The sequence below is a fragment of the Ruditapes philippinarum genome, unplaced genomic scaffold, assembly GCF_026571515.1.
Source record: "Ruditapes philippinarum isolate M1 unplaced genomic scaffold, ASM2657151v2 ctg3175_1_1_1_1, whole genome shotgun sequence".
Lineage (NCBI taxonomy): Eukaryota > Metazoa > Mollusca > Bivalvia > Venerida > Veneridae > Ruditapes > Ruditapes philippinarum.
In genome coordinates this window covers 297,346-439,731 of record NW_026856929.1, presented here as the reverse complement: position 1 = coordinate 439,731, position 142,386 = coordinate 297,346, and the positions used below count along the sequence as shown (strand labels likewise).

General features: G+C 32.4%; 2 protein-coding genes across 5 annotated transcripts; one reads left to right on the top strand and one right to left on the bottom strand.

Moving 5' to 3' along the window:
- Positions 1-7,557: 7,557 nt before the first annotated feature.
- On the bottom strand, positions 7,558-51,947 carry LOC132748180 (uncharacterized). 4 transcript variants are annotated; one of them, XM_060737739.1, is made up of 10 exons: positions 51,846-51,947; positions 27,358-27,960; positions 26,078-26,156; positions 24,674-24,815; positions 22,717-22,829; positions 21,664-21,766; positions 20,860-20,964; positions 18,126-18,271; positions 16,686-16,826; positions 7,558-11,287 (listed from the first exon to the last, which is right to left on the bottom strand). In XM_060737739.1, exons 2-10 carry the CDS (start codon positions 27,948-27,950, stop codon positions 11,156-11,158), a joined length of 1,554 nt encoding a protein of 517 aa, XP_060593722.1. In that variant the 5' UTR covers positions 27,951-27,960; positions 51,846-51,947; the 3' UTR covers positions 7,558-11,155. The 4 variants fall into 4 exon arrangements, with proteins under 4 accessions (XP_060593722.1, XP_060593721.1, XP_060593723.1 ...); XM_060737738.1 differs by lacking the exon at positions 51,846-51,947 and adding an exon at positions 42,083-42,965; XM_060737740.1 differs by lacking the exon at positions 51,846-51,947 and adding an exon at positions 36,544-36,602.
- Positions 51,948-78,302: 26,355 nt separating this feature from the next.
- LOC132748179 (uncharacterized) lies at positions 78,303-138,128 on the top strand. Its single transcript, XM_060737737.1, has 33 exons — positions 78,303-78,656; positions 88,880-88,937; positions 94,439-94,512; positions 98,627-98,840; positions 100,279-100,483; positions 103,369-103,579; positions 105,239-105,297; positions 108,754-108,975; positions 110,445-110,564; positions 110,950-111,130; positions 112,975-113,177; positions 113,574-113,889; positions 115,342-115,547; positions 117,449-117,720; positions 118,163-118,274; positions 119,143-119,280; positions 120,168-120,459; positions 121,152-121,357; positions 122,074-122,339; positions 122,768-122,855; positions 124,658-124,825; positions 125,350-125,545; positions 127,083-127,223; positions 128,833-129,067; positions 129,535-129,721; positions 130,178-130,406; positions 130,664-130,777; positions 131,698-131,879; positions 132,526-132,742; positions 133,696-133,777; positions 135,143-135,195; positions 135,984-136,235; positions 136,469-138,128. Exons 1-33 carry the CDS (start codon positions 78,584-78,586, stop codon positions 136,528-136,530), a joined length of 5,634 nt encoding a protein of 1,877 aa, XP_060593720.1. The 5' UTR covers positions 78,303-78,583; the 3' UTR covers positions 136,531-138,128.
- The last annotated feature ends 4,258 nt before the right edge of the window (positions 138,129-142,386 follow it).

Here is a 142,386-nt window from a genome sequence, read left to right as displayed (position 1 = left end):
GACTACCTGTTATAAATACTGAATATTAAAACCACAGTTGAAAAGGGGTTTTTATGCAAATGAATGTTACGGGGGGGGGGGGGATGAATGTGAAAGATTTTAAAAATTTCCACTTTTTTTAAATTTGTTTTAAATTTAAAAAAAAAAATACTGTTTTTTTAGGGCAAGTTTTTTTAAAAGAGAAATGCTGTTTTGGGGAAATGCATAACAAATATTTTTATCTTTATTTAAGTTTGAACATAATTTTTTGCAAAGCAAAACTTTTTGTATTTTTGCATTTCACAAAAACTTTCTTTACTATGCTTTTGGGGTATGTCCAAATAAAAAAAAGATACGCAAACCTAATCTCAACAAATTTTTTCCAGCCCTATCATTGTAAAAAAAAACAAACTCGTGGAGTCCTTTAAAAGGAAAGGGTAGGTCTACACTATTTGAATATTTTTTAAAATGAAACACCTAATATAGAAGTAATATTTTTTGATTTTTAAAGGGTATTTTTTTTTTTATAACTTTAGTTTCCCCTCTTTTGGGATAATGCCCAAAATTGGATTTGTGCCAGTTTCCTGGGCTAACAACAAAATAGAGAATGCTGTAGGTAAACCCGGTGAAATTAGTCATATATTTTTCAAACATTTTTTTAAGCACACTTATGCCCAGAAATTATTCAAAATTTCTTTTAAGAAAGGAAAACATGGCTTTCATAATATAATTTATGGGTTTTAAGATATGTAAGATGCTCATTAATAAACATGAAAAAAAGTACACTAAATTTGTGAAATTATTTGCAATAAACAGTAGCAAAGTAATTAATTTTTTGACTCTTCCTTTACAAAGTCACCGTATACTTGCACAGTTGCCTAAAAAAATTAAAACAAGAGAAGCAAAAGATTGTCTAGGAAACCTGGGGAATGAAAAAGTTTTTTGAAATTATGACAGGGTTTACCAAGAAATAAAAAAAAATTTGGAGTAATAAAAAACAAAAGTATATCAGGGGCATAATGGCCTTTTTAAGGTCAAGAGTTTTGAGTGTTAATTGTCTTTTGTTTAGGGGGGGGGGGGGGGGGGGGGGGGGGGGGCGGCGGGGGGGGGGGGGGTTGTTAAGGAGAAAAATGATCTTTGAGTTACAGGAAGTTAAACTCACAAAATATTGTTTATTTGATTTGTTCTGATAAAAACTGGTATTTATTATATTCGGATGTTTCATTTTGAAAACATTGTATATTTTGAACCTGATTTTTTTTTTTTTTTTTTAAAACGACACAAGAAAACAACATATTCTACATGTATATAAGGTGTGTCATGTATTAATTGAAGAGTTATTATAGTTTTCATGTTTTTGTCAGTTTTTGACGATACATTCCATCCTTCTTTTGTGTTTACTTCAACTTTTAACAGCTTCCGTAACTTATTGACGTAGGCTATAGGTAACTTTATATAATGTTTGTCACAAGTTTTGCTAGGAGCTACCAAATTTTTTGGGGTTTTCTTCTTTTTTTTCTCGATGAATTGAAGTAGGTAATAATGAAAAGTTTGCAGAATCCAACCTAACTGTTGCTTACGTAAACCATCAAGTGATAATATGCCATTTACAATACTGTTGATAAACAAACATTTCTAGAAACAATGCATTTTCTTATGTAAACTGTTTTCCTTGACATTTAGATAATACCTGATGGTAAAGAAGATTTGAATGTTATTTACCTTGCTGAATTTTTGTGTACATCAGACTTGCTCAGATCCTGCAGAATAAAACCTGACCCCATGTCCACAAAGAAACAATAAGAATTAAATGTCAGATCCTTATTTCATTTTCATTGCTTTATGAAACTTATATTCATGGTCTTATCTAGGCTAAAATATCGTATTGTCTCCATTTAACACTCTTGGGCCATAGCCACGCTTGTATTTTTTTTTTTTTAAAACGGGGCGCTAATTATAACTATAAAAATGTGCTTTAAAATATGTTTAAGGATGCAATTCAATCATAAAAATCATTATTTATAATAATGATCTAATAAATAATACAGAATTTTTTTTAATGATTTTACATAACTGGAGTACAGTATCATCAATTGTTATTTTTTAAATTAAATATTTGTTTTTTTATTGCTCTCTTATGATGGATTATTTATCTTTAAGGTAAAATTTGTTTTCTACAAAATGTGGTGTGGGGCGTTAATTGGAAAAAAAATATTGTAATATGGTGCTTATACAAAATGTAATAAATTAGTGACTTGCAAAGAAATAAATTTATTTCAGCATAAAATCAAGGAATAACTATACAAATTAGGCTTATATCTGGATCAGAATAAGATCAAAATCAGAATTGAGATGACCTCTTAAATGCCCAAATCTTATCAAGTAAACAAGATTTTTTTCCCTTAACACCTTGCTATTCCAATTCAACTTTTAATTCAATATTGATTATTTATTTTCTAACATTAGAATAAACAATGATGAATTATTTTTGATATATTTTTTGATCTTGACTCCTTAAATTTTTAAGAACTCAGGGGCTAGGTCTCATTCAAAATATGTTTTGACAGAAAAGTGAGCAGTGCAGACCTTGAACAGACGGCACAGATGTGCCACCAGCAGTCTTAGTGTTAAAATGTCCAATTTTATTAAAATATAAAAGTTTTTCTGACAATTACCAAGAATCCTCCATTAGAAAATCTAATGCTATTGAATCCTTGACAATTAAGTTGATTGGAATAATTGTACTTTAAATCCCAGGGTGTAAAAAAATCGGCTATCGCAGGAATATACAACTGTTCATTATTTCTGTATAAATACACTCTCAGACCAAATCTTATGCATTCATTGTGCCAAATTCATCAATAAATTGCTAGACCCCACCTCTTCAATACACACCATTACATGTATTACTTTTTACTGGTCTGTTATATACAAAATGATTTTTGTTAAAACATTCTCCCTAACAACATAAAAGACTATTTTTGATAAACTTCCCCTGTTTTTGTTTTTTGAAAAATTTTTCATAAAGCTTAGTATTTTGTTTTTTTGAATCTTTTTCTTCTAATAAAATCATTTTCTAATATTTTTTTTTTATTACTTTTTTACCTCCTTGCAGGTGCGTTGGGGCCGAGGGGTTATGGTCTTTTGACTTCAAACCGTTTCTCCCCCGAACCCCCCGACGTGAGTTCGATTCCACCTGAGCCCCTAGATTATTTCATATGAGTAAGCACCACTAGGTAAAAATGTTGATGGTTCTACACAGATGGCTGCTCATGCCTGAAAATAATGCATGGAGGAGCACCTTAGTTCTTCCTCAAACAGTAAAGCTGAAAAGTCACCATATGAACAGTATAGTGTTGGTGCTATCTAAAAGTCAACTGCATGTGAAAAATTGCTATGCCACAACCACATTAATACAACACTATATAGTAGGAACAATAGAATATCATTTTTGTTTCTATACAACTGAACTTTGCCACAATACAGTAGTGTCTAGCGATTCTTGCTTGGAATTGCTTTTTTGGCTCCCTTTATTCTAGGTGCCGTGACTTAAACTAGAAAATCAGTTTCTGGTCAATAACTTATACAGTGTATTGATGAGATATTTCAGTGAAAGCATATACTATATGTATAGCAAGCTTATAGAAAAACCCCACTGATTGTTTTTTGGGCCTTGTTGAAGTCATGGTAGCTATAAAACTAAAAAATAGAAAATTTTGTTTCCAGTAAAAAAAAGTTTGGAACGAGATAATTCAATGAAACCTGGTGTATGAAGGCCTTGCTTGAGATTGCTTAAGGGCCATATAGGTCCATGGTCACTGTTAAAAAACTTTGGCTCTGAGCAATTATAACTAAAGGTTTGGAATGAGATATTTCAATGTTACAAGCTTATGTTAAGACCTGACTAGAAACTGTGTGTAGCAAGTTTATGTGAAGACCTTGATTGGAATTGAATTTGGGCATCCTAGGGTCAAGGTCAGTTACTGAAAATAGAAAATTGGCTTCCAGTCACTAACTAGAAAAAGGAATAAGATTTTTATTAGAATTAAACTTATTATACCCCCGCACAACAAAGTTTTAAGGGGGGTATACTGGAATCAGCTCATCCGTCCGGCTGTCCGGCCGTCCGTCGGTTTTTTCTTGTGCGACCAATAACTTAAGATTCCTTTGACCCACAGTCTTCATATTTAGCATGGAGATTAGTCATGATTAGTAGATGACCCCTATTGATTTTGAGGTCACCAGGTCAAAGGTCACAGGGACCTTGACTTTAAAAAGCTTGTCCGCCCAATAACTTAAGATGCCTTTGACCTACAGTCTTCATATTTGGCATGGAAATAAGTCATGATTAGTAGATGACCCCTTTTGATTTTGAGGTCAAAGGTCAAGGTCACAGGGGCCTTGACTTCAAAAAGCTTGTTCGCCCAATAACTTAAGATGCCTTTGACCTACAGTCTTCATATTTGGCATGGAGGTTAGTCATGATTAATAGATGACCCCTATTGATTTTGAGGTCACCAGGTCAAAGGTCAAGGTCACAGGGGCCTTGACTTCAAAAAGCTTGTCCGCCCAATAACTTAAGATTGCTTTGACCCATAGTCTTCATATTTGACATTGAGGTTAGTCATGATTAGTAGATGACCCCTATTGACTTTGAGGTCACCAGGTCAAAGGTCAAGGTCACAGGGGCTTTGACTTTAAAAAGCTTGTCCGCCCAATAACTTAAGATTCCTTTGACCCACAGTCTTCATATTTGGTATGGAGGTTAGTCATGATTAGTAGATGACCCCTATTGACTTTGAGGTCACCAGGTCAAAGGTCAAGGTCACAGGGGCCTTGACTTCAAAAAGCTTGTCCGCCCAATAACTTAAGATGCCTTTGACCTACAGTCTTCATATTTGGCATGGAGGTTAGTCATGATTAGTAGATGACCCCTATTGATTTTGAGGTCACCAGGTCAAAGTCACAGGGGCCTTGACTTCAAAAAGCTTGTCTGCCCAATAACTTTAGATTCCTATGACCCACAGTCTTCATATTTGGCATGGAGGTTAGTCATGATTAGTAGATGACCCCTATTGAATGTGAGGTCACCAGGTCAAAGGTCAAGGTCACAGGGGCCTTGACTATAAAAAGCTTGTCTGCCCATTAACTTAAGATTCCTTTGACCCACAGTCTTCATATTTGGCATGGAGGTTAGTCATGATTAGTAGATGACCCCTATTGACTTTTTGAGGTTACTTGATGAAAGGTCAAGGTCACAGGAACTTTGACTTCAAAAAGCTTGTCCCCAAAATAATTTAAAGTTCCTTGACCCAAGTTTATTTTGGCATGGGGTTATCATGATTAAAGGAAACCCCCTTTTTATTTTTGGGTATGGGCAAAAGTAAAGGGTTAAGGAGCCTTGACAAAAAAAGTTTGTCCCCCCATTAATAAAAAACCTTTGACCCAGTTTCTATTTGCATGATTTGATATGACCATATGTACCTCTTTGTTTTTAGGTCGGGGTAAAAGGAAAAGGTCACAGGCCCTTTGAAAAAAAAAACTTTTTCCCCTAAATTGCTAAAGTCCTTCTGCGTGTTTTGTTTTTGACTTTTTCACTTTTGAAGCATGTAGAAAATAACTTAGCAATGCACTGGCTTGTAACCTAAATTTAAAGGGGGTTGCCCTTGAGCTTTAAATCCACTGTTGTTCTGAAAAAGGGGTATGCGGGGGTATCACGCATGATAGGGCAGTTCTGTTATTGCTAATTCTTGATGCACATTAAAGGTTTCGGGAATATTGTATGTATCATTTTGAATTTTTTTGTCATCATTATTCTAACATAGACCGATAAAGGGGAGACTTATAAACCCTACTTGTCTTTTTCAATCGCAGGCCTAGATCATGCAGCATCACTTCGAGATCATTTACCTAAGTCGATCAACTTATATTTTTCAGGTAAAATTTGCCCTTCCCTGGGTGTCATCAATTTTACATTATGTTTACTTCAACTTTCAATAACTTATGTAACTTATTGACGTAGGCTGTAGGTAACTTTGTATAATGTTAGTCACAAGTTTTGCAAGGAGCTTCCAAATTTTTTGGGGTTTTCTTTTTTTTTTCTGATAAATTGAAGGTGATAATGAAAAGTTTGTGGAATCCAATCCTAACTCTTGCTTACATAACCATCAAGTGATATGCCATTTTTTAAATTATATAACTTAATAAACAAACATTTCTAGAAAAGGAATAAGATTTTATTGTAAAATTAAACTTGTTATTGCTAAATTCTTAATGCACATTAACCTTTTCCCTTATATAAGCGTGTTTCGACGGCTTTTTGCCCCCCCCTTTTTGAGGCCTCAAACAGTGAAAAAATGCCCTATTTAGGCCCCAAACACTGTCTTTTGTTTGAGAAATGTTGTTAAAAAAAGTGACCATTTTTTCGGCGCCGTCCCCCATCCAAATATTACATCAGGGGTTGCCAGAAGGGGATGTGCCCCCTTCTGTTTGGGGGGTTTGAAGGGGGGGCGGAGTCCCCCTCATCGCCAAGAAAATTTGGACTTGTGTGAGAGGCTTAAAATGACCCCAGGTCGATCATAAGGTAACGTGTAACCAACGCTGAAAAGCCTTTGACTCTATCTCAATCCCTTGAGAAGTTGCAGCACTTTGAAATAAATTTTGATGGAAAAAATCGAGGCAAAAATGTGATTTGGCAATTTTGAGATGTCCCCTCGTTGCCATGGTAACAGGAAATTTAAGACTGAGCATGTCGTTACAAAGGCAATGGTCCAGTCAACATTTGTGCCAAGTTTGATTAGTATTGAAGCATTTTTCATAGTTTCATAGCAGTTTGAACTTGTAACAGGAGGCTTTTCAGTGAAAATGGCCATTTTTCACAATATGCTCATGGGGGAAAGGGTTAAAGGTTTGGGGAATATTATCATTTTAACATTTTTTGTCATTATCATTGTAACATAGATTTATATACGGGAGACTTATAAACTCTTTCTGTTCAAATCGCAGGCCCAGACCTTCCAAATGTGGAATGTAGAATCACTTAGAAACCTTTTACTAAGTTATTCAAATTATATTTTACAGGTAAAATTTGCGCTTCCCTGGGGATCATCAATGTGACATGGACTAATATAGGAAAAACTTGTATTTCTGATACATTAACTGTTAGTGTGAATTTTTTTCACAGAACAGTAGGTCTTGTTATCTTTGAAAGTTAGGTGATTTGAAGTCAAAAGGAACTCATGTGGTCTTGCTGATGTTGATATCAGATTCAGTAAAACTTGTAGAGAAACATTTCTCACTTGTTCAATTTTAGTTTCAGAAACATTTAAACTTCAAGATTTTATAAAAGAAAACGAAAAAACCAAAATAAAACTATAACTATGTTATTTCATAGATTTTTATTTCATAATAAGCCATCAATAAATAAAACGCAAATAAATTCCTGCAACATATGTATTAACAATACTAAAAAACCATTTATTATTTTAAAATCCTGACTAAACAAATGCTGTTGGAATAATAACATATAAAACCAAAATGGTAGTCATGGCAACAATGCCATTATAACAAGGATAGTGATAAAAGAACATAGATTTATCATAAATACAAGTTTTATGAAACAAAATGAGACAAATGGGTATAAAGTTTGTAATCTTCACTTGCTGAAACTGAAATTGACGTGTTAGCTGGACACAAAGAGCCAGGGTTCCATGCAGTCTGACCCAACTCTATACTGTTGGAAGCTTAACTTTTGTACTTTGATAATTAAATTCTATAAACTCTGTACTATTACAAATTCTACGGGGGCATAAGTGCCATAGGAAATCTTTTTTTTTTACTATGTGTCCAATCGATGGCTTTTACATGGTCACATCACATTCACACTTGATAGCTAGATTGGGCGCTGCAATATGATTTATGACTGTGTACATAATACCTATCAGGTAAACATAAAATGGCAATCACATGTAACATAAAATGGCTATCACACGTGTAACATAAAATTACGTGTATGTAACACCAATCACGTAAACACAAAATGGCTATTGTGTGGCAACAATATAGCTATAGTGTGGGCATATAAAGCAGAAAATAAAAGATTTTGTAAGTCCTGTTTTAAGCCCGTGTAAAATTCAATGCAAGGAAAATATGTAATACAAACTTAAAAAGTTAGGAGTTAACAGTAACAATCATTTCAATAGTGACATTTCAAACAATTATATAAAAAACATGTATATATATATAATTATATTGAATTTGATACAACTGTAAAAATGTCAAAATAAACATGATGACATAACTAAAAAAAATCAAAAATAATTTTTTATTTATTAATTATAACAAACCCTGTTCATGGTGGTTGAAGCAAAAGCTGTTTTAACATGTAAATATCTGATCAATTGATAACATAATCTAGAGGTGTGCAATGATCAAAATATAAATTCTTAAAAAATATTTTAAAGACACCAAAAAAATACAAGAATTAATTAATAATCATAAGAAATGATAAATGGAATTTGTTAACTGCTTGTTTTAACTGCTCAGCCAATGCAACTCTTCACACTTAATTCCCCTCTCAAACAGATAGGGCAATCAAGTGCATTATTACACAATATATGAGCCGTGATATGACAAAACCAACACATTTTTATCAATTCTCTTTTTTATTAGCATGTCAAAATTGAAATTCAAAAAAAAATATTAGTTTTTCTTGAATTTTAGTACAATAATGCATGGCTTTTAAATAAAATGCTTTGTAGATCTACTTTATCACTTATGGGTTTCGGTCTTTATGATTATATTCCTAGTAGACACATTTAGTTTAAACATTTTATTTCGCAAATTTACCATCATTTACATCATAATATATATCCTAAACATTTCAACTCAAACTGTGCATTCATCTATAATAATAAACTTAAAATTTATATCTATTTCAAAATTTTCCAAAACCAAATACATAATACATGTAATAATCATTCCTGTCTAAACTGTAACCGAACTATTGAAATAATCAAGAATTTTTTATTCATAACAATTATTCACCTTGAGTATTTCTAAACATGAAAACAAGAACAGAAAACATTTTTTTTACAATAAACTTAAACAAGAGCAAAACATTTTTTTTTACCATAACCTGACTTGAAACATGTTTTTCAAAAGATAAAAGAGGGATGAGTCTGTGATTCAAAAGGAATACACACATAAAGCATAAATAACATGGCATGGGGCCACTTGAAAAATGTACTTATTAATTTAAGTACTATTGTGTATGGGAGGTAGTAAGATACATGCAAAAACACATTCCGAGAAACCTGTTTACAAAACACAATTTTTAATAACAAACAATGTAAAAAAACATTGTTGTTGTCAAAAGTTTGGTATCTGATTTTCAATGTGTTTTAAAATGTTTAAAAAAAATCTTTCTGTTAACAGTCAAGTTTGAGGGCACACTGAATCCAAATATGGGCTTTATAGCTCTACTGGTGCACCTTAATCTCATGAACCTGTCTGAACTAATTAAAGACAAAAAATATTGAGAAAAAAAACAAAACACCAATGTTGAACTCGTGACATATTTGGGCTAGTTGAGAAGCTGCAAAATTACAAGATAAATCATTGTTGTTTTGTGATAATTTACAATATACCAAACATAATTATACATATAAGTGACTTAGCCAAGTCTGAAAAAGATTTTGTGCCTTGAATAGTTTCTGAGATAGAAAAATCATGACAAAACAACACTTCAGAGACAATGATAAAGATACAAACACCATAGCTATATTAAAACATTGAAAGAGATAATAATGATAATAGTAAAAAGGAATGTAAAGATTCATCAAATATAAAACACTGGAATGTAAAATCCTGCAACTACATGTACATACATTTAGAAACTAAAAATAACAAGAGTGCCATGATGGCCCTTGATTGCTCACCTGAGATACATTGCTTGAAAGGTAACAATTTTTATTTTTCAATGTTAAAGACAAAAATGAGGTCACATCTAGGGATTGCCAAATTATTATCCAGTCTGTATGATTCTTAAAATATTTGTAAAATTTAATGTCTGCTATGAAATTCTTCATGACAAGTTTCTAGAAATATTGACTTTGAATTTGTAATTTCTCAGTAATGATGTTCCACAGGATATGTCATTTTTTTGACATAATCTGCATATTTTTTATATCAATATTTGTAGATGTAAGCTATAAAATGCTCTCAGTAATGTAATCTAACACAAGCTGAGATCAATGTGTTTTACTGTGACCCCTGAGACATGATTTATGAAACCTTTTTTAGAAGACCACCAGGTGATTCTTTAATCTAAGCATTTAAGCTCTGGGCATTGTAGTTTCTGAGAAGAAGATTTTTTAAAGATTTCAATTTTTAAAATTCTAGAAGTCTATTTTTAGCTCCTCTGACCTATTTATACATCAAACTGGAACCATTTATATAGTGTCTGAAGGCCACCTAAGGATCATTCCTATGAAGTTTGGTCAAAATCAACCATGTAGTTTACTTGTTTAGGTAAAGATGTTGTTTAAAGAAATTGTGGATAACAAACATATGCCCAATGATGGACTGCAGACACACTGTCATCACAAAAGTTCACCTCTGAGAACTTTGTGCTCAGGTGAGCTACTAGTAAAAATGAGACATTTTTAACATATTGTACCGGTATAACAAATTTATATTTGGATTTCTTATTTTAGGAAATCTTATGAAAATTTTCAATTTTAACATTTCAGTTTGCAGATCACATTTCAATGCATATTTATAGACGGGAGCTATTTTATTTATATCATTTGAGGCAAAAAATTGACTGAACCGCTTTATGATATCAACATTACTAAAGTTGTTTCTTTGAATACACAATCATGCTTTTGTGACAATTTACAATGAGACCATTTTGCAACAATCAGTCAATTTCCTAAGCACATATCAAACATCTGTCTGTTTGTTTATTTTTCGGTTTCTGTTTGTATACTTTTACACCAAATTTAACATATCATTGAACTTGTCAATCTGTCTACCTCTGTCCAAAAAAAAAAACATTTTATTTTTGTTTAAAATTTGTTTAATGCTTCAATGAATAAATGTCTTCAAACTTGGAACACTAAAGAACCTGCCATTATCATTTAATTCAAAGTACCAAATGTTTTTATATCTTCAGCTATCTAGGTTTTTTCCTCATTTTATCTATAACTTTCCCAGTTTCCTTGGCCCCCTCTGAATCACCAGATATCTGCTGAGCATACCTTAACTGCTGCCAGAATGGTAGAGTGTCTGGCTCTAATTCAGTACCCTGAAATATATTAAAATACTTTTTAACACACTATTACAAATCAGTTTAGTAATTGTTACATAGTCTCAATGTTTTTCTAAAAGCTGACACAATATGGACATAAAATGAATACAGGATCTCACTTGAATAAAATTTGAAAAATCATCATAAAGAGATAGGCATAATAATAAAATTGTTGAGATCAGTAGGCCTACCACAAATAATAGTGAGATAATAAATTGTTGAGATCAGTAGGCCTGTACTGCCACAAATATTAGTGAGATAATAAATTGTTGAGATCAGTAGGCCTGTACTGCCACAAAAATTAGTGAGATAATAAATTGTTGAGATCAGTTGGTCTATATTATCACAAATATTAGTAAGATAATAAATTGTTGGGATCAGTAGGCCTAAACCACCAGAAATATTAGTGATATAATAAATTGTTGAGATCAGTAGGCCTGTACTGCCACAAAAATAAGTAAGATAATAAATTGTTGAGATCAGTTGGTCTATATTATCACAAATATTAGTGAGATAATAAATTGTTGGGATCAGTAGGCCTGTACTGCCACAAATATTAGTGAGATAATAAATTGTTGGGATCAGTAGGCCTGTACTGCCACAAATATTAGTGATATAATAAATTGTTGAGATCAGTAGGCCTGTACTGCCACAAAAATAAGTAAGATAACAAATTGTTGGGATCAGTAGGCATGTACTACCACAAATATTAGTGATATAATAAATTGTTGAGATCAGTAGGCCTGTACTGCCACAAATATTAATGAGATAATAAATTGTTTAGATCAGTAGGCCTGTACTACCACAAATATTAGTGAGATAATAAATTGTTGAGATCAGTAGGCCTATACTACCACAAACATTAGTGAGATAATAAATTGTTGAGATTAGTAGGCCTGTACTGCCACAAATATTAGTGAAATAATAAATTGTTGAGATCAGTAGGCCTGTACTACCACAAATATTAGTGAGATAATAAATTGTTGAGATTGGTAGGCCTGTACTACCACAAATATTAGTGATATAATTAATTGTTGGAACTTGAGATCAGTATGCCTATATTTTCACAAATATTAGTGAGAAAATAAATTGTTGGGATCAGTAGACCGATATAACCACAAATATTAGTGATATAATAAATTGTTGAGATCAGTAGGCCTGCACTGCCACATATATTAGTGAGATAATAAATTGTTGAGATTGGTAGGCATGTACTACCACAAATATTAATGAGATAATAAATTGTTGAGAATAGCTGGCCTATATTATCACAAATATTAGTGAGATAATAAATTGTTGGGATCAGTAGGCCTGTACTACCACAAATATTAGTGAGATAATAAATTGTTGAGATTGGTAGGCCTGTACTACCACAAATATTAGTAAGTTAATAAATTGTTGAGATTAGTTGGCCTATATCACCACAAATATTAGTGTTATAATAAATTGTTTGGATCAGTAGGCCTGTACTACCACAAATATTACTGAGATAATAAATTGTTGAGATTGGTAGGCCTGAACTACCACAAATATTAGTGAGATAATAAATTGTTGAGATTAGTTGGCCTATATTATCACAAATATTAGTGAGATAATAAATTGTTGGGATCAGTAGGCCTATATCACCACAAATATTAGTGATATAATAAATTGTTGAGATCAGTAGGCCTGCACTGCCACAAATATTAGTGAGATAATGAATTGTTGAGATCAGTAGGCCTGTACTGCCACAAATATTAGTGAGATAATAAATTGTTGAGATCAGTAGGCCTGTTCTGCCACAAATATTAGTGATATAATAATTTGTTGAGATCAGTAGGCCTGCACTGCCACAAACATTAGTGATATAATAAATTGTTGAGATCAGTAGGCCTGTTCTGCCACAAATATTAGTGATATAATAATTTGTTGAGATCAGTAGGCCTGCACTGCCACAAACATTAGTGATATAATAATTTGTTGAGATCAGCAGACCTATACTACTACAAAATATCTGTGAGATAATAAATTGTTGAGATTGGTAGGCCTGTACTGCCACAAATATTAGTGAGATAATAAATTGTTGTGATCAGTAGGCCTGTCCTACCAAAAATAACAAGATATGTTTGTAAAACATGTATGCCCCCTATCGGCAGCCAATTTGTCATGTGATCAGGTTATTATGCATGACTTCTGACCCAGTGAACAAGCAATTAATAAGGGTTATCTAGTATCTACTGGTCATGACTAGTCACAAGATAATAATTATTGTGACCCCATAGGTTGTGTGCAGCAATTAAAGTTATTTAAAATCTAACCAAATAATATATACATAAATTTTATGAATCACATAGGCCTCATTAATGACAGCCAAGTTGTTATATTACATAAGACCTTCAATTGTGTATACCAAAAGCACATAAAAATATCAACCAAGGCAACTTGAGTTGTTGAATTATTGGTCAGAAACGGTCATTAAGTACAAGGTCACTATGACATTGACCTCTTGACCCCAAAATCAATAGGGGTCATCTGCTGGTCATGACCAATCACCATATCAAGTTTGAAGAACCTAGGCCTAAGCGTTCTTTAGTTATTGATCGGAAACCGTTTTAACATACAAGGTCAATGTGACCTTGACCTTTGACCCCTTGACCCCAAAATAAATAGGGGTCATCTACTGGTCATGACCAATCATCATACCAAGTTTGAAGTTCCTAGGCCTAAGGGTTCTTTAGTTATTGATCAGAAACTGTTTTTACCTACAAGGTCAATGTGACCTTGACCTTTGACCCCTTGACCCCAAAATCAATAGGGGTCATCTACTGGTCATGACCAATCACCATACCAAGTTTGAAGTTCCTAGGCCTAACGGTTCTTTAGTTATTGATTGGAAACCGTTTTTACCTACAAGGTCAATGTGACCTTGACCTTTGACCCCTTGACCCCAAAATCAATAAGGGTCATCTGCTGGTCATGACCAATCACCACATCAAGTTTGAAGATCCTAGGCCTAAGCGTTCTTAAGTTATTGATCGGAAACCGTTTTAACATACAAGGTCAATGTGACCTTGACCTTTGACCCCAAAATCAATAGGGGTCATCTGCTGGTCATGACCAATCACCATATCAAGTTTGAAGTTCCTAGGCCTGAGGGTACATTAGTTATTGTTCGGAAACCGTTTTTACCTACAAGGGCAATGTGACCTTGACCTTTGACCCCTTGACCCCAAAATCAATAGGGGTCATCTGCTGGTCATGACCAATCACCATATCAAGTTTAAGGAACCTAAGCCTAAGCGTTCTTTAGTTATTGACCGGAAACCGTTTTAACATACAAGGTCAATGTGACCTTGACCTTTGACCCCTTGACCCCAAAATCAATAGGGGTCATCTACTGGTCATGACCAATCACCATACCAAGTTTGAAGTTCCTAGGCCTAAGGGTTCTTTAGTTATCACTCGGAAACCATTTGGTCTACGGACCGACGGACGGGACGGACCGACAAGTGCAAAGCAATATAACCCCTCTTCTTCGAAGTGGGGGCATAATAATGAGATAATAAATTGTTGAGATCAGTAGGCCTATACTTCCACAAATAATAATGAGATAATAAATTGTTGAGATCAGTAGGCCTATACTACCACAAATATTATTGAGATAATAAATTGTTGAGATCAGTAAGCCTGTACTGCCACAAATATTAGTGAGATAATAAATTGTTGAGATCAGTAAGCCTGTTCTACCAAAAATAATAATGAGATAATAAATTGTTGAGATCAGTGGCCTTTACTACCACAAATATTAGTGAGATAATAAATTGTTGAGATTGGTAGGCCTGTTCTACCAAAAATAATAATGAGATAATAAATTGTTGAGATAATTAGGCCTATACTACCACAAATATTAGTGAGATAATAAATTGTTGAGATTGGTAGGCCTTTACTGCCACAAATATTAGTAAGATAATCAATTGTTGAGATCAGTAGGCCTGTTCTACCAAAAATAATAATGAGATAATAAATTGTTGAGATAATTAGGCCTAAACTACCACAAATATTAGTGAGATAATAAATTGTTGAGATTGGTAGGCCTGCACTGCCACAAATATTAGTCAGATAATAAATTGTTGAGATCAGTAGGCCTGTTCTACCAAAAATAATAATGAGATAATAAATTGTTGAGATTGGTAGGCTTGTACTTCAACAAATATTAGTGAGATAATAAATTGTTGAGATTGGTAGGCCTGTACTGCGACAAATATTAGTGAGAAAATAAATTGTTGAGATCAGTAGGCCTTTACTACCACAAACATTATTGAGATATAGAGGATATTTGTTTGTTTTGCATGAAAGATTGAAATATAATTTGAGTGAACAACAGATGCAATATTTTCAAGAGTGGCGTAGCCACGAGTGAAAATATAATAGCTGGTGTTCACGAATGAAATATATTTCAATCTTATATGTAAAACAAATAAATTTTCTTTTCGTTTCATGCTTTTAAGGGATTTTAAGTAATTTTTACAGATTTTTCCGTGTTACGTCACTCATTCTCCTTTGTGACGTCATTATATCATGACGTCACATCATCAGTTTTGAAATATAGTTCTGTTAAATTTCTCTAATTTTGTTACATTTTTAACATGATGTATGATGACATTGACTTTCATTTCCTAAAGAAACAAAATTTACGTATGACGGCATTTATTTCTGCCTGTTATTCCATTTAGTTATGATTTTCTTTTCATCCGCATTCAGATATAGTCCGGCTACAGTGAAAATTATATTTTATAAATTTCACTAGTGGTTTATCAGAATATAATCATCTGATATATTACAATTAAACACTGGAAAGCATGAAATGAAATAAAATTGTTGAAATCAATAGGCCTATATTACCACAAATAATAGTGAGATAATAAAAATTGTTGAGATCAGTAGCCCTTTACTACCACAACACATCATAAAGAGATGGGCTTAATAATAAATTGTTGAGATCAGTAGGCCTATACTACCACAAATATTAGTGAGATAATAAATTGTTGAGATCAGTAGGCCTGTACTGCCACAAATATTAGTGAGATAAGTAATATCATGAACAATATATTTTGAGATTAGAAATAATGTAACAAATAATATTGAAATTAGAATAACATAACAAGCATTATGAAAATTAGAATAACATATAGTTAGAAAAACATGCCATGCATAACTGAACCATAATAAAATTGAGATAAAAAATGTCAAAATTTAAATCTGTCTCATAATGGTTCACATTCCTGCCTAGTATTTTCAAGTTCTAGTATCAAGTTCCACTGGTTCAGACAGGAAAACTGATACAAGACGGACGACCAAGTGCACAACATTATACACAAAATGATGGCAAGAATAAATTACATTCATGCAAACAAACCTTTCTGTATATATGCACGGCATCTCGTGCACGTCCTGAATTGACCAGGAAGTCACCATATTGAGCGTAAACATCCCAGAGGTTTGGATTCATCTCTTTTGCATGTCTGTACAACTGATCGGCTTCTTCCAAATTACCTATCTAAATTCCAGTAACCATGCATAATAAATAAATATTTGTTAGTGGCATAGATACTGGACAAAATCCTAACTCTCTGCCTAATTAGCATAAAAATACTTACTGTTTTAAATCTTTTTTTTTTTTTTTGAAAATTCAATTCTAGAGATAGGCTCAAACAAAAATCATTTGGCTGCATAGGACTTCAATAAAGAATATACGTAAGACAAATTCTGTCCAAATTTATAAGTTAGGGAATTTTGTATGACTATGACAGGTTCACAAGCATAATATGAATTGTTATACAAATCTCTTCTTTTCTAATTATGAAAACATTTGATTTTTTTTGCAAAAACAATACAGTATAGGAAAAAAAGACGATTACTTTAAAAAAATTTCTATTGGAGATGGGAGCCTTAATATAATAGTAGATTTCCAGTTTTTCTAGAACAACAGGACAAAAACATTGTTACACAACTAACAAAACACACAGTATGCAATCAAAACAAGAATATTAGCTCCTGATTAACATTTTCCTTTGTGTGCAGTTATGTAAAAAAAATCTTTATTACTTAGAATTACATCAGCATCTAATTATGATTAATAACAGAAGATTTTTCTTAAAACATAGATTTTTTAACTCTTTTATTTTTGAAGAAAAATAAAATTTCTTAAATGGACAGAAGTACAAGAATAAACTTGCTTTTGTTCTTTACATTATTTTATTTTTACATATAATTTGGTGTTGGTTGAGTCAGTCCACTTAGCCAATTAGGAAAAGCATTCGTAAATGGTTTGATCCTCGGGCTAGGGCGAAAGTTTCTCCGTGACAATTAATTTTCAACATTGAGTCTAATGGTCATTTGTCTATAATCACTGATTCAGAAATCATTTGGAAATAGTAGCTGATCACTTTCAGAGCAATTGGTAATTACTGGTAGTTATCCGTCTAGATTTGAATGTCCAAGTTGCTCTTTAAATGATATTCAAATTTGTTACAAGCTTTTATAACCTAAGTGGAGTTCCTTCAATTCTGAGCACAGTTCAATATTATTTATTTCTATTACAAAATTCTAATACATTTTTTAAATTTAAATTAAAAAATTTTTGAATCAAAATCGTTTAGCAAGCATTCATTATACAGAACTTAAAAATATTAGTTCTAATTTACAATGTAGCATAAATGCACCTTTTTTTAGTTTAGTTGTCAGTAAATAAATGGTTTCTTCTTTATTAATAGTTCTGTTAAAGCATGTATTATCTATATGCAAGAATTATGCAATAAATGCCATGCAAACTTGTTAATTTGTTCTTAGTTTATACCTTAAATTCCATGCCTGCTAGGTTTAAAACTGCAATAACAAAATGTTTGTCTAGTTTGATAGCTTGTCTGGTGTGATGTCTGGCCTTCTCATACTCCCGAATGTCAGCATATTGACTACCTAGCTTCATCTGTACCTCCGCATTATCTGTAGACAAAAAAGCAACAAAAAACCAGCAATGTAATTACAAAATATTAAGATAATTTAGAGGAAAAATAAGGACAATTCCCCACTGTCTCCCACCACTAGAAGCCTTGTTTAAACATTCCGTCCGACTTTCACCTCAACTGAATCCAAATTGACCCAAATGCACCATAAAAGCACCACAGTACCTCTTTGGTATTGATTATTGTAAATCAGGTCCTTTGCATATAATTTCCCCTTACTTTTACCATCAGGCCTGGAAATTTTAAAACATTTTTTTCTGAGATTTTACTAAAATCTCACGATTTTCATTGGTCAGTGTACATTCTATATACAAGTTTCTGACCAATCAAATACCTGAGATCTGAGTTCGAGCTTTACAGAATTTCCTTATAATATCATTCCCAGACTCCGCTGATGAAGTCCAATAATAAAATGAATGCGTACATTTGATTTTAATCTGATTCGGGCAATATTTTCAACCTGAAAATAGGTCACAAAGTACCATTTATACAGAAGGTTATGGGTCAACCCAAATGTCTTATTTTCAACTTGTATTACAAGCAAAGATTGAATTGTTGGTTATAAAATCAGTTTTCTAGCAAGAACATAATACAAGAGGGCCATGATGGCCCTGAGGTCACTCACCTGTATATAGGCCCCTGGAGCAGGGCCAGTTTAAACCCCAGGGCTTTTATTTGAACAAACTTGGAAGACACCCATTAGAAGATGTTTCTTGATGTTAAGTTTTTACTACACACATATAATGAAAAACAATGACCTCTGCCCTACCCCACCAACCCCCCCCCCCGGCAGGGCCAATTTTTTTACCCAAGGGCTTTTATTTGAACAAACTTGGTAGACACCCATAAGAAGATGTTTCATGCTAAACATCTAAGCTCTAGCTCTTTGGGTTTTTTAAAAGAAGATTTTTTAAGTTTTTACTATACAGATACATGTATAGTTAAAAACAATGACACCCCTGGGGCATGGCCAGCTTTGACCCCAGGGATTTTATTTGAACAAACTTTGTAGACACTTACCAGAAGATGTTTCATGCTTAATATCTAATCTCTAGCTAATTGGTTTTTTTCAGAGAAGATTTTTAAGTTTTTGCTATACACATATAAGGAAAATCAATGACCCCCGGGGCGGGGCCAATTTTGACCCCAGGGCTTTTATTTGAACAAACTTGGTAGACACCCATTAGAACATGTTTCATGCTAAATATCTTAGCTCTAGCTCTTTGAGTTCTTTAAAAGAAGATTTTTTAAGTTTTTACTATATGCATAAAGGGAAATTCAATGACCCCCTGGGGCGGGGCCAATTTTGACCCCAGGGCTTTTATTTGAACAAACTTGGTAGACACTCATTAGAAGATGTTTCATGCTAAATATCTTAGCTCTAGCTCTTTGGGTTCTTTAAATGAAGATTTTTTAAGTTTTTACTATATGCATATAGGGAAAATCAATGACCCCCTGGGGCGGGGCCAATTTTGACCCCAGAGCTTTTATTTGAACAAACTTGGTAGACACTCACTAGAAGATGTTTCATGTCAAATATCTAAGCTCTAGCTCTTTCGTTTTTTTTTAAAGAAGATAGTTCAAGTTTTTTCTTTCGGTTGCCATGGCAACCAGAGTTCTGCATGGAATTAAATTCTTTGAACAAATTTTAAAGGTGACCACCAAAGGAACATTCCTGTGAAGTTTGGATGAAATTGGCTTAGTGGTTTATGAGGAGATGTCATTTAAAGTAAAAGTTTACGGAGGGACGGATGGACGCCGGAAGAAAAGCGATCACAAAAGCTCACCCTGTCACTTTGTGACAGGTGAGCTAAAAAGGGAAGTGATTTCTGAACTGTCTTCATACTTAAACACAACTTTTTTTAGTACATTGTCTTAAAGAAGATCAAACTAAATATGACCTTAACTCATGAATGACCATGAACTTAAAGGTCAAATTATTGTAATTCACAGTTTGTTTTGCTATAATTGGCTTTAACTATATAAGTAATAAATGGATTGTCTAATAAAATACTTGGGGCAAAACATCAAAGATTTCATTGAAATTGACCTTTATTCGACCTTGACTCTAAAGGTGAAATTATAGAATTTTGCTACAATTGGCCATAACTTTATATAATTATGTACTTGATTCATTCTGTAACAAAAGAACTCTCATGAGAAATCGGAAATTATGACTGTATAATAATGACCTTGACCTTTGAATGGCCTTGACCATTAAGGCCAAATTATTGAATCTAGCTTACACTGTCATAACTTAGTTATTATTATTTATTATAGATTGAATCAATATTGGGAACACTTCTGAAAACACTGACATGTTGAATGATTCAAGTACGACCTTGATCTGTAAATAACCTTGACTGTCAAAGTCCCCGCTCGGCAATGGCTATTATTTCTTTTTTTTCCTCCTTCCATTTCCTTTTTTCTGTTTCCTCATCGGAACAAAAACATTATTCCTGTAAAATTCAGTGTACTGTTACATTCTCAAAACTCTTGCCTGAGATTTGTAAACAAAACTATGACAGAGACATAAAAATGAAAGTTCAGGTAAATATTATATCTTACCTGGCAATAATTGCACTAGTTTTTCAACGATCTTCACCTGTTGCAGTTTTAATTTCTGTTTCTCAGTTTCGTCTTTACCCCTCATAGATTCTTCTATTTTCCTTTCTGAAACGATAAACATGAACAAGAACTGTTATCAAGACATCATTATTTGGATGTCATTGTTACCTGTTTTGACATACAACGTCAGAGTCTATGACCTTTGACCCCAAAATAAATAGGGGTCATCTACTGGCCAAGACCAATTTACCTCTATGACTTTTAAGGACTGAGGACCAATGGGTTGTTGAGTTATTGGTCGGAAACCATTCTGATATACAAGGTCAATCTGATCTTGACCTTTGACCCAAAATCAATAGGGGTCATCAAATAGTCATGACCAGTCTCTATACTTTAAGTTTATAGCTCCTAGGCCTTGGAGTTCTCAAGTTATTGATAGAAATAAATTTGGTCTACCGACTGATTGGCCTTTGCAAAGCAATATATCCCCTCTTTTTCAAGGGGTGGCGGGGGGGGGCATAATTATGTATATACTTTCTTTATTGTACACAGAAACCAAGCATTTTCACTGAATATGAGCCATTTACATCAAGTAATGATTTTTTTATGACGGGTGTTTGGGAGTCAAGACCCTTGAGCATAAAAATGAGATAATGAATGAGGCTCGGTATGACCGGTTGGCAATGTTTATACTTATTAATTTTAAATTCTTGTATATAAGATTTACATGTACATGAATGGGTCCATACTGGCCCTAATCACTATAATCTTGGGTTCTGCAGGATATTTCAAACAGTTACTAACCATCGTAGAAAAGTTTCTCGACTGTTGTGACCGCCTCTTTCTTCTGTATACCTATAGCTATTGTATCTCCTAGGTTAATAGTGCCGTGGTACGTACTCTCAGGCTGAAAAACACACAACAAACTTGTAACGTTCAGTTTCTACAAACATAATAATAATTTTATGAATAATGTATTGTTTTCTTTTTTTTATCTATAAATTTATTTAATTTAGTTAAACTTTACCAAGACATAATACAATATACTAAGTCAACATGTCCTGGCATTTTATAATACTATTTGTTTACATGTTAAGTTTATTAGTGTAGTTTAGACCAAAATACGTCATCTGTTCTGTGTATTTATACTATTGTGTTTGAAGTCCTACATAAAGAGCCAAAGAGTTGCACTTGTGATGAATGTTGTGATATTTATACATGTGATACATGAAATTGGCCTTCAGGTCAAAACTGGATTGTTTTATTGACATCAACTTTTTTTTGGCATATTTTGTAAAGAACCCTTATTTATTACATGCTATTCATAGGTTTATAGAAATATATCAGTAAAATATGAAACTGATATTTCACTGTTTCAAACAGTGCAATTATCAATTTAATATTTTTCACTGTTTTGAATTTAAGCCCGTTACGTTGTTTCAGTGTGCATAGTACTGGAAACCAACTTAATGACATGACAACATAAATGATGTCATGTTGTATTAGTATTTGGCGCGATTTTCATTTAGTATTTGGTTAAAATGTCTTTTTTAACATTTCTTTGCATATAATAAAAACAAAATTTGTTTAGTTTAATGTTAGATCGAAATATGTTTGATAACAATAATGTTTGTACAAAAAAAAGAGATTATTCACATATAAAGCCTTTTGATGTAACTTTATAAATATAACTGTCAGAATTATGCTGGATAGCTTCCTCACATGAAAGAATCCAAAGTCCCTGTCGGGATTCGAACCCACAGCGGTGAGGGGCAAGTGGTTTGAAGTCAACAACCCTCACCACTTGGCCACGGACGCCCCATCTTTTTTAAAGCAGACAAGATAAAAATGACTTACCAGGTACAATATTTCTCCTGCTTTTTGAATACATTCCAGAGGCTTTTCTTCTGGTGACAATTGTGGATAAATTTCCTTATACCATTCTATCTGTGTATAGCCAGGGTACACACCTTAAAAGAGAAATATTAACATTGAAAATTTGTTTAATAAATCATAATGTTTAATACGAATAACCCAACCTGTAATTCTGTAATGAACTTGTCCAGCTTTAAATAAGGAACAGTGCATTGTTTATTTCAGGGATTTCAAGATTAAAAATTTAAACAAATATTGAGCAGACGACAAGATTGGAAAAAGGTAAGACTGCCAAGATGCAACAATTAGTAAAGATGTACCGTTTTGGCAAGGTCCTATATAATGTTTAATCCAAAGCCTGGTGGCATCTGGCCCTGTGTTCACAAAGATTTAAGGATCAGGATCAAGATCAGGATCAAATTTAAAACTCAAAAATTCTCCATAATTTATCCTCATAGATTGAATATTTAGTATTTACTTGATAAAACTGGACTTGAAAAAGCATGTTTAAGAAATTTTAGAATAAATTTATTGTTATTTATGAGCATTTTACAATTGATCCAAAATTTTGATCTTGATCCTAAAATTGATCCTCATTTTGATCGGATTATTTTTGTATTTGTTTTGTTATTTGTTGATTTTATCCCAAAATAGGTTGGTTTCTTTGCAAATTAGCAATTATTCATATTTCAAATATGTACCATTTAATTCTAGCATAATAAGATTAGTTTAAGTTTTATAAAACAATGAAAATAAAATCAGGATAATCTGATCCTGAAGACTTTTCTTTGTGAACACTGGGCCAGGGACTTATGATTACAATTTTTAGTCCCAGCAGAATCTACCAATGCCACCAGCTAGCACATCTGTGCAGGATATTCCCTATCTTGATTTTTTTAAAAATCTAAATGAGGAATGTTTTTACCAGATTGAACTCTATGGGTATATTCTCTAAAAATCTGTGAATATAATCTCTAAAAATCTATGGTTATACTCCCTACAAATCTATGGATACAGTCTCTACAAATTTGTGGATATACTCTTTATAACTATATGGATACATTCTCTACAAATCTGTGGATATACAAATGTATTCTCTACAACTATATGGATACATTCTTTACAAATCTGTGGATATATTCTCTACAAATATATGGATACAGTCTCTTCAAAACAGTGGATAAACACTGTACAAATCTGTAGATATACTATAAATCTGTGGTTATAGTTTTATTTCATAAAATAAAGTTTGGGATTTGTGTAGAATTTAAGTAGTTTGGAGTGTGTTTCACTTGTGTTAACAGGCAGAATTACATAAACATCCAAAACAGTCCAGTGAAATTGCCTGTTTATTTCATTCCATCAAAAAGTACATAGACTTTTACAATTTAACAATTTTCAATGATAATAAATTCATACTTTTGACAACAAATGCTGTCAAAATCTGGCTACCAATCACATAACTGAGTAGCTATATTTGTTGATGGCTTATATGAAAAAATGTCAGATGTACTTGTACAAAAACTTATGTAAGAGTTATTAAATATTTTCCACAATGTTTCCAAATGCTATTTCTGTCCTATTCAACAGACATTCTAATAAGTAAACATTTACTATATGAAAATTTGGTATTTTGTGTTTTTGTTTCATTTGTGTGTGACAAAAAATCAAATTTCCTAATGTCTGCTTAATGCCTTGAAATTTAAATGTTATAACAAAAGTTGTTTGCAATGATTATTAAACCCTTATCGTATAATAATGCACGGTTTATTGTTCAAATGCTTTGTAATTAATCACTCAGGCCTAATTGCCTTTGTGATGATATTCCTCCTTATTTGCACTTGAACCGTACCATGCATTGTTTTACAACAATGCACTCCGAATTGATATCTATTTCCTAAACAAAGCACTGAAAATATTTGTTTTCTAAATTGAATACCTCCAGGCGGTGTTTTATCAATCATGTATAAAAACCATCTCTTCTGGCCGAATACCACACCATTCCAGGTATCTGCATGTTTGTGGAAACTGACCCCTGAACCTGAGCTACCAAGGAAAAATATACTGTCATCTATCCCATCCTAAAATAAGGAAACAAAAAATTTAGTTAGTTTAAACAAATTTATTTTAGTTTGATTGTGTAGGAAGCTATAAGCTTATTGAAACACTCTTGAATACGTACCTTGAACCAACCAGTACTAAGCAATGCATGTATTTTCTTGCTCAAGGAAACAATGGCCTATCCAACCTCAGACGTGGTTTGAACCCATGCGGCCAGCAGTCCTCAGATTACTAGTCAGCTGCATTAACCACTCGGCCATGCTGCCATTGTAGAGTATAGAAATTCTGACTGTCTCCAAATAAAGCTATCATCAGGAAATTTTAAAGGGAAACCATATAAATACACATTGTAAAAGTTAAAGATGGACACGAAAGATTTATCATTTATTTGGGCAGCAACACCTTATTTTTTCTCCATGATGCATATAATGGTTTTATTGGCCTTGAGTGCATCAAAATAGTAAATATCACAAAAAATTGACTTGCATATATATTTAGTATCATTCAGTGAATTACTGAATTCAAATTTTTTTAATTTCATTTAAAACGGTCACCTTCTGGCAGATAATAACATATAAGGACATAGGCCAGGGGCCCTACTCTATGTGCCTAAAAAGGCGGATGGACCCTCATAAGCCCTAGAATACACACACATGTAAGGAAGGAAAGGAGAAAGGAAATCCTAAGTCTGGCCTGAGGACAAGCTGAAACATAGGTCTCACGAGGTAATAAGTAAAGGATTCATTTGGGGAAAAGAGACTTATAACTAGCTTACCATTACTTCCTTACAATTTCATTAATTACTGAAAAATCTGAAACAATCTGATGTATTTTTGTGCAGCCAATTAATTCAATAAAATTAATATTTTGGTGGTTAGTTAAGACCTCCTGTTAAGCTCTCTAATAAATAAGTTTCAACCCATTCCCTTCAGTAGTTTTAGAGATATGGAACCAACTTACAGACAAAAACTTAACCAAATTTACTGTGATGCTGGAAAATGATGCCTGGGTGAGTAAAACAACTCTCCCTATTCTTCCAATAGTCAATCTAATACATTGAATAGCACATAACTTTTTTTTGTTCGCTAAATTTTTTTGTTCCTTAAGAACCACATGCTTTGATTCATTTACTTTCTTAGGTACATGTACATATGTATGCTATTTTGTAAATATCCCCTACAGTTTCTGAATAAAAAAACTCAAATGTCAGAAACCAATAATAGCAAACAAAAGATAAAAACTCTGTGTCTCAGCATATGATAAAAGAAAGGTAAGCTTATACCTTTATCTTGAAGTAACTTGGTGGTTTTATGGTGGACGGAAGGCTGGAATCATTGTAAAATTCTCTATCAAAAACATAACTGAAATTATATAAAATGTTCATGAGGTGAAACGTTTTAGTTTAAACAATATTTTATTTCTATTTTTCATTTATAGGATTTGCAAAATTGTATACATTCAATTATCTATGAAATCATTAGAAAACTTAACAGTGAATATGAAGTTACTAATGATATATTTTTAAAACCAAGTTGCCAGAGCTACAAAGTTTCTCATGTACCTGATATATGTAATGATTTTGCTATGTCATTTGGCCAGCACCTGAAATAATTTTTCTAGCCCCTTGTGGTTGAGAGGTTGCCTAAAATGGTTGAGGCATAAGAAAGCAGCCACCATTCATCCCTGTGAGATCGTAAGAGGCGACCAGTTAAAACCAGTCTGGGTAAGAAATTTGTGTCACAGACTGGCATGAAATATTAGTGACAAAGCAATTTTGAGCGTAGAACCAATCTCTTTATCTCCTATATCTCTTTGCACTAGGATAAAGTAAATTTGCTAGAACAAAAGCCATAACTTTCCTTAACAAGTCTGTTTAAAGTGACTCAACTAAGGCTTTTTTGACATGATGGAAATTTTATGCAATTTGATGGAAATTTATACCAGTAACTTGCATGCAAAATTTCAAATCATTCTCCCTCTCTGGTTTTAAAGTATAATAGTTCTCATTGTGCAATACAACCTTAAAAAGCTTTTAACTCTAATCAGGTAAAAGATCACAATACATTTCTCCTAGTAAGGTTATATTAGAATTTCAAATTTTATGTTTTTAGGCTTTTCAACTTTAGTGGAGCTCCTTTACCAAATTTAGAACTGTAAAGTAATTAAAATCTATTACATTTAAGGCCCATTATGCCCCAGAAAAGCTTTTATTTTTATTTCTCAAAAGCTTTTTGTGCCTGGTGCCCTGTTATTTTTTCCGAAATGTTACTTATAATCTGAACAAAATTTTTGTGGTTTTTTTTTGCTTTCTTGGAATAATTAAGCTAAAGTGATTTAGTATTTTTTATATGAAAGTCAAAATACTACTTTGTTAACATTTTGTTAATTTCATGACAAATATTTTCACATTCAGCACTATTCTCTTCAGGTAGTTAGATCATCTTAAACTCTCTATAAAATCTAAAACTAATATTTGCCCTTTCTAGAAGTGAAATTTTTTATACTTTCTGAGGCATAATGTGCCTTTAATTGCTCAAGAAAATCAAATATGTTCATACTTACGATGGTTCTTTTGTGTTATCATTGGCGGTCATTATCCTGTCAACGTATTCTGAAAACGAAGTGTCTATGTATCCCGAGCCGCCCCTCCGCACAATATCTCGTGCATTCCCTGATAATACTGTCCATTTTCCATACTCCTGTTTTAAACTTTCTACTGTCCATTTTTCTGGGTTAGTCCAATCTTTTGCTCCATTTTTAAAAGTAACCAATAACGGTTTTTTATATCGATAATTTGTTTCAAAATCACTTTCAGTAAGTTCATCAGCTGATTTTCTTTCAATATTACAAATATCACTGCTAAAACTAATTACTGTTTGGTCGTCTGCTAATCTCCAACCGCCATTGTTCGACAGTACATCACCTGATGAGTCATACGTCAAATTTTTATTGACGGCTAAATCTAATCCAATCAAACTTAACAGCTCAAGTCTAATTTCATAGATTACTAATGCTATTGTTAAAACACAGCTGCTTATAACTATAACTCTGACAGAAAACGGACCTTGACTAGAAGTTTGCTTCTTCGACTTCTTTTTTGTTGATTTTATCGACGAAGCCATAGCAGAACCCTCCGAGGCTCGTCTCCTTGACATGTTACCCACTCTGAAAAAAAGACAAGAACTAAAACAAACATATAATTTTGATCAATAAAAGCCAAATGATTTTAGATGGTTTTGCTATATATGTACATATTACTTCTTAGAAAGGAATTACATTAAGTTTTTATTAATGGTAATTCCACATGCACAGAGCCAATATAAGCTACTGTTGACAGCTTAGCTCAATTTTTGTATTCTGATATTGAAATCTCGGATTTTTAACTTTCAATAAATGTTCGAAATTCAAAGCAGGGTAAGTCCGTTTTACACAAATTCAGTGCCTAAAAGGTTAATATTCCACAGTTTATTTCTGCTATGCTTTGTAATCAAACAGGTCAGGGGTGTATCTTTGTCCTAACTTAAGTATAGATTGGCTTTTAGAGGTGTATGTGCACCAAGAAGAACACTTTTTTTGCTCTGGATTGTCTGTTGCAATTTGGCCTATATCATTAGTACAATAAATACGTTTATATTGCAGGTGACAAATAATTTTTATTTTTCCACTTTCTTGGGAAAAAGAATGTAGGCATGGACTACAAGGCCTATAGGAAGCCATGTCTCTGCAAATGAATAATTGACCTCCCAGATTATACCACAGCACATCATTCTGAACCTGATGCATGCAATATAATTTTATACAATAATGCATTCAAAATTTAAAACAAACTTGCTAAAACGACAGATAACAACATCTGAACCTTCCCTTTCCTATCAGAAGGTCTTATAACTATACAAACAAAACAACAAACATCAATAGAAAACTAATGTCAAGCGTTTGATCGCGAAAATACTTTATTGACAAGAAAGCTGCGATAATATGTATTAACTAAGAGATTATCAACTTTTTTTTATAAAAAGACCACCCTGAACATTGTTTATATTTTCAACACTATGTACTTCTTTACCTTTTCTGGGAAGATCAAAATTGTAAACAGGAAGACTTTTCCTTTGTTTCAGTGGCGATAATGAACTGCAGGACTCTGTACCTGTTGCATACTATTTCTGGCATAAACTGTGAGGTACCCAAGAAGCTTTTCTTACCACCTACATGTTACAATCCTACATGTAGATAATATGAATTAATTATCAATTTTATAAAAGACCATCCTGAACCTTGTTTATCTTATAAACCAGTACTTCTTTACCTTTCCTGGAAGATCAAAATTGTAAACAGGATGACCTTTCCTTTGTTTCAGTGGAGGTTATGAACTTTGAGACTCCTGCTGCGTATTATTTTATCCGAGCTTTTTTACCACCTTTCAGTTATAACCCGGTTGTTGACAAGAAAAAATCTATAAAGTCCCACAAAAGCTCTGAAGCATCATGGTTGAAATAAGCAACAGTCCAACTAAAAAAAAAATCTTGTTGATTTTCCATTCTGCTAGCAAAAACTCCCAATTTACTGTGGTGAAAATTGTTTTAGTATCTAGCCCAACTTGCTTGCTAAATAAATATTATCTTAAATGGACATGTACAGATCTTTCAATCTGGACAAAAATGTTTCTCAAATTTTCAGGGAAATTTTCAAAACATTGACTGAATAGCAAACAGTGCTAAATAGCAAACAGACTTTGATCCGAAGGCAATGATGTGCTGGCTGATCTTTGTCTGTAAAAGTCATCTGTTTATAATCAGTTGCTGCCAGCTGGATAAGAGTTAAAATAACCAAAAGCAATTTAAAGTCAAAGACCTTTTTAGCCATTTGGTCATAGATGTCCCGTAGCCTTAATTTAAAGTAATCAACAATATCATCACGAAGACCCTATATATTGAACAACTCAATTTTTATCTTATAATGCATTAGTTCACATATTCGTTTTAAAAACTGAACTCTTATCTTGTAAAGGCTGTATAAGCCAAGGTTTAAAAAATATATTGTTAGCATAGTTGACCTTGACCTTGTGATTCTAAATTCTACACCATCCAAGGTAAGTGCCTTTTGAATGCGAAATACAGGGGCATAAAAATACACACAATCAGTTGCATTTTACTTATCATATTCCTTCATAATACATTTAATGTACTCCGATATGCAAGAAACACTTCACAAAGACTTATATAAGCTTCAACTCACTGAGCAACAATGTTTTTACAAGTCAGTTGAGAATAATAATTTATTCACTAATATAACTAGCAGCACACCTCTCTTTACAATTTTAAGCTTCTATGATGACCTTACTTCTATCACTTCCTCAGATAATACATATACAAATGTTCCTATATAAAGGTCTGAGTTACATAACCTTTATCTGACCTTAAGCATATGTAATGAACTTATCTACTTTGAGTATGGAATTCTTTAAGTTCACCTATCAAACCTGATATTGGCAAATGAATCTAATCGTGCAATCAGTGCAGACTTTGAGATCAGCCCAAACATCCATGCTCATCTGTACTCTGCACATTGAATACTTATAACATGAGTCTATGTATACTAAGTGACTCCCATTGCCCTCTTTGACCATAGGGGCATGACTTATATAACTCTTGTTGAGGTCCATTAGGCAATGCTACAAGCCAAATATCTAAGCTCTAGACATTGTAAAATTTTCAGAAAAGAAGACTAAATGTATTTCCAATTTGATTCTACATAAACTAGAAGTGACCCAAAGGGCAGGGCACATTTTGACCTCAGGGGCATGATTTATATATCTTTTGAAAAGCATCACATGATTGTATAGGAAATTATCTAAGCTCTGGGCATTTTACTTTCAGAGAAAAAGATTTTTCTCACATTTTTACAAATTCATGTAAATTAAGTGACTCACTGGGTGTGGCCGTTTTTGACCCCAGGAGCATAATTATATAACTTTTGTAGAGACCAACTAACATCATGCATATAGAAATCAATGATCCAAAAGTGACTTCTTCAACACTAAGTATATTAAATCATCCCAAAGTACAAGTTAATATAACAGTATCAACAAGACATTATTTTTATTGATGCCAAACACCACTTAAACACTTGTTGAACAGTTCAGTATCATCTATTATGAAAGTTTCTTACCCTACCTTAAATGAATATAAATCCCTAAATTTTCTAACTCTACCTGTATTGATAAGCTAAATTTGCTTTATAGAAAATACATTAATAACTACAATATTGATCCTATTTTTGGATCTTCTATAGACTGGCCACATATTTCTTAAAAAAATGACTGCTCAGGATTATTATTTGATAACAAAATTCATACAATAGTTGTTTGTTTGTTTGATTGGGTTTTATGTCACACCAACACAGTATAGGTTATATGGCAATGTTCCAGCTTTACTGGTGGAGGAAGACCTCAGGTGCCCTTCCGTGCTTTATTTCAGGCACAAACTGGCACCTGAGTAGGGCCGCTGATGTTCTGTAAGCTAGCTGAATAGCTTCCTCACATGAAAGAATCCTAAGTCCTTGTCGGGATTCGAACCCAGAGCGGTGAGGGGCAAGTGGTTACAATAGTTGTTATTTGGAACTTAGCAAATGTGGGTTTTTCTAAAGCTTTTTATACCATGCCCCCCCCCCCCCCCAACCCCTCTGAAAAAAAACCCTGTTAAAAAGATGGTTCAGCATTTAATGGCCAATGAGTATCATTTTGGAATCATTAACAGAACAAAAAGCATTTATGAAAATAGAAAAATAGCATTTCTAAGGTTAAATATAACTTTAAAGTATGGAAAGTTCATTATACACCTGTAGCCAGATAACCGGCTTGTTTTAGTATTTATTTGACACTGAAATTCCTTAAATTAAAAGCAGTTTCAAAGTCAAAGCATTGCAGGTCCATGTCACAAATTGAGAAGGTTAAAGGTTAAAGTTATATATCATCTTCTGCTATGAACATCAGTAATTTCTTTAAACCATAAAATGTTGATAACAGGTAATCTTTATTATTTTAAAAAAAGAACAACAACAACAATTAACAATCCTACCAGCATAAGAAGAAATCAGGGACACAGCTCACTTTCATAATTTGAAACGGCCGTCTTCCATAAGTATACTGATTAATCTTTAGGACCTCTTTAATACTCTAGTTTGTCAAACCAATACAAATGTAAGTTTGAATGTAGAAATCAACTCCAGTTTTAATTTAAAAATGTAATTATTTTATTTGAAAAACCAATAGAAAGACCTATACTACCATAATTATTTATAAAGCACTATGGCAGGTCTACTTTGATAATGGACATGAATATAAAGTACTACAAATAAAGCTTGGTATAAGAGGCTTATAAGTTAGCTGAAATAGTAAATCCCCTTAACATGGATCAGTATATCATTATTTATTGCTTGATTAATTATCATACAACATTTTTATGTTGAATAATCCTTGTTTGGTGACAGGTGTTTTACAGGCTAATATTTAATCAATAAATATAAATAACACATAGGTTTGTGAGTAACAGTAAAACTATCATCCCAAGTAAAATACTGTTACCTATGTGTTACCTATGTATTACCTATGTGTTATTAATTTTATTATCAAGAGAAAATACTTCATTGGAACACTGTTTCTATAGGTATAATATTTCAGTTTTTTACTGTGAAAATATACTATTACCTGTGTATCAGCACAAAATTTTTAGTAACATGGAACACTGGTGACTTAACAGTTAGAATAACTCACATTGGTCTTTGGGAAATTAACATTACAAAAATTGTGAGTGGTTAATTATACTAGTACTGTTACATAGGTAAAAATACTTTTTCACAAAATAAAAACATATAGAGACAGTGCCCCATCAGGATAAAACCTGAGTGTTACTCACAAACATACCCGTAAAATTCCTAATAAATGCCCCTACCCTAATAAAGGCCCCCCTAGGCTTTTTGATATGGAAAAAATCTACTCATCTGTGCTGAACTCATGAGTAAATCCATTATTTTATTCAAATCATTCAGAATCCATGTTATTTTAAAGTAAACACAATATTGTATCATATGAACTTTAAAACCTTAATCATTTTTAATGCTATTACCAACACTTGCTAACACTAAATGTATTTACAATGATTTTTGGATTTAGGAAAAAAAGTGTTAATAATAGCCCCCCTTTTGTAAAATGTTTAGCCCCCGGGGGCGTTTAATAGGAATTTTTCGGTATGTGTTAATTATATACTGTCCCTTAACCAGCTGCAACCAAAATCATTCCATGCAGTCAAACCAGGCTCTATACTGCTGGTAGAGCTCATTTTTTGTAATTTGATATTGGAATCCCTTCAACTTTGAATGGACTGTTCCAAAATAAAAGCTGGGCAAGTTCAATACACAAAATTCAGCAGATTAAGTTAAAAGCCAACAATGCAGCAGGTTTAGTGTAAAAGTATTATATTCTTTGGGTTCATTGCTACCATGTTATGCAAACCCTTCGTACTTACAGAAGTCATTGATTGTTTTTCTTTTAAATGCCCATTATACAACAGAAATGATATTCATTTTTATTTCTCAATTTCTTATTTTATTTTTGCTGTACTGATAAAGTTTACAAAAAGTTACTCATTGGCTAATTTAAGAAACCACCTTTTGCTTTAAGCAAAAAGTACACTTGTAGTGATTTAGTATTTTGTATGGAAGTCAGAATTCCACTTTATTTACGATTTACTACTTTTATGACAAATAATTTCAAAATCAGTGCTACTTTCGTCAGTGGACAAGCATCCAACATTCTCAGAAACCATATTTTAAACATTATAAAACTTATATTGGCCTTTCTTTAAAAAAAAAAAACAGGAAAAAAATATTCGTGTCTGAGGCATAATGTAACACCAAGATAGATGGTTATCATCCATTATTAAAATATTCAATTCATTATAATTATATTAATTTCCATTTATTTTTCTCTGGTTATTTTGAGATGAAATGGCAAATACATGTTTATTGATTCTACTGACTCCTCCAGGTACTTCATAACTTACCAATACTAATCCATTTTTCCATGCGAAAATTTATCCATTTGAATGCTAGTAAGTAAGTAACAGTGAGTAAGTTATTAGCTATGATCATTTATCACATACCCATGCTGCTTTGGTGACTATAAAAATGGTATTGCATGGCCGTGCATATATTACAAAAGTAGCGTATAGACACGCTAAATGTTAGCATTACACTAAAAGCGCGTCAATGAAAAATAATTCTTTTTCCATTTAAACAGGCTCTATTTTGGGTACGTGATAAACAGAATATTATATTCGTGCAGCTTCATTACTATAGATTTATTGGACTCATTGAATAGAGTAAATTGTTGTGCTAACCAGAGGCTCGCATAATATAATTTTATTCAACTCGTTCAATAAATTCAGTATTGAATGTACATTCATTCAATATCCTCTATTGAATGAGCTTATTTTCATAATTTGAAACTTGTTTTCCATCAGTACTTTAAATTACTTTGATTAATCTTTTGGTCCTCTTTGTTAAACCAATACTAAGACTTTAATTATTGAATCTACATTCATTTAATATCCTCTATATCCTCAAAATGGAATAAAAAAATCTTGAAAACAAGATTGCATTTGTAAAAAATGCTATGCCACTGCATAAATACAACACTAAAATAGTAATGTAGGAACAAATTTTTTTTTGTTTTGACCCAAGGGCTTTAATTTGAATAATCTTGCTAAAGTTTCACTACACAATGTTTACTGCAAAATGTCTCACCTCTAGCCTTTGTCAATTCGAGAAGGTGATTTTTTAAAGTTTTTACTATATACATGTACATGTAAAGAAAACCTATGACCCCGGCAGGGCTAGTTTTGACACTAGAGGCAAAATTTGAACAACTTTGGTAGAGTACCTATAGATGATATCATATACCAAATATCAAAGCTCTAAGCCTTGTACCTTCAGACAATAAGATTTTTTAATCTTTTACTTTATGTACATAGTGAAAATCAATGACCCCCGGGGGTGGGGCCAATTTTGACCCCAGGGCTATAATTTGTTCAATCTTGCTAGAGGTTCAGTAACAATGTTTCATGCAAAATATCTAACCTCTAGCCTTTGTCAATTTAGAGAAGATGATTTTTTTAAGTTTTTACTATATACATATGAGGAAAACCTATGACCCCCTGGGGCAGGGCTAATTTTGACACTAGAGCAGGGTCTTTCAAATAGAATGGTCTGGAGACAGACCAATTTTACGAAAAATGTTGTCTCGGTTGAGTCATGTGATTGGGTTATCTACTGACCGTGATATGGCATAGCACATCACCATTCAAAAATCAAATTATAAGATAATGTTTTGTTAAATCAATCAAAAAATTACTAAAAACTAATGCTGACTACATTATATTATCAGTTTTTACTTTAAAAGTAACAATTTTATAGATTTGCAATGAAATTAGAAATTTTTCGTTCCCGGTGTCAAGGTAAAAATCTACTGCTCATATTTGAAAATAGGTCCGAGTTTCATGAGCGTTTTTTAAATTTATACATTGTTCAATGACAAAATAGAAATTGATTTTACAGAGAAAATTTGTTATTTAATCGTATCATGTAAAAATATTATAATATTTCACGATGTTATTTGCAAATATTTGATGTTTAATTTGGTGCAATTTCAAAATGGCGCCAATTTTCGGCAAATATTCTGAACAAACAATCTATGTTTTTTTAACAAAGATGGGTTTAAAAAAACATCATCTCCTGAAATATTTATTCTTTTTTCAAAAGTTTAAAGATTTTAAAATCATGTCGTAAAAATTTTTATTTTTGCTCTTGTATTTATTATTTGCCCTTTTCTTGAACACTTACATAATTTGCTTATAGCAAACTATACCGATTTATACGGAGACATGTTTAATTGTAGCGAGAAGGGTTTAAATAGCGTGTTTCCAGACCATTCTATTTGAAAGACCCTGACTAGAGGCAAAATTTGAACAACCTTGGTAGAGTACCTATAGATAATAACACATACCAAATATCAAACCTCTAAGCCTGGTACCTTCAGACAAGAAGGTATTTTAAGTTTTTACTATATGTACATATAGTGAAAATCAATGACCCCCGGGGCGGGGCCGATTTGGACCCCAGGGCTATAATTTGAACAATTCTTGATAGAGGAGTTCTACCAGACAATGCCTTATGCAAAATATCTAAGCTCTAGGCCTTTTGGGTCTTTACAAGAAAGATTTTTTTAAATTTATTCTTATAATTCCTTTTGGTTGCCATGGCAACCAGAATTCTGCATGGAATGAAATTCTTTTTGAACAGCTTTGGAAGGCCTTCACCCAAGGATCAATCCTGCCAAAGTTTGGTTGAAATTGGACTAGTGGTTTTTCACAAGAAGATTTTTTAGTTCACTATATAATCTATATAACACACACACACACACACACAAACAAACACACACACACACACAGGTGAATCGCTATATGCCACCGCATCGCAGATGCTGCGGTGGCATAAAAAACCCACAACAATATTTCGAGTCCCATTTATACCAGTCCCGTCATATAAAAATACCTCAGAGCAGTTTCTTTAAATGTCTTATTTTATCGTAAATCCTTGTACAATTACAGTTAAATATCACACAATCACTTGTAACTTATAAACATTTTTCCTTCCACATTTTAAGAACTTTATTACCGTTTTGCAATATACTACTCTCAGTGCCTTCAAGTCATGATTCTCTATAAGAGGCTGCATTCATAATTAACCACTGCATAATGTTATTATAAAAACTTGATCATAGCTCGATTAAAGTATGTAATATTCTGTGTTAAATAATAATCTTAAAGACCCACTTAGGCCTATTTTTGTGTGCAGAGGACACAGTTTAATGGCTGCTTAAAAAATAACTATGTAACAAATTATTAATTGTTAAAATACAGCAATGTGTGTTACTTAAACTAAATAAGCTGATCAATTCTAAACTTTACCATGCTAAATAGCTTAAATGGATATGTCCATTTTTTCAATCTGGACACAACCATTCATCACTTTTTTCAAACCATTTTAAGGGAGACACAGGCAAAATTTTCATTTCTTAGTTTTAATTTTTTCATTCATTATTCTGTAAATGCCCTCAAAATAAATATATTTGACAGTCAAATAAACCAAAATTTTCTCCAAATATAAAAGAATAAAAATGGTGGTTTCCTAACTATGACCCGCGTGGGTTCAGGTTAGAGCGCTAACATTTCACAATTAGTTGTCAAAGTGGAACTCTGGAAAACGTTAAAGAAAATGTCAAATGAATGACTTAGGCTTGTTTCAATCCATACAATATCCACAATATCTGTTATTGTAACTTCAAAGGGTTCTGTTCAAAGTCACCTGACTTGTTTTAAAAACTATTGGTGATTCTATTGGCGTCTAAAATTTTGTTTCAAAATTATATATATATATTTACGCTTTTCAAACCCAAAATATATAGAATTTAAACAAAAATTTCATGCTGAAAACTTTTTTCAAAGAAAAGTCATTTTAGCGTGATTTGAGTATATAAGATCATTTTAATATTTTTGTCATTATTTTGCCTGAATATCCCTTTAAGACAGGTGATCTTTTGCACAAGTGACATAAAAAGAATTAGTTGCTGTCAGCAAGCTAAGGGCTTTTAAGAAAATTATGCATTGGGTCTGGTCTTTAAAATAAATTATTGTTGCAGGTCTTTTAAACCATTATTGTGGTGGGTCTTTAAACCATTATTGTGGTGGGTCTTTAAACAGAAGTGATCAGTTCCTTGCAAAAGTGAAGGCAACTTAAGTACTTGCAAAAGAAAGTCTGAAGTCTGGTTAAGATCATATAAAATTATCTTCGAGGGTGTGCATTAATTATTATTGAATAATTACCAGTATGCAGGAAAATGTTTGTGGCAGAGAGTGTTTGATCAACAGGACATTAAGGCATCTTGAAACAGTAATATTCACATGACAAATCATGATCTCATATATCTTGAAACAAGAGGGCCATGATGGCCCTGAGGTCGCTCACCTGTATATAGGCCCCCCACCCCCGGGCCAATTTTTACCTAAGGGCTTTTATTTGTTTATTTGAACAGACTTGGTAGACACCCATAAGAAGATGTTTCATGCTAAACATCTAAGTTCTAGCTCATTGGCATTTTTAAAAGAAGATTTTTAAAGTTTTTACTATACACATATAGTTAAAAACACAATTCACCCCTGGGGCAGGGCCAGTTTTGACCCCCGGGCGTTTTATTTTCTAACAAAACTTTGTAGATATTTTACTTAAAAAGATGTTTCATGCTTAATATCTAAACTCTAGCTATTTGGGTTTTTCCAAAGAAGATTTTTAAAGTTTTTTGCTATACACATATAAGGAAAAAAATCAATGACCCACCCTCCCCCCCCTCCCCCCGGGCGGGGCAAGTTTTGACCCCAGGGCTTTTATTTGGAACATACTTGGTAGGACACCCATTTAGAAACATGTTTCATGCTAAATATCTTAGCTCTAGCTCTTTGAGTTCTTTAAAAAAGAAGATTTTTTTAAGTTTTTACTATATGCATATAGGGAAAATCAATGACCCCCTGGGGCGGGGGCCAATTTTTGACCCAATAGGAGCTTTTATTTGAACAAACTTGGTAGACCACTTTCATTAGAAAAGATGTTTCATGCTAAATATCTTAGCTCTAGCTCCTTTGGGTTCTTTAAAAGTATATTTTTTTAAGTTTTTTTACTATATGCATATAGGGGAAAATCTATGACCCCCTGGGGCAGGGTCAATTTTATCCCAGGGCTTTTATTTGAAACCAAACTTTGTAAGACATTCACTAGAAGATGTTTCATGCCAAATATCTAAAGCTCTAGCTCTTATGGTTCTTTAAAAAGAAGATTTTTTTAAGTTTTTACTATATGCATATAGGGAAAATCAATGACCCCCGGGGCGGGGCCAATTTTGACCCCAGGGCTTTAATTTGAACAAACTTGGTAGACACTCACTAGAAGGATGTTTCAGGCTTAATATCTCAGCTCTAGCTCTTGGGTTCTTTAAAAGAAGATTTTTTTAAGTTTTTACAATATGCATATAGGGAAAATCAATGACCCCCAGGGGCGGGGCCAATTTTGACCCCAGGGCTTTTATTTTTGAACAAAAACTTGGTAAGACACTCACTAGAAGATGTTTCATTGCCAAATATCTAAGCTCTAGCTCTTATGGTTTTTTTAAAAGAAGATATTTAAAGTTTTTTCTTTTGGTTGCCATGGCAACCAGAGTTCTGCATGGAGTTAAATTCTTTGAACAATTTTTCAAAGGTGACCACCAAAGGAACATTCCTGTGAAGTTTGGATGAAATTGGCTCAGTGGTTTATGAGGAGATGTCATTTAAAGCAAAAGTTTACGGACGGACGGACGGACGACGGACGGACGCCGGACGAAAAGCGATCACAAAAGCTCACCCTGTCACTTTGTGACAGGTGAGCTAAAAATGTAATGGTTTTAAAATTGATATAGTTTAAAGACCCACCAATGCCTGAAAAACAATGTCAAAATAAACATGAACTGTTTTGAAGACCCACCCTAATAACTGCTTAAAAGACCCGCCACAATAACTGTTTAAAGACAAGTCACAATAATTGCTTTAAAGACCAGCCACAATAACTGTTTTAAAGACCCACCACAATAATATACAAAAGATCCACCATAATAACTGTTTTAAAGACAGGCCACAATAACTGGTTTAAAAGACCAGCCACAATAACTGTTTAAAGACCAGCCACAATAATATATAAAAAGACCTGCCACAATAACTGTTTAAGACCAGCCACAATAATATATAAAAGACCTGCCACAATAACTGTTTAAAGACCAGCCACAATAATATATAAAAGACCTGCCACAATAACTGTTTAAAGACCAGCCACAATAAAATATAAAAGACCTGCCACAATAACTGTTTAAAGACCAGCCACAATAACTGTTTAAAGACCAGCCACAATAATTGCTTTAAAGACCTGCCACAATAATATATAAAAGACCTGCCACTATAACTGTTTAAAGACAAGTCACAATAATTGCTTTAAAGACCTGCCACAATAATATATAAAAGATCCACTACAACAAGAGCTGTCCGTAAGACAGCGCGCTCGACTTTTTTATTGCTTGCCAATAAAAAAAGTTTTTGCAGTAAAAGGCAATACAAGAATCTCTGTATTTTTAAAGTGAACTAGTTGTTTGATACCCTTGAATATTACAGCAATGTTTATATGACATAATTTATGGTAAAGTGAACAAGTGGATAGGAATGAATTTTTTTAGATTTTTTAAAGTTTTTTAGTGCTTGCCATAATACAAAACATTGACAGTTAAGGGCCATAATTCAAAATAAAATCTTTGACAGAATTACCTTCTCCTGGACATGTTTGGGAATCATGATTGTAAACAAGTATTCCAACTTTCAAATTAATATCTCAAACAGTTCAGTCAAAAAGTGGACTGGTACTAAAAACTTAACCAAGATTCTAAGTCGATAAAAAGGCCTTAATTTTTTAAAAACAAATCCTTGACAGAGTTACCTTCTCTTGCGTACAGATGGGGGTAATGATGTGAAATAGCATTAAAAGTTTCAAAGCAATATCTCAAAGGGTTAAGGCAATAAGTGGATTTTACCCATATTCAATGTATTTTCTAAGTCAAAAAGGGGCATAATTCTGTCAAAAACCTTGACAGAGTTATGTCCTCTTGTCTGTTGATGAAGGTCGTGATGGTAAACAAGTATGGTCAGTTTTCAAAGCAATACCTCCAATGGTTTTGAAAATAAAGTGAGGTGGTACAAAAAAACTTAACCAAGGCTCAATACACTTTCTAAGTCAAAAAAGGGCCATAATTCTGTCAAAAACTTGACAGAGTTATGTACTCTTGTCTGTAGATGGAGGTTATGATGGTGAACAAGTATGGTAAGTTTCAAAGCCATACTTGTAATACTTCTGAAATAAAGTGGGGTGGTACGAAAAACTTAACCAAGGTGTGACGCCGACGCCGACGCCGACGCCGACGCCGGGGCGAGTAGGATAGCTCCCCTTTTCATAGAAAAGTCGAGCTAATAACTGTTTAAAGACCAGCCACAATAACTGTTTTAAAGACCAGCCACAATAACTGGTTAAAGACCAGCCACAATAACTGTTTAAAGACCAGCCACAATAACTGGTTAAAGACCAGCCACAATAACTGTTTTAAAGACCTACCACAATAACTGTTTAAAGACCAGCCACAATAACTGTTTAAAGACCAGCCACAATAACTGTTTTAAAGACCCAGCCACAATAACTGTTTAAAAGACCCACCACAATAATTGTTTAAAGACCAGGCACAATAACTGTTTTAAAGACCTACCACAATAACTGTTTAAAGACCAGCCACAATAACTGTTTAAAGACCAGCCACAATAACTGGTTAAAGACCAGCCACAATAACTGTTTAAAGACCAGCCACAATAACTGGTTAAAGACCAGCCACAATAACTGTTTAAAGACCAGCCACAATAACTGGTTAAAGACCAGCCACAATAACTGTTTTAAAGACCTACCACAATAACTGTTTAAAGACCAGTCACAATAACTGTTTAAAAGACCTTATGCAATAACTATTTTAAAGGCCCATTATAGCTCAGAAATGATATCATTTTTATTTCTCAAAAACTTTTATTTTTGGTACTTTGTTTCAGTTTCATAAAACTATTCATTTGCATATAGATGAACTATATTTTGTTTCTTTTGCTCTGTAGACATTAGTATTTTTATACAGTCAAAATACTACATTTTGATACCCTGAGCTAGCTTAATTAAGCTTACGACACGTAATGTGCCACAAAAAAATGTTTGAAAGACCCACAACAATGATTAAGTCATCATGTACAAATACAACTTTATTTTACATAAGTCATATATACAGTTTTCTTATTATTGTGTCTCGCTGACCTCTCAAAACTAAAATCAGTTTAAGGTTAAGAAACAGTGAAACTTCAAATGAGACCAAAAAATAAAGTGATTTTTTTTGCACAAAACAGGTAGAAATGGGGTTTAAAATTATATCAATATTTTAAATTGTGAATCAATATTGAATTGACTGTTGAATATTGATGACATATCAATATTGAAATATTCAGTAACAGCTGGCTTTAATTATAACAAAGTTAACAAAAATATATCACAACACGACACAAAATTTTCATGCTGTACTTACAAAGACTTGTTTGAATATCCCATATAAAGCCCTCCATATATATCATTCATTGATGAACTTCGTTGCCCGTTTTTACTTCGTAACAAAGTATACCTTCTGGACATCATCACTCCTTTTCTAAATGAATCTCACATTGATTTCAGCTTATATATTAGACTGATCTCTCTCACTAGTTATATTAATTATCAAATTAGGTTAATTAAATAACTACATTTTATATTGCATGTCCTACCCTGAAGTGTCCATTATTTCAACTCAATTAGTAATTCACTTATTTTTCAATTTCACTGATTTTTCCTTCATTTATCTTCCAAATCCACTTTAAAGTTAGATTCAATATTTGTTATTTCACTTCAATATCCATGCCACTTGTGAATTTAATTTCCATGATAAATATCCAATGACTTTTCTATGATTAATCTAAAAATCTGTTTATTTAAAAAAAAGTATGTACATGTCCACATATAATTTATCACTTAGTGCACTTAACCTTAAACTTTCCAAACATACTAGTACACCAACATTGACATGACACAACTAGCTTAGCTTTTCAAGACTTATCTCAAATGTTTATAATCTATCTCAATTTTTCATGATTAACATTATTAAGTACTTAAATCACATACATTTGTACTTAAATCATATCCATATCTATTATTTCCATTCTTGTAATCAAAATAATTTTTTTTTCTTTAGGAAATTCAAACAAATCTACTGTTTTTTAACAAAAGAAAAAGGTTTGGCATGATTACTAACTTTCATTTTTGCTTGTCTTTACGTTATCGAAAGAAAATGTGCGCTGATTATAATGATTAGACAGAACAAATATTTCAACAAAGAAGTGCAATGTCACCTGCCTGGTTCCTGTCATGGAAGGAAAACATTAACACAAGATTTATCAGTCTCATAACACTGTTGGACTATTTTTTTCATTTTCTTTCTTCCCAGACAAAGAAAGCCATATTTGGTCAATGGCCGCTCCACTCAGTATAAATATGCATTCATATGTATATTTTGATAAACAGTCAAAAACAAATCCATTAAACTTTGAAGTAACCATTAACATTCTGCTGTTTATGTGACTAATATTCCCAGGCCACGATGAATTTTTCTAGAGGTCACTTTCCCTTCAAATTAATTACTCGCCCCTTTCATAAAATGTACATGTCCTGCATTTTGACTGACAAAAATTTGTAAAAATCAAACATTATAAGACTCAAATTTACTATTTACCGGTCTATATCAGTATAATTAGTTTTACTCATTTAGATATTGTTAAATAATGTTTATAAAACTTTTCGTTCTTTAAATAACATAACCTGATTACTATTTCATTTAAATTCTAACGAACGTGCGCACTCGGCTAAAATATCGACCTTGTAGCTGAGAGTATATAAAACATTACAGAACTCAAATCTTTTTTAAATACATAGTTAATTCAACTTAACAATGAAAAAGTGAGCATAATGCCACTTTAAATCAGTTTTTTACATATTAAAACCCTTTTAAAAAACAATGAATTGTTCCAAATTCTAAGCTTTGAGAGCAACTCCATCGTACAAACTTAGCGATGTATAGCATTTAAAATCTTCACCATGACCAAATACTTTAATTTTCCAAATCTGTGTCAGTAACTACAATTACAGCTAAAATAATTACTATAATGCTCTGTTTTCTGTATAAAAACTAGGTCTGAATGAGCTGTTTTACAAGTGAGCACTTGACTTGAAAATCATAATTGTTGTTACCAAGAAGTGTTACCACTATCAGGAAGTAGACACAATGATAAAATCAATTCAATAGTCAATTCTTTAGTCCAGGAAATACAGAAAATGGTATTTCTACTTTCTCTTTCCCTCAGCATCCTGTACTAATTATCAAGTGGAAAACTTAAGACTGATAACTTAATGAAAATTTGGAAAATTTAACAAATTCACATGATTTTACATTTACATGTAAATTTCATTTACAATGTAAGAGGCTTAAAATTAGCTTTAATTTTTTTTTCGAAAAATAATTCTATGATGTTTCAAACTAAGTTTTTCAGTTATTTTATTATGGAAAAGTGCATCATATCACTGTTAACCTTATTCAAAACAATGTCCTGAGAGCTATTTTTAGCGCGACAGTGACATTCATTTTTAAAAAATAGAAGATTAGGAAACGCATCGTCCACTTAAGTAATTTACATATAGTGGACCAGTAGATTAGCTTTGGTTTGAAAAAACCTTTACAATAATTGAGAATTGACATAATAAAGTCTGGAATTTACAACTGTTGAGTATTGTAAACTGGGAAAAGGCCTACATACAGCATCTATTTTTTATGAATAAAAAAATCACATCTGCTTTCAGTGTTTATGCTTGATACTTTCCTCAAGCATTAATGTGTCACAGTGTGACCAAGACTCGAACCTGAGACCCCCGGAATACAGTTTTGCTGCTCTTCTGACTGAGCTGTCCAGCCACTGACATATCTTTTCCCTTAAATAATGAACGGTTCTCAACCGTGACAAATAAATTAACCCTGAGTGATTAGCCAGTTAGCCACCAGTTCTAAGATTTCACGGCAAGCCTTCATCAGAGATTCTTTGCAACTCTCTACAGGCTCAATACTGTTGATAAGTCAATCTTTGTATTATTGAACTGAATAATCAAATCCAAAGGAGATGAAATCCATTGCACAAAATCTACATGTTAAAAATTAAAAACCCTAGCTTGACTTGAGCCCAAACCAGCCAGAAAAGAAAAGAAAAAAATCTGCCATTGAATGAACAGTTGAGCTGAAATTGCAATGTAATAGATTTGTTTTTGATTACTTATAGGTGATCAACATGTCTATATGTGATCTAAAAAACAAAACCCAGTTAACACTTAAAGCTAGCGCAATTTATTACTGATAACAAAAAAATCTTTCGTTTGCACACCATTAATAAATCAGAATATTTACTTTCGGTTTAAGACGACATTCAAATTGTTCATACAAATCACAGGGGTACTAGACATTTTTATCATCTGATAAAAAAATATGTTACATAGAATGATTAAAGAACTGTCAACCTATATATTTATAACAGTCTGTCAACTGAGTGCAGAAACAGGTTAAGTCCTTTGCAATTTAATAGGAGATAACCATTTATTGCACTAAGGTAACGTGTCATGTCTTCAAGGCCATTATTATGTTTTACTTTCAGATTGATTTACAGAAACATGGTGCCTATCACCATTTTATTTTCCTCAAGAACTTACGCCTTAAAATGCTTAATTAAAGGCCCATTAAGCCCCATGCAATGCTATCATTTTATATTTTTTCAAATCTTTTTTGTTATTGGTTTCTTATTACAGTTTCCAAAATACATTTTGGCCTACAGATGAGCTCTCAGATTTGACTTTTTTTTGCTCTTTGGCAATACCTGGGTGAAGATTTTCGAGGGTAAGCCTGGAAGAGAGGCTGGTAAACACTGGAAAACTATGGAAAAGCATGGAATTCCATGGAAATTCATGGGGGAAAAGCCCAAATTTTTTTATGGTATCTGGGGTTTAGCACGATTTAAAATTTTAAAATTTAAAATTTTTTTTATGGAAATTTAAAAACCAAGACTTTGTTTACATTTTCCTTCCTTTTACTACATATTTTCTATGCATTTAAAACTTTTCTTTCTAAGATTTCTCTAAAATTAAATTTTTCTTGGGGGCATAATGAGGGCCCCCTTTAAAATTAATATCCGGGTTTGAATTTTAAAGCCCCTTTAATTTCCCGTTTTCAAAAACTGCCAATGGTTTTAACTGAACCCCAAACCCCTGCACCAAGTTTACCAGCAAGATCATACCATGTGAGATTCACAGTCAGCATGTCTGTGCCTTCTGATCATAATATGCACTGACCTCTATTTAGTCAGTTCTTTTTTTTTAAATTTTCCATATAAAGATGAATGGTCTTGTCAAGATTGAAAGATGGAAGAGTCCATTTGAGCCACGTCATGACAAAACCAACATAATGGGTTTGTGACCAGCAATGATCCAGACCAGCCTGCGCATCTGCGCAGTCTGATCAGGATCCATGCTGTTCGCTTTCAGTTTCTCTACTTAACAAACAGCATGGATCCTGATCAGACTGCGCGGATGCACAGGCTGGTCTGGATCCATGCTGGTCGCAAACCCATTATGTTGGTTTTGTTGTGACACGGCTCATTTAATATATCAAGGGTGATAAGGTTTCAAATTGAACAACATACTGTATAGACACTACTGCATAAATGTGCATAAGCTCTTTACTCTGAGAAGCAATTAAAGTCCTGTCCTACATGTATATCACCCCCTGCATCAGACAGTTAATTTGTTTTCAAATATAACAACCGTCTTCTAATTGGTCGGTTTTTTTTTGAAATTTACGGGTATATTTTCGGTAAATAAATCGACCAATCAGATAAAGGTTGTTTAAATTCAACAAGATGGCGGTGTTTTTATAGAAATTTCAATGGGGAAATACTCTGAAGCCGCAGGCGACTATATATCACATTGTCATTATAGGTTATTGAAATATTTTGATTACTTTTAAGTACTGTAGTTTTAATTGCCCAGCATGATAAATGCTTGTGATATTATTTCTAATGATTGCAACAGTCGTGTAACTTTGTGTTTCCTGCGTAGCCACGATTGATGTCGACCTCTCGTAAAAGAAAAGTTTTTTGGTACTTTGGCGGCCAGTACTTGTTAAGTATAAGAGAGGTAAGAAAAGTTTTTCCTTGGTTCGATAGATAAATTATTTCACTACATATTGCATATTTCCTTTTTATTTATGCTGTAACGTTTAAAAAACTGTGAGGCGAAAACCCTGATTGGGAATAGACAACTTCTTATGGGAGTTACCCTTGTCTATATATTAGTATATAGTGACAGTCTTCGAAATTAGCATCAGTTCGCAGTCCGAGGCCACTAAATCTAGCGCCAGTCCTGTGATTTTTGCAATGTTGGTGGTCCGATGGGCCAGTAGTTTTTTTGTCTATAAAATTATTTTAAGAAAAAATTATCAGTATGATGAGCCAGGCTTCTCTATAAAATAAATCTTTCTGACATTTTTGCAAATAAAACCAATCATTTTAGTCCCAAATGACCAAAAACATTCAAATTTAAAGACTTTTCATCAATATATGATTTAATGTTGTTCATATATATTCCTACATTCAGTATAGATCTATGAATAATACTTATGGAAGTTAATCAAAATATCTTTGATACAATTATGTCTTAAAATTTGGACCTTCTTTAATTGTTTATACCTGCGAACATGTAGCCCATATGATAGGAAATAATATGCTTGAATTAAAAGTTTACAGGGAAGCGTTATAAATGTCTGCCTTTTCCCATCCAAATATACTTCTATTAATATAACTTTTCTTTTGTTACATAAAGAATTAAGGTCTACATTTTTGGTCCGGCTAAAGATCACCAGGTCCGGTAAGATTTAGAATTTTACTGGCCCGAATGGCCGGTGGCTTTTAAAGTTTTTCCCTGAAGACTGATAGTGTAATTGGAATGGACTTAGAATTCATTTCTGACTTAGGATAAATATTTTCTACCATCAAACACATATTGTGTTACATTCATTGACCGTACCCCTTTGAATGACAACATGAACATTTATCTGCTGACCATTTACAAGAAAGTATTGCAGCAGATAAAAACTTAATTCCAGTTATATTATAACAGAAGTCCGATTCTGAATGTCCCATTTACACCACACTATATGCATTTCTTTGTTTTTTTATTTATTTGATCTGTGTTACTTTTAAATACACACGTGTAATCAATCGTCTGTAGGCAAGACAAAGGTTGGGCTCGTTTTGACTTCCCTGTCAGGCCTCGACACTAACTTTTTTAGCAGGTGGTACGCCGGACCACTAGATTTGAAAGTTAGGTGGTCCTTCCAGAAGTCAGGTGGTCAGTTATCATTACTATATCATTTTACTGCAAATGTAGAAAAAAATGTTTAAACTTTATGACAAAGATGTATTATAAACCTTTAAAGAAAACAGATATTTTTAGATATATATGTTTCATCTAATCAGAAAAGGGAGAGCAATTCATCTAATCAGAAAAGGGAGAGCAAGTCAGTAGGTATTTTATCGTAGAGTTATTTGTTTATTTGTTTTTATCTCAGTCAAAAATACACAACAGAGCTCTTATTTATGTTAACTTTTATATTAAAGTGATTTCTCCCTCAACTCAAGTTAGGGAATAGTGAAACCATTTGTGTCTGTTGTTTTCTTACTGTTAATAAATATTCATTGCTGATACGTGGTACGTCTTATAATCATGATAATAACATAGCATCTTTTATAGATTAACATTTTTAATGGAACTAATAAATTATCTTATTCTTGTCTTTGAAAACAAGGAAATATCTAAATAATTAAACTAATGACAACGTTATTATTTACTGTAACTTATCTTATTTTTCTTGCAGATTTATAATACAGAATTTTAGCTCCCTGTTGCTTGTTGCTTGATATTCATTTTTGACATTGGGTATTTTAAACCTTTTAAAATATTTTTAACTCTAGAAAGAAACAGATCTCTTATCGTTAAACAGTTAAAATAAAGCTAAATATCATAGAATTACTAGATGTATTTTTTCCAGTTCCCTTCATTTGCTGCCGTTATTCAAGTATCTGAAATTAACATTTATCCAATATCATATAATTACCATCATCGGATACTCACGGTTGATTAACATGTAACATAACATAAATGTTAAAGGTTCCGCCGTGGTTATCAGACGATGCATAATTACTAGCACCATTTGAATGAATTTTGTACCTAAATTTATATCACAAATGAACCATACACAGAGCAACAGATAAGCTTTAAAAGTGAATTGGGTATTACTCCATCATTTCCTTTGGAATTGGGTATTGGCTCCATTTCATTGGGTATTCCAAAACTCGATACCCTATGGTTCCAAGATCAATTGGGTATTCAATTATGAAGATATGAATTTTATGTTTTCAATATCAATAATAATCAAATTAAGATATCTTAACTGTTTCAAAAAGAAAATAGGATTAACTTTTTACTAGAACTTTTCACAATTGTTTTATTTTGTATATAAAATGCTCATGTTAAATTTCATAATATTTTTAACAAGTTCATTTTCTGACTGATTTTTGATTATTTGTGACTGTTTTAAATTGTTTCAAATCATTTTCACTTTGTACAATGCCATATTGCTTTTCAAAGCGTCTATTGATACAGCTGGGACCTACTTATTGACGGTCTCCGCAAAATCAACGGTCTCTGTCGGTCTGTAAAGACCGTTAACCTGAGTAGACAAATCGACGGTCTCATGCTTAGTCTGTCTTTGGAGACCGGGGACCGTCGAAGACCGAAGACCGTTGATTAGTTAGCATTGATTCGGGAATATTCGGATATCATGCATATCGATATAATTTGTCCAAAACTACGAGTGTACGACAGATTAATTTTGCGGTGATAAAAATGACAATACGCACGGGTTTTTAAGACAATTGCGTATTTTTTTTTTTTTAATGGGTTTTGATACGCATTCTTAAAAAATTAATTGCGTATTTTATAAAATTAATTGCGTAAATACGCAAATACGCACCTTATCTGTTGCTCTGCATATACATGTACATCGGACATAGATTTTAAACAAAATTATATAACACGTTTTTGACCAAATCGCCATTCTCCCAAATGAGCCTTGCATCAACCAGAAAATTCAAGTGGTCCGACGGACCAGTGGGTTTTAAAATTAGGTGGTCCTTGCCAAAATTAAGTGGTCTCGGACCAACGGACCACCGCTAATGTCGAGGCCTGTCTGTATAAATAGGATTGTGTTGCATTGTTAAAATATTCCAACAGAAAAATGTTAAATACGCTACAGCGAGTTATATTCCTGCATACCAAATAAACAGATAAAGCTCTCTTTTTCTGTATATAGCTAGTTCTAAATTATTTTAGTTCGGGAGTTTGTTTACGCTAAATTACGGTAATTTTATCATTATACGCAGAAAGTCTGTGCAGGGCCAAAGGCCCCGCGAGGGCTGTAGCGCTCTTAGATAACATGTATGACGCGTATCAATTCAAAAATAAAAGTAAATGAAAATTTCAAAAAAATATATATCCTATACCTAATGAGCTGTGAAAAAATCCTTAGTTAACTGGGCGCCGCCATTTTGAAATCCTTTTGAGCTAAATATAGATATCACAGCGCTTTTTATGAGCGTCTACATAATTCAGACTATTGCTAGCAGACGCATGCTTAATAACACTTCCGGTGAAAGAATGATGTACAAAATCAGAAAATAAACATTCATAAGACTATAGTAACGATGATAAATGTAAAAAGTTACTTTTAAATCCTTTTTGATAAATTAGCACATAAAAAATAACGTAAAAACAACATATGTGATTAGAGATTAACAGAAAATGGCGGACGGGATTTTCCAAACGCCGACGCATGCGCAGTGGTCCCTCTTCCGATGATAGGTTGAACACCACAAATTTATTTGTACAAAATGAAAGGATTGGAGCACCACACTAAATACCGTATTCCGGTATATACCGGGCAAGGCGCTTGAATCATAAAATGCTAAAATCTTGCCTTTTTACCCAACGGAATGAACTTTAATGTGTCTAATTCATCTTTTCACACCGATTTATGTATGACAATTGTATGGGACCCATTCCTACAGAAAGATATAGACAAGCTTGAGTCGATCCAATGGAAGGCTGCTAGATTTATTTCTGGGGATTACAAATCAAGAGATCAAGGCTGCATTATCAGGATGTTGAAGCAACTTGAGCTATCTCCATTACAAGACAGAAGGAAAATGGCACGATTGACATTCTTCTTCAAGGTGGCTGAGGGGCTGGTGCCAGCCATGCCCACCGATACCTATCTGATCCCTATTCGTGGTAAACGCCTAATTAAACCTAAGAAACTAGACAATTACATAACTAAAAACATTGTAGAAAAACAAGCTATAAACCATCATAAGTGCTATAAACCTATTATCTCAAAAAGTGACCAATTTGAACATTCATTCTTTCCTAAGACTATTAGTGATTGGAATAACTTAGACAGTGCCGTAGTGTGCGCAGAGACAGTACAGAGCTTTAAAACAGCTCTCCAACAGTGCTACTAAATTACTTAGCTCCTCTCTCCCGCTGCGTACATACCGGAAGGTTCTGCAGTGTACACATTCAGATTCAGATAATGAATGAAAAAATCGGCGAAAAAACGATATCTGTCTATTTTGTGATCATGATTTCTGCAAGCGTCTAGATGTACTGCTCCAATCCTGTATTGAGTTAAATCCGTACAAAATACCTGCATTTACTTATTAACGATCTCGTTAACATGTACACTAAACATGTTATGCTTAAATCATAAATCATAAGAGCTTTCCGCGCCTTAGGTAGCACCTATTTTCATATTAGTAATTTGATAGTTATTTGACAAGATAATTGAGCTGAATGCTTGTCTATCTATCTATCTCTGGATACTGCCAACCCCTCTTACGAGTGTTACAGGCAGGTATACATTGTATACATTTAAGAAACAGCTTTAAGATACAAGGGAATCCGGGAACCAGTCCCTAGCTCTTATTGAATAGACCCCTTGGTTCTTTTACATGCCCAGTGTATAGCACTGATACATGCGAGGATTACCTGGATTTCTTACCAGTACACCTCTATGTAGGTATATAAGTCTTGTATATAGTCACTGCATACATTACCTGTTAGCATGCCTAGTAACATGTTCAAATAATACAGCATTCCTTTCATTGCAAATGAGAATATTTATTAAAGGGACGTAACCATTTTATTTTGAAATGTTATCATAAGCTATAACTAAATAACGGAGATAAAATTTGTTGTGCGGATATACATTTTAGATCGTTTCCTATGAATTAAATTTCACTGATAATAATTTATAGTTTGTGTAAAGCAAACACATTTAATGTTATCATTTGCATTTTGTGTTGAACAGGTTCAAAGACGTTTATAAATGTTAAAAATAATGCTGCATGACGTACATTACAAGTCGATAATTGATATATGCGTTTATAATAATAATAATAATAATAATAATAATAATAATAATAATAATAATTATAATGATGATGATGATCATGATGATAAAATAATGATTATATATGATTTACGTTTCTCTTACTTGCAGTAACACAAACCATTTTACAAGATTCAACCATAAAGCAGAAAATGTTTTTATTTTCCTTACATTTTACAAAAAGGTACTGATTGGTCAATTACCTTAACCATCTTTTTTGCTTCTGTTGATTTTAAGACATAAGTAAAGTTATATTGATAAAGTATTTTGTATGAAAGTCAAAATACTATTTCGTTTACATTTTGAATAATTTTATATTCAATGTTAGTCTTCTTTCTTCAAATGATAAGTATAATTCTAATATACTATAAAACCATATTATTTAAACAATACAAAACTCATTTCTGCCCTTTCTAAAGACAGAAAAAGTTATTTGTTTCTGAGGCATAATGTGCTCTAAAAGGTCAACCAGTATCATACAGCAACATACATAGTCATAGTTCGATTATGCCTGTTCATGGACTGCAGTGGCAAATGCGGGCTATTGTACACGCTTAAGCAAACTTCGGAATTTACAATACAACATAGGTTAATCAAGACTTATATAACTCTGTCAGAAATGATCAGATGGGACTGATCACGAAACTTTCATTCTCTTGTGCCATTCAATGAATAGTAGCGTTTGTCCGATACTAAAAGAATGTGTGTGCCCTAAACAAAGAAATAACGAGAGAAACTGATAGAAATGAATTTAAAGAAAACCATACCTATGTATTAAAGTTTGATGATACAATTAACAAGCAGGCAAGAAATCCATGGGTGAATGTACAATAGTCTAGAACGAATAGTGAAAAAATATATGTGGAAAGGCGAAATTTAAAGAAAGGAGGGTATTACACACAATGCGTATATCCTCAAAGGCGCCAACAGGTATATCTTGCTTGGTCAAAGCATGCTTGTATTCCTGTCATTTGCAATACTTGCTTCGAAGTAGCTCTTATTTTCTTAAGAATTTCTTCTTTCTCTTCCAACCAATCGTGTGCTTTGTTTGTAAAATGTGATAAAAAGAGGATGGCAAATATGAACGAATGTATCATTTCTAATTAGCAAGTGAGTGTTTATAAAGAAGGAACATGCATCTTCCTCTTCAATCCTTCTTTACTCTTAGAGGCAGATTCAAGTTAAGCGTTACAGAAAAGAAATCATGAATCGTGCGTTTTCTTGGAAAGACCAGTCGGCTAAAATCTTTAGAGAGTGCTTTGAAAGATCTCTCAACAAAGAAAATAACAAGTGTGGTAGTGATGGTTATGTATTGGATTCTGATGAATCTGATGAGGACGACGAATATGATATCAAAACTACTGACAACAGCGTTTTTGAAATGGCTGTAAAGGAAAGGAATCTTGTTCTGCAGAAGCTGTCGGGCAGTGACAAACAAATAAGTCGCTGGAGAGAACTAACTGATATCATCGTCAGCCCTGTACTTCCTCCAAGACGAATCAAATGCTTCAATGCGTTAGCTCAACACATTTCGGAAGCGAACGAAAAACTTGTCAAACCACATTCTGATGGCGTACTTAATGTGAAAGATCAATGTCAGGACGATAGCAGCGTAATGTTTAAATTCCAATACCTGATTGTGACTGAACGATTGAAAGTGACAATTGTAAAAGCATCAAACCTGTTTCATGGAAATGAGAATGAAAATGAAATGGAAACAAGTGTCGAAGTTTCCCTTATGCCCGGTAAATGTCAGCGACAAGTAACGGGGCTTTGTAAAGGAACAAGAAATCCGGAATTTAATGCAGTAAAACATTTTCATGGATTTTCCCTTGAAGACATTCATAAGATGTGTTTGAGAATACAAATAAAGGGTCGACATGGCAAAGTGGGAACACTTAAAAGTCTCGGAGAAGTGTCTGTTGCATTGAATGGTTTTGATATTGTTGGGGAGACGTGCCTACAAGAGAATCTGAATTCGAGAATCGTCAACATGTCTGACTCTAATATAATACACAGGAAACGAATTCATAAAATCTAAACACTGTTGAAGAAATACTAACACTTAGGTGCAAACGTATATATCTGTGTGTGCACGAGTGCGTGCGTATACATGTATTGACATTCATTATAATGTGTACATTTTTTCGTATATTTAGTTTTGTTATTTATAATCATTGATTGTTTTGAATTGTAAATAAAAAGAAAATAAATTATGAATTTGTAGTTTTTGTCTTTCATGTATATTAGAACAACACAAACTCACAGCTCGAGAGAATTTCTAACAAATGTTTAAACTGCCAATAAGGCGTGTAACCCATAATTGTGTATGTTATTAAGTGCACATAACTATGGTGGCGCAGAGGTGGCATTTGTGCGTTTTTATTTATCTCTTGCACACGAAATACTATGTCGTGGCCACGAGTTACTATATCTACTGACAAATTTTATAAAAATGTCCAAAAACGGCGAAATTATGTTGTTTTCATAACATATGGTGGTTCTTAAAAGATTTGTTCCATAGACTGCCTTAAAAATTTTAATATACATGAACACTTAAATGAAATATAATGTTCCGACAAAATATTCTGCTGCTATTTTAGTGGATTCGGTGATGATTTTACACATGCCTCCCTCACTCGCTTTGACAAACTTTTTTCAATTAAGGTATTCTGTTATCAATTTAATCATTATATGAACACTAATTACAATCAAGAGAAAACAAATATGTAATTTTAAACACTTTAAAATGATAACGAGCACAATCTAATGCCATTCTTATTAAAAAAATCTTAAATTAAAATATTTGGTTCAAGTAAGTACCTAACTATTGACCTTTAGAACTTGTTTTAAATCGAAACACCGCTGAGAAACAAATATGGGATCAGTTCATTTTCCATGAAAAAAGCTACATTGTTGGTCTTTCTTTGATTATATAACGGTTTTTACATACCTGTACATGTAAAACAAGTATTGTCGGTAAGACCTAGAAGACTCGTCATAGAAAGTAATGACCACAAAGACACAGATGTTGGCGTTAAAAAGTGCATAGTTAAATTAAATGCTGGTAACAATAATTTGATAAACTATTTTACAGATGTGTTGTGTGTGCTCTCACTATTTCGCTGCTAAATCTGAAAGATCAAGTCGTCGTGATGCAATAGAAAAAGAGATAACTTAACTGTAAAATTAAAAGAATGTGTGTTCCCTGAACGAAGAAATACATTGTATTGTGAGAAACTGAAGGAATTTGATTTAAAAGCGCGGATCAGAAAAAAAACAAGCCTATGTAATATGACACAATTAACAAGCAGGCAAGAAATCCATGGGTAAATATGCAATAGTCAAGAAGGAATAGTGAAAAAATCTATGTGGAAAAGGCGAAATTTAAAGAAAGGAGGGTATTACACACAATGCGTACATCCTCAAAGGCGCCAACAGGTAAATATTGCTTGGTCAAATCATGCTTGTATTCCTGTAATTTGCAATTCTTGCTTCGAGGTAGCTCTCATTTTCTTAAGAATTTCTTCTTTCTCTTCCAACCAATGGTGTGCTTTGTTTGTAAAATGTGATAAAAAGAGGATGGCAAATATGAACGAATATATAATTTCTAATTAGCAAGTGAGTGTTTATAAAGAAGGAACATGCATCTTCCTCTTCAATCCTTCTTTACTCTAAGAGGCAGATTCAAGTTAAGCTTTACAGAAAAGAAATCATGAATCGTGCGTTTTCTTGGAAAGACCAGTCTGCTAAAATCTTTAGAGAGTGCTTTGAAAGATCTCTCAACAAAGAAAATTACAATTGTGGCAGTGACTCTGAGGAATCTGATGAGGATGACGAATATGATATCAAAACTACTGACAACAGCGTTTTTGAAATGGCTGTAAAGGAAAGGAATCTTGTTCTGCAGAAGCTGTCGGGCAGTGACAAACAAATAAGTCGCTGGAGAGAACTAACTGATATCATTGTCAGCCCTGTACTTCCTCCAAGACGAATCAAATGCTTCAGCGCGACAGCTCAACACATTTCGGAAGCGAACGAAAAACTTGTCAAACCACATTCTGATGGCGTACTTAATGTGAAAGATCAACGTCAGGACGATAGCAGCGTAATGTTTAAATTCCAATACCTGATTGTGACTGAACGATTGAAAGTGACAATTGTAAAAGCATCAAACCTGTTTCATGGAAATGAGAATGAAAATGAAATGGAAACAAGTGTCGAAGTTTCCCTTATGCCCGGTAAATGTCAGCGACAAAAAACGGCACTTTGTAAAGGAACAAGAAATCCGGAATTTAATGCAGTAAAACATTTTCATGGATTTTCCCTTGAAGACACACATAAGATGTGTTTGAGAATACAAATAAAGGGTCGACATGGCAAAGTGGGAACACTTAAAAGTCTCGGAGAAGTGTCTGTTGCACTGAATGGTTTTGATATTGTTGGGGAGACGTGCCTACAAGAGAATCTGAATTCGAGAATCGTCAACATGTCTGACTCTAATATAATACACAGGAAACGAATTCATAAAATCTAAACACTGTTGAAGAAATACTAACACTTAGTTTCAAACGTGTGTATCGGTGTGTGCATGAGTGCGTGCGTATACATGTATTGACATTCATTATAATGTGTACATTTTTTCGTATATTTATTTTTGTTATTTATAAACATTGATTGTATTGAATTGTAAATAAAAAAATAAAAATTATGAATTTGTAGTTTTTGTCCTTCATGTATATTAGAACAACACGAGTTCACAGGCCAAGAGAATTTCTAACAATTGTTTTAAACTTCAAATAAGGCGTGTAACCCATAATTGTGTATTTAATTAAGTGCACATAACTATGATGGCGCTGAGGTGGCATTTGTGCGTTTTTATTTATCTTATGTACACGAAATACTATGTCGTGGCCACGAGTTACTTTATCTACTGACAAATTTTATAAAAAAAGTTCAAAAAACTGCGAAATTATGTTGTTTTCGTAACATATGGTGGTTTTAAAAAGATTTGTACAATAGAATGCCGCCTTAAAAATTCAATATACATGAACACTGTACAAAATATATAATGTTCCGACAAAACATTCCGCTGCTATTTTAGTGGATTCGGTGATGATTTTACACATGCCTTACTCGCTTTGACAAACTTTTTTCAGTTAAGGTATTCTGTAATCAATTTAATCATTACACTTTAAAATGATAACAAACACAATCTTATGTCCTTCTTATTAAAAAAAATCTAAAATTAAAATATTTGTTTAAAATTTTGGGTTCAAGTAAGTACCTAACTATCGACCTTTAGAACCAGTTTTAAATCGAAACACCGCTGAGAAACAAATATGGGATCAGTTCATTTTTCATGAAAAAAGCTACATAATATTGTTCTTTCATTATATCACGGTTTTTACATACCTGTACATGTAAAACAAGTATTGTCGGTCAGAACTGGAAGACTCGTCATAGAAAGTAATGACCCAAAAGACACAAATATTGGCGTTAAAAAAGTGGATAGTTAAATTAAATGCTGGTAACAATAATTTGATAAACTACTTTACAGATGTGCTGTGTGTGCTCTCACTATTTCGCTGCTAAATCTGAAAGATCAAGTCGTCGTGATGCAATAGAAAAAGAGATAACCTAACTGTAATACCAATTGTGAAGTCTCTTGATTGGCTCGGCAAGTAAACCTAGGGTTTACAAACATGACATTTGTTGACCAACATATGTATTCTGACACTTGTTTTCCAATGCTGCAACATGTAGGGATGATCATACAATAACAAAAACACATAATTTTTGCATATTTCGTAAACCTGTTACCCTCCGTTGAGGAATGCAGAGACTTAGACTGTTGGATCATAAAACCCACGATACAGGCCCTACTCTGAAGTTTTATTCATATGATAAAATCCACGATAGAATTATCATATCTCCAACTATTTCAGTTAAAAAAAATCAAAAAAAATCACTGCGTTGACACGCCTGAGCGGGAACAGACGGAAGTTACAAAATGACCTCATCGGGGACAAGTATACAATTGACAAAAATGACTAGGTATAAGAATGTCTCACAATCATCCGATTGTAAGATTTTGTTTAAATGTATCTTTATATATTAAATCATACTGAAACTGTAATAATTGTACAGTGTATGTATTGGAAAATGAATATCATTTTTTTTTTCATTAGTTTGCCCTAAATACAGACATCTAAGACAGAAATACTTTAAAAGATTCTATTGCAATTGGCCATTTTTTTAATATTTGAAAAGCTTATATCAGTATATCAGAGCACTGAAAATGTACAGTAAACGACGTTGCAAAATCTATATACTTTGCGAATAATCTAAGAAATTAAAGGATTGATGCGATCATGTCTCTGTATTTGTGTTTTATCTGTTGTTTAGCTTTATTTCAAGTTCACATCATATGTTTGTAAATATTGGCTGTATGTACCTCCAAGGTGTTTATGTTAAATGTTGTTGTTGTTGTTGTTGAAACTCATATACGAGGGTTGTCCAAAAAATTCGTGCACTGCAGTTATTGTCGTGTGAGTTATTAATAGAAAAACATTAATTATATATCACTTGAAGGGGAGATATATCTTAAATAAGAAAACAAAAGAAAAAAACATGTTATCGGCATGTCCTGAAAACGAATCGTCATACAGCTACCTTGGTAACGTAATACCGGCGCACGACAAAAAATTGGGTTAGTTCATTAATTTGATGCATCACGGTATTCTTTAAACACTACATATTAACGTTAAAATTCAGGGAAAAGCGTGTGTACGTATTCTTAAAGTTACTAGAAAATATGGAGTAACATGCCCTATTGTAACAGTCGTAAACAAACATTTGTGTGTGGTCGTCAATACTGTAATTACGTGAAAATGTCAGTCGCTAAACGTCTGGAAATAGAGACGATCATTAAATTTGGTGCAAATATTTGTTAAACACCAACAGATACCTACAAAGAACTTAAAAGGGCAAACGGGACAAGTTCAGTGTCACGAAGGCTTGTTTTTAAATGGCACAAACGCTCTGTGGAAGAGAAAGAGAGTCGGTAGACGATGACAACCGGTCAGGCAGACGTCCGTCCGTAATGCCGGCGCATGGGACGAGAGTTGTCCAATATATTCCTGCACTGGTGGAATATGCTACATGAACGTTGCATAAAAACAATAAAAACTACACAATACTTTGCATCAATCATTCCTCTATTGACAGTAAAACAACATAACAAGAGGGCCATGATGGCCCTAGATCGCTCACCTGAATTATCAAACTCATCCAAACAATTACCTAGACAAGCATTCTGACCAAGTCTCATGACAGGTGAGTCAAAAATGTGACCACTACAGTGTTAACAAGGATTATCCATATTTGAGCAGTGCGACCTAGTTTTTTACCCAGGTGACACATATTCAAACTTGACCTAGAAATCATCAAAACAAACTTTCAGACCAATTTCCAGGATACTTGGATCAAAACAGTAGCAACTAGAGTGTTAACAAGATTTTTCTATTTTTAGCTCCGGTGACCTAGTTTCACATGCGATTTCGAACTCATCCAAGCAATTACCTAGACAAGCATTCTGACCAAGTTTGATGATAATGGAGTCGAAAATGTGACCACTAGAATGTTAACAAGGTTTTTCCATATTTGGGCGGTGTGACCTAGTTTTTCATCCAAGATGACCCATGTTCGATCTTGACTTAGAAATCATCAAAACAAACTTTCAGACCAATTAACAGAATATTTGGATCACAACAGTAGCCACTAGAGTGTTAACAAGATTTTTCTATTTTTAGCTCCTGTGACCTAGTTTTTCATCCAAGATGTCCCATGTTCGATTTATTCCAGCAATGACCTAGACAAGTTTCCTGACCAAGTTTGATGACAATTGAGTCAAAATTGTGACCACTAGAGTGTTAACAAGGATTTTCTATTTTTAGCTCCTGTGACCTAGTTTTTCATCCGAGATGACCCATGTTCGAACTCATCCGAGTTATTACCTAGACAAGCATCTTGATCAAGTTTGATGATGATTGATGCAAAAATGTGACCGCTAAAGTGTTAACAAGGTTTTTCTATTTTTAGCTCCGGTGACCTACTTTTTCATCCGAGATGACCCATGTTCGAACTCATCCAAGCTATCAACTAGATAAGCATCCTGACCAAGTTTGATGATGATTGATGCAAAAATGTGACCGCTAGAGTGTTAACAAGGTTTTTCTATTTATAGCTCCGGTGACCTAGTTTTTCATCCGAGATGACCCATATTCGAACTCATCCGAGCTATTATCTAAACAAGCATCCTGACTAAGTTTGATGATGATTGGGTCAAAAATGTGACCACTAGAGTGGTCACAAGGTTTTTCTATTTTTAGCTCCTGTGACCTAGTTTTTCATCAGAGATGACCCATGTTCGAACTCATCCAAGCAATTGACTAGACAAGCATTCTGACCAAGTTTGATGATGATTGGTTCAAAAATGTGACCACTAGAGTGTTCACAAGGTTTTTCTATTTATAGCTCCTGTGACCTACTTTTTCATCCGAGATGACCCATGTTCGAACTCATCCGAGCTATCACCTAGACAAACATCCTGACCAAGTTTGATGAAGATTGGGTCAAAAATGTGACCTCTAGAGTGTTCACAAGGTTTTTCTATTTTTAGCTCTTGTGACCTAGTTTTTCATCTGAGATGACCCATATTCGAACTCATCCGAGCTTTCAACTAGATAAGCATCCTGACCAAGTTTGATGATGATTGAGGCAAAAATGCGACCGCTAGAGTGTTCACAAGCAATTGTGGACGGCCAGACGGACGACGGACGACGGACGACGGACGACGGACATTCATCGATCCTAAAAGCTCACCCTGAGCAAGCTCAGGTGAGCTAAAAAGCAAATACCACTTTACAAGCAACAATCAATTAATACACTTGCAGTAATGAACTAATCCAATTTTTGTCGTGCGGCGGTATTACGTTACTAAGGTAACTCGATTGCCATTCGTTTACACGACACGCCGGTTACTCGACTTTTTCTTTTGTTTTCTTATTTGAGACAGATTTCTCTTTCAAGTGATACTGTATATAATATATTTGTTTTTATTATTAACTCTCTCGACAATAACTGCAGTGCACGAATTTTTTGGACAACCCTCGTATTTTTAATAAATCAATAAAATAAAACATAATTATATTCTTTCTTTCTCTTTCATTTACATGTATTATGCATTTCTTTTTTGTTATACTAGTATCTCATTTTGAGTCATTCAACGTCATATGTTTTATTTTATCATTATAGGAATTATTTTTGTTTTATTACAGCACATTTTTTCACATTTAATATTAAAGCTGCATGTCTTCAGATAAGCCAAACTATTCCAGGAAAAATTTAATTTAGAAAAATGTACCGAGTTTTTTTTCTAAAGTAAAATGATTCAAGAGTCAAGTAATAATTTATATGTTATGTCTAAGTTTACTTCGAAATACATTTTCAAAATTTTTCATGAAAATTAGCATAAATCTAGATTCATACTGCTTTAAGAAGCACGCCATTTTTACAAATTATAAACGTGTATCCTATCTTTTTTCTTCTTCTTTTCATTTGTGATTGACCTTCTTGTTGGCAAGCCTTCTTCAAAGGCACTGAGTATTTTCGTTATGATACCTTCTATGTCGACTTACATAATAAAATTGTTGCTTTATTTTCTGCTTGTTTCATAAGGTAAAGATGAATTTGCAAAAAAGCATCATAGGAAGGTCAATCATTTTCTTGATAACTGTATCAAAATTGCGGCACATAAATAGTGTTGTTCATGTTCACTTATTCCTAGACAGTAACATAAACGGTTTATGTCTAGACTTGAATATATATATATATTAACTATGTACAAACAAACACTTATCCGTAATATGCAGGCTTCATAATTTCTGACCTGCTTTCATAAGTCCATTTTATTTAGATTTTTATATAACTCAGTACAATCACTTTTTTGTAATATGCCTTCATATATGACCTGCATTAAAAATTCATTTTATTTATTTTCGCCAATTTCGACCGTTTAGAGCACTTTTTCTTTGAAACCATATCTGCTTTTCATGGAATGTCACTAAAATGTCACAAAGAGGTTCCATTTAATCACCGAAAGACCACATCTTGGGATGTCTTTTATATCAACAATTTATCATTTCTTGTTCAATACTGAATTCTGTTTAAGTCGGTGCTACTTTGGCGTGGACAGTTATTTGCACTTAACGTTATTATCAACCCGAGCCTTCAACGTTTTCAATTTTGTCTTTTGGGACTGTGTTTAAAGATTCCATTTTTTTCTTCTTTATTCTATCACTCAACGGTTTCACGAATATCCAAATACATTTTCTTAGTACATCGGACTTGTTAATAAGGTGCATAAAGCACCAGTGTCCAACAGAAAAACAAAATCCAGAATTGTCTTTAAATATATGCTTCTAAACGTTAGTCGCCAGCATAAGGTCAGCTTTTTCTTGTAGTTGTCCACATGTACTGGTGCGAGCTGTCTCAAAACATCACAGCAAATATTTTGATGACTTTCCAAAGTCCTTTTCTTTAAAAGCACATTATGGACTTTAGATTTCACATCTTTGTATTTGATATTTGTCCTAACCCATAATCTGTTGAAATTTTTGTCATGGCTTTACTAAGCTTTTATTTTGGAAAATATCACGTAGAGAAAAGGGATATCAATATCAACAATACAGCCAACATCAGTATTGAGATCACGGATTAGCTGCTATGCCTGGCAATTCTTGTAGCAAAGGCTAATTATTTTCGACTGCAGCAGATTTAGGGCTAAATATGCAAATATATTTATTCTAATTTGACTGTATCTGTACAAGTATCTTTTCCCTGCCTTTTTATGGCATTCTCCGCCACAAAGCTATAAAGTCATCTTATCTATATTTGTTACAAGCTATTTTATATAATTTTCTACCGTTTATATTGAACTAACTCGGAATTGTCTATGAACTTCTCCTATATTTCTATGTAGAGCGATGCATCTTTTTGGCCCTACGCAGATGCGGGGAAATCGTATTGTAAAAAGGTCTATATGTAATGTTATTGTGAAGAAAAATAAGTTTTCCAAGGTAAGAATACCTGCCTGCTTATTTTCTGCAGTATCAATCACAATATTTCTACTGCATTACTTACTTTACGAAGTAAGGGCTATTTTTGCATATATTGACCTCATTTTATTAATTAAATTGGATTGTAAGCGCCATTTTTTATTTGTAGATTAATTTCTTTGTTAATTTCACAATATTTTACTTTTAAATACATTTTCAAAATTTTCAGAAAAATTCAAACTACAGATACATTATTTTTTATTTTCTTTTGTTTATACTACACAATGGGATACGAATAAAATCTATATCTTTATTAGAGCTTATAATACCCCCCAAAAAACTTTCATTATTTTTTCTCAAAAGTTTGTTTTTCCTTTTATATTTTCCATACAGTTACTCCTTGGCCAATTACAGATTGCCTTGTGGGAAGTATTGCTGTTATAATAATTTATTATTTTGTTTTGAAGTTAAAAAAACTACAAATGTACTTAGTTCACATTTTTCGATTTTTATGTCATTCAGCGCTACTTTTCTCATATGATTAGCATAAACCATTATTTAAACATAAGAAAGAAAAAACAGGTGAAAAAATGCATTATTACCCAGGCATAAGGTGCTTCTGAGAAGTAACATAGTCACTACCTTAAACCTGGGACTTACAATACCTTTAGTCCCATTTTAAACATTTCATTTTGGTGCCTTGGCGTGTGCGTGCGCACGTGTGTGTGCTTTTTTTTTATTTTTTTATAATAATGATAATTTAAGTGTTGTAATTTTTTCAACTAGAGTCGTATATGTTTTTATTTGAACTCGAACAAAGAGAATTGATCTGAAAATGTTCCGAATGTTTTTGTGTGCATTTCTATAATATAATTCTATATAAAAGGACAGTTATTTTTGTCAATATTGAGAAATGAGTTCTTACCACACACAATCCATTGCTTAAAAATATGTTGTTTTTTTTCCAGTCATTAGAGTTAACAAAGTGAAAGATTGCAAATTTATTTAGCTTTTTTCAGCATTTTATTTAAAATACTATAGGTCTTTTATAAATTATTTGATATACTATAACTGTTAAGAAAGTCGAGGTGAGGTCGAAAAGAGAATGTCTCACGAAATGATAATCGCAAATTCGCTTTGATTATTTTTATTTGGCGCTTTGTATGTTCATTTGTGTCACAAAGGGTCTAAAACCGCAAGTACAAGGAAATGTCACTTTTATCTGCTCATTCTTTTTCACTCTGATTCATTTTTTGAGGTATAAAAATACAGAAATGTATAGTAAATATTTTGGTCCTGAACGTGGTATGTATCACTTTGGGTAATCAGAAAATTATAATGTTTCGACAGAGTGCGTGATCTACAATGATGAGATTTAGCTTTTTTTGTCACCTACCCATGCCGTTATTGCAACTCCGTAAAAATGATTTTGCACGGCCGTGCATATATTTTGACGTGACGTTAACGTGATAAATATAATATTTAATTCGTGTAAGTTCATTAATGAATTTACTGAACTCGATGAATAAAAGTAATTACAAAAGTATGCTCGCCGTTCGCGTAATATGATTTAAACCAACGCGCCCAACTGAGCAATATAGGAAAAATGGATGTACAAAAGTGGTACATGCTAAAATAAATGTAAACATTGTACTAACTATAATTCCTTTATTCGTGTTTTGCTTTTATGAATCTATTTTCTGATCATAACATTTGAGTTAGACATGCTGACGATTCTAGAATCCAGATACTCTTTAAGGCACGTTTCTCCAACAATGTCAAAATTATTCAGTTCGACAGACACTTCTCCGAGATTTACAAGGGTTCCCGACTTGTCCTTTCGACCGTAAATTTGTAGCCTCAAGCACATTTTGTGTAAATGTTCAAGTGAAAGGCAATTAAAATACCTTACTGTGTTGAAATTTGGATTTCTTGTTCCCTTACAAATTAGCGTTACCTGTCGATGAAACGTTCCAGGCATAAGACAAAGCTCGACAATAGTTTCCATTTCATTTTCATGCTCATTATCACGAAAAAGATTCGATGCTTCAACAATTGTCACTTTGAATCTCTCAGTCATTATTAAGTATTGAAATTTGAACGTCACACTGCTTTCCTCCTGGCGACAAGCCATGGCTTGACTGTATTCCGGCTTTGTGATCACATCACCAGAACATGGTTTCGTGAGGTCTAGATCTTTCTGATTTCCGTTATCTTTCAATATCCTTTGATACGACACACTAAAGCAGTTGGTTTGTCTGGGAGGAAGTGTAGGTCTTGTAATAATATCATCAAGCTCCTTCAGGTGACTCTCCATATTGTAAATATGTCGTAAACAAAGGATTATTTCGTCATGCACATCGAGGAAATCTTTTCGTCTTCATCGTTACATAACATTTCCCTAACTGATCTTAGTATGTTCGCTGTCAATTCCAAAACATTGTTTTATGCTATTTCAAAATCACAATTATATAACTTATAAACACAGGCTAGCAATGGAAAATGTGTGCAATGATTAAGATATAGGAAAAGAGCAATTTTTCTATGACATTACAGGACTGTATTATGTCAAAGCAAACCTACAATGTATTATGCATGTACAAGACAAGTTATTATATAGCTGTGATCACATGTTGTACATATTAGCTCACCTGAGTAGGATTTTTGTGTCTAGATATGAGATTTTATTTCATGCTTACTATTAAAATATTGTTTTTCTTCTACGATCATCAGTGAGATTCTGGGTTTTATTTTAGGCTTATAATGAAAATACTTGGTTTTAATTTATGTTAATGAGTAAAATACCTTCTTTTTTTTTTAAAAAATTCATATGTGTAAAATACTGGGTTTTATTTTATGCTTATCAGTTAAATACCGGGTTTTATTTTATGCTTATCAGTTAAATACCGGGTTTTATTTTATGCTTATCAGTTAAATACCGGGTTTTATTTTATGCTTATCAGTTAAATACCGGGTTTTATTTTATGCTTATCAGTTAAATACCGGGTTTTATTTTATGCTTATCAGTTAAATACCGGGTTTTATTTTATGCTAATAAGTTAAATACCGGGTTTTATTTTATGCTTATTAGTTATTTACTGTTTTATGCTAATCAGTAAAACACTGAGTTTTTCTTTATAAAGCTATAAAGTGTAATACTGATATTTCATTCTATGCTTATCGGTGAAATGCTGTTTTATTTTATGCTTATTAGGAATACATGGGGTTTTATTCTATACTTATCAGTAAATTGCAGTGTCTTTTAATATTAGGCTTATAAGTGAATTACTGGGTTTAATTTCATGCTAAATTGTGAAACACTGTTTTATTTTATGCTTATGAGAAAAATACTATGTTTAAATTTATGATAACCAGTAAAATACTAAGAGGATATTTTTTCGTTTGAGTGAAATATGGAATATATTTTCACGAAACATGATAAAATGCCACATATTTTCAAGAGCCGCAGTGTGGGTAACGTAACAGTGCCGAACTACTTTTTGGGCGTATCTTTTAATTGTTATGTGTCTTTAAATTTGTTTATTCACATGAAAGTTAACTTTTGCATTTTGTTGTCAATAACATATATTTCGATTTGAATATCATTATTTCTCTACAATTGTTTCAGGTTACTCCACTGACTACAAATTTGAATTAGTTTTTTAATCGCTCAACAAAATTTCGGATGTTCGGTACGCCCTCGTGACATAATGATGCGCATCCGAACTGCAAACAGTGATTTTAAATAACACTCACTTCCGGTTCTTCTATTTTCAATAGGTGAAAATGCGGGTAGTGTTAGAATTAACAATAATGATCTTCATTTGTCTTTATCATACAATACATATATAAATCGTGTCCTTGTGCTTAGAAATAGCCACAATTAAAAAAAAAATACAACAACAACAATACTAATTTTTCGTTTACCCAGATGAGCGATATAGGCTTCCTCTTTTGTCTCTTGTCTAATGTTAAAGAACGACATACATTTGTTCTGTTCAGGTAAAATAAAAGTGGTGCATAATTCTAGTAAATACCATATTTAAGCTATTTAATTGAGTATTTAAAGAACATTTTCGCGGATAAAACCTCTGGAACGTGATAAATTGATAATGGTAATTTCCATTTCATAATATGATAAATAGCCGTTTTGCCGTATTCTCAAGTAACCTTCATATGCCCCTGGCATAGAAGTTATTTTCAATGTCTTTAGAGTGCGCCCTAAGAAGCGAACTTGTCTGAAAATATATCTACTGTTGTATAAAATTGATTTTCCTTAATTTTTGATCCTGTACTTCTTTTTCGACATGTGCAGTCTTAAGGAAATTGCCTCTCTTCACTTGTTATTAATGCTGTGTTTCATAATATGTTTTGTGTTTTATCATTTCATGTAAATATTTGTATTTTTGTATGTATATATGTTATGCTCTTCAAATATTGGAGGAAATAAAAGAATATATAAAAGAATATATAATACCATTTTTATGGAGTCGCAAAAGCAACAAGGGTATGTGATAAAATGGGATATGGCGCCTTATAACGTAGCAGGATTTTCAAATAGATTTGAAAGACCCTGAACGCAGTATAAGGAATCCCAATGACAAACTTTAACGAACGTCCCTCGTCAAACACGCCCAAAAAATTGGTTTTAACATGAACTTAGTTGATAGTAACTAACATTTATAAAATAGACTATCAAGTTTCCTTTTTATAAGTTGAACTTTTTTGTAGCTTATTAATGAACTATTAACGAGTCCACCAAATAATAAAAAAAGTTTAAAAGCATATGCTACAGTTATATAGACATAAAGGCAGATTGAAAAATGTACAATTATTATAGAATTTGTTTTAATTTGTTTTGATGAGCTTAGATCAAATTTAAATTAATTCTGTAAATAAGACCACTTTTAACAACATAGAGATGTATGCCAGACTGCACATCCTTTTCAGACAGAACCGGCAATGTACTTATGGCTGACTTACTTTAGAAATTTCTATCTTGATATTTCCAGATTAATAGACAGTTCTAAAAATGGAAGCTTGAAAAGTGCCTTTTACAAATTCAGCGGATAAGATAAGACTTGCAGGCTCAATCAAACCGAGCCTGCAACATTTTACAATTTTGCCGTGTTGGGCTTTCTTTAGAGATTCTGTTTTTCACTACTGAAATTATGTACAGTTATACGTACCTGTGTCAGAATTGTCGCTGCTAAAGTTTAATCTATTTTTGTTCTTGCAGTCCATCACATTACCTTTCCTATTACAAGTAGACTGTATTTAATTTTTATATAACGAGAGAACTCATAAGAAAATAGAGAAAAACAGAATCCCTAAAGAAAGTCCAACACAACAAAATTGAAAATGTTGCAGGCTCGGTTTGATTGAGCCTGTTAATGGACGGTACTGGAAAGTGCAAGTTACCGTCCACGCCCCCTAGCACCGGCTTAAGCAGAATTCAACATTTAATACGGAAATGGTGAAATTACACATCGCAGATGTGTTCAACCCATGAGGCCTTCAACAAGGGAGCATATAAACTTAACATTTTCAAACTATTAAAAAACATAAATGTTACATACATGAGGCTATCAATTTGTATACACCGATGTGTGATAATACCTCAAGTATAAGGTTTAAAAACTGTTCACATATATAGAAGACTTGACATAACCAGGAAGCCCGTTCTAAATACAAAAACAAGAATAAACAAAAGACTTACGAAATTGTTCAGTATTTGGTCTAGGGGTGTCAACTTGAAAATCAGATGTTGAACGCAATTTGCGAGTATGAACATCTGACGATAGAATGAAATTATTCAATAAACAGGAAGGCGCCTGATTATTCATTATCTTAAACATCATAATAGCTTTTTGAAAAACAACCATGTCTTACAAGGTCATCCAGTGGAGTTCAGAAAAAAGTTCAACAGATGGAGTGTCATAGTCTTTGTCTATAATTATTAAGTTTATTTTCTAGGAAAGATGAATAGTTACCGTACGTAAATTATGCAACAAAAGTCAAGATGTAAAGGTATAGATATGAATAATTTTATACGATATAATAAATAAAACAATGAGTTGCATTTTTAAAGAACATTATATCAATATGGCTTTGCCAAGACAAGGTGTCATTAATTGTAATACCAAATAATTTTTCTTCAGAGCTACAAACAGTTTGCTCTGTTTTATAGAAAATATGTGGATTACGTTCATAAATTAAATTTTGCTTGTGTATACATTACCTAAGTTTTGGTAGTATTAATAGATATGCTAATCAAATCTCACCATTTGTTGGCATTTAAAAGATCATGAGTAAAAGATTGAACTACTCTGTTTAAGGATGGATTAAAAGTTGAAATGGTGGTGTCATCAGAAGAAATTTCAGTTTCTGTTTTTTCCATAGACAAAGGCGGGTCATTGGTATAGATTTAAAACAGTATAGGACCTAGCACTGAGCCCTGAGGAACACCTTGACTCTGAATATAAACCGGATATGTAAGTTTGTTGGGTTCTATGATCTAAATAGGAGGAAAACCAAGCAACTGATAAAAGGTCTAGGTTATACATTATAAGCTTTTCAAAAATAATGAAGTGATCCACATAGACAAAAGCTTTAGAGAGATCGAGGAAAATTGAATTAACTTCCTCATTTTTGTCAATAGCTGTAATCCAATCAACAATATTGTTATTATTCTTATCAGTGCAGAACATGAATGATTTGACCTGAATTCAGACTGACGTTAGTGAGTTGATTTTTCTCAAGGTATTGCTTTAAATATGAACTAACACGATGTTCAACAATAAGTGATATCAAGGGAAGTATGGAAATTGGCCTATAATTTCTTTTATCACTTTTAGAACCCTTTTTATGTATAGGAATGATTTTGGCTTTTTTTGAACGACTTAAGAAATAACAATAAAGCAATGGCATATTTTAATGAAAGGGCGGGCAATAACAATAAAGCAATGGCATATTTTAATAAAAGGGCGGGCAATAACAATAAAGCAATGACATATTTCAATAAAAGGGCGGGTAACTCTTTGTCCCTTTCTCGTAAGAGAAGGGGAATCTTTTGATGCGTGTATGTGGTCGCACGGTCACTTTTATTATAACATGTCCTCGATGCATGTATGTGATCGCATGTTCGAAAATCTCTAATAAAATGATAAAGGTATCAAAGGTGGTTTGGTATGGAACAGTCTGGTGCAAAATCTTAATTATATAAAAAAAAAAACTGCTCAATTATAATAAGAAGTTTTAAAAGTCTAATTACGACTTTGTTACTTCTGTTTAGGAAGAAGAAGAAGAAATAGTTTATTTCGGTAACTTATACATTTACAGTATCTCGTTACATACAATAATTACAAATATAATAATTATGTGGTCACATGACAAAAGCAAAGAAAAATAATAATAAGAAGAACATAAAAAGTTTTAACTGATGACATTCTAACGGAGAACAGACAGCTGCAAATAAAGGAACAAAGAACATCACAATTTCATTATCATTCATAGAAATAAAAAGTTCCAGTAAGAAGAAAAACACCAAAAACAGAAAAAACGTGACAATAACAGCGTCAAAAGTATAGTATTACATGTATCTTTTTAACGATAATGAGGATAATAAGTTAAACCAATTAACATTTCAAAATGTGTTATGAATTCACAACGGGTAGTAACAATTCTTGTCGCTTTTTATTAGCTACATCTATATATTTTCCTAAATTTACAAGTATAACTTTATTATCTGATTGTAGTAAATCTACTAATTTATACATAGAAGGTCTAATATAGTAATAACGCTTGATAAATCTTCTTCAAATATCTTGATAACATGGACAAACTAAAATAAAATGATATTCATCTTCAATTTCTGGTAAGTTACATAATTGGCATAATCTTTCATTTCTTTGTGTTCTATTACGTCCGTATCTACCGGTTTCAATCCTTAAGTTATGAGCAGATATTCTAATTCTCCAAATATTCATACTTATACCTTTACAATAAATATTTCTTAAATAAGGTTCCAAACAAAAGTATTTTTTGATATAACTATACAAAGTGCGATATTGTTTTCTATGTCTGAATGCCATTTTTGCCTAAAACAATCAATAACTCTTTGCTTAAATTCAGATAAAAAGAAACTACTTTTGATATTTATTGGGTTGTCCCACACATAAGAAATTTCTTTCAGTATAATATTATCCGTATTGACAAGCTTAAGCCAAAGTTTAATGATTTGTACGTATCTGTTGATATGTAAGGGGTATCTACCTAATTCACCATACACTGCATTATTACTAGCACATTGTTTTACTCCTAATATTGATTTGCAAAACTTAAGGTGTACCCTTTCTATATCTTTATATTTAGTAAAACCCCAAACCGGACATGCATAATTAAGTATTGAGCCAACAAAGGCATCAAATAATTGTAGTGAAACACGAGGATTTAAATGAAATTTGTTTATCTTATTCAATAAAATGCTCATAGCTTTTAAACCTTTCCCTACTTTAAAACAAAAGAACCTGTATAATTAAAAACAACCCCTAGATAATAAAAATCGTTAACAACTTCAATATGTTTTCCATTATAATACCATTTTTTCACTTAATTTGACCTGTCCCCTTTTACGGAAAACAACAATTTTGGTTTTATCCGTATTGACCTCAAGTCCCCATTTATTGCAATAATCATACAAGGTATTTAGCGATTTTTGTAAGTCTTCTTGTGATCTGCAAACTATCACCATATCATCGGCAAATAATAAAACAATAATACATAATTCATAAATATTGAGACCACAGTCCATTCGGTTTTGTAAAAATAATTCAAGATCCTCTAAAAATAATGCGAAAAGTGCCGGAGAATTATTTTGTCCCTGCCTTAAACCTATCGATGTATTGAAGAAGTCAGAAAATGTATAACAATGTTTTACACAAGATTTTACAACTGAATACATAGCTTTAAATATATTTAAAATTTTACCATCCAAACCCATCTTAAATAATTTATACAATAGCGCGTTTCTATACACAGAGTCAAACGCTTTTTAAGATCGACAAAAGCGCGATACTAAATTATGTAAAACAAAAATTGCATCCACAGTGCTGAGCCCTTTTCTAAAACCGAACTGGGCGTCTGATAACATATTATTATCATCAAACCATTTTTCTACCCTTGAAGTTAAAATACTAGTAAAAAATTTTCCAAAATTACTGATTAATGTTATACCCATGTAATTATTTACATTTCTATTATCCCCCTTTTTATGCAAAGGTACAATAAAACCTTGTGTCCACAATTCTTGAAAATAACCTGCGTTAAAAACAATATTAAATAAATCCGTAATATGCCCTACCAAGATATCAATAGTTTCAATAAAATATTCATTAAGTAAATTGTCACTTGGCGATGCAGATTTGTTACGATTTAATTTGCGAACAGCAGCACAAACTTCATCAAAGGTAATCGGCATGTTTAATTCACCAAAAGTAGGGTTATTTGTATTAGTATTTCCGTCATCAATAAATGTTTCAACCTCGGGAATGATTGTTGTTTTGATTTCATTAAACTTTTTAAAAAAAGTACTTTTCAAATTCTTTAGCACATACATCGTCCTCCGTATGTCTCTTTTGTTGTTTAAAATATTGCCAAAATTTTCTTGGTTTACTGGTTTTTAAATTAGTAAATTCTTGCGAATTCTTTATATTAAATGCTCTTTTATTTTTTCTCAAAATAATTTTATACGTCTTTTAAGAATCACATGAAGATAATCTGTTTAAACATGACTTATCATTGTTAAAAATATACAACTTTTCTTTATATATGCGTTTCGCATCAGCGCATTCGGTATCGAACCAAGAGTTATCATACCTTTTGCACTCTTACAATAAAATTTTTCTTAAAAAACAAATCAGCTGATTCACAAATCAAGTGAGAAAAATTTGATACTAAATCATTTACAGTGCTTATTTGTTGAACATTATTTACACTCATGATATTATTAAATTCATTCATTTTTTCCAACAATGACCGTCTAAACAACATTTTATGATCGTCATTCCATTTATAATAAACGTAATGTTTTTTATTGTAAACATCATAATCCGGTGGTTTATCGCCACATATCTTAAAACTCAATGATGCATGGTCACTAAACAAGTCAAACTGGTTAACAGTGAACGATTGAACGATATGAAAATCAATTTCTTTAACAGTAAGTAATCTATTGTACTGCATGATTGCTGACTGTAATATGTATATTCACCGGTTACGCAATCATGTCCCAATCGTCCGTTGGCTAAACGTAAAGAGGTGGCTTTACAAAATTCTAACAGTTTTACGCCACGTGCATTGCATACAAGGTCACTTGAGGTTCTGCATAAGGTTTCATCTGGGAAGTAGTCAATATCATCAATACTTGAAATATTTTTGTCACATCTGATAAAATCTGGCTTGTTACCCACACGACAGTTCCAATCCCCTGCCACAAGGACGCTACCTATCTGTTCATAATTAAAAACATCTTGCTCTAATAGGTTAAATTAATCACCATTGTTTGCACTTGCAGCCGGAGAATCATCTCCCCATATATATACACCTGCCAAAATACATCTTTTGTAAAATTGAAAACATTTCCATGAAGCTTAAGACATATTATTGTATCAAAATGGTTTTTAATGATTGAAACACCTGATTTTATATTGTTTTTTCAGTTTCTGTTGCTTTTTCATTCAGCGACTCGGATATTCCACCAAAAATGAGATTATTTCTCATAGACTGGGATTGTAGACAAGACAGGTCTTCTTTTATTTGGTCATTTTCTTTTTCCAATAATTCAAGTTTTGACAACTTCTCTGCGTTAGAAATTTCAACATGGCTTATATTATGCGATCGTCAAACTTTAATAGCTTATCATCTGTATCATTTTTTGTATCATGTACATTTAACCATAATGATTTTAAATCTCTCTCAAATTTGTCAACTTTTGATTCTAAAACATCTAAAGTTTTCAGCTTAATGTCAATATTTTCCAATTTTGATTCAATTTTTATCAGATGTTTCATAATTTCAGAATTTGAAGGGATACACGTATTGTCTTCGGAGGCCATTTTTATACAACTTGCAGACATATCAGCCGGGGCTGCCTGTACTATTTCTTGCGCTCCTGACTCTTCAAAGACAGGAAACTGGTTATCAAAGAGCACTAAATTGGTTGCATTCAAAATGTCACTTAATTCTGTACTGCTTTCACTAGTCTGTATTTCTGTTTTGTTTGCAAGTTCCAAGTTATCACTATATGATTTATTTACCCCTGTCGCGCCTCCGGGTCTATACACTTTACTGATATTCAAAAATTCATCATCTGTACTACTACCTTTTTTTTCTCTTTATATGCTTCTTTTTCTCTGATTTAGTCATTCTTTATAATCCAACACATTATATCACAGAAGAATATTTGACAATTTCACTGATATGCTACTTTTATAACCGAAATATTTTCCAAAAATGAGAGATCAAAAAAAAAAAAAAAAAAAAAAAAGGAGTTTTAAATTCTAATAGGGACTTTCTCACTTTTAATTAAGAGCTATAAAAAAGCATAATTAGGACTTTAATTCTCCTAAATAGGAGAGATAAAAAGTCTTATTAGACTTTGTTACTACCAGTTACAACTAAATAGGATATTTTACTCATTATTGGAGAAATATACATAATTACAACTTTGTTAGTCTTATTAAGAAGTTTTTTAAAAGCCTAATAAGGAGCAATAAATACATCATTAGGAGTTGAGAAATTAAATCTTAATAAGGAAGAGCTTCAAAAGACTAAATATAAAATAAAATTCTAATTGAACTCAGTACCTTCTAATTACGTTTTTTACACAAAGAACAAATAGGAATTTCTCCTTATAAGTGTTTGAAACTTCTAACTTTTAATTAGACCATGCAAAGTCCTAATAAGCTTTTAAACATTAAAACGTCACACCAACACATTTAAGTCATTTAGCGATGTTCCATGAAACCTTTGGTCAGCCTCAGCGCACGAACGGGGACTTGAGTAGAACCACCGACGTTCCGTAAGCTTGCTCGATAGCTTCCTCATATAAAAGAATCCTAAGTTTCTGGCGGGATTCTAACGCACAGCGGTGAGGGGCGGCAAGTAGATGGACAAAAGTTTAGTTATAAATTTGCAAAAGTACACAAAGCAATATATTTAAAACTTTGGTATTATATATGCACCTAACATGTAGCGTATTTGCATACTATACTCAATGTGTGTTTTTTTTTACATTTTAATCGCAAGCAAAGTGGATATTATAATGTACTGGTCAATCATGGAAAGTATGCAATACCATATATCTGGTAATAGTATTAAGTATGATAACAAACCATGAAAGAATAATATGTAGATGTTGATAATGAAATATTCTTGAACAATTTTTTAGTCATTCATCATATAAATGTCATGTAGAACTAGATTAATTTTTTTTTGTTTAAGATATGTTTTGTTAGAATATCTACATTATACGTTTCTATTGTTTTATCAATATTTGAATAACGTGTATTTATTGAAAATGTGCCCATTGTAGATCAATCTACTTTAAGAAACATTTGTCACCTTGACTCGTCAGATGTATCGGTCAAAAACTAACTAAATATGTAAAGACATTGACTCATTATTTATTGCAATTTAATACAATCAACTAACTTAATTTTAACATGAATATTCATCTTGCGACATCAAACGGTAGTGTTGCGACATTTAACGACAAGAGTAAATCGTGCGACATTTAATGTTATCTTTGCGACATTGAGCGGCAGAAGATTTTGCGACATATAGCGGCGGCTGCGAGTTAGACTGTATATTATAAATATATATGTTTTTTTTTTACTTCATGGAATATGTATATATGTTTCACATTGTTGATAAGTGTTTATATGCACGTGTGTTATGAACCCTTCATCATTTGTTTGTTTCTCTTTTATATATTCTTTGTAGTTTAAATCACATGCATGTAATATACCATGATTAAATAAATAAACTAAAGACTGACATTGGTGCCACAATTAGTGACAAGTGTTGCGACATATAACGGGGCCACAACGAAACATTACTGCACATTTAGCGCGACTTTCGTCAGTTATTAAACATCTAACATGCAAGGGCCCTCGATAATGTTGCTATAACTTTTGACCCAACCCTTTTGTATATTTACATTTATGTTTAATTGTGTAATTGTGAAAATTTTATATGTATATACATAATAAAATATGTTTAAACTATAATAACTTAATCAATTATTAGAACATTATTAAATACATGTTTAACATTTATAAAAGAATAAAAATTATGGATTCCTTAAGCACTATGTGCCTTGAAACCATTTCAAATCAACCAAAACTTACATTTTACAGTACAGTTATAACTTGATGCTATTAGATTTAATAAACAACAAAAAAAAACTTCCTTTTTTTCAGAAACTGAAAGGAAAAAAAATGTTGGAATCGATATAAATGATTGAATTTGTAAACTGTATAGTAGTAATTTTGAAAATAAATGTCACTTCTTGCTTAATTGTCCTTCTTAGATAGGCATTCGGCACATTTGCTTTGCCAATTAAGATTAAATTTCATAAAATAACCTCCCCTTGATCATCATGCACACAATTTCTATCCAGCTGGATAGTAATTTTGTTCTTGATGATCAAGGGGAAATTATTTTATAATAATTTGATCCTTATAGGCAAAGCAAATGTGCAGAACGCCTTTGCTTTTTATAGAGAATAACGTCTTTAGAAGATACTGTATTAATTTAATTCTTTTCCTACTCTGAATATTTTTTTTTCTGTTGTCTAGTAAAAATTCAAGAACTATAGTACATATTTACTGCATGTGTGTGTCGCCGTAACATGTCGCTCGCATTTCACGGTAGATGATTTTGCGACATTTAGCGGCAATGGTGCGACATTTAGCGGCATTTCGACCTATAACGGTGCCACAGTGTGCTATTGAATTAAAAACAAAATTGCTTGCAGATAAAGCTGCTTAAAATTTGTTGATATTGACATTTTTTAAAATACATAAACATCTGTTTACCCATTCATATTTCATTTGTTGTTTTTTTTTCATTTATATTTTCTGGTATTGTATACATATTTATATTGTCTTGGTCGTCTTAATAATAATTGTAAATGTTTAAAGGCATATTTCATGCCGATTTTGCCAAACTTGAATCACTTTCTGTAAGTCACCAAAATATAAAGCTTTTGGAAATAAAAATGATAGAGTGTAAGCTACTTTTTGGCCGAACATGTTTTTTACATTATATGAGACATTGATGCTAAATAATAATAATAATAATAATAATAATAATAATAATAAAAAAAAACAAGAATAATAATAATAATTATAACAATAATAATAATGATGATGATGATAATAATAAATAAATAAATAAATAAATAAATAAATAAATAAATAAATAAATAAATAAATAAATAAATAAATAAATTAATTAATTAATTAATTTTAATTAATTAATTTATTTATTTTAATTTATTTATTTTAATTTATTAATTAATAATTAATGAATAAATTAATAAAAAAATAAAGAAAAAAGAAAAAACAACAACAACCTAATATATAATTATACAATGGAGTTTTCTATGTTATACACGTGCACAATTTTGTTTTTATAACTATCATTAGATAACTATAGCATGTTAAAGACTAATTATAATGTGTCCATCATCATCTAGTAGAGCTATTAAACTCCCGGTTATATAATTAAAAGTATTTTGAAATATAAAGAACGCTAACTTGCACAGAAACGCACGCAATACAAGTGTCTGTCTCAACAGACGCTTGCTAAAGGAATATTCCCATGATCGGGATCGATTGAAGAATTCCACCTTAAATATTATGCACAATTTAAAGGATAAAAGAAAATACTGTTTGATTGTTGCCTGTTATTTCATGGTCCGTTTTATCGAACTGTTCAATACCTTGTTATGGACAGGTAATGTTCAAGTCAGCTTCGATTCGAAGCTTGTATGCTATAAATAAATATCTTTTAACACCTAGGCAAGCATTCTAGTTGACAATGATCTGAAATCGATCATTAACGCGCCGCTTCTGTCCCGTAGAGGAAATTACATAGAGGAAAACCTGACTAACATCGAAACACGATCTCACCAGTCCTGTTAATATTAAAATTGTGGATTTAATATAAAAAAAACTAGCTCCTGATTGTATATGTTGTTTGTGTGCGTTTGAAAAAAATGGGAACATCGTTTCGAAAAATTGTGTCAAGAATTTGTCTGATATGTGTTTTATTCGTTATATTTACAATCGGTAAGTTGTTATACTGTTTTCTACTCATCTGTTTTTTATATTATCATCAGTATATTTTTAACGCTTTGGGAAATGTATTGGCATGAAAATGGAAAAAAAATGTTTCGAATCGTTCAACATATTATTTAAAACTTTCAAATCGTTGGTTAATAATTAATACAACAGGGAAACAAATATCACTATTACCCAAGATATCCTCTAAAAAAAAAAAAAAAAACACACACATAAAAAACTTATATTCGCGGAATATTTTTTTAGTACAATATATTTGATATCCTGTAACAGCGAGTAGTGCTAAAAGTTTGAAAGAATTAAAACGATGATAGTATGATATTGTGTGTGTTCTTTAAAAAAACATTGTATAGTGTGTGTGTTCTTTAAAAAAACATAATGTAGATATATTTAAGAAATTTAACGGGTAAAAATATTGTGCTGTCTTTGCGTATTTGCTATTTTTCATTCATCATCTTTTTTGTATATAGAAACTCTATGGGAATTCATAAAATATTTTCGCTTACAATTCGTATTCAAATATTTCATAAATATGAGCTTATACAAATTCTATCAGTTTCTCTTTTTTTTGAAAGTATGCATCATCATGTCTTTGGTGTTCTTTGTGTATTTTTAAACACAAAAAGCAAAAATTATAAGACACATTAAACATAAACATATAATCACAATATTATATAAAACCTATCCTCTAAAGGTAATTACATAATATTATACAAAAAAAGAGAACAAAATAAGGTAATTATATCATACATATTATAAGTTAGAATTCATCCCCAGACATTTGTCCAAAAGTGCGTGTGAAGGACAAAACAAGTAAGTGAAAGATTGCACGTATTGTAAATTCTACATTTATTTTGGCGAACATTTTATCATGCAAAACTAATTATTTCACATTGACGTAATGTTGTACTTTTGTACATATATAATATAATGTATTTTGAAAGCATTAAAACAGCAAACTTACATGAACATTGCCAAGTCAATTCGATTGAGTCTGTACATGAGGCATAATGAAAAAGTACAACTTACCTCACGTCCCCTGGCACCGTGATTAACCTAAATCTGTTTGTGAAATGCAAATGTGTTTAAGTAGGAAGTTTTACTTTAGATCTATTTAACAGAGAATTTACTTATGTTGATGTCAGTACAAAGGTTTCGTTAGAGCCATTTGTACACAATAATAACATAGTTCCCTATAATTCTGTAAAATAACCCCATATGGTATGTTTTATTATATATACAGTACTGTATTTATGTAAATTTGAAACCATGGTTATTAAAGGTTAGAATATGTTTGTTAGAACCAGTTTGTAAACAAATTGAGTCTTCAACATAGCCATGCTTGCCATGTCAAATAACATTTTATATCAAATCGAAAGGAAATAAATGATATGGTAATAGTCTATGTCCGTCCGTCCGTACGCCTGTCATTTTTGTCCAGATCATAACTTGTTACTATCTAAGGTTAATCTGGTTCGACCAAGCCGATTCTAGTCTTATTTCACAATAGTATGAATTCTATATAAAATCAGTACATTAACACATATTATATGTTATATAATAGTATTTTTATAGAAATATTGGAAAATATATAATCATATTATGTTAAAGCCCAGTTAGCATTAATTATAATTTATGCTATACATGTATAAATAAACACTATAATTCAATTAAAAGCATTTAATATGAATATTATAAAAAATGAGTCATTTCCAAAAATTCTTAAATCACCGTAAACAACATAAGCATTTTACTAAAAAAAACAATAGGATTTATAAGCAATATAATAAATCACGAAGTATAATCACAAGCATAAAAATAAATCATAAATAACATTCAAACGTTTTTACTAAGTCACGAATTAAAATCGGAAACACCTAAATAAATAAAAATTACATTAAAAAGTTTTTAACTTAATCATGAATTATAATCATAAACATTACAATAAATCACGAATTATAATCACATTATGAATACAATATTAACCACAAACATGAAAAAAAATCACGAGTTACAATCAAAAACAAAAAAATTAATCACGAATTACAAGCACAAACATGACAATAAATAACGAATTACAATCAAAAACATAAAAATGAATCATTGTGTCATTGTGAAATTGTTATTTGAAATGTCAATCATGTCTGACAACTAATAATGCTATTTCGAGAAACTCGATTTAATCATTAACATATTACTTTTATATCGGGATAATTTAGAATACGAAAATAACGCTGACATTTTTGAATCAGTTCACAAATGCATAAAATACGACGAAGTGACTTTCACATATTGATATTGTTTTCATTCTAGAGAGGGAGCTTAATTCATTAAACGCTATTTTTTTTAAATCTCCTCTAATGTTCTTAAAGAACCTGGTACTAAAAATGTAACGTGTATCTGTCTGCCCAGAAAATACACAAATAAAAGCCTTTAATCCTTGAAAACAAAAGCTACAATTATAGTTAATAATCACTACCAGCGAGAGATCTGTATTTCAACCTGTGGGGAACATTATGTTATCAAAGCTTCATGTCACCATAGCCATAATATTTTCTATGTTAAATCTTGTCCAAAATGCTCATGAAAAAAACATGCCTTTTCACCTTTAAATCACAAAAACCATGCAGAGACTGGCAACATTATTTTTATTTAAAATGTCCCATAAAAATAAGTGATTACCTCATTGTAAACAAATCGTAAAGTTTTACACAGACATTAAAATGTCAGATTTCTTTCTGAAAAGCATATTATAATTTCAAATACCCTAAATGATAATTACACATGCAAATACACATTTATATATATTGCCTGCCGTCAAATGTTTTAAAGATTTAAAGTTTGTAAATCTAAACCAGATTATATTAAAATTCTTTCTTTTTTAAATGCAAACGATTACTTTGTGAGTTTATTGTAAGAGTTTTTGTTTAAAAAAAACCCTCATCGTAAACACCATTGCACCAAGTCCTTTGTTTTTAAAATATATCTCTTTGAGAATGCCATTGGCTTACCATAAGTCTTATGTATTTTTTAAAAAATACCTCATCGAAAACTCCATAAAACTACCTATACTTGAAGATACTATTGAATTAACCAAAAGTCTTTTGTTGAAAAGTTACCTCGTCTTTTTTTAATTACCTCATCGAAATCTCCATAAAACTACCTACTTGAAAATGCCTTTAAATTAAATAAAAGTCTTCTGTTAAAAATACGTCATCGAAATCATAATTGAATTAACTAGAAGTATTTTTGTATTCAAAATACTCCTTGAAAAACAGACCCCCATAGAGTACGCCGAAAGTATTATATTTGAAATAAAATACCTCTTCAAAAACAACTTAAAATAGCCAACAAATGTTTGTATTGAAATATTGCCTCACCGAAAACACATTTTATCTAATATATTTCAACTTTAAATTGAAGGAACTTAGTCCTTGATGACCTCAAAATTTGCTTGTGGTCTATGAATAAGAATAGATCCACGCGGGTGGTTTGTTGCATGTTAATATTTTTGTTTGTTTACTTGTTTGGTTAGTTGGCGCACCAACAATGTACAGTTCATATGGCACCGGAACAAGAAAGATGAACTGTGGCCTTAACCATTAAAGGCAATCCCTTTGCCACAAAGGGCACCTTAATTCTATTTGAAAATGCAAAAATCATGCTTAAAAATGAAAATATACTCAAGCGTCCAGAAGAAATTCTATTATTTAAAATGATATGATAAATCCTCTTGAATATACCGATAAACGTGTGTGATAGCTTTAGCCTTTGTTATTTTACAAAACCGAAAACATGTTTGTCTTCTTTGTTTTTAACACACTTTAGAGTTGTTGCACCTTTTGGCATGCATTAATATCTGCTGAAGCACGAGAACCTATTTTAATATAAGCCCTGTATTCTGTGGATGTAAATGCACGAAAAAAGAGTGCAATTGCGCTATACAAATACGTTCAAATTGTGATGTTTGGAAAGCGGTTTTGTCATGATTTTCACGTGCAAGTTCGAGCGATGTCTTTTGACATTTATGTTTTGTTGATGAAATTCTCGTCGCCGCCATTTCCTTCAGCTACTTTCACATGGCCACGCAGCAGTTGTGTAAAAGATCATCTATTACACGTTGCTTAAATTCGGAGATAAAAGATTTAAAACAAACACAACCTTGATTCTCCCATACATCCATAAAGACATAAATGTACAACATATCTTTGCCATTAGATAACCAATTACGTTTACCAGTTGTACAATCATAATAAGACATGTGATATATTTCTTTCAGGAAGAAAAATATTCATGGCTTTCATAGCTTTTCCAACTAACTGCTCTTGAATTTAATTAAATGTGCTAGTATAGTTAAAAATAACACCGATGTAATAAAAATCCTTCACAGCATTTAGCTTTTTGCTATTATACAAACAATCCTCTTTTTTAATAAATATATAAAAATAACTTATTTGAAATCAAGTTACACAATGTTGTTGATAAGTATACAAAAGAGAAGTTAGTCCTATAGTTTAACATGTGTCATAGTTAATAATGATAATAATGATGGTGCTAATGGTGATGAGGATAATTACAATAATATTAAAAATAATGACGATAAACAATAACAAAATCACAACAACTATAAATTGAAAACAAAAAGAAAGAAGACGCATAAAAAGTATATATATTTAAAATTTCTTTTAGTGCAAAGTAACAAGATTCAAGATTCTTTATTAAATAAAGTAAACAAGTTATGTTTCTTGTTACATAATACAATTAACATATATACATAATTCACATGACAAATACAAAGAAAGACATGGATGGTTAAACTCACTGAAAACAAGTAAGCATAATGAGCATATACAAGAGGATGAACTATGTACAATTATAAAAATATGTGTGCGCATGAACATATGATGCATAAATTTCCTTAATATTTAAGAATTCAAAGTTAATATTTTTATGATCAATTTTACTGCGAAATTTAGGATGTAATGAACTGTTTTGCCTCGAAAGGTGATAATTGCAGACTGGCACCACAGGACTTGTGCTAAGTTACCATTCAACTCCTTGCAATCATGTCAAACTCGACTCTGTCAACACAAGTTTATTGATTTCGATAATCCTTAAATTAAAAATTGAAAATCTGGAACTTAAAGTACATCAATGAAAGTCAAAATGTTGAAAGTTTAAAATTTAAATTTTCAATATACATACATGTATTTTATTACGTTGATATGTAATGACTTTTTATGCCCCCCACAATGTGGGAGCATATAGCGTTGCACTTGTCCGTCCGTCCGTCCGTCAGTCCGATCGTCCGTACGTTCGTCCCGAAACTTGTGAACGCAACTCCTCTTAACGGATGGCAGATTTTGCTTAAACTTACAGGGATGAACAACCTTAATGTGTAGATGGTAGTAAAGTAAGGAATTTTCGCTGCGACCAAATTTAACAGAATTATGGCCCTTTGTTGATTTTTTCACTAGATACTATGTAGAAATTTTGTGAACGCAACTCCTCTTAAACCGGATGGCAGATTTTGCTTAAACTTACAGGGATGAACAACCTTAATGTGTAGATGGTAGTAAAGGAAGGAATTTTCGCTGCGACCAAATTTAACAGAATTATGGCCCTTTGTTGATTTTTTCACTATATACTATGTAGAAATTTTGTGAACGCAACTCCTCTTAAACCGGATGGCAGATTTTGCTTAAACTTACAGGGATGAACAACCTTAAGGTGTAGATGGTAGTAAAGGAAGGAATTTTTGCTGCGACCAAATTTTACAGAATTATGGCCCTTTGTTGATTTTTTCACTATATACTATGTAGAAATTTTGTGAATGCAACTCCTCTTAAACCGGATGGCAGATTTTGCTTAAACTTCCAGGGATGAACAACCTTAATGTGTAGATGGCAGTAAAGGAAGGAATTTTTGCTGCAACCAAATTGAACAGAATTATGGCCCTTTGTTGATTTTTTCATTATATACTATGTAGAAATTTTGTGAACGCAACTCCTCTTAAACCGGATGGCAGATTTTGCTTAAACTTACAGGGATTAACAACCTTAATGTGTAGATGGTAGTAAAGGAAGGAATTTTTGCTGCGACTAAATTTAACAGAATTCACAGTAGTCCAAAAAATATTTGACCTAGAGTCATAAGATTGACAGAACAGTGGCGTGTGGGGGCATCCGTGTCCTATGGACACATTTCTAGTTTACAGTTCTTTTTATTGTATTTCAAATTTGAAGCATAAAGCGTATTTTCAAGTGTATTAAATGATGATAATAATAATAATAATAATAATAATAATAATAATAATAATAATAATAATAATAATAATAATAATAATGATAATAATAATAATAATAATAATAATTATACTACTACTAATAATAATAATAATAATGATAATAATTATTGGAATTGTATGGTTTATAGTTTGCGCTATAATATTACGTAAAGATAGATATTCACTTTAAGAAACGAATAAACATTTCATTCTTAGAAAATGCAAACATGAGTTTTATAACATTTAAATAATGGGTTTTACGAGTATTTGCTAGGTACTTTTCACCTGAAGAAATTAGCGCTGAATGTGAAATAATTTGTCATTATAGTAGCAAATTTTAAACAAAGTAGCCATTTGACTTCCATATAAAATACTTTATCAGTAAAACACCGTAATAATTTCTGAAAAGCAATAGAAGCAAAAGAATGTTCTGGCAATTAGCCAATGAATACCTTTTTGAACATAATAATATGAAACTATAAAAATAAAAAGCTTTTGAGAAATAAAATTAAAACCATGTTAAAGCATAATGGATCTTTAAAAAGGAGTAAAAGGAAATCACGTTAGCAATATACATTAAACAAATAATATGTATGCTAAAAATAAAATCATAAATTGAACAGTTCATAAAATGCAAAAAAAAAATAAAGATCAAAACACGCTCATAACAAGCAATATTTCTATATGTAGCATTTTAGTATTTAATGAATATCAAAAACTTAAATTAATGCCAATAAATTTTTATTTAAATATTATTCCAACTTTTTACAAAAATAGAGTTTCTCTTCTGTTCTATAAAATTGTATCAAACTAAAATACCAGTACCTTTTACCTCAAACGGTCTACCTAACAAACACTTTATATTGACTTTTACGGTATGGCATTTTCTTCGCTATCGTATTTTGATGACAGATGAAAGCTTCGTGTAATATCAATTAAAATTACGATAAAGTCATGATATTGAATACCGATATTGAACACTGATATTGAATAGGGGCACAGAGCAATTGTAGGCCAGTATTGCATTGTAATGTATATTGTGTTGTATTGTATTATATTGCATTATATTGTACTGTATTGCATTATAATGCATTGTATTGTATTATATTGTGTATTTGTATTAGAGTACATTGTATTAAATCAAATTCTGTAAGTAATACAGTTGATAACGTGATAGTAATTTGTTTTATTTCACACTATATAGAATGTAAGCAATGAATCTCCAGCATTTGCATCACGCGATACTCCATCCACTCACAAAAAAAACACAAAAAACCCACAAACAAACAAAACAAAACAAACAAAAAAAAAGTTTAACTTTTGCCCCATTTTATGTCTGAAATAGACATTTCCATGTCTTATATCTGGCCAAAACATTTCATCTTTTTAAGGAAAAATACAACAAAATATGACCGTTTTAAAACGGTTGTTTGCAATATAACCCTCGCCGAGCGGTTCGGGTTATAATTATATTTCCAAATATCTTATCTTTATAACTGATAAGATGACAACTTTAAATATATTATATGTAGATCACAATTAGGCTTACGAATTTCGATAGTTATGACGTCTTTCTGAGAAAATGGATAATCGTAATATTTTGTACCATCTGCTTGACCTCTATTATAATTATCACATTGTATTATATTTGAGATTATTGCTTATAAAGTCAATATCAGCTCTTTTTATAAGTCGATCCATCAAATCCTAGCAGCGGTATTTGTAATCTATATTTTCTATTTTCTAATGGCAGGGGCTTTTAATAATTGCAGAGCTACTGGTGCCGTAAATGGAACTTTTACATCCGGTTTGAAATTGATTATCTTGCAAATCAATGATGTTGTTTGAATGCGCTTAGCAAAGTCAATGGTTATTTTGAATAGTGTTGAGCAAAGATCGGTATATCGCACAGAAATATGCTATACATACAAACTTGTGCTTGTTGTTCTATTTGATCGCCACGGGGTTTTGTCAATAGTAAACTTCTAAAACTCTACTGACACTTAGAGAACCTAGCACACCCACAAATGTTGCGTTACGTTGTCAAATTAAAATATCTTCCATTTTCTTATTCTTTTTTTTTCTCTTTTTTTTTCAAAGGTATGTTATTGGTTTTGAAGCAGCTGTATCAGTCGAAATTAGAAAGGTTTTAGAAAGGTTAAAAAGAACAGCTATTTTATCTATATATTTAAATTTGTTTTGAGATACAACATATAATATTATATGCATTAAACGTACAAGAGGTCACAATGACCACAAGTCACCCACCTGAATATCTGACCAATGGTCAGAATATAAACAAGTTTATAAGTATATTAAGATGTATGAGTCAGTTTAAGTGTTATTATTTAAAAGTTAACTATGTTTTAAAGAAGTATATGTATTAGAAAACATATTAAAGTTAAATGTTTATCAGTCAGTGGATGAGCTAGATTTTTTTAATAATGATAGTTTGACAAGTTCGCAACATCTACAATCAATATTGCATTTTCATATGGGAGTTAATATATAAGCAATGATTATGTATATCGGCCTTTACCTTCAGTGCTCGACTAATCATAGGTCGATTTAAAGACCAATTATTCACCAGAAATTATTTTTAATGTATATTTTGGTGTTTTTTTTTGGTGTCCTGTTTACAGTTTCCAAAAGGTTATTTATCGGCCAATAACCTGAATCATATATTGTTTCTATTGTTTTCGGGGGATTAGTATAATTATTGTGTTAAAGTACTTTGTATGGATGTCAAAATACTACTTTTATGACAAATAGTTTCACATTCAACGCTACTTTCTTAAGAAGCAACTAACATGCTCTAAAACCATTATATAAACATTATAAAACTCTTGTTTGTCCTTTAAGAAATTTCCATGTAAATAGGGCATATTAGTATTTCTGTGCTAGAGCAAGCCCTTTTTTTATTTTTTAAACTGTACTCTTTGATCGAATTATAACTACATGTTATTATTTATCAAAATTAAAAATGGCCAGTAATGATTTAATTGTGAATATATTTTTCAACTTGCTAGGCATGTGCCGTGTAAACTTCCTAAAACTATTTCTACATTTTATACATGTTTTATTATTACAATTTACTTTGCCAATCAATCCATACATATGGCGATATTTTAAAAGCGAACTTTTATGCCATTAATGTCACAGCAGTGAAACCAAATATCATTATGTAAATAAGTAACAATCGGTTATGTAATGCATTGAAAGATCAAATGTTATCACAACATCTGTATATATATAGTTACAATACGACTTAGATGTTTGCAAGTATTGTTTGTGCTAAAAATCTTAACATTTCCTTGGACTTTCAAGGATTAGAAGAACATTGAATGATCAAAATTAAAGATATCCGAAATGTCAAACGCATTGTGTGGCATCTTTATATTAAAGATATTGATAATGTTAACTCTTTTGTGTAAAATCGAGTCTAGGAGATATTTTGTTTTGATTTTGGAAGACTTTTTTTGCACGTAATTCCTAAAATACTTCCAAACAAAACCAGCAAAGGTGATTAAACCAGTCATTTATGCAAACGATGAATCATCATCAATCGGCATGCATTTGGTTTATACAGAATTTATTTTAGTTTAATTGTATAGGAAGCTATACGCTTATCGACGCACTTTCGAGTCCGTTCCTGGAACCAACCAGTCCTGAGCAATGAGGGGAAAATTTTTTTGCCAAAGGGAAAGATTGGTTTGCCCCTACGGGTTTACCCACGGGCTAGGATCCTTAGTTTTACTGCCCGAGAGTTAACCATCGCCTGCCGCACCTCAACTTTTTGTATCATGATAGAGTGAAAACAAAATTTATATTAAAATGATGAAATATTTATTTTTAAAAGCCAATCATAAGTTAAGTTCAATTACCTCACAAATCAAATCTCAAGCCGTATTTTCTCTTATTACAGGTCAGGATGATGTTGAAGAAGCCAAAACAAAAGTTCAGAGAAGAAGAAAGATAGAAAAGTAAGTAACACCTTCATTAAAACATTGGAAAGCTAACAGCATTTCATTTATCATTTATGTCATTTATCACACACCTGTGCCGGTTTTGCCACAAAAAACCGCTGTGCATATATTTTGTCGTGACTTTATTAATAAAGCGTTAAGACGCTCTAATTGTTACCGTTACATTATGTGCGCGTCAATGTAAAAGTGATTTTTTTCACTGTAAACATTTCTTAATTTGGATATGTGATAAATGGAATATTAAATTCGTGTAGATTCAATACTAAATTTATTGAACTTGTTGAATAAATCAATATTATGTTCGCCACAGGTTCGTATATGATTGTATTCAACTCGTTAAATAAATTTAGTATTAAACCTACACTTATTTCATATCCTCTGTCAACTTCTTTGAATAGTAATTATAATATTCAATAGAATTCTATAGTTCAAATCCAAAGAGTTAAACATTTTTTTTCTTTGAGCGACTGCTCTTTATTGTTTGTGTTACTTTCTTTCCTTTCTTGGCATTGTTCCTGTTTGACTTTCGTGTTTCGTGTACCATTGTTTTTGCTTCTTAGCATTTTTCTATTTTTGTTGCTTTTATCTTTTTGATTTGAAATATTTTTTTTATACTCATTTTATATTTTTTTGTTAGAAATACAAACTTCATAAACTTTCATACTAAGTTTCTTTAATCATCGAATCAATAAATGGTCGTAGATTCAGTTGGTAAAGGGAAGTGTCACATTGAAGGTTCCATGATAAACGCAGTATGAACAAAAATTTTACCTTTTAATGTTTAAATGTTGAATTCTGCTTAAGCCGGTGCCAGGGGACATGGATGGTAGTTTGCACTTGACAGTACCATCCGTAAACATGCTCAATTAAACCGAGCCTACAAAATGTTCAATATTGGACTTCTTAAGAGATTCTTATTTTCCCTATTTTAGTAATTTGCAACTTGAGTTTTAATTTTTAATATAGTCTCGAAGGGACACTATATATATAATGATCTGGGTCTAAGCGGCTGAATAATTATATTGTCCGCTATGTACGTTTCATTAGCGCATACTTTCTGCTCTTATTTTAGGTTACTGCACCTTTGAATTAAATCGTTCATATATTAAAAAGAGACCGAAAAACACACAGGAAAAGGTCCTACAGTTTTGTTAAATTGGTAAAATGTAAATAATTCTATTGGTTCAAAATTCGTTCACATTAATTACTTAAAATAACGTTATTATAATAAATATTGAATTACGGTAAAACTAATATAGGGATTATTTGAGATATTTGTCAACTCTATTTCACTTTTTTTCTGTTTAGCACCAAAAGAATTCAATTCAATATTTTGAAACGACAGTTTTAATGAGTTGTCCAAACACTATAATTATTACTTCATACGCATTTATTTCTTTTGTTGCAACCGATATAACAGGTTGTGTTTTTGTAATTAATAAAAAAAAAACTAAAAAAAAAACAACATTATAACTATGGTTGAATACCCCTTTCTAGTATAACATCGCCTTGCGGTTTGGTGCAGCAGTAACCGGTTGCTGGCCAGTATATGTTCATCTTGGCTGGTGCTTTTGACGCCTCTGTTATCCTTTCTTCATTGTTTGTTTACAATTGTACATTGTAGTGCTTTTGGCGCCTTTTTTGTTCATTTGTTTTGTAAATATGATGATAGTTGTCTCCTATCTCAACTCTTTGTTATTTTATCCTTTATTAGTCCCCTACCGATTTAACCGGAGGGGACTTTAGGTTTACCCTCCGTCTGTCTGTCCGTCTGTCTGTCGGTCCGTCAGTCCACAAAACTGGATCCCGCGATAACGCAAAAAGTACTGAAAATATTTTAATGAAACTTGATATATAGATAGATGACAGTATGGAGATTATGCACGTCTTTTTCTTTTCATCCTATGTTGAAAATTCCGGTTGCTATGGCAACAAATAGTCTGAAAATATGACAGATTTATCACATAAACTGGATCCAGTGACAACTCAAAAAGTACTGAAAATATTTTTATAAAACTTGAAATATGGGTAGATGGCAGTCTGGAGATTATGCACATCTTTTTCTTTTCTTCCTTTGTTGAAAATTCTGGTTGCTATGGCAACAAATAGCCTGAATTTCAAGATTTCTGATTTAAATTTTTCAGCTTTTTCACTATAAGTTCTTTATTTCTTAAGGTGTTTACTTCAAACTTTAAATATAAGTTTCTGGTCATCAACCACGTCATATGTGACAAGGTTTACAACTCTAGCACAAAAATTATCAGTATTACCTCCCTTGAACTTAGAATTTTTATGAAAAAAATGTTGTCTTTTTTAAATAACTTCTTTATTTCCTAATGTATATACTTCAAACTTCATATATATGTTTCTTATTATCACTCAACATTTTTGAGAAGGTTAAATACTCTAGCAAGACTATTTCCAGAATTATGTCCCCCTTGAACTTAGTATTTTTCGAGAAATTGGTATTTTTCACTCCAACTTCTTCATTCCTTATAGGATTTACTTTAAAATCCAACATCGTAATAATATGAAAAGGTTATATAAACATAATTTCCTTACTAGGCAGGGAAACTTAACACATTACTGTGATATAGACAAACTTAGAACTCAAAAGATTTAAGTTCATTCATGTCATTCATTCACTGGTAAAATTGCATGGCCAATGGCCCATCAGAATGTTGCTGGGGTTCTAACCGGTAGGGGACTTATGGATTGCTTGCAATACTATGATAATTGCTTGTTTTATCCGTTCCAAGACTGTATCAAATGCATTTTAGTGTTTACGGTTTGGAATTAATTTGATATTGTTGCGGTTTGGTTTTTCTGAACATTTTTTTTCTTAGTTGATCTTTGCTTCCAGATTTTAATGATCAAGTACATAACATTCATGGTTTTGATCAGAACTGACCTTAAAACTATCACGGCAATACGAAACTATCTAACTGTACGTTACAATGATGAAAAAAATATGAATGTATTGTTTGTGAAAAACTGCAGGTTTCAGGTTTATTTCAGTCTTCTTAATGGCTGTACTTAACTGTGTTGTCTTGTGCTATTCTGTACTGAACTGCACTGTTACTGTGTTGTTCTGTGATGTTCTTTGTTGGGCCGCTCTGCACTGTATTGTATTGTACTGTAAAATACTGTACTGTGTTGTCCTGTGCTGTTCTTTGTTGTGCTGCATTGCAGTACACGGCTTTGTACTGTACTGAACTGTACTGTTCTGTGGTGCAACTGAGCCAACGGCCTCGGCTCATTAGCACAGGCTGTATATCAAAATGCTTAGACAACAACAAGTATGCAGGTTCATTACAGTAGTCTCGAAGGGATATTATATATTTAATGATCTGGGTCTAAGCGGCTGGATACGTATATTGTCCGATATGTACGCATACTTTGTGCCCTTATTTCAGGATATTGCACCTTAAAACTATATCGTTCATATATTAAAAAAGAAAACAAAAAGAAAACAGACCGAAAAACACAAAAGAAAAGGTCCTACAGTTTTGTTTAATTGGTAAAATGTAAATAATTCTTTTGGTTCCAAATTCGTTCACATTAATTACTTAAAATAACGTTAGCATAATAAATATTGAAGTATGGTTAAACTAATAAAGGGTTAATTTGAGATATTTGTCAACTCTATTTATTTTTTTTCTGTTTAGCACCAAAAGAATTCAATTAAATATTTTGAAACGACAGTTTTAATTAATTGTCCAAACACTCTATTACTTCATATGCGTTTATTTCTTTTGTTGCAACCGGTATAACAGGTTGTGTTTTTTGTAATTGATTAAAAATTAAAAAAAAAACCCATAAAATTATGCATTATATTCCTTTGTGGAATAAGGAAAGTTTCAATCCTTTCTATTAGTTTGCAAACAATCTTACTAATTTTATTACATCGCCTTTTGGTTTGGTGCAGCAGTAACCGGTTTAAGCTGGCCAGTAGTGCCCTCTTGATTTATCTAGCGTGGTGCTTTTGGCGTCTCTATTATTCTTTCTTCATTGTTTGTTTTCAATTGCACATTGTACTGCTTTTGGCGCCTTTTTTGTTCATTTGTTTTGTAAATATGATGATCTCAACTCTTTCTTATTTAAACTGTTATTTTATCAGTTCCAAAACTGTATCAAATGCATATAGTGACGAAAATTAATATAAAGATAATTAAGTTATTTAATGAATAAACATCTTAAACATTCAAAACGTCTCTTGGCTTATAAGTACACAATTGAATTATATTTGATGACCTCTTTAACATATTTTACTGAATGTTTGAACTTATTATTTCATTTATCCAGACCTGTCCATCTTTAAAGCTACTTACCAATACACGAAAATTTACAAATAAAACGTTGCAACCATTTAAAGAAGCTACAGATTTATGCTAAATTTCATTAAAAATTTGAATATGTATTTATAAGTAAATTATTGTGAAGTTAACAAAGAAAATAATTTACAAATTCCAAACGGCACTTAAAATCCATATAAATTATCAAAAAGAGGTCAAAATATGCTGTATAAGGTTTTACTGCGTTAATCATGCAGTTGAATGGTAATAAATATCGCACTTAAATTTTTATATTTTTCTCAAATTTGATTTTCTTGAAATATTTTGGCCCATCAAGAGGCTGGAAGCTTTAAAGTAACACAAAATTAGCATTTGATTATTTTCTTTCTTGCAATATTTCGTATGAATCGTAACACATTTACATTGCTATATAGGCCAACAATTTGTAAGTTTAGAAAATCAACTATAAAACTTATTTATTAGTAGTAAGAATTTACAAAATTGAGTTGGTAGACCTATTCAATGTTGAAAATGCTTACTGATGAACACTAACCAATTCGTGTTTATTAGCAAGCATTTACCAAATAAAGTTGGTAGACCTATTCAATTTTGTAAATACTTACTGATAAACACTAACCAAAACATGTACATAAAAGTGCCGAAAACATTAAAGAAGCTGGTATTTGTAGAAGAAAGACATGTTAAAATCTCGTATCATTACTTTTATGTGAATGCACGAACTCTTTTAATGCATTTTATGATAGTTGACTGCCCAAACTACCGTGTATGGTTAAGTAGTTTTGAAATACTTTGCTCAAATTTGATATTTGAAAATACACATGTATTGTTAATTGCTACAAAGTCTCTTTGCATGTATGAAATAAACATGTTTTGACTTCACGTAAATTTAAAAAACATATTATGTTTTAAACTTTACACACTATAGGTAGAGTATATATCAATAAGAATATAAAAGTGTCATTAAAAAAATTGGCATTTTTCAGCGAATGACCAACTTGAATTGACCCGAAGTAGGGAATGCAGCTTTCCACTTTACTCCATTTAAATAAAACATAATCAGTAAGAATTTTATAGATTTAAATAAGTTTCTGCGATTAAAAACTATACTCAATGACCATAATACTAAGTAAATCTTTAAGAGCGCACCAACCATAAACCATGGTTCTTATATATTTTCTTCAGGACAAACAGGCGGCCAGACGGCACGAAATGCTCGTGCCCAGCATGTATGACTGGAAACAAATGTTCAGAATCAGGTAACTAAACTTATTTTTTACTTTACGATTTGTCTGAATACTTATATAAAGCCTTATCATTGAAACGTGTAATTTAAGTCTGTCACATACATAAGAGTAATGTGCTTTTCCTGAAAGAAAAGAAATAAAATAACAACAGCAAAACAACGACAAGAACAAACAACAAAAGACCCCAAAAAACAACAGAAACAACAGCAACAACAACAAAAAAGTCCTCCACCTAAAAACAACAACAACAACAACAACAGTACTAACAACAACAAAACAACAACAACAACCAAAAACAAAATCAACAACAAAAACACCATAACCACCACCACCACCACCACAACAACAACAAAACAACAACAATAACAAAAACAACAATAAAAACAACAACAACAACAACAAGCAAATTCGTTGAATTTATATCCCCCGCCGAGTACTGGTTATTATTAACACAACAACTGAAGACATAAGGCTTTATTTATGTATTAATCATGGCATAAACTGTAATATTCTTTGAACTTGAAGCCTTGTACCTTCAAACAAGAAGAATTTTTAAGTTTTCACTATATACATATAAGGAAAATCTATGACCCCCTGGCGTGGAGCCAATTTTGACCCCAGGACTAAAATTTGAACAATTTTGGTAGAGGACCTATAGGTTATATCATATACCAAATATCAAAGCTCTAGGCCTTGTACTTTCAGACAAGATTTTTTAATTTTGCATTTTTGAAACTCCTTTTCTGGCCCTGTGACCTACTTATGCAACAGACCGGAACCATTTGATCAACTTTGGCAGGGGACCACCCTAGGATCATTCCTGTAAAGTTTGGTTGCTGTGCAGTCATTTGTTTCTGAGGAGATGTTGTTTAAAGAAATTGCTGATGACGCACAACGACGGACGGTGGGGGATCACAATAGCTCACATAGATGTAAAAACATCTTAATATCCAGACTTCATTGCCATTTTCAAGGCATCAAGAAGGGATCTCACAATTTTCAAATATTTTTAAATGTTATTGTAACAAATCATTTTAATTCTTCTTTAATAAAAACTAGAAATGTGTCCATAGGACACAGGTGCCCCCACCGCGCCACTGTTCTGTCAATCTTATGACTCTAGGTCAAATATTTTTTGAAAACTAAAAATCTTTTTACTAAGTAAAGGGCAAGAACTTTACAAATACTGAATAAATCCCCAAGCAAACCCCAAGTTGAAAATTGCAAATTTATACTACTGTAATTCAAGGGCAATAACTCTGAAAAATAACAAAACTGAAAAAAATCCACATGCAAAGTCCCAGGTTCATAGCATCACAGTGAGGTGAATCACTATTCCTGTAATTTAGTGATGTTGATCATTATTCCTGTAAAGTTGGTCAATTCTAACTCAAGCACTCAAGGATCAAATAACAACATAATGAAACAGTTTTTACTAAGTCAAGGGAAATAACTCTACAAATACTGGATAAATCCACAAGCGAAACCCCAGGAACAAACTAAATATGCTGAGCAACTTTCCAATAAGGTTTAATGACCCTATGTCAAATCCTTTTTGAGTTACATGCGACACATGTTGAAAATTGCAAACATTTTCTAAGTCAAGGGCAATAACTCTAAAAATACTAAATAAATCCAGACGAAAATACCCAGGTGCACAACTACACATGATGATCAACATTCCTGTAAAGTATCATGACTCTAGGTCAAATACTTTTTGAGTTACATGCGACACAAGTTGAAAATTACAAAAATTTTACTAAGTCAAGGGCAATAACTCTAAAAATACTAAAAATATCCAGATGAAAATACCCAGGTGCACAACTACACATACTGATCAACATTCCTGTAAAGTTTCATGACTCTAGGTCAAATACTTTTTGAGTTACATGCGACACAAGTTGAAAATTACAAAATTTTACTAAGTCAAGGGCAATTACTCTTAAAATACTAAAAATATCCAGACGAAAATACCCAGGTGCACAACTTCACATGCTGATCAACATTCCCATAAAGTTTCGTTGAATTCCAGCCATTAGTTGCAGAGAACTACTCCGGAAACGAAATTCGGACAAAATTTTACTGAGTCAAGGGCAATAACTCCTAAAATACTAAAAATATCCAGACGAAAATACCCAGGTGCACAACTTCACATGCTGATCAACATTCCCATAAAGTTTCGTTGAATTCCAGCCATTAGTTGAAGAGAACTACTCCGGAAACGAAATTCGGACGGACGGATGGATGGACGGACGGACGGACGGACGGACGGACAGACGGACGGACGAAAGGACGGACGGACAACGCCAAAACTATATCCCCCTCCCGATTCCATCGGCGGGGGATAACAAACAACAACATTTTAACTAAAGTAAGTCATCCTCGAGGGTTATTATTTTAAAGATTTTTTTTCAAAAATTGTCCAGTTTTCTTTTTTAAAGGTCATTTTGATTTCTCTACGACTAGTCTCTATTGTTAGCAGTTACATTGTATATTGAAGACCGACTGAAACATTAACATATTTACAAGAACTATTAAATGCCCTTTTCTAAAGTCATAATATTTGCATATCATTATTTCGTTTTAATTGAAGAAATTATAACTTTAATTGAAGAAAATATAACTAAAAAGGTTATTATTTTACACTTGAGAATGTCATTATTACCAATGCAGTTTGGTTTGAAATATGAAAGATATTTGTATGTTTGTTTCCTCATAACTTAATCATTGACGTCATATAATATCGAATAATTTGAATAATTTATGAATTCATTTTGCATTCTATTTTTAAACTCAACATCGTATTATTTTTTTCTGTACAATGTTCGTATAATATTTGTTCATTAAAATGGAACAGAGCTGTCGTTTAAAAATTAAAAAATATATTGAAATTGGGTTAAGAACTTGACCTTGTATGGTAGAAAACTGCAATTTATGAACTCAGTAGCTTTCAGTATGATACAAAAAAATGTGTTCGTTCGAAATAAGGTACCCTTTCAATATATGTTTGCTATCACATTAATAAATGATAAGTACCAAAATAATGAGCTAAGCTCATATATTATTAAAAAAAAATAAAGAAAATATTAAATCTATATTACGGAAAGTGATTGGATAAAATATATCTTATAGGACCTCAAAGCATGTAACGTATATATTACTTAGATTCACTTTAATGAGACGGGGGTGGGGAGGGGGTAGTCTTTGACTGCTGAACGTCTTTTTTTTATCTCATTCAATGAAAACAGAAAAACGTTGTAATAAGTAAATAAACATGTATTTAAAAAAATGAATCCATTCTAAATGTTCAAAGATTCTACTTAAGTATCTAAAAAAGCAATTACGAACAAAGGCCAAACATTTTTTTCCAATAAAATCATTTTAAAAACGAACTAAGGGGCAAAATAAAAAAGGAGGTTTCATATATATTTCCAGTACTATACACAGAATCGTTAGCAATATCCGGCCCGTCTTTATTCTAGCTTTATTTATTTTCCTGCCATGTTTGTCGAACCTTTTGAAAAGTGTTTCGGATAATATTGATCGAAATCTTGATATTGTTTTGGCCTGATCTTATCCAAACATACACTTTTAACTTTTTATGGATTCTTGACTGCCGTTTCTAATAATGCTTCTTTGACGCAAGACATCGTACCAATTGAGTTTTAGACAAAGCCTCTTATAATGTCACCGGTGCGATCAATTGGTCGTTTTTTTGTCTTCGTGGCGAGCGTTTATCGAGTAAACAGCTTTTGAATCAGGGGTCTATATTACCATGACTACGAACCGAGGACCGAGTTTATGAAAGTCAGTGTGTTGTTTTAATTGATGTATCAGACATTCTTCTCCGACTTATATATAAAAAAAAAACTTAGGCCACATATCTCTCCTATATTACAATTTAGATATTAATGCCTGCTTTAGAGATACAAAGTGGTCGTTTTGATGAGAACATAATAAAAAACATTTGCAGATATCTTAATGGCCGACGTCCTTATTGTATTGCAATTAACTGAATGCACTGTTGATAAATTAAATCTCAGCAGCCTTTCAGAAGTACTTCCATGCAATTACTTTGGGTCTTTTTACTCGATTAATGACTTCTATTCCTGTTTTTTTGTTGCAGTTAAATCCAGAGAGCCGAAGTTTACGAACAGATTTACGTTTGTCGAAGTAAACGCTGAGCATTTTAATTACGGCGTTCCCCTGCGTTACAACCATACCACGTACCCAGGCGATGACGAATGTCCTTGCAGTGTGTTCGAATACAGCATTATTGACGTCGAAGACGTCATGACGCCGGATAACCCCGACCGTTTTAACATATTTGAAATTGATAGGTTAGTCATTTTGACCGTCACCCAATGTTGGTTTAATGTAATGTACTTTTCAAAGTTTTATAAATACCTAGAACAACCCAAGGCAACTATAATTTTCAGTATATGACGTTTAAGCAATATCAAATGATCATGTTTTTGCATATATTGATCATTTCATCTTACAATACAAGTGTCTCGAAATGTGCCCGGTGTTACATAAATATAAGAAGGTATTCCATAAGGTACATGTACATTGATAAATCGCAGCAGGGAATCGCAGTAAGATTACCCAAATTAGCGCATACGATACCTTGTGACTGTTATATTTACACTTAGCTAGTCGAACTACGTAGAACTAGTTGTAACTCGTTAAAACAAGTTCATCCTTAAATTACATATTGGTCAGATGCTCTGAAGAGATCTTCCGGTGAAAAGCTCTCAAATACAAATTACTGAGTATTGTTTTAATACTTATTATGCATGAATATCTGTTGAAATTATTTGAAGATCTAAATGAAAATCGTATTACTTAAAAGGTGTAGTGTTCAAAAGAATCAAATAATGTTTGCTGTAGAATCAAATTATGTTTGCTGCATTCATTACCTTATCTTAAATAAAATGCAGCTTCGAACTACTACTGTTCCGTATTACATGGCTTTGGGTGATTTAACTATTACTCTGCTGGACCCAAAAGTGCCAGTAAAGAGCCAGGTCATACCGCACGTCCGCGCGCGCAGTTTGGCCTGACCATAACTGTAGCCACAAGGTAACCATTGATCAAAATTTCATCTTGATATCTCTAAATTAACAGTTCCAAAACTGGAAGCTCGGAAATGTCCTTTTAAGAATTTTAGCAGGTCAAGAGTTTAAGTGAATTGGCCCTAATTGCAATGTATGAAATACCATAATTAATAATGTAAAAATTAAATAATGAAAAAAATTTATAAATGGATGTTGCAGGCGAATACAATATACGTTGTCTGATATTACATACATGTATTTTATCACTTAGAATTAAATGAATGATTTTTAAAGAAATATTTAAAAGAATTTTTTGTAAAACTTTCCAAATAATACATGGCTCTTGTTTTTTATCAATTATTATTGCAAATATGCCAATTGCAGACCAATCCACTTTAAACATGATTTCGGAAGTACACATATTTTCAAACAATTTTTTTTTCTCAAAAAGGAAAAAACTCTTTCTGCATTGATAAGGCGTCCTGTGAACGTTGCCTTTGCCTTGTTGATATTTATTCTTGTTTTTTTAAGACTAAAATGATTTCATTTTTTTCTTATTTTTTCTTAAAAAAAAACAAACTTTCAACGATCTCAAAGATGACAAGTTTTTAAATAAAATTCAGATATTTTTCAACATACCTGCCATTTTGATATTTGCCAAGTATTTTAGACTTAAAGTACATGTTCTTTTTTTATAAACTTTATTTGTAAATTTCAGTAATACGGGTAAAATTCGTCTGGCGCAGAAAATACTTTCATCGGATCTGTATCGCCTGACAATACAAGTGAAAAATCTTGACATAAATTTATCTGATAATACTACGATAACAGTTGCACGTGAAAAACCCGTGCATGATGAATTGTATTCATTCGAGAGAGAAAATGGGAACGGATACCCCGAGGAACACAGAATACATAAAAGGGTAATGTGTAATATGAAATAAATTGAATACTGCAAAATCATTATTATTTGTGGGTCACTAATTTTCGTGGTTTTAGTGGATATGTCAATACACGAATTCAAGATCCAACGAATCTTTATTTCTTCTACTGTCAGATTTTTTTGAATCACATTTCTTGCATTAAATTAAAGGGACTCCACTGAGGTTTTAAGACCTGATGGGACTGAAAATATTTTTTCCAGATAAATTTTCTATTTGATGTATATTTAGACCACTAATCTCAGATCATTTGCACACTTCGTTTTTCCAGAATAATTATTCAAATTGTAGAAAAAATGACTCAAAATGAAAAGCGTTTAAACGCTTTGCACTGAAATCAGGCTAAGAAGAGCATAAAATACGATTTTCAATTTATTTCAAAGTATATTTCTAAACTACCTTTTTGCATATATTTCTGTTTAAAGTGCCCCAGCTCATTTATATAAGAAAATCAAATGTTATGTTTTTAGGCTTTTAAACCTCAGTGGAGTGCCTTTAACCTCTTTCGCATATTCACGAATGAAAAACAAACCCCACGAAAATGTTCTATTTGAACAAAAAAAATCCACGACATTTGTGCCCACGAAATTAAATTAATTTATATTAAACTATATTTTAATTGCAAACATAGTTACTTTGTAAATGTAGGTTTAAGTCTAGGCCGATGTGTTTTAGCTATGTACATCAAACTATTATTCAGTCGGAAAACCAGTATGTGATATACTTGTATAGTCAAAGAAATGAGCGGTTTGCGTACTGACTCCTTTTTTTAATTTTCTATTAATGTGCTTTTTCTTCTTAAGATCAAAGAAAAATAAAGTGAGAACAAAAGAAAAAAGAAAAGCACTACATTCTTTCGCTTTTTTTTTCTTTGTATAAGAATTCAGCTTAGAAACTATTTTGATCTGGTCACACATAGTGACCATATTGATTTACAGTATAAAAGGTTTTTGCTCACGTTATGAACAAAAACTTGTTATTTTTATAATACGAGAATGTTGGTAGTGTTGCTTTTGTTACTTCTTTTTATCGCAAAACCATAAAAAAAACAACAAAAAACCGAAAATAACGAAAAAAAAAAAAAAAAAAAAACAAAAAAAAAAAAAAAAAAAAAACGAAAAAAGACAGAAGAAGAAGAAAGAAAAATAACGCAAAAAACAAAAAAAAAAAAAAAAAAAAACACAAAAACAACAACATAATTTTTGTTCAAATACGTAGAAAGTTAAAACCGAAATACAACTATGTAAAGTTTTTGAAAGTTTAAGGGCGTTATTTTATATTTATAGTCTATATTAAATATTCAGCCTGTTTCGGACTAAATTTAACTTATTTATTTTAAGCGTTTCTTTTTTGTTTGTCCTGGCCCCGTGCTCACTAAGAAAAAATCAGGATCAAATGATCCCTGATCGTATTTGCTAGAATTAAGTGGTACATATTCAAAAAGTAGAAATGCTGATTTACAAGAAAACAAACATATTTTGTAACGAAATCGTCAAATAGAACCAAATACAAAAAAAAAAAAAAAAAAATAAATAAATAAATAAAAAATAAAATACGAAAAAAATGGACCAAAATAAGGATCGATTCTTGGATTGAGATCAATATTTGAATCAACTGTAAAGTGCCTATATCTAGCTAAAATAACAATAAATTTATCTTAATATTTCAATACATGCTATTTCAAGTCCAGTTTTATCAAGTTAGTATTGAATATTTAATCTATGCGGATGAATAATGGAGAATATTTGAGTTTTTAAAGATCCTGATCTTGATCCTAAAATCTTTGTGAGCACAGGGTCTGGCGCTGAACTTAAACACAAAATATGCAATGACTTCATTGTCAACATACAAGAGAATTAGAATTATCAATAAAATTACATTTCAATCATTTCCGGTTAAATTTGGTGCAATCTATCAATACTGAGAAATATTTACCTTATTCACACTTGTTAGGGTCTAGCACTTCTACCCCCTTGCCTCTCACCACTGATACAGGTTCGAATCTTGCTTCGGACGTTGAGTTTGCAACGTTGTTATTGTCGCGAAGTTTATATTATTAGCTATACAGATTGTTGACAGGTTATATGGCCCTATTATATTGCAAACAGCCGTTTATATACGGCCATATAACCTGTCAACAATCTTTATAACAAATTTATAATACAGCAAGCATCATCTTTAAGAGAAAAAAGTAAGATTTCTTCATGAATCGACAACAGCCGTGTATATAAACTATATAAACGTCACGATTAATGAAAAGCGACGATACAAAACGTGCAGTATTATAAAGTTTTATAAACACGTCTGCTGTCGATTTATGAAGAAATCTTACTTTTTCTCTAAATTATGCTTGCTAGCGCCTTGGGTTATAACTCCAAACAACAATTAATATAGCCTGTCAAAATTTTTACAGAAGGCTATTGTCAATAATGAAGAAATCTCATTTGTTTTTCTCTAAAAAAAGAAGTTTGCTGTATTATAAATCCGTCATAATACTTCTGACAGGTTATATGGCCATATATAAACGTTTGTTCGCAATCTAACCGTGTGTATAGGGCCATATAACATGTCAAAATCTGTATAACAAATATGAATATATGTCAGCTAATTCAACATAAGGATATAAATATCATTTTCAATCATACCGAGGAAATTCAAAGAAATATTTACAGGTTTTACAGTTTAATATGAAAAAACATGGACTATTATCTATATATGGATATTTCCTTTATACTATTGTTCATCTAATATCATGCATGTATTTATTCAAAATAATTAAAACTAAAAAATGACTGATAAAAAATCATATACAAAGCAAATAATATAATAGCATGAAATAAGAAAACAAAATATTTTAACACTTTCAGTCGGTCATACCTGACGAGATGAATTTCACACTAACACAGAACGATCCATCAATCATCAATATGCGAGTTGGTACACGAATCAGCTTCACACTTGATATTCTATTTCCTGGTGGCGATACAGACATCTCGGTTGAGTTATTCACCCCTGACAGTACAACCACAGTCATGATCTTGTGTGATGTTGCCGTCCAGTCTATCGGATTTAACCTGGGTAAATATACCAGAAGTATCTCGAATTTAACACATATATCACTCGGAATATTTCGACGATTATTCATAATCGGTTTTTATCCGAAGTTTGACGGAAAGGGTCGATAAGTTACGATGACTTGCTTGATTTACCATTTCACACAATGAACTCGTCATGCTTTGAATTCAGAATTGTTCATTTTTATGCCCCCACAAAGAGGGGAGCATAGAGCGTTGCACTTGTCCGTCTGTCCGTACGTCTGTCCGTACGTCCCGAAATCTTGTGAACACAACACCTCTTTAACCGGATGGCAGATTTTGCTTAAACTTACAGGGATGAACAACCTTAATGCGTAGATGGTAGTGAAGAAAGGCATTTTTACTGTGACCAAATTTAACAGAATTATGGCCCTTTGTTGATTTTTTCACTATATACTATGTAGAAATTTTGTGAACGCAACTCTTCTTAAACCGGATGGCAGATTTTGCTTAAACTTCCAGGGATGAACAACCTTAATGCGTAGATGGCAGTAAAGGAAGGAATTTTTGCTGCGACCAAATTTAACAGAATTATGGCCCTTTGTTGATTTTTTCACTATATACCATATAGAAATTTTGTGAACCAAACTCCTCTTAAACCGGATGGCAGATTTTGCTTAAACTTACAGGGATGAACAACCTTAATGTGTAGATGGTAGTAAAGGAAGGAATTTTCGCTGCGACCAAATTTAACAGAATTATGGCCCTTTGTTGATTTTTTCACTATATACCATATAGAAATTTTGTGAACCAAACTCCTCTTAAACCGGATGGCAGATTTTGCTTAAACTTACAGGGATGAACAACCTTAATGTGTAGATGGTAGTTAAGGAAGGAAATTTTACTGCGACCAAATTTAACAGAATTATGGCCCTTTGTTGATTTTTTCACTATATACCATAAAGAAATTTTGTGAACGCAACTTCTCTTAAACCGGATGGCAGATTTTGCTTAAACTTCCAGGGATGAATAACCTTAATGTGTAGATGGCAGTAAAGGAAGGACTTTTTGCTGCGATCAAATTTAACAGAATTTTGGCCCTTTGTTGATTATTCACTATATACCATATATATGTTGTCGGTGGGGGCATCCGTGTCCTTTAGACACAGTTCTAGTTTATTTCGGGATTAGTTAATCTAAATATGGCCGCATTGCAGCTGTTCATGGTAAAGTCGCATACTGAAACAATATATAGTTTGATAACTACTCAACAAAAGTTTATTATCTAAAATATGAAATTAATATGATATAGCAATACACTTGAAGCTTATTAACATTTTATGTTTTTGTATAACGATTTTTTCTCGAATTAATTAGGAATTTATAATCTTATTATTCTAGGAATAAATACAGAATAACAAAACGATGTCTTCTTGTTAGGAATAAGAACATTTTGAGACGATCCCTCAAAATAGTTTACATGCGCGCTGCCATTTTGAAATGGACGTCAAGCCAAAAACAATGCAAATCAGGAGGCTTTCCCCTTTAAACTAAATTATTGCCATTTTTTTGGAAAATAAATATATACCAACACGTGGACATATCAAACCGAAATTCTAATATTATTAATTTAAATTCTAATATTATTAATTTTGTAGAATTATATCGTCGACAAAAAATGCAGTGGTTTTTCTTCTTTCAGCTACCGCATGGAATGATAACGTGGTCTATGATAGCAAAGCAGGGTTCGAGACATATCAGGTATCAAAGATCATTTAATTTAAATAGTTTACGGTTCATTCTTTTTATTTGTTTGTTAAGCACGCTCAGTACTTGTGAAATTATTTATCGAAATCGAAAATATTATTATTTTAAAGTGACATTCACTGTCTAGTTAAGTTTGGCTATTATAATGAGGATTAACCAATAAATGATAATATCTCTTATTTAGGATAAAATATTAAAACTGCCTAAAACATAAAAAAAACGATTTATAAATTGAATGCTACAGTACCGAAACATTCGGAAGGAAATTATTAGATATCTTTGTCAGTCACAGTGGAAATTGATTATTGAGGTGACGTTAATTATAAAATTGAAAAAAAAAACACATATGTAAAGTCATTTTGAATTTTATCTAAAAAGTCGACGTTTACTCATGGATGGGCATAATACCACTTAAATATTGATCATTTGATTACCTGCTTGTTGGCCGATGAGGAAGATTTGTGAATTGGAAAAGGAAGAAGTTACTGATTGCAATATTGTACAGCAACCGAGTATTTTTATGAACTTTGTTCCAATCGATATATTCGCGTCACCTTTTCATTTGTTTCTTTCAAAACAAATTTCGAACCAATCGATCATTCCGGCCCGGATTTAATTTATGTCTGATATAAAATTTTAAACAATCAATATTCCCGTTCCTTTCGTGTTAATTAAATTTTGTTGTCAACTATAACCTCGTTTGCTTTGTTTAAACTAGTCCCAAGTCTGGCTTCCTGAACTTATCAGGACCGCAATCGGAACATCTCGGCTATCGTCAATAATAACCTCGGACTTTATTCGGATTGAAAGTAGTTCTACCACGTTGTTTTATGCGTAAATAAAAACAGAGGGTGTAATCTTTGATTATGAATATAATATATTACGTCCAAAGCAAAATAGTCTATTTCGACGAAATTATGATTAAACTTATGCCTTACAAAAATAATTAATTAAGAAATGCTCACTAAGGTACAATTATTACCACATCCGAATAAATGTCAACAGGTAGACATTTTGTACTTCCGGTTTCTACAACTATAATAATAAATATATAAAAACTGTACTGTTAACTTTAATATCTTAAAATATACTTAATTTAGATGGACTATTACCCGATATATTAGTATAGAAAGTTAGCTTATTGAAAAGTTAAATGCGTAAATACTGATCGTTCAATTATGATTATAACATGTAAAAGCTTACCCATGCATACATTAATTCAATATCAAGACAATAGAAAAAAATACAAAAACAAAGATTGAGATTAATTCTCGCGCCACCACGGATTTATAAATCCGTGTCGCAACGGAGTGAAACAGCGGAATTTCAAAGTGAATATATTTATTAGATCTAGATTTTCTCCAGGATAAAAAGCTAGTAACTAAATCAAATTTTAATATTTTATAAACACCCATACACACTGAAATTGCCTATTATTAATTTAAATGGCCATTTTCTAGTTTTCTGTGTTATTTTCTGTCATTTAGAAAATTCCGGCGTATTTGTGACAAACATGAAAATAAGATTGCCAATGTCTTTTAATGGTTGTTTTTCAAGCTTTAATAGAACAATAACAGAATGCATTATGTCAATACTTACTGATTCTTTTTCATTATGCTGTATGAAAAATATTTCAAAGAACAAGTGAAGGCTATAATTTTATAAATATTCCGGAAAGAACGAAAACAATGTGGCATTGATTTTTATAATTTTAGATTCGCAACAGACGATAATAAGATAATTTTGATATTAAAAAACTATTCTTTAAAGACCTTTTCCCAGTAACTTATTTCATAGATGTGTATATATAAGCGCCACTGGGCCGTAACATATTAATTTTTTTAACATAACATAACATAATTTTGTTATGGATCATCCTAGGGACTTTATTGGTCATGCCTAACTGATTTGATACTCGATCCAGAGTCCTACTTACTGGCACAGTCAAAAATACGTAAAATTATAATTCAGATAATAACAAATTTCTGTGAACGTGTTTCACAACTTTTTGTTGATGTTTTTTTTGTGATTTTTTTTTTAAATATTTGATAAGCAGTGTATGAATAAAAAAGTATCAAGTTGAAAATATAACTTTACCAGCTTAAATATATTGGTGTGATCACGGATTTACATTACATAATGTAATATAAATCCGTGGTGTGATGTACGATTTTTTGAGAGTGCATTTTTTGCCGACACAAATAGTATACAGTCATGTACATTTAAAAGAATTTTTACTTTTTATGCCTTTACATTTTTTTTGAAATAATATAGATTTATATTGTTTTCTTTTCTTTGTCTTAGTAATGCTTACATCAAAATGATTTTAATAAACCAGTATCTTGCAATTAATTATTACGCAGCCGTTTTTTCGAAACTACAGAATACTTACATTTTTGAAACTCAAAATATCTTTTGGGTATTGTATATTAGCAGAGACATAGATACATTATATATATCTCTGGTATTAGTAAGTTAGTACGATTTAACTGCCTATTAAAATTTTCATTATTAAGAATCTAACGAAAATCGTAATCATGATCAGTTACTCAGGATTATGGTCTACTATTTAAACAAATCATTAACCATATTATATAGTTAACATATTTATTCATTTCACCATCCTTTTTTATGTAATTTGTATCATAGTTTGGGGACCTTTCTGTTGAAAATGTGTCAGAGTTAAATCGTATACATATACATGCACCGTGTGTTAACTGGAATGCAGGTATTAGATACCCGCACTCCAGAGCATGTCCATTGATTGGCTCATTTCTTATTGTGACCGAAGAGAAAGGGAAAGCGACAGAAATATCATATTCAGATGCTCGTTCATTGGTTACTTTTTCCCGGGGTTTCATATTTTGACATGACTATGATACAAAAGAGAAAGAACATCAAAACACTCGGCAAGCTGAATAATACTCGGGGGCTACGCCCCCTCGTACAAATCAGATAGCCTCGTGTTTCGATGCTCTTTCTATTACATCTTATTCAATTACACAAAATTTTGGCAATTTCAATCTGCCAATCTTAAAAGAGAAAGGATTAAGATCTGTATATCCCTCTATTATTGTACTTAATCGTATCGGCATTGTCCACCGTATCCTCCAATGACGTCATTCAAGGGCGACAACTTGAATACGGTCTTAAATGAAAGGGTCTCTATAGTCTTTAACTTCTAGCATTAAATTACTATTTGTTACATGTTTAGTTTCTTAGCGTAGGTTAGTCCGTTCTGTGTATTCTTACTATTGCGTACCGTAGAAAAACGTAATATTATACATATTGCTTACATTCAAATCGTTTGAAAATACAATTTCACTAGACCTGACAAATTGCCCGTTGACGGCCCTGAGCAAGGCATGATGAAGTCACAAGATGAAGTAGATGATGTTGTAATGTAAAAATGTTGGCTATCTAAAAGTACACACATTAACTATTTTTTAGCCTGACATGGCCACACTAAACTTTGGTACGGTAACGAACAGCCAAGTCAATGTCACCGACGTGGAAGCCAGCACTATAACAATCACTTACAGTGCCGTGATGATAGACAACCCGCTGACCCAGAACTCGGAATACTGGGTTAGCGCTGGTGCAGAATATTTGAATGAAAATTATATCTGGGTGGGTTCAGCGTCTGTAACAGCTATAAACGACGGAGATCAGGTAAGGTTCACATACGCAGTGTTCTCCCCTTATTAGTACCAGTCTGCGAAGGGAGGTAATCACTGTGAGGAGTTTGGCACATATGACATTTTTCAGTCGGAAAATCCATCGTTATTTTTACACGGTTTTCTTATTAAAAAAAACTTGTCATTTCTAAATCAAAACAGGCTTTGAAAAATGGCGTGTTATATATTAGCGCGAATTTCTGCTTTTTTCTTGGTTTAAATTGGTTTAAACATAGAGAAAATTTCAAAAAAATTTCAATTGATTTATATAATAATTCGTACATGTACTGTTTAAAATACATAGACTATTCTGTTATAAAAAGCTTTCGATTTAAAGCGCTGTATTCAGAAAAATTGTTATCTTATTTGACCTGCTACATAAATTGGAAAAGTTATTTATGAAGCTACAGTCTCACTAACATCCCGGCAGAGCCCCGGTAGACGTCCGGGGTGATCCGGGAACGACCGTGGTACGACCGGGAACAACCGGAGTACTGCTTGTAACGCCGGAATGATCCGGGAACATCCGGCATTCGACCCCGGATGGAATAAAATATTTAATATCACCGGGGTGGTCCGGGATGATCCGGGAAGTATAGCTTTGCCGGCTTCATCCTGAGCTCTGCCGGGAACGACCGGGGTTACACCGGGGGAGCACCGTAGAGCTACGGTAGAGCACCGGTGAATGCTGGCAGTGCCCCGGTGAAGGCCGGCAAACCCCGATGATTTCACTTGTTTGTATTATAACCCTTCCCATTTTCCTTTTATCCAGTCTTGCATAAGGATTTTTCAGAAACTCATCATGAATAACTGTTCTGGAACAATAGATATAATATTAAATAAAAATTATGTATCAATGTTATCATTTTCGCGCGTTTTCAATCCACCGGGACTCTGTCTGGATCGTCCTGGGCTCCGCCGGAACTCTGCCTGGGTCAACCGGGGCTCTTCCAGCGTCATCCGGGAACGACCGGGGAAGCACCGGCATGAACCGTAGCTTCACCTGGGCTCTGCCTGGATGGTCCGGATCGCATCATGGGTGGTTAATTGGTAATTACCGTAGTGCTGCCGGGGAAAGTGTGACCGCAACAATAATTTCACCCTGGATCGTCCCGGATCATCCCAGTTACTTACTGGGGTGGTTCTTGGCTCTGCCGGGAGTAAGTGAGACCACAGCTTCAAGAAAAAGTACGGTCATTTTAGTTGACTGCTATATATTTTTATTCAATCAATTGTAAAAACAAATATTTAATTGAAAAATAGTATTTATATTAAAAATTCCATCGTAATTATGATGATGCTGATGCTGATAATAATAATGATAATAATGATGATAATAGATACTATTCCACAATAATGATAATAATAATGATAATGTAATTGATAATTATCAATGTTGTATCATTATTTATAAAGATTATCACGTTTGTTAGCTTGTGAAGTTTTTGTGTGTGAATATTTCAGACTGTTAGCAAAGTTCCGACCTTCAATGTGAATATGCCAACAAATGTAGCACTTGGAAGCTCGCACCTAGTTCTTGTAGAAATGTTTATACCGTACCCGTACAGGCAATATGTATTCAAGGTACGTATGTTAATCAGTTAAAACCACATATATAGCATACAGTTATTTAAAGGCTTCATCATTTAGCGCTGTAATTCTTTTTCAATAACAGGTTTTGAAAATTGGAATCTCTTTTATCTATTCAATTATTTTGATAAATGATTCATCGATGTTATGAAGAGCTTTTTCATTTATTTCATATTCACTATTTGGTCTCTTGAGAAAAATTTAGAATCATCAATCAAAATGTGGTCTAGAAAACAAGCCACGTTAGGCTGAACGGGCAATTCATTGATCAGCGTTCCTGAATAAACTTTTAATTAGATAAATTCTGATTGGTCTATTTTCGGAAGTGGCAACCAATCATCATATCCGTTACATATTCTCTTCATTTCATGTAAATTAGGCCTTTACTCCGGCTGACACTGTTGGTGTGATGTCAGTTTGCGACATTCGGTTTGAGGGATTGGGTGACAATTTCGGTTGCGGAAATGACGAGAATCAAATAACACCATCAACAGTAGAGGATCCTCAAGCTGCCGGAAATGCGATTGGCGTCCTTGATATCGGGCATTTATTGAATAAAGGTGCATATTTTTACTGCTTTTCAATATGTTTTCAACCTTATCGATATGAGAAAATAAAATAAATGACAGGAATGAGAACATTTAAGTCTACATTACTAATCTTGTATAACTGTATATAGCCTGACTAGGCTATTTACTGTTGGTTGGCTTAATTAGAAATTTCATCTTAATGTGATCAAAAATTGATTAAGAAATAAAAAAGGGAAGCTTATCAAATCACTTTTAGAAATTCTGCGAGTCAAGTGCACAACAAAAGCCAAAACAAACAAAGAGGTAAATGATTATTCTAATAGATATATTCAATAAGGTTACAACAACACTTACCGTGCTGAATCCGGAAATGATAAGCCTTATCCATCAGTATGAAGCTAAGTCCGAGTGCACATGAAAACCAAAAACTTTTTTTTTAATGCGTTTATTAAGGTCGCCGCCGGAAAGCCCATATGGGCGACCGTACACTCAAGTCGGCCATCCTAGAGCGTCCCTCCGGGCATTATGTCAGGCACGAGCGGGCACCCGGGTAGAACCACCGATATTCCGTAAGCCAGCTGGATGGCTTCCTCACATAAAAGATTTCGACCAAAGTGAGGATCGAACCTACAGCGGTGAGGGACCAGTGATCTCAAGTCAGCGACCTTAACCACTCGGCCACGGAGGCCCCTAAACAAAAACTGAAGCTTGGCAAGTCAATTAAAGAAACTTTACTGATGTCTGAAGGCCTAGAGACATAACATTTTAAAATCTTACAGATATCAAGTGAAGCTCTTAAATAGAAAAATCAGCAAAGGATAGCAAAGAAATATAGCTCAGACTTAAATTGTTATTCTTTTAAGTCGGATATGAGTAAACAGTGTTGTTATGTCTTTTTTTTCAATTTTGGGCATTTTCCTCAATACAAATGATTGTTCTGGAAAGAACGGGATAAGAGAATGAATTGAAAATTTACACACAGGTAATTGGTCCCAACCTTCATCAGTTGGTACATAAATCTCGGAAAAATATTTTCAGTTAGGTCATGTTATTTAACCTCAGTGGGGTCCTTTTAAAGATATGGCTTTAAGCTTTAATACACAAAAAAAGAACGTGGCGATTAGGACCATGTGTTTTATTTTACTACATCATTGCAAAATTTAGAAAAATGCATAATTTGGCCTACTTAGATCTAAAAGGTATTGGAAGTGTTGGTACAACAGCATTTACAATACTTTGGTATCGCTGGGACATTATAAGTAGTATACATGTACATGTACATGGTATAATTGATATTCATAAATATACATTGTAATTGCCTTTCATCTATATTAAGGCAGTCTAGATTTTTTCGGCCAAAAGTCCGGCGCTCAATATTATGTTCCAGAGTTGCACCAGAACTGATACTATTTTGTTTACCTACCTCTCCAAGGTTATTATGCCCTTCCAACAGTAGAGGTGAAAGTAAAAATTAAGTTAATATTTTGCCATAATTCTTTTCAATTTTATAATATACTTCGCATGAACGATAATTAACTCACGTAGCCAAAACAAACTTCTTTAAATATCCATTAGAATTAACATGTATTTTTCAAATTATAAAAAAAGATTGAGACAGTTTTTTTTTTTCATATAGATTTATATCAATTGTTGGTCAATCACCATTAAAACAGTCAATCTTTTTGAAAAAAAAATACAGTAAATTTATCTCAACTTGACACTGAAAACAAGCATAATGTCACTTTAAGTTATCCTAAAAAAGTCGGTAGTTCAAAGTTTCAATATTTACTAATCTTTTTGCATAATCTGTAGATATTTGTAACAAAAGTTCAAGATTTTTATCGATACATGTATTACATTTGCATATGTTTCAGCCTCAAGAGATGATCCCTTGGTTATAGTCGACGCTGACAATAAGGCGTCATTGACTATGATTCTACATATGTATCCAGACATGTCAAAAATTGGACAGTTGTTGTCTGTAGGCTTAGCGCTTGAAATTGATGACACCACTTCTATATGGATAGGGAGCTCAAATTTTACAGTTGATCCGCCGGTTACAACAGCCGATGATCTGGTATGTCAATATTTTTGAATTTCTCACTCAATTAAAATAAAATACGTATATAAACCGTTAGACTGCAGGTGACAATAGATTCTACCTATGCTGGTGGCCTTTACAAACAATGATTAACCGGCATATCCGTTTTGCTGAATTTAAATTTTTCATTGAAAATGATTGGTTTTGTCCGGATTTAAAGAAGATACACAGACTAAATCAAACTGAGTTTGTAATTTTTATGTAATTTTGTTGTGATAAGTGCTTCCGAGGGATCACACTTTTTCCAGATTTTATAGTCATTTGAGCCACAACAGCGGGAATGTTATACTTGAGATTATAGCGATGCATGCAGATGCTGCTGTCAAAGCTCCGATTCATGATATTTAACTATTGCTTATTTTTTTACTTCAGACTGACATCCAATTTAACTCCGTGTCGTCAAGTCTTAATTCAAATTTAGATGACGCAACTGTTGGTGTTCCATTCTCAATGACTTACGAACTGGAAGTCCCTCCTCCAACCACACCCAGTGTTGCCACCCAGTACATTTTAGAAATTCTCGCTCCATTTGATGGCACTGCCCCAATTTTTTCTGTGTGCTCCTTTGAAGTGATCAGTGTTGGACAAGATATGCCATGTTTAGTGAAAGAGGATTTGGTGACAGAATACAGCTCAAGAGTTACCGGAGATACCCCATTGGATGCCGACCGAGCAAAAATCGATCTTGGTATGCACATGTTTTAACTCCATAATGCCCTCATTGTGCTACTGTTCTTTAACGTTTCTGTCGAAATACTTTAGCCTTTCACAATTCGTTATTGTGATCTAGAAAATCTCTATGTATGATAGAACACAATGTGTTGAAATATAATTTGGTTATTCAAAATACCATGCCGATAACACGCCGTTTTAGGGTAAATTATTAATAGAAAGAGCATCGAAACACGAGGCTATCTGATTTGTACCCGATGCCGTAGTATAAATCAGATTGCTGAGTATTTTGATGTTCTTTGTCTTTTATATCATACGTTCCCCGTTATCACAAGATGAAACCCCAGAAAAAAGTAACCAATCAACGAGCATCTGAATATGATATTTCAATCGCTATCTTTTTTCTCTGTTGTCACAATACCCGCACTCCAGTTACCGCATTATCTGGAACAGTGGCTAGAATAAAAATAGAGCATGCTCGTTGATTGGCTAATTTTGTCTGTGGTTTACTTATTGTTACGACGTCAGGCAAGGGTAACGATCTGATGCTCGTAAATTGGTAACATTTTCCGCGGTCTCATATTGTGACGACAAGGAACGTGTTTTCATTTTTGCCGAAAGAACATCAACACAATCGGCAATCTGATTTATGCCCCCCCCCCCTCATACAAATCAGATACCTCTTGTCCAATGCTCTTTCTATTACTTAAATTTACACGAAAAGAAAAAAACATGTGACCCAGTTATATGCTGGCAATCATACATACATGTATGAAAATTGCTTTGAGACAATCAACAATAATTTCTTGTCAGCGTTGGAGCTAGATTTTGTTTTAGATCTGATGCACTTTTGTGTTGCATAAAGAATTCTCTTATCAAACTGGTTTACACAAAGAAGCTAATGTACCAAATATAGACATGTGTACCAGTATCACTATGGTTACATTTGAAATAACTTCTTGAATATCTTCTTAAATGAAGTTTAAATTTTCAAAAAAATATCTTTATTTGGGACAATGCAAATTATAACATTTATATAGTAGATCTATTAACAATAATATTTTGTCTCGTTTGATTTACTTCATGACTTGAATAAATGAATTAGAAAAAAAAACGATCAGAATAGTCACTTGTCAAATTTCAAAATATGAACATGACCAGTTTATATCCGTCAAATCAGAAGCTAAGAAGCTTAATCCTATTAAATATCATGTGTGTCATATATGTTTCATTATTGAATTGAAATACTCAAAAAATAAAATTTAATGTTTAAAGAATAAGACAGAAAGAAACAAACCAAAGTTACTGGATACAATTCGAGCGGACACTATTAATTTTCATCACCCGATCATTTTCAACCATATTGCCAGCTTGAATTAAGCGTGAACCACTTCACCTCCTGCCCCTAGGCTTTGATGTCGTCTGACATTAATTACAAATTTATTTCTTGACTTCATTTATTTTACAGGTTACGTCATAAATCTCGAGACAGCACCAGCTGCTGATAGAATGATCACAGTTAAAGCGATTTTAAAACCACTGGCGTCCAACAACGCTAACGCTGTAAATTCCAAACACAACGTTAGTCTGACCGTAACAAGTGGGGGCTCAACTGTTCAACTGGTTGACTCGGAAATAACGATTGCAAATCCAGCTACTGTCACATCGGTTTCTGTAAGTTTTGTGTTTTTTACGTTACTAATGATTTACCATTTTGATCGAATGATTAAAAATAAAAACTGTTATCTTGATGATGTACTGATACCCCGCATATAGCCTCTACAAATATAGCTATCCAGAGATATTTATTTGCTGTGATGTGACGCATATAGCCCTCCAAGAGCCTATATTAAGTACAAGCGAATAAAGCTACTGGGAGCTTTAGCCGTTAACATGCATCGACCTAAAAAGTGATGCCTCGTTTTGACGAATAAAACTTTCCATTATGAAGTTAGTTATCGAAGAATTGAAATAAGTTTTGATATCTTTCCAAATTTGTAGCAATTTGAATAATTGGAACATTAGATCCAAATGACTATGCCTAGCTAGTTGTTTAACAAGTGATGCCTGTAATTGAGGCCATAGCCTAAGATCATTTCATTGATGCTATAACAGGTTCTGATATATGAACTAGACTGAAAGAAATAGCGCAAAAAACTTTGATAGAAGCTGAGCAAGCAGCTTTAACACTTGGTGCTTTCCGTACTGTAGACAATCAAAAATAAAATAAGTAGCGTCAGTCAGTGACCTAGAACAAGAAAGAACATACCTTAAACTTGATCCTATTAGGGTTAATTTGAAGAGATTTAACTGACCGTAAAATCTAACAGATCCATATTGTTACAAAAAGACAACATGTTCCAAACAATCATTTCCAGAGATCTAGGCAAAACTTGCTCAGATATAGTAATTCCAGTCAGACATCAAACAATGCGAACAATAACAAAAATAATAGAAATGAAAACTCCACAAGAAGACAGAATTATAGTCAGTCGGGAAATGCCAACCAATAAATCTGATGGCTCACAAGTCGATACAATCACCAGGGCCGTCAATCCAATCATAAAGTGAAACTGAAATTGACCATGATTGTTTTATAAATTGTCGCATTCAAACTAGAAAAGTTACCACTCTTATTGACACAGACTCCAATGTTACAATATTGAAGACGTCTGAGTTTGAACAGCTATCATCTGACTTTAAACTTCAATTTGAATCTGTAAATATACAACTTGTTACTGCCACAGATGAAATATCACCAATTAATGGCAAGACAAAATTGACGAGAGACATAGGTGGTAAAGTCTTTGACAGACATAAAAAACTGATGTTATACAAACAATGTCGTCACCAAGAAAATAAAAAAATGAATCATTATCATCATCATCATCATAATCACCATCAAAGTCATAACAATTATTACCTCCATGTTATCAAAATCATAACCATGTCTATTATCATCAAAATCATTATCACCTCGATCATCATCATTATTGAGATAATCTTTGGGCGCTATATTCGTTGCAATTGTAGTAAAGTATCGATGAATAAAGCTCCGGATAGCTATATATTCGCTGCGAGCTATATGCGGCGTTACTATGCACAACTTCTTGTCCATTTAATATATGCAGTTAACTTATAAGGTGTTTCCCCTTTTCTGATTTTGCTTTTTTTTTTTTATAAAATATGAATATTTTAGCGGATATGAATATTTTAGCGGGTCTCCAATACATTATGCAATCTTTGAACATAAACTCATTGTTTTTTATTTAGCTGTTATTGTTTATATATTTTTCAAGTTCTGCTTAATGCTTTTATTAATATCGGTTGGGAGTATATTGCGCCAAATCCGCTGAAAATGTCATAATTTTTATTTTCTCATGAACATGTTCAATGAAAGGTGCAGCGGCTTTAAAATTTGCTTATAAACTTTGTGTTTTATTGTGCTTTAAGAATTAGGTATGTCTTTCCACATTAAACATGTAATGATTGATGAAGATTTTTTTTTATAAATCAAGTCAGTTTCGACGAATTGATTAAAAGATCAATCCGCATTTTTTTCTTCACTTTTACAGAACACTACAGCACCTTCTTTTACCATGTCATTTTATGACGGTGCAGATACTGTGTCTGTAACGGGGTCAACAAAGGTCGTGGTTGACATGGTAACTGCTAGAAATATCACCTATGACAAGATGGATATGGAATTCTTGATGCCGGTTGGCACCTTCGGGGAAGACAGTTACACCTATTTCCACGTTTGTCGCGTGGATATTTCTTTCAACGGCAAGAACATGCCATGTATGACACCGGAATGGTATGCCGGAATGATAGAGTATTACTCCCAGTGAGTAAATTATTACATTAAACAAGGTCATTTGGATAAGCCCTTTTTAGATGATTTTTTTTTTGTTTTCTTCAAATACCACGCTATTTGACTCCTGCTTTACTGTATTGACATAAGAATTTTTATCCGCTAATGAACTTTGAAATTAGGGAAATGAACTTTTTGAATTTGGATTTTTATGCGATTGTGACTACATTTGCATATGTTCATTTCTTGGTATTATCATAAATTTGTTTTTATACATGTAGTTGCTATTGCTTCAAAGTGTGAACAGCTCTTTCTGTGTTGATCTTAAACCATTTCCCTGATTTAAAAAAAAACGTTAGCAAAAGTTTCAAAATATGTACTAATCGCATAATGCCGACATCAAGCTAAAGCTGAATGTTTTTTATTGTTTAATTTGCATGTGCTTCTATTTATAGATTGTATGATATATTTTTAGATATGACAATTATGAAATGGATCGGGCAAAGTTGAATATCGGTGGTATGTGTAACCATCAGTTTGTGGACGATGCATTGGAAGATAAAACTTCGTTCGACATATACCTTAAAGTAAGTTAAAAAAGATTCTGCTGCATGAATGTTTATCGTCTTGTCTTAAAAAGTATACACAAGGTCCCAAATATGCATGTTAAATGCTTTTATTTTGATTTCTGAAAAGGTGTTAATTTTGATGTCATATTAATGTTTCCTAAAAGTTATTTGTTGGTCAATTACATGGGCCATCTTTTGCTTCTGTTACCATTGGCAATTATTACAGATATAGAGTTAGTATTTTGTTCTACTTTTTTACATTTGCTACTTTTATGACAAATGATTTCACATTCAGTGCTACTTTCTTCTGGTGATATGCCCTATAACCATTATTTAAAGGATTTAAAATTCATTTTTGTCGTTTCTAAAGAAGGTTTTTTTTTATTCATATTTAGGTTTTATGTGCCTTTCATATCCAGTTACACAAAATCTAGATGCCTGAAAATTCCGCATCAACTCATAGTAGCGTTCTTTATCCTGTTTTTTAATTCATTTCTTTTATATATCAAATTACGTCTAAATGAAGCATTAATTTGTTGAAAAAGGAAATGGAAACATTTTATTTTATTTGTAATGAAAAGAACAACTTATTGTTAATAGAAATAGCGTCACGTTGTTGGCAATGCTACATATCACATTATATTACCATATAATGTTGGTAACGATTTGAGGAAATGTCCTCGTTTGTGCGCAAAGACAAGTTGGCCTGGTCCCCACACTCAAGTTTGTCTACTAAGTGTTATTTTATTACAAAACAAAATCAGAACATGTATGTTTTAATTCCATGTTAAACTTTGTACATTATCTTAGAAAATTTACATTGTTTTACATTTACATTTTCACCTTTTAAACTACATAATTTTTATTTATGATTTGTACAATTAAGGTACTAGACCGTGATGACCTCACACATATGACGTCAAAGATGGTATCAACCGGTCTTCAGTACTCCTCACAGAATCTATGGGTTGGACAGTTGCGATTAAATGTTAGCAGGGGGACAGCTAATGATAATGTTACACCGGTAAACCTTATGATTGTCTTGCTTTTGTTTGTTTGTTAACATTTATCTGATATCAGGTTTTGAAAACCAAATTTCTGGTACAGATGATGGACTTTAGCATGTCGTCTTTAAAGATAAAAAAAAACAAAACGAAACGCTATAGACTATTAATATACATTTTTGTTCAGAATAAATATCAAGCTTGGAATATTTAAATGATTACATTCCGCACGTTGCACTGAAAGTGGGCACATGTGCCTTAAGCATAGCATGTGGGTAAGTTTTCCCAGATAAAATTATTCTAAACCGGTGTTTAAAGATCTAAATAATTACTCAAACATATGTCTTAAATACAAGTAATAGACTGGATTTGATGGTATTTGGTCTCAATTCCGACTTGTACGATTCCTCCGGGATTAAAAATCGCACCAGAACGCTGGCGGTGATTATAACAAGCTTTTCGAACAGTATAGAGTTACGTTAATTGTATATCTGCGCGCGCATTCTTGTACTGTCGTCTGCTTAATGGTAAACTCTGGGAGAAGCACCGCCCATTGTCTTATTAAGCATGACAAGTTAAAAACAGTGCATGACTTTTTGGTATACATACATTCTATATTTAATTCAAATCAATCTCGAAGTAAGATTATGTTGTTAGTTACTTCCGGTTTACTTAAATGTTTGCAATTTGTCTCAACTCTCAAAAATCGTAAACATCATTTGATAAGTTATAATCAATGATAAATAACATACTTTTCATTCTTTTGTTTCTTTTTCTTTTGAAAGTGAGCCTTAATAAATATGAAATGTGGAAGAATATCCCCTTTACAAAATGTTTGTTTACGGATTTCGTTTACTTCTGAATATTTCGTAATTGATATTACTTTTACTATTCAATTTTATTACAGACAAAGTCAACTTATTCAATAGCAACCAGAAACACATCAGTTCCAATACCACTTGGCTTTGCGGTATCATACAGTATGTTGGTAAAAATAGCGAGAGGTGATAGGGCTCACATCCGGGTACGAGCTTCAGCGCAGCAGGAAATAGCGCATATTTGCACCGTTCGTGTAATAAGCGCAGGATCGAACCTACCGTGCGTCGCCGATGAAGTGTTTAAGAAAACTTATACCAATTGGCCGAGCGGAAGTGGCAGGCAGATCGTCGAGCTTGACATGGGCATTGTCAATAATTTTGGTGAGTGGTGATTTTTGTAAACGACTAATTAATGTAATGTTTCCCTTATTTAAAAAAAAAAGTTGAAATATGTTGTTAGCAGACTATCGTTGTTTGCGAGTCGAGTAGAATTAAAACTTGAAAAAGAAATCACACAAAATTAATAAAAAACAACAACAAAAACAACAACAAAAAAACAGCAATATTTTGATTCAAAACCACCTCTGTAACCAAGTAGTAATATGTTAACGCCGCTTTGGAATATGCATTTACCTGTATGAAAATTTAGTGACCCCCTCTGGAACCGCACTTTAGCGTGTTAGCAAAATGTAATATTTAGTCTCTAATTGAAAAATGAAAATTTATAGCGCCAGGTCTCTTCCACATATTCACTTCTGGAAGATGGCACCTTAATTTCGTGGGCACATAATTTTATGGTTTTTGCGGAAAATGTCATTTTTGTGAATTTTTTTATTCACGATTATTAGTCTGTTTTATGAAAAAAAATCGAAAAAAATCAAAAATCATTTTACAAAGACGAATTAAAAATTTGTAGGATCTGAAAATCGTGGATTGACCTATCCACGAAAACTATGTAAATAAGTGTCCCACGAATAATAATGGTTTTGCAGTATATACAAGAACACTTTTGTTACAAGTGGAATTTTCAATGATAATTTAAACTCATAAGTTTGATAAATATTTTTGTAAAGGCTCATCTGCGGAGAACATGACGGCGAATAATTATTTCGACGAGGACTCCATGGTAATTGAGACTCTGGTTCGAGCTAATCCATCGCTACCTGCTGGCACAGCCACTGTTACCATAGAGATATATTATAACACAGATATGACCATGAAGTCGACGTACTCAATGACAGACTTTATTTCTACCGAAAGTACAGCAGGCGTCAGTACGGTAAGATATAACACTGCACGTTTGTAACGTCGCTTTTCATTGGATAATCGTGACCTATATATGCACTTAATTAATACACAGATGCTGTTCACTTTATCAGATAACAGTTTGCTGTAAATTAGATATTATAAAGGCATTTGACAGGTTATATGGCCGGATATAAATGACTGTTTGCAATATAACACTTGCTTAGCGACTCGTATTTTAAATGCAATCAACCGTTTATATAGGACCATATAACCTGTCAAAAATCTCTATAATAGTAATAATATAATTTTATACACTGAATAAAGTTTGTCTTTACGTTTATTAGAACAATATGCTCGAAAAGGTTCTTAATCAACATATACATAAATGAACAAACTACTATATTTGATTATTTAATTTAGATATGCAAAAAACAACGAATGCGTAATACAAGATGCAGTACTTGGTAGAAATACTCTGGTAGGGGTCACGTGCTGTCGGCATATAAACTACCTTGGTTGTTTTACGTTTTTTTCCATATACTCTTTATAATGTAAAGGAAGAGTAATGATAAATGAATTATTTAATTTGATAATGTCTCCTAATGAAACCGGAAAACTGTTGGAATACATGTATCTTTGCAAGATAGCATTATTATCTCATCCCCCACCCCAAAAGGTAAGGGGCGACGTATATGAAAATTTTTATGACAGAAAAAACCCCATATCATTTTGTTCTTTGAATTACAGACGGTAACAGACGCTGTTGAAGTCGCTGCAAGCGTTGGTGAAATCACTGGAAATTTGGATAACACAACCGATATCGCAATAGGAGAGGTGAAACGAGTGCTAATCACTGCTGTTATACCTGAAGGCTCCAGCTACGACCTTGGATTCTCATTTTCAATAACTTCTGCGTTTACGAACAAGCTAGAAATCTGTGACGCGGCGATCGTTTCTGTTGGGGACAATCTTCCGTGTGTAGATGTCTTAACTGAAGCTACAATAACTTCAAGGTAGGGATTGTTGATTTACTTTTGCTTTGTCAATACATGTTGTAGTTCTCAACAACAAAAAGTTCGTAAATCATCGGCATATTTCGTTATTTTCCGTAAGTTGTAAAGATAAAATAAGCATCTGTATGACCACGAAGAACATACAATTTTGTCAATGCAACGCTTTTCAAATTAATATTAGAACATAAATAAATCTGCCTAAATTGGTATGAAACAATCCTAATATTTCAAAAAAAAAAGAAAGAAAGAAGTACTTTGTTATATTAACAAATCGATCTAACAAAAAAGTATAAAAAGAATAAAATACTTATGAAATTGACAAGCATTTGTGAATGGGATTTAAATTCACAACTACCAATTATAGATTCATTTTGTGTTCTATAACTGTCCAGGATGTTAAACTATTCTCTTTTATTTTCTTTTTTAAGTGGCGGCGTGTTCAATGATTCGGCAATGTTTGATCTAGGATTTTTGTGCAGCCGTGTTCTAAGGCCTGGAGACCGGAAAGCCAATACGGTAAGAAATTGTAGGCCATAATAAATTCAACAAAGTTGGCCTTAAGTTTGTCCTATCATTGCATGCACATACGATAACTTTAACTCACAATAGTATAGGAGGTTATTTTCCCCTTGTGACTGTGTGGTTGCTGTTAATGGTTGAGAATTGCAGCCACTGTTTATTCCTTCGTGATCGTAAGAGGCGGCTAAATGGGATTCAATATCTGGTGTCTATGCATCTCTTAGCTCCGGCAGTTGAGGTGGTTTTGCCCCTGAAGTTGCTTTGAGGATTGTTACATCCTAGGTTAGCAAAGTTCATCTTTTATGTAACGACGCCATATGACCAAAACTGTGTAGGTGCGCCGTTATACCAAACAAACAAGGATGCTATTTACATTTGTTTTTATAAAGAAATGGAGGTTCCGTTTTAATATTTATTTATCATAATATAGATACGCAATGTAGCAACGTATATCTTTATGCCATGTATGATAAAAGAAACTACCTTAGAAATGAGAAATAGGTCTTGTTTATAAGACTTCCATTACACTAGAACTGGTTAGTCCAGACAGTTACCTCGGGTGGTTATTTTAGTAAGAATAATAAAAAATTGAACATGTTGAATTGGAAACTGAATTAAATGTTGTGATATGCTTTAGTCAGTGCTAGTGGGCACGAACTGTAGCTTGAAAATTTACCACTGCGGCTATGAACAGGCATAATTCAAATGGCACTGCAGCATTTTCAATATTGCAGTGCTGACCAATCTTTAGATTTTCAGTTGTTTACTTTAATATGGAAGTTTTAACATTGATAAAAGTTTTAAAGCTTAATTGTGTAAAACGCTTATACATGTATATTACTTGAACCCGTCTAGTGCTTGCTTTCTTGTTCTACCCAATAATAGTGTCATATCAGAGACATAGATAACAGTGTTATCTATGTCTCTGTTCATATGTGGGACCAAGGGTGTATTCTCTGCAAGGACCCGAGCCCACCATCCGTTGGTTATGAAGCAAAAAACCTACCTCAACCTCTGAGCCACAGCTCCTATACACAATTGAAAACGATAAATTTATTTAAAAGCCCATTTATGCCCTAAAATTCTTTCAATTTATTTCTCAAAATCTTCTTATTTTTATTATTCTTTTATAGTTTACAGCAAGTTACCCATTCGCCAATTACCTAAACTGTCGCCTCTTCTGTTGCTTTTTGCAATTGACAATTAGTAAATTTATAATGATCAGTATTTTGTATGGAAGACATAATACTGATTTGTTTACATATTACTACTTTTATGACATATTGTTTTACATTTATCGTTATTTTCTTCAGGTAATAAGCATTAAACATGTTCTTAAACTATTATTTTAACGTCATAAATCTCATGTTTGACCTTTCTAAAGAATTTTTTTTTTCATTTCTGAGGCATAATGTGCCTTTAAAGGGACTACACTGAAGTTTAAAAGCCTAAAAACATAACATTTGAATTTCTTACATAAATGAGCTGGGGCACTTAAACAGAAATATATGCAAAGATATTAAAGAAATATACTTTAAAATGAATTGAAAATCGTATTTTTATAATTTTTATAACCCGATTTGAGTGAAAAGCGTTTAAACGCTTTTCATTTGGGTCATTTTATACAATTTGAATAATTATCCTGGAAAAACAAAGTGCACAAATGATCTGAAATTTTGCACAAAGATTAGTGGTCTAAGCCTACATCAAATGGTACATTTATCTTAAAAAAATATTTTCAGTCCCATCAAAAAACCTCATTGGAGTCCCTTTAAAGTTACGGTTTGTCTCGTTTTCAGATTGTCTTTGAAGCGTATGTAAGGCTTTTAGATAATGGTCAGGCTGCAATCGGCGAAACAGTGACAGTCACTACAGCAATGAGAACGTTTTTAAACACAGTTACAATTGACACTGTAGATTTTACTGTGACTGATCCAACGGGGTTTGTTGACAGAGTGTTTGATTCTGTAAGTTTTAACTATTTTACTCTTCATATTGTTAGTGTGCCAATGTCTACAAGATTGGCCGCCTTGGTGAAGTCGCTTTTAATAAATGCATATAGATTTATATTGCCAAGTCGGAGAGGTGGCCTTTGAATGAATTCAATGATTTAAAAACTAAAAAGTGTCAAGTACTCCCCAGGATTATAAAAACATCTTACATAGGATAGAAGAGAATAGATTTTATATTATAACATGATTTTTTGGCTGTATTTAACTCAATACAGTGTTGGTGTAGCACCTCTAGACGCTTGACAGAAATCTTGATCCTAAATTTAAAGAAAAATATCGCTTTTTTCGGCGATTCTTACATTTTTCCATTCATGATTGTACATAAATTGGTATAAGGAAATGAATATGACGTCTAAAAGTGCATTTCGGTCAATGAACAGCCGAGATTCAAGCACCTTGTCCGTTAGATACTGGAATATGGTAATTAGTTAGGTACTCCAACACTTTACTTTAGTCACACTCGTATTTTACACATGTAGGTCATAGATAGTGTTACGAACGAGACTTTGATAAGTCTGGACAAAATCAGCCCACTTCTGATGAATATTGCGGAGAACGTTACCATCAAAGCTAATATTACCGTCCCTAAACTATCTGTATCTAAGTTCCTGCTTGATGTCGATCTACCCGTAGAAGACTCGGCGTGCCTGACAATCTCTGAAATTCGTATCATTGGTAAGTTAAAATTTACTGATACATTCATCGCTTTTTTATGGCGAATTATACAGGCAATGAGATAAATCATACAATAAAACACTCTAGAAAAGATGATATTTTTTCTTGAAAAGGAAGTGAAAATATGATAAAATCACTTCCATCCCTCCGGACAAGTTCCTCAAGTACTACAATACGGAACAAATGACTAAAGATAGCCATACAATTGATATAAGTATAGGATCCAGTACATTGTTTGTTTAGGAAAAATACACATTTTGTTTAGGATCAAGTACACTTTTAGTTAAGGATCCAGTAAACTTTTTGTTAAGGATACAATACACATTTTGTTAAGGATACAATTCACTTTTTGTTAAGGATACAATACACTTTTTGTTCAGGATTCAATACACATTTTTTTGAATACAATACACTTTTTGTTTATAATCCAATACACTTTTTTTTAGGATACAATACACTTTTTTGTTTAGGATACAATTCACTTTGTTTAGGATACAATACACTTTTGTTTAGGATACAATACACGTATTGTTTAGGATACAATACCCTTTTTACACTAGTCAGAAAGCACGTGAAATCAGGAAAACAAGGATTGAGAGCCATAAAAAATAAACACATATACATTGTAGTTGACAATTCCATATATATTTTTTTTGCAAGTAACAATATCAATCACAAAACATAAAGGATCTTTAAGTCACAATGGTATGTAGACAGCTAGATGACACTTAAATTTAATTTTCTTTGAGACTGTATTTAGAGACTCCCTGTCATATGTGACCTTTTTCTGAAGATCCCTTGGAAAGTCACAAATGACAGTCTCGACTGTAGTTGACAATTGCAGGCTCGATTTTATTTAATTCTGTTAATGATAATAAAAAGTGCGACATCTTTCACGTCCCCACCCCCTAGCACTGACCTAAACGGTATTCAATCCTCAGTTCTACAAGTGTTGGAATCAATGATTCCAAAGGACCAATATCTTTTACCCGTAATGAGGAGATTAATCAGAAAATTATCACAAAAGATTTGATTTTTTTCCATAAGATTCCGTTATTCTCTATCCGCAAGAATAAGATTTATGAAAAAGTTCTTTATAATTTAAGTACGTGTACATAATATGTATCATAAGAAATTTAAATTCATCTTAAGACAGGCCATGTTTTTAATTTCGGTTAAACATAAAATTAAAGAGAATTAAAGACATGAATTACTAGCCATATTGAAATTTATCGTAAAATAAACAAAATACAAATACAAAAGAGAAGAGTGTTAGACGGGTCAGTTTGCAAAAGAGTTAATTTATGACATACGTACTTTTCTGTAATTGATTTTTATCGTCTATTTTACCAGACATTTTTTGTCTCATATATAAAAGAAATTGAAATAGAATGATTCGTCATGTATTTACAAAGTCTTGCTTAGTCAACAGTTAGCATTCATTCAATTTATATAATAATATATTATAATTCTTTTAAGACCAACGCAAAGGCATGCACTTTCAAATGTTTTAGCAGAGCATTTACATTTCATTTAGGTTCAGTCGGGCGGAATGTACTGTGTGTTCCACCAGATGTCAATTCTAAAGGCATCATGTATACACCAAATTATAATGCTACAAAGGGAAACGGCCAAAAGAATTATGTTTATGTTGATATTGGGATAGTGACAAACACAGGTATGTTTCCGTTAAATAAATCATTTCTCTTAACTCAGATGTTATGCGCATGCGCAGAAAAGGGTTAAATGTATTGTTCCAATGGATCATAGATAAGAGTATATCTGTTTTAGGAGCTAACGCGGATCTAAAATGGAGGAGGGGCTACGGGGTCATGACTCCCCCTCCTAGTAGGATTTGCATAGTAAATGCCGTCTGAGATTTGGACATCAGCCTACGCTTTTTCAGTAAACACTAAGGAAATCAGGAAAAATTGGACTCATGACCTCCTCTGCTAAAAATGCGACCCCTCTTGTACCCCTTCTAACCATACAATGGTTACAAGAATATAAGGGTTAATCTGGTTAGTTCATGAATAAGGGACTTTTCAAATCAGCTCCAAGTTTTCGTCAATATCAATCATTATTGTTTTATTTTAACTTATTTGTCCTAAATGATAATGAAAAAGTTCATGGTCCAAAGGCGAAAACAGGTAATGGCGCAAATCAGCCGCCATACACAACAGAACATTCGTGGTAGCAGAACATATTTTAGTGCATATAAATAAGCTACAGTGACCTCTAGTCTGGAGATTACTCCAAAAGATGAGCATACCATATTTTTGTTCTTATATGTACAATAAAATGCCAGATTTATGAAAATGTTCAATTTTTATGATTGAAGTCTTATTAGGAATTTATAAAAACATCAATTTTGTTTGTTTTTTTTTCTAAAGAAAATGAAATAAGGAAATATGAAAAAAATAAAAACAATTAAATATAATAAGAAAAGTAGGTAGGTAGGTAGGTAGGTAGGTAGGTAGGTAGGTAGGTAGGTAGGTAGGTAGGTAGGTAGGTAGGTAGGTAGTAGGTAGGTAGGTAAGGTAGGTAGGTAGGTAGGTAGGTAGGTAGGTAGGTAGGTAGGTAGGTAGGTAGGTAGGTAGGTAGGTAGGTAGGTAGGTAGGTAGGTAGGTAGGTAGGTAGGTAGGTAGGTAGGTAGGTAGGTAGGTAGGTAGGTAGGTAGGTAGGTAGGTAGGGTAGGTAGGTAGGTAGGTAGGTAGGTAGGTAGGTAGGTAGGTAGGTAGGTAGGTAGGTAGGTAGGTAGGTAGGTAGGTAGGTAGGTAGGTAGGTAGGTAGGTAGGTAGGTAGGTAGGTAGGTAGGTAGGTAGGTAGGTAGGTAGGTAGGTAGGTAGGTAGGTAGGTAGGTAGGTAGTAGTAGGTAGGTAGTAGGTAGGTAGGTAGGTAGGTAGGTAGGTAGGTAGGTAGGTAGGTAGGTAGGTAGGTAGGTAGGTAGGTAGGTAGGTAGGTAGGTAGGTAGGTAGGTAGGTAGGTAGGTAGGTAGGTAGGTAGGTAGGTAGGTAGGTAGGTAGGTAGGTAGGTAGGTAGGTAGGTAGGTAGGTAGGTAGGTAGGTAGGTAGGTAGGTAGGTAGGTAGGTAGGTAGGTAGGTAGGTAGGTAGGTAGGTTTAGGTAGGTAGGTAGGTAGGTAGGTAGGTAGGTAGGTAGGTAGGTAGGTAGGTAGGTAGGTAGGTAGGTAGGTAGGTAGGTAGGTAGGTAGGTAGGTAGGTAAAGAAATAAAGAAATAAAAAAAGAATACAAATCCGAAGTTAATGATGGATAAAATGAATTTTAGGATTGACCCATCGCCGAAAAACTTTTATGCCGGGTGATGATGACCTTGTCGTGGAATTTGACATCCAGATGGCAGATTGTGCGAGCAGTGACAACGGCAAAATCTATAAGCTTAGTATAGGGAACAAACTTGCTACCGTAATTTTCATTTACGATTTCGACATTCAAGTAGTGAGGGATGGTACCGAGAAACCGGATATCGATTTTATCGTAGGTGTTGGGGCTGCTTCAACCAGGTAATATCTAAGATATCTTAATAGAAATATGAAAATTTATATTTTTGTCGTTATTTCGTTCTTTTGTGTTGTCGCTTCTTCAACTGCGACAGAACGCAGTAACGACATGGCAGAAACCAGCCACCATAGTTATAACTATTGTAGTATAAAACTATTTGGATGGTTCATACATTCAAGTGAACGTTTATAATTTTAATTGACTGTATTCTTTTAAATTTTAACTGCTGATCTTTGAACGGATTATCATGCTTTCTTGGTGACAATTTAGCAATTTATCCTTCCTATAAGTAAATTCACTTATTTGTATTCAAAAGGAAGTCGTTTTTATAAAACAAAAACAATTTGCCCATTATCGGGTCAGGTAAAAATGATTATTTTTCTAAATTGAAAACAATTTTTTAGAACAACCTTTTAAATCATAAATAATCATAAATGATTAACCAATTCCTTAATGTCGTTTTTTTCAGCACCGAAATTATCCTTCAAGGAATTGTTTATCACAATGAATCTTCAACTGCAGAAGGCAAAAACACTAGTTTCTTCCTCTCACTTCCGGTTTACCAGCAGCTGGCTCCCAGCGATCTTACAATAACCAGTAACCAGACATGTAGCGGGGTTTCTTATTCCGACAATACTCCACTATTACATATAAACGTGAGCATGATTTCAAGAAATATGAAATTCTGATGATGCAAAAAATATACTGTTTACAAAGTTCCTTCTTTTACTTTAAAAATACATGCATGTACATATATCTATTGTGATGAAATCTTGCTAAAAACTTGAACCCCTTTAGAGTTTGCCTCCTGGCATTGAACAGCACTGTCATGTCATGACTCAAATAACTCTATGACCAAAGATCTCTGGGTTTTGAGACACACACCTCGGCCGCTAAGCCATATCGCCATTCCCTTTTTTGTTGTTGTGAATTTTTTAAAAAAGGCAGTATTTTCATCAAATTGTGATTAATATGGAGAGGTCATGTCTTGATATTTAAAAGAAACTGCACTTAAAAACTTAAAGATTGTCTATTTTTTTCTTTTATGCGTACTTTTTTTTATTTATTCCCTAACATTATTTTTGAGACAACCTTTTCAACCACTCTTTCAGTGTGATAACTTTTTCTTTACTGACGTATTGACGTTTGAAGCGAGAGTTTTGGTAAACAGTTCGGTCATTTTACCAACTGGATTTAGCGCATCTGATTCTGGGGCACAAGGTTGGGCTATTACCCAATATGTCAGTCGGTATACTACGTACGACGCAGAAGACTGGTTTCCTTACGTCATTTCCGGTGAAATTGAAGTAACGTACAGCGTAGAAGCAGGCATAGCCATGAGTAAGTACGCCAAAATATGATAATATGTATATGGTATTCGTGATTCAAATACTCAGAAAGCGGGTAACTTCATTATCAAATTCTATTTATAGCAAAAATTGACTATAAGTCATAAGTCTTTTTTAATGTTGGATAAAGTCGAGAAAAGTAATATTGGATTTCCTTTATATGTATGTGTAAAATGTACAAAATAAAATCGAACGAATGTGTTTTTTTTTCTTAGAACTGCCTATGGTTATTGTGTATTTATTTTACAGATGATATGATTGCATTTGGACTTAGCAATTCCGCAATTGTGACAGATTGCCAATTTTTAAGTACTATTGGAAACTCCGGGACAGCTTCGAATGCCAGACTAAACAATGCTGGGGGTAAGATAAATGTACTTAGTTTTAAAGCTGAACGTTTCCGGATGAGCGAAATATGATTTAAAATATCCAATAATAGAAGTTAAAATTATTATGTAGATATATTCGCAAATCATATATGTTATATAACGTTTCGAATTTTATCTGCAACTGGATTTACTGTTTCTGTTTCCATACATGTATGTTTATATTGCTAGAAATAGATGAATATGTGCTCTATTTTGTATATTTACTTCACTGTATAGTAATTCATTTGACTTCATAATGTCATTTTCTTGCTAAGATTATAGTTTTATTTCTTTATTGTTCATCTAACAATGTTAATCTTTTAAACACTTTCTAATGTTCATGAAAATAGAGGTACTCCGATAACCGGAAAATATGTTTTTTTCCCATGGGGAAAAGACATTTTTTAAATAGATATACAACATTTATAACAAAATCGTTAGTTATCGCAACATGTTTACCGGAGTGCGCCGCGAAGCTGTAACTGTACAATGGGTTAGTACTCCTGGATAAAAAACCGTATTTTTCACATTAAGTATAACATCTATTAGCATTACTTTGAATACGATTGTACATTTATTAAGGTCATTTTAATATAAGAGAGAAAATCAAATCGATTCAGTTTCTGAATTGATCAACCTTTAACAATATTTCCAGAACCGTATAACATTAAGCTTTTACTGTGATGGAGCCGGAAGTTATAATTCTTTACCATATTTATATAATCATTGTAGCCTGACCAAACTGTTCACTATAGGCTTTCATTAAGTTTTAAGTTCCCAAAATGGTAGTTTAACAAGTTCATTTTTAGAAATTCGGCAGGTTGTTGGTTGAAAAAATGTCCTTATTCTATGATGTGAACGTACTCGGCACGGACAGTGACGAATCATTCAAAATGCTTGCCTTTTTCTATTTAGCTTGGAGTCCAATTGCTCGGGAAAACAAATTTGCGCAAAATCGTTACTTGGTGGTATACCTAGGTACTGAGCATAAGTTCTCAATGATGGCAATACAGCAGAACGAGGGTCATACGGACACCGTCACGGAGGTGACATTGGAGTATACTTTCGATGCACTGTCCTGGTTCGGAATTGAAGTTGTAGGTGTTAAAATGTTTAATATATTTATGTTTACACACGAGCAACTAAGTAACGTATTTTCTAATATCTAAGTGCTGTAATTTTTAGCAGTTTGGAAACGTAAATTTTTATAACTTAATGATATAATTCTTAACAACTTAATAACGTAATATCCATCAACTTAGTTACATACCTTTTACAATGAAGTAACAAAATATATCTTTAAAACAATTATTTGCATATGAACACTTAAATCTTTATGTAACAATTTGTCAAATTTGGCTGAAATTCAACGATTTAAACAGCTCTTTTTCCAACTTCTTCATTCATTTTCATATACTTAAATGCTTAATAACGTAATATCCATCAACTTAGTTACATACCTTTTACAATGAAGTAACAAAATATATCTTTAAAACAATTATTTGCATATGAACACTTAAATCTTTATGTAACAATTTGTAAAATTTGGCTGAAATTCAACGATTTAAACAGCTCTTTTTCCAACTTCTTCATTCATTTTCATATACTTAAATGCTATAAAGTCATATCGTTACTTCTTGTTAAATAGCAAAATTTAGTGATATTATGTTATTATAGTGAAACAGTAATAGACAAGTTTAATGTCACATTCATGCTTTCAATATATTTTTGGTTTTCCTACAGGTATCTCTCGGTGTATCACCGTCTGATTTAGAAAATAAAACATTGACCGGAAGAATTGCACGTGGTGTTAGAATTAGTATAACAGACGACACGTCTAATGGCGTGTTTGCTGACGTAGGAGTCAAGTTTGAGTTTTATGGACAAAAGTTGACGTCAGATGTTACACAACAAGAAGCTTGCGATACTTTAACAGCTAGTCAAAAGCAGTCACCATCTGGTAAGTATGGTGATAGAAGCGTTACCATGGGAACACATTTTAAGTGTTCAATATACTTATTTTAAGCTTTTCGCGATTGATTCTTGTACGACTAACGAAATAATTGACAAAACAGGTAACAATACACGTCAGATTTTTTGTTAAAAGTGAATATTATACGTCTGTCTAAAATGAAAGGTATTTTAGCACAAGAAAGCTATTCATTGATGGATAACCTTTTTAAAAATATAAAGTATTTGAAATTTAGGTCTATATAACTTTTGTATTAGCCTGTGCCCTACTTTTTCGTCCAATGAAAACGCCCAATTTTGACGATTTAACGAACGGTTAAAAAGTTTATGCGAACATACTGCTGATTTAGACTTTTCCATTGAAAACACAACTTTGTGATGTTATCATATCAATTTATAAAACAAATGACAGTTTGAAATATATAGAAACTATTTATTTAATAACAAAAATGGCGGAAAGGTATTGTTGCAATTTTGTTTGCTAAATGGTTGACTTAGAATTACAATTACTGCTATTTTTTTTAAATGAAGGATAAAAATTCAAAGGTATATTTAATGGCTACTTTTATAAATAAGCAAATTGGGCAGATGCATTGCTGATTCTCTTCACGTTTTATTGAAATCATTTAAATCCAGTTATTTTTATATAATACCATTGAGGTAAAGTTACAACAACTTGAACTTTTCTATAGGGAAACGATAAATTGCTACCAGTATATAAAATCGTAAGTGGAATGCCAAATGTCTTGATTCGCGTAGTATATCTAGGCGGATTTTGCAAATTTATGAGAATAATATTTTTGAAAACAAAATATGATAAAAAAAAGAGTAAGGCATAAAACCAATTGCAGATGAACTGGCAATTGTTGTAACAAGACGTTGCAAATTTTAAAGTATTCCATAGAAGATTGTCTAAAGTTTGATTTGAATGTGTATTTTCAGGTTACCCTGCCTTCAAAACGCGAAGTTTTGTTGAGGATCCATTAACAGGAAATGCCTTTGTTTGTGATCGAAAGCTTGGCAGGTATTTAGTTTATACTAATATATTTTAGTTCGATTGTGCGTGAAGCTGTAAGCTTATTGAAACACTTTTGAATCCATTCCTTAAACCAACCAGAACAAAGCATTGATTGTAAAGTTTCTTGCTCAAGGAAACAAAGGCTTGTCCCTGACAGGCTTTGAAACCATGCGGCCGGCAATCTATGGATTTCCAGTCGGACGCGTGTCAGATAATGCATACATGTACATTGTTTTGTTAGATAGAAAAAAAATGTCTGCCTGTACTTTTAACTCAAAAATATAATGCACTATTGTTCAAAAATTGTTATACAATAAAGGTCAAATTTATGGATTATTAGGCCAACGCGTACAATGTTTTCTAAGATAGAATAAAATTGCTACCTGTACTTTTAACTCAAAGATATAATGTACTATTGTCATACATTGTTATACAATAAAGGTCAAAGCTTTAAAAAGCTCTGCTCCCTGGAAAGCGATAACAAATTCAAAACAGCAACCATTTCCAACTTGAAATATTAGTTATTTTGGTAAAACAATCAAAGCTGTTAACCTGTTTTTAAGCCTTATTTACGGTTTGAATCATTGCGGATTTGCTTTTTTTGTGTTTTGCAATTGTTTGTATTTCTTAAAAATAAATAAAATGAGAGACATTTCTGCTTTCAAATTAAGTACATGTAATGTTAATCATACCGTGATACTTACTAAACATAACGTAGATACGTTCGGCCATATTCGTAAATGCTCGTAGCAAATCTATTTTTGAAAAGCGTTCGGATGTCAAGACGTGGATGTTGCTCTTTGATACTAAGAAAAGAAAATAGAAGTACATTTTTTATGTGAAACGTAAAAGAACCCGCCTCAAAACGACAATCTTTAAATATCTAGTGGCTCTGTTTAAGTGACAAAAATATGGTGATTACAAGCCACCGTCCACGCCCCCTAGCACCGACACAGATGTCAACATGTAATAATGAAACTTATGTTTTTATTTGTTATTAAAGATGAAGCATCTTTTCGGACTTCTATGTAGACATTTCTGCGGATGTCTCTCAATTCAAAATTTTACCACGTTTCTTGTTTAAATGTTGAATTCTGCTAAAGCAGCCGGTGCTAAGGGGCATACTATAACTTGGACTTTCCAGTACCGTCCATAAACAGGCTTAATCAAACCGAGCCCTGCAACAATTTTAATTCCGTAATTTTGAGCGTTCTTTAGGGATTCCGTTGTTTTCTCTTTTGTATATGTATCTCATGCCTACTTTTTTATCATTTTTTTTTTTAAATTTCGATGTTAAAAAAAATTACAAGTTTTACAACCCGGTATCAGCTGGACAATGTATATGTTTAAGTGTTGTTTTTTTTTTCTTAGTAAAACAGATGACACTGAGTGCAAGTCGAGTGTTGATGGTACAACATGGTCCAGTAAGTATTGTAGAATAAGATATTAATATTATCTTACTTAACATTACACAAGATTTTCTTACAATTCACAAAGCCTTTAGCGGTTATTATACTAAACCATCATAGAGCACCGCTGATCTTTTTACAACATGGTCCAGTAAGTATTGCAGAATAAGATATTAATATTATCTTATTTTAACATTACTCAAAATTTTCTTACAATTCACAAAGCCTGTAGCGGTTGTCATACTAAACCATCATAGAGCACCGCTGATCTTTTTAACTCCCTCTGATGTTATGTGAAAGTATTGCTGTTATTTGACTCCCTCCGATAATACGTGAAGAAAACCGTTTAAATGGCCCCATGAATCAAATTTTCAAATATTGGACATTTACCGCTATAGTTGATTATAACGTCTATAATGAATTGATGTATGCATATTCAAATTAAAAAAATACAACAACAAGAAATACAATTATTAACTTTTTTATATGATGATAAATTCTTTTCTAGCATGTAAAAATGTTATTTATTTGAATGAACCAGGAAATAATCTACACCTTTTAAATAATGTTAATTAATTTTACGTTAATAATAATAAACAACAATTCACAATGGATTTTGCTCCAATTAATGATCAAATGTTAACATAAACATGTATATACTAACGGCCGTTTCCAATTTAGATTTTGATTTAAAACTAGGCCAAGTATCATGAATGTAATAATGCTATTTTGAATGTATTTCTTGCTGAAGAGTAGTCATTTTGTTTAGAATTCCTCTCAATATATATTTTTTCATTTACCAGGAATGGACAAAAGGGTGGCCTGCATGATAGGTTTCGAACACGCCACTACTCGACTGTACGCGTATGCTCAAAACAGGAGAACCATTATAATGAGTGAAGGGGCTGGCCCGTGGCGTAGTGTGCAATACGACATTTACGCGACAGACTTGGCCAAAACCACGTGGACAAACGCATTAGGCGTCCCGGAAATAATAAGTCTAGAGTTAGACAGAACAACACCACATAGCATGTACAGAATCATTACATGGGGAGGTATACACTTTTGTCTTATATCGTTTCCTACAAATAGATGCATTCACTGCAACACTTTCAATTTTATTCTGAATCTGACTTTCGATGTTGGTCCGCTGCTTTTCAACCTATATTCAATCTGACAATTTCAATTGTAATTACACTCATGTTTGTCCTTACAATGGAATAAGAATTTATTTGTTTCTGATGCATAATGGGCCTTTAAACCTACATGTATTTCTTCTTTTTTTCAGCAACAAAGTACGGCATGTATAAGAACAACGTACAGAAACTGACATGGGCTGACAGTGTATAATGATTTCAGTGTCACTGGTGTATTTATTATTGCAAAGCGATAAATGACGCTTTGTTGAAAGATCGAACAATTCTTGTACCAAATCAATTTTTTCTCTTCATAGAAATATTGACATTGTAGAAATATATTTTTTTGTTTAATTGCCGATCGAAATGTTTCGTTTATATTTGAATTGCATGATCGAACACTTTTTTATATAAAATACAGCGGAATGTGTACAAGCCATTTTAAATTGTACTACTAACATTCATGTGGCTTTTCTATAGTCCGGTAAATATACAAAGCTAATGCTTTGTCATTTTGGACTTGATTACTTAAAAAGGTAGTAACAACAGCAAAATGATTTTCTCTACTTTAGATTATTTGTGTTGCATTTCTGTAGCAATTATATTGTATCATGTTTTGTTAATGATCACATTTTATATTTGTTTACGAACAAATAGTTAATAAAGAAACTTTACGGACGGATGTCTATATATTAATGTTTTAAGTCTCAGGACTATGTTAATTTCCGTACATTATCTGTTTGGTAATAATAAAGAATTGTTTACAAGATAAATATGTATACCATTTATATGAGTCAAATTTCCGTCAACTTTTGTTATCTAAATTTTCAGTCTATTAGTGTTCTGCCCTTTTGTTGTTATACCTTTACGTCATTAAGGAATTCACTTTCTTATTTTAGATTTGTTGCAACCTTTAACATTAGTGTTTAATAAATGTTTTACTCTTGAATTTTAAAGTATTGTGTAGACCTTTGTAATATATTCAATGTTATCAGTTATTTAAACCAGTATTTCATTCAACGAAATTCACAATTTCATTCAGGACTGATCTAATTTTTTTGACGTCATATCGATTTTATCATTTGTGACGTCATTCTAGAAAAGGCAAGTATTTCAGACAAATGCGTTCTAACATTAAATTCAATTATTTATTTCTATGAAAATAATATCTACGTTCAAATTTTTTAGCAATCGTTTATAAATGTAGTAGGCAGTTAACCGAACCTTTCCGAATATTTTATAAACATATACATTATGATTTAAACAACGACCACTAAGGTCTGCTTTAAGTTGATTTTTTTGTTAATTAAGAACCGTATAAAACTGGATATGACTTATTATTACAAATGTTTGAAATGTTTTGAATTTTGGCAGTTCCATAACATGAGCGTAAATTATTATTTTTATTTGTTTTCAAAACTGTTTTTAAGACTTATAAATTCTACTTAGAAATAATTATAGGCAGCTAAATGCAATAGATAACTTCTGTCAGATATAACTCCTGACCAGGTCATTCATGTATCACTTTGATATCGACTACAGCATTGCATAACTATTGTAAGTTGCGTGGACTAATTTTCTGGAATGTCTTATGTCTTTAGTTGAATATATTTTTCTTCTTTGTCTGTCCTTGCAACGTCAGTTAGTCAATTTCCCTATATGAAAAAAAGCAGATTTAGAGCAAAATAACACAGGAAATTATATATTTTTCAAATAATACTTGTCTGTGATATAAATCGTTATCATCTGTTCTTTAGAGATAAATTAGTTTAAATGTAATTTTAACTGAATAAATTTATCCATAGTTACCAATCTTTCTTCTGTGTTATATTTTTACATCGGAAACAAATCTTTGTGTTTATTTAAGATCATCGGTAATTAATTATTAAAAAAAATTACAATGTTGAAAAGGAAAAAGGAAAGCAGCTGTAAATTGTTGCCATGTACTAGGTTCTAGTGATGCAATATTGTTTTGTACCGCTGACGGAAACATTTCGTACCAGATCATTGATTTCCACACTTTTAGTGCCGCTTAAAGCTGTATGCCTGAAGATCGATTCGCTGCCCTCAATCCTTGTTGATCTTGTTTATCATATTTTCAGGAAGAATAAAATATTTAAATAATGATTTACATGTTATATTCGACTGGTTTAGCAATATTTATCATCATATTTCCAACGGCTAACGCATTATGGGCTTTGCTTTTTTGCATATTTTGATCTCTTTTATATTTGGTAATTTAAGAAGATTTCTAGTGCCGTTTTTTGTTATATGTAAGTTATTTTGAAATTCATTGTAAAATTCACAATATTTTACATTAAAATACATTTTGAAAATTTAGCATGAATCTGGAGGCATGTTTCTTTATGTCGGTGCTAGGGGGCTTTGGAGCTGTTACACTTTGCATTCATCATCATTGACAAACTCAGTTTAACCGAGTCTGCAATTTTATGCCATTTTTTTAAGAAACTGCATTTTCTAGAAATACAGTCATCGTGTGTAGCATAAAATAAACAAACGAGAGCCATGATCAAGAAGGCAAAGACAACGGTCACTGGACGCAGCCCTCAACACAATCAAGCTAAAACAGCAGGGCACCCAGAAGAAGGCACCGAGCAAGACTTACACAAATATTAAATGTACCAGAAAGAAACACCATTTACTAAAATATTCACAATTATTGCAATATTCCAAGATACTGTGAGACTTCAAATATCAAACAATGCTCTCCTCAAGCTGAAAAAATGTCCTCTTAGATACGTTTTTACTGGATGGTTTCTTTTCTTGAATATACATTGGAAATGTTATGCCATACTTATAAATCAATTCAATTCAATTCAATTTAATTCTTTTATTCATTGAAAACACATTTTCATATGAATATAAACAGCTTACAAACCAACAAAAACTTCATCAAACATAGGTAATAAATAATTACAAGATTGACACAATTTTAACACTTATAACGAATAATGCTTCATGTAACTGTTGTTATACCATTGTAAAATAGAAAATAACAAAAATTAGAGAATGACTTGTTACCAAAAAAGATCTCATTTAACAACCACTAAAAGGATTTTCTTTCCAAGTAAAGCTAATTTTGCTAATTCACCATCAACATGATCTTTACTGTTCATTAGTTGATTCAACTTCAAGGCATTTGCGTGACAATAATAACATTTTTGGTCTGATTTCTTTAAAAGTACAATTTTTTTTATCAATATATAACGTCAAACACTTTACCGAGATATGTGCCTATGATAATTCCGTAAATTAAAAGTCAATAAGTTGACAGATTTCGTGACTACCTAGAAAGAGAAGTTCACGTTCACACTTTTGTGACAATCTTTGCAGCAATATTGAATTTATCTTCCATTATAATTTTAAGATCGTCTTCAAAATTAGAAAATTATACAGATATTGCTGAATGATTTGCAAATGTATGCATATATATGTTGCGGTATCGGGCCAAGGTAACAAAACCTTTTCTAGGAATGTACAAAAAAAATCATTTAGATAAAGAAAAAAATCCAGTACATTTTAACTAAATAGTGTATATTAAAATTGATCACAAACTTTATTTTCCTCTTAATAGTGCATTTAACACCAAGAATGCTTTCATTTTTATTTGTCAAAACCTTTATATCTTTTGTATCTTATCACAGTTTCCAAATGATTACTCATTAGCCAGAAAGATGAACAATCTGCCTCTTCTTTTGCTTTTTGACAATATGTATAATTATAGTGATTAAGTATTTTGTATTGAAGTAAAAATACTACTTTGTTTACAAATTGATACCTTGACATCACATTACTGCACGTTCAACGCTACTTTCTGCAGTTGTTTCACATCTTAAATGCTGCAAAATTCATGATCACATAATGAAACACAATCAAAATATTATTGTTCACATAATAATTATCTGACCTTTCTAAAAATCTGTCAATTATTGATTTTTGAGGCATAATATGACTTTTAACCTCAAGTTGAAAAATGACACTATACAATAATCTCAATACATCCTCTTGGAGACGACGTAGAAAAACTTATTGTCGGATTTCAAATTTAAATAAAATGACACACAATGTATGGATGCACTATCTAAAAGCTTAACAGTATATTTATGTTATAGCACTCTTATTTTATCTAATAACTTTAGGAAAGGCAATGCTCTACAATGTATCTTAAGTGTGGCTAGAAAATATTGAAGACACACTGAACTGTAAGAAGAAATCAAAATTTCCAGTAACCCTATGAACAATGGCGAAATAAAAGCATGTTCACTACTCTTTACATTTGATAGTTTGGTGGTAATTTAGAGTAAAGGTTTTGTTCATTTCCAAGGTATTCAACATCTGACATGAGTGGCGGCGTGGGCAAGAGGTTAATGCGTTGGACTTGTAATCTAACGATTGTTGGTCGCGTGGGTTCAAAAACATCAGGGTCAACCATTGTTTCCGATAGTACTGGCTAGTTTCAGGAACGGATTCGAGAGTGTTTCAATAAGCTTATAGCTTCAAACACAATCGAACCTAGATAAATTAATATAAACTAACATCTGTCAATCAAATGACGCGAAAAAAGTACTTGCAATTGAAAAGTGTTGGATTCAAATACTCGTACATTTAAGTTCTTTGTTTTGTTTGAAAGTCCTTCACCCTTTACCTCATATATACGTGATTTGATGGCTTTTCGACACCCCCTTTTTTTGGGCCTCAAACAGTGACAATAGGTCCAAAACACTGTTTTTCGGATGAGAAACGTTGATTGAAAAAAGGGACCACTTTTTCGGCGCCCCCATCAAAAAGGTACATCAGGGGGTTGCCCGAAGGGCAATTTGTTTCGGGAATTTGAAGGGGGCCTCATCGCCAAAAAGTTTTTGGACATTTGGACATGTGACAGGCTATAAATGGTCTGAGGTCGATCGTAAGGTAACGTGTAACCAGAGCTGAAAATCCTATTACTCTATCTCAATCCATTGAGAAGTTGCAGCACTTTGAAATCAAAATAGTGATTTTTAACAATATTGCAACTTTCAATGTTGCTTCAGGATCGTAGATCTGTAGAGTGAACAGACGTGTTCTATCTTAATTACATTGTTCTTGTGCAATTGCGTAATCAGAAACCTTTTATAAAACTGATCATGTTTGTCTCTTCTGAAATATTTCATAGTATATGTATATTTAATGTCATAATGCGATTTAATCACCCAAAATCGTGAAAATTTAATCTAGTTTTGAGACTCCATGATTGCATTTTTTTTGACATTGACAATTTTCTTTCGAGGTGAAGAAAGAGTGTGTCCCATCAAACAGCAAAGCATTAAAAAAGCAGCCACTCCCTGTTGAAGAAGTCCATGACAGAAAATTGTATTTGATATAACATGTATGCGTAGCAAATGTTTTATATTTTCCGTAAAATTTAATCTCGTAAATACTAAAAGTATCTTTTTATTCGAAGTTGATCAATATAATTATTTGTTTTCTCTTCATATGATTATTGAATTGTATTTTTTTTTCACTATCACCTGCCACAATGAAATTCATATCATTATTATAGTGTTTTTTTATTCGCAAATCATGACAAATGCATGACTTTGTATTTTTAAAAGACGGTGTACGTATGCCTGTGGGAGTGCAAGTGTGCAAGCGTGTTTGCTTTACCAAGTTAATCTGCCTCAAATTGGTAGTTTTTACCAACAGTCAACGAGCTAACCCTCTTCCAAATGTAAAGGTTATGAATTTTTCATCTATTTGTTAATTCATTATTTCTTTATTTTTCAGATCAGGCGAGTGCAAGTTCAAAATAAGTAGAGTATCTTTTATTCTTTATACATTGTACATGTATGTAGTTATAAGGAAAACTAAAAGTTTTAATTGTAAGGTCATAACTCTTAAAAAAGAGTTGTCTTTGATTATTTTTAATTTTTTAATATTTGTTAAATTGTATAAAATTTCTACATTTATACGTTGTTAAGTTGAACTGGTACTGTACTTGCTAGCATCAAGTACTTTTTGTCAAAGTTTAATGCGTACATATGATAAGTACCCTTTTAACCTTTAAAATGTT

Bases quoted from the DNA above. Each gene is read 5' to 3' on its own strand.
- LOC132748179 (XM_060737737.1), top strand. From the start codon at position 78,584: ATGGGAACATCGTTTCGAAAAATTGTGTCAAGAATTTGTCTGATATGT. The intron at 122,340-122,767 runs GTAGGGATTGTT...TTCTTTTTTAAG, and splicing joins GAAGCTACAATAACTTCAAG to TGGCGGCGTGTTCAATGATT. The intron at 135,196-135,983 runs GTAAGTATTGTA...TTCATTTACCAG, and splicing joins TGATGGTACAACATGGTCCA to GAATGGACAAAAGGGTGGCC.
- LOC132748180 (XM_060737738.1), bottom strand. From the start codon at position 42,189: ATGATGTCCAGAAGGTATACTTTGTTACGAAGTAAAAACGGGCAACGA. The intron at 21,767-22,716 runs GTAAGTCATTTT...TGTGTTTTTCAG, and splicing joins CAGGAGAAATATTGTACCTG to CCTGAGAGTACGTACCACGG. The intron at 18,272-20,859 runs GTAAGATATAAT...TTTTGTCTACAG, and splicing joins ACTAGTGCAATTATTGCCAG to ATAATGCGGAGGTACAGATG.